Source organism: Lipophrys pholis (assembly GCF_963383615.2).
Source record: "Lipophrys pholis genome assembly, chromosome: 6".
Lineage (NCBI taxonomy): Eukaryota > Metazoa > Chordata > Actinopteri > Blenniiformes > Blenniidae > Lipophrys > Lipophrys pholis.
Genome location: NC_137629.1, coordinates 2,882,602 through 3,026,780, shown reverse-complemented (window position 1 = coordinate 3,026,780; position 144,179 = coordinate 2,882,602). Strand labels below are relative to the sequence as shown.

General features: G+C 41.5%; 2 protein-coding genes across 2 annotated transcripts; one reads left to right on the top strand and one right to left on the bottom strand.

Annotated features, from left to right (window-relative positions):
• Positions 1–30,205: 30,205 nt before the first annotated feature.
• Positions 30,206–94,887, bottom strand: pdgfc (platelet derived growth factor c). Its single transcript, XM_080465061.1, has 6 exons — positions 94,075–94,887; positions 54,420–54,612; positions 47,857–48,031; positions 34,815–35,022; positions 33,701–33,918; positions 30,206–31,655 (listed from the first exon to the last, which is right to left on the bottom strand). Exons 1-6 carry the CDS (start codon positions 94,184–94,186, stop codon positions 31,542–31,544), a joined length of 1,020 nt encoding a protein of 339 aa, XP_080321187.1. The 5' UTR covers positions 94,187–94,887; the 3' UTR covers positions 30,206–31,541.
• A 13,550-nt stretch (positions 94,888–108,437) lies between these two features.
• Positions 108,438–138,259, top strand: glrbb (glycine receptor, beta b; the record flags this gene model as incomplete). Its single annotated transcript, XM_080466392.1, has 9 exons — positions 108,438–108,553; positions 112,790–112,896; positions 115,643–115,710; positions 122,669–122,895; positions 124,795–124,877; positions 125,289–125,429; positions 128,696–128,848; positions 133,393–133,685; positions 137,963–138,259. 9 exons carry the CDS (start codon positions 108,438–108,440, stop codon positions 138,257–138,259), a joined length of 1,485 nt encoding a protein of 494 aa, XP_080322518.1.
• Positions 138,260–144,179: the final 5,920 nt, after the last annotated feature.

Below are 144,179 nucleotides of genomic sequence, written 5' to 3'. Positions count from 1 at the left end.
CCTTGTTTTATCTCCAGGGCCTTGTGGGTTGATTTCTCACAAGCCCATGATAAACTACATGTACAAATACTTTACCAGCAGATTAGGTCATTTCATAAGATGGCATGCAGTAATGATGGGAGAGCACAACCGAGTGAAGACACAGCTCGATAACACCATGAAGAGACCATTGTTTTGTTAAGATAAGATGAAGTAAATATCATTCTTTGACCGATTGAGTCTTTCCCCAATCAGTGATCCTTGACAATGAGCCCAACTCTCCTCTTTCTCATGGAATATTCGGTCCCACACAGGAGGTGGAGCAGGCGGCAAACAGAGCCATGCCGTCCAGACAAAAATCAAGAAAAGCAAAACACAGAGCCTGCAGCACAAGAAACGTAGAAATCAAAGAGACACAATCAACACAGACGAACCAGCAAACAAGACACACAAGAACAGCCCAATAAAACCACCAGGTGCAGACAATCACACTCTCACACATCAGGGCAACAAGCAGCAATCAGGCACAAGGAGGGGAAGTCATGGAGCCTCAAACCAGAGATAGATTTTTCAATTTATTATGCAATAACACCACATTTTGTAATAATCTGCAGCAATATGTAATAAAATTATTGAAGGAATTTTGTAATAACTTGTCACATATTACAACAGTTATTACAAAGTGTTGGTTAATTGAATTCATGCACTAAGTGGCACCGACAAGCTGGTTTCATTTACAATCTGGTTTGATTTACTCGAGAAAAAAGAAATGGCTCCCTGAAATACGAGCCATTTCTGTATATATTTAAAAATCTACCAACCACAATGGCAGGTGATTTAGAAAGTTGAACCTGAGTTAGATCCTTCGTTCTGCCATCGCTGTGTTGGCAGGTCATGAGCAAAAGCAACGACTGACATATAATTCTAGTCCAACTAGGTCATTTAAAGTTTTCCTAATTATTAAACATAGAACCATGTTTATGGAAAAAGGGCAAAGTTTATTACATAATGCAGCTAATTATTACATTTTATTAAAAAACAAAGTGGAACACCCGCATTCTGTAATAAGTGTAGCAATATAAAAGTTATAACAAAATGTGACGTTATTACATAATGAGTTAAACTATATTACATGATTACATAATGCGGTGCCACACACCTTTAGAGCCGTTTTCAAAAAGTGGTGTTTTCAGTGGCTCCAAGCCCCGTTGTCGTATAAATGTACGACCACAATTCAACAGAAATTTCGTCTTCACTTGAAAACGTTGCCGTATAAACGGGGCAATAGAATCTCAAATAAACACAAGAAACTAAACGTGAACCATCACACCAGTGGTGATCAGGTGGATTTCAAAGTAATGCTGAAAAAGATTTGGTGGAGGATGAAAAGGCATTTATGTTTGTCAAAACGGATGCAACTAATAGAATCAATCCAAGTCGAAGAAGCTCGAATGAAAAGCCACAACAGGAACGTTAATCTGATGACGTGGAAACAGACACACATGAAGCATGAATAGGAGCAGAACAAAGAGTCTGTAGGACAAACAGCACAGCCGCTTTACTGCCTTTTGGAAATACTTCTGCTTTTCCGAGCCTTGATTTTTAATATGTAATATATTTATGTAATATTTTTTAATCTTTCTGATTTGGTAGCATTGTACTCTTGTGTGTTTGTACTCTTGTTTATCACTGCTGTCACCAAGGATTGCTGTTCTAATATTTCATTGCTGCTGACAGTATTTTTAATTGTTTTAACAGAGTGATAATAAAGATCAATTCTTATTCTACAAGCGAGAAACATGTCAAAACTGAGCAGCGTAAACTCGAACATCTAAAAGATGAACGTGACAGGAAAACTTACAAGTGAAGGGAAAAGGCTGGAACAACCTACGAGACACAAAGTACGAGACACAAAGAGACGAACAAGACTGAGGGAAGTATTTCGGTCAACAAGGACAACAACACACATTTCAGTAACAATTTTCATTTGCATTCACAGTGAATCATGTTTCATGATAGTTGCAGAAATCCCAGTGAAGTTCGGGTCTTAAGCCGCCTCGAGGTTTCATACTTGTTGCTCAGCATTCGTATGATTCTCTCTGTCAAACATTCGCACGACATTTGCGAGACAGAATTGAGAATTTTTGGCTTTGCCTTGCAACTCATGCAAATGTTATGGAACAGTAGGAGAGACAATTGAGAATTCATGGCCATATAAATACAGGCTCTGGTTTCAGTCCAGCAATCATGTTGTCATCAGACGTCAAACCGAATGGAGCTGAAGAGAGAAGCAAAACCAGGCCTCATGCTGAAGCCTCATTTCTAATTTTTCACACTTTCCGGTTTACAAAATTACTTTTTCAAAACAGAAATGTGGTTCGACGGTTTCTGCAAACTGCTGCAAATGTTTCACGATATCTTGGAAACTGCTCTGGGAAGCTGGGATCGCTTGAGTGAAAAGAGGGTTTAAAGCGAATCCCTCTAACTTGAGCACATCAGAAGGTGTTATTTACTGAGAACTGCTTCTCAAACAGCGTGTGGTGATGTGAAGTTTACCAGGAAGCAATGCATTCGGCCAAAAACGACCACAAATCATGAGAAATTAAAGTTTCACTTTGGATGTGAGAGTCGGAGACTCTGCTTTACTCAGGCTCGATGTGTTTTTGTTGTTTTTTTCAGTCTGGTGCCGGAGCGGTAATCACCATGAGGTAAGTAAACTGTGTATGGAAGATAGAATAATATAATGATGACTTCAATTTTCACAAATACAGTAGCAGAAAGCGCTCTGCTAAAGGCTGAGCTGATATGCACGTTTTTCTTAAAACACATTAAAAACAGACGTTATCAGGAACAACACAAGTATTTTCAGACGTATTAGATGACGCTCTAACATTCCAAGTGTTTCTGCATGAGACACACCAGATATTCATGAAGGGGAAATGATAATAGACGAGCTCACAACATTTTGATGCAGATACTGTGTCGAGGTTTGCGGCAACATTTATAAATGTTCTCAACAGCCCTTATAAATTTTACCAAAAAATTAAATAATAAAGCAATAAGGATAATTCATAAAACTGGGTATAAAGATAATACAAATTCACTCTTTTTGAATTAAAAAATACAAGAATTAGGAGTAGTGTAGCAGTAAATTCTTCCTGCTCCTTCTCGGATATATGTTTGGGCATTATTCATTTGGTTACTTATTATTGGCTTTGCTTTCCTTTGCTCTGTTATGTCTATTTGTTTTGTGTGTTTTCATTTAATTTTGTTGTTGTTTTGAATAATTTCATTTGCGCCCACACGTCCAAAATAAAGTCTTTAGCCTTTCATATTCTTCTTGGCTTGGTGGTATTCATACAGTAGCTCTTCTGGATTTACCTTTGGGGATTTCACCATCAATAAGAAGTGTATTTGTGATTCTAGGTGTTTGGGGGAGGAAGTCACCTGCGTGAGAGCGATTTAACCTGGAGGCACATTGTGCTTCTCCACTGAAAGCCACGGCGTCTATATGAAAGTAAGCGATTGCACTCCGTAATACCTGAGAGGACTTGGAGCTTTGACTGCAGCTGCACCCAGCAACTCCCTGTCACTTTTATATTTGCGTGTGTGCGCGAGGGATGTGGAATAATTTCCTGCTCGCAGCACGTCAAGCATCCGTCAGTAAATCCTGCACAGAAATATGGCGGCATCATCCCCTCGTCTCCTCAGCCTCTGTGGCCTCGGGCAGCTTTTCGGTCTCATTTATCCGCCGCCTAGGGGAGATGTTTGCATACAGTACGTCTGCTTATGGACACCCGCTCCCTTGTGTACGAGTCGGGGAGCCTGTTGCCATGGCAACGCAGTCTCCTCCCGAGCTGGAGCGTGGCTCCGAGCGGATGAGCAGGCTGTTGCATCGTTTCCGACAGTCACTCTTTGACAGACTCGATCAAAAAAAACAAAAAACAACTGAGATGTTCCTTTGTTAATTGGATATCAAGGTCATGACTCTCTCTGTGTGTGACGTCTGAGGAGAAAGTACTCCGTGGAGACAGTAGAGGGTGCTGTTGCATTCACGCTGCTCTTGAATGAAAGTTAAAAATCTCCCTTCTTTGAAGTGATGGAGTGTGAAATAAAATCCACAGGAGCGATGACATAAGAACTGATGTTTTATTTTTCAGTATTTTGTTTCAGTATTTTTAGCCGCGGTTTCATATCTTGGCCCGATACTGTAACCATGTAGATTAGATCAGAGGGTTTGGAAATCTGGATTGTTGCTCCCTTCACGGTACTCCAGTTTCCTCCCACAGTCCATAAACATGAGGTTTTCAGAGATGCAAAATTGCCCCCAGGTGTGTGTGTGTGTGTGTGTGTGTGTGTGTGTGTGTGTGTGTGTGTGTGTGTGTGTGTGTGTGTGTGTGTGTGTGTGTGTGTGTGTCATGTGATTGACTGGGACTGGTATTGTGTTCAAGATATAGACTGCATTTTTTTGTACTCAGCCATGATCTTCTCCAGGTTGTGTGTGTGTATATATATATATATATATATATATATATACGTGCGTGTGTGTGTGTGTAATTGTGTGTGCAATGTAAAGTGTCTTTAAGTGTCAAGAAAAGCGCTATATAAAACCAACGCATTATTATTATGATTATTATTATTATAATTAATTTGTTTGGTGTTTTAGTCAGTTTAGAGCCTCTTGCCGGCCGGTTTTTGGAACATGGGCTTTATGTTTGACACCCCTGATTTAGTCCAATCAACACACACGTTATGTGCAACCAAAGAACGTGTTAATAAAGTGGAGAAGATAAAGGACAAAGAGCAAGTGACTCTCCTTTGTCTCATAAAGAAGGTTGAGGGTTCGAGTCCAGGCCAGACATCGTTTCCATTTAAGTTTAATTGTTAAACCTTCAATTGGTTTCAATGCGAGAGTGTTTGCCCTGCCTCATCTCATTAATAGATCAGCCACCACAGTGTCCAAACATTTCACTTGATCTGCATGAGAATCAAGTTTCTATAGCTAAACGATGCTTGTCTCTTCCTGCTTTTGCAACAAATAAAATATAGATACGACTGCATGTTAGATTTGAACCAAGCAAACAAAAAGACTCATTTTCTCACGATCAAGAAGACACTCCTGGTTATTTTTCCTCTCATAGCTCCACATGTGGAGCGGTCAGCGCTCCAGTGGTCAGGGGTGTGGCCGACAGCACAGAGGAGTTTGTTTCAATATGTCCACTCGGAAAATCCTCGGGGGGAATATCACGGATCGCGCTGCAGATGTTTTGCTGCGTTTTGCATGCTTGGTATTGGGGTTGGGCCCTTTGATCTAAAATGAAAAACGCAACCGCAGAGGTTTGCAGAGCCGCGATCTGCTCAGAGAGCGTTCCCGCCTCCGGATTTTCCCAGGTTTCCCTGCAGAGAACTACCTTCTGTGATCAGAGACATGGGAATACCACGGCCCGTCGCCTTGATCCGTCTCTCTCTTGGCACATCCTGCAACCATTTGGCATCTCCAGTGGAAACACTGGCAGTCCGTGCCAGCAGTGGCACGCCACCAACTCCTGCATGCTTCCTCCCACAGAGCTCATTTTTTTTAATATAAAACGAACTCGATCATCTCGCCGTTGCTTCATTACGTACAGAAAGGGCGAGACAATAAAATGCCACAGAAAGAGCAACATCCTGCTGATGGTGGTTCGTAATCACAGTAACTTTCACCGAAGCTTCAAAGAGCATGAACAGGAAGGTTTTTAATCAGATTAGTCACACACACACACACACACACACACACACACACACACACACACACACACACACACACACACACACACACACACACACACACACACACACACACACACACACACACACACACACACACACACACATCACAGACTAGTGACTGTCACCTTACTAATTTTTAAAGCTCTTTCTCACGCACACACGTCTTCCTTCACTGAGTTATTTCAGGAAACACCCGGAATACGCAGTTTTACATCACAGATAGAAATTTCTTTCAGTCCCCTGAAGGCAGACTGTGACTGAACAGTCACGATCTGTACGCATCTTCAAACTAATCTCAAGATTTATTTCACCCCCAGAAACTAAAAATGGATATTTGGAACATAATCATTTCTTCGTCTGCACCTTGTTCTTCGGTGTCGGAAAACGAGGTGCTAGAAGGTAAAGTCACTGTGACTTTTGATAGAAACTGAATCCAGATTTACAAAGTCGTTTGCACTTTTGTATTTATCTTTCTGTTGACGTTTGTCCCCTTCTACACTCTGTTTACACAATAATGTGAAAATGCAAAACTTTGGTTGTGTTTTGGGGGTCGGTGCAGAGTCACTGACACGTTTTGGGAAACGGTCCGGATCCTTCTCCATGTAGACGGTGGAAACGCCGCCACTGCACATCACGGCCATAATGAATTGTTCCTCCACACATACTCGAGTAGATTACAGTTTTTTCTGATTGCTTAAGCACTAAAATTTTAAGTATTGCACAATTATCAAAACCTTACACTCAAGAAGCAAAGCATGGCCCAGATGTGCACCACTGTAAGCACAATGTCAGCCTCACACCTTTTTGCAAAACAATACACACACTTGTATCTATTACGCACAGAGGTATATCATGAAGTCACGTCCCTGCAATTCCAAAGCACTGACTGTGAAATGACCACACCTTGTGAGCCAAACAGTAAACACAACCATCAGGCGCTCAAACACATGATTACTTAATTGGAGACACACTAGTCATGTTCAAGCACTACAAAAATGCAGCAGGTAAGTTCACCTGCCTCACCAGAAGGGAAGGAGCAAGAAGAAGAGTGAGAGGAGAGTGAGGGTGAGAGGGTGAATCCACAGAGGAGAAGGAAGAGGAAGAGGAAGAGGAAGAGGTGGATGAGGATGAGGAGAAGGAGGTAGAGGAAGACCTGAAGCAGGATGCAGCGTGGAAGAGGAAGAGGACCAAAGTGATCTAATGAAATTACGTGCAACACTCGTGGACCATGTCGCGAGCCATGGATTGACGCTAAAGGAGGCTGGGCTAAGAGTTCAGCCAAATCTAAGCAGAGATGCCGTAGCATGTGTCATAAGGACGTTTCAACAAGAGAACAGGTAACAAACAAATCAGTCTACCGTTACAGTGATCTGCTGCTTATTGCATGCACCGTATCAGCACTTTGGACAGCCCTTCCTGTGTCATTTTACAGTCGGTTACATGTGTTTTTTTTCTACATAAGATTGTGGCTCGAGAACGGCGAGGAGGAAGGGGGTGCATTTTCACGCAAGAACAAGAGAGAGATATAATAAACATGGTTTTTGCCAATAATGCCATCAGGCTCAGAGAAATTCAAGCCAACATTATTGGTGACCAAGCCATTTTCAATAATGTCCATCAGGTCTCTCTGTCAACACTGGCACGCATCCTGAAAAGAAATCCGGTCCAAATGAAACCGTATAGAGTGTCTTTTGAGCGGAACTCAGAGGGTCAAACGGTTGTGGCATTAATATGTGGAAGTATGTATTGTTGACTTTACTGAAGCACTGTGATGTTGCATACTGCACACATGACCTTTTGACGTGTACATTGACTGTATACTATACCATATCTATTCTGAACTAGTGTTGTCACGATACCAACATTTTGGTATCGATATCAATACCACAATGTAATTGGATACTTTTCCAAATAAAAAGAGAACACAAACAATTTGATAGAGCCTGTCTTAAGTAGGACCAATGTCTTTAAATGGTATGTTACTATGCAATAATCTTTATAACATTAAATGGCTAAAATAAAATATTTGCATTCTATTCTTTTATATTATATTTATAATACTAAAATTAATAATAGTGTAAATGTTTTCCAGAGCTACTTTGTCATGGGTATAAAAGTTATTACCGGTCGTTCTTTGAACTCCTTCTGCAGGTCTGGGAGTTTGTCCTTCAGGTGTTTAGCAGGTTAGTAGTGTTTCCACTCTTGGCTAGACATGTTCTCAAACACTGTTTGCACAGCGGTGCTCATTTATTTTGAAACCAAAGTACTTCCATATAGCACTTCCCACACCTGTTTTTTCTACAAGTTGCGGCCTTGTGGATGTAGTAGCAGCCATTGTTTCCCTTCTGTCGCTCTCTCTTTTATTCCTCTCTTTCACCAGACTCTTGCTCTTTGCTGCTCTGTTAGTGATGCACTCGATTTCTTTTTCCGGAGTTTCCACGGGTCGTTTGAGTCAGTTACGCATGCGCACTCTCACATGGACGCAAACGCCATGTCATTTACGCATGCGCATCCGATATTATTTTCAAAGTACAAGCTCGGTTGGGAGAAGATTGTTTTGAAAATACGTTGTTTGACTTTTATTTTGAAGTTGTGTCCAGGAATGTTGTTTGGAACTAAGGTCGAGTATGAAGCGCTTATTCAGTTGTGGATATCAGGTGGGAGCGCGCGCCCACCCCGTCACGGCAGATTTTTTAACACCTCTCGGAAACCGGATTGCAAAAAATTTAAAATTAAAAAAGAAACTGGAGCGCTGTTTTCCTCACTTTCAATTGTCCAAAATATCCCGTTGTGCGGCCATTACGCAGGATGGGGTCCTCCTCCGTCATGTCAAAATTGACCTTTATACATTACGCCTCACATACTCACATTTTTGGACCGACTGCACAACACAGTCACGTCAAGGAACCAAATACAGCAGACACAACACGTTGTCATCCGGGACAATGTGTCATTCCACCGTGCTGCTCTGGTCCAGAACTGGTTTCAAAACCATCCACAGTCCTATACCTTCCACCATGCTCTCCTTTTCTTAACCCAATCAGAGATTTTCTCTGCATGGCGGTGGAAGGTTTACGATCTCCGGGCCCAGGCTCAGGTACCCCTCATTCAGGCCATGGAGGACGCCTGTGACCGAGTCGGCGCCGTAGCAGTGCCAGGCTGGATTAGACCTTCAAGGTGGTTCTTCCAACGTTGTCTTGCCAATGAGGATATTGCCTGTGATGTCGATGAAATTCTCTGGCCAGATCCAGCGAGGCGAAGAGGTAGTAATGTCTAGTATTTTCTGTTTGATCATTTTTTAAATTTATTTCTGTAATTTTTAACCTGTACTGTTGTTTGCTAGGTTACAGTAACAGCGTTACACACATCACTGCAGACATGTTTTGTTGTGATTCTCCATGTTGACTGATTTAGGTGTATGGAGAGAAATTATATTTTCCTCAGTCTTGCCAAGTGTTTTGGTGAACTTATTGTATATTTGCACTTTCTCTGTGTACTACAGTACTCGAATCACTGAGAAGTTGAACTGCTACAAGTGTTAAAGGTTAAGAACAGCAGGGTTTAACTGGTCCAGACAGAATTAAGTAATATGAAGCATGTGTGTTTCATTTTTATAAATTGGTGTATAGTTTTGACAAGAGTATTTCATTTCGCAAAGGGTCTGAGGTGTTTGTCTAATTGTGTGTAGTGTTTTGAGAAAACGGGACTAGTTTTCAAAATCATGCTTAAGCAATTGAAAAAACTAACAACAACAACAACAATGGCGGCCTCCAGGGTGTCATGAGGTCCTGCGCTCGTCCACCAGCTTGAGATCTTCCTGTTCGGTTGTGCTCTGAGCTTCAGCCGAGATCTGATCATCCAGATCAGGAGTGTCCAACACATTCCAGTTCAGGTTCACAAACAGCCCAATTTCATCTCGAGTGGGCCGAAGCGGTAAAACAGAGTCATAATAACGTTTAGATTTAAACTTTAAAGTTTTCCTTTGTTACGGCGCAGGGTACACGTGATGAAAATATCTATATTTTCACAAAAACCAAACAATTACTACTGAAGATTCTTATAATCTCAAGAGGATGTCAAATTCAATGAAACTTTCTGGTGTAAAATACAGTGAAATGTCTGTATAATGTCAAATTATCAGGGGAATTTCCTAGTAAAAAGACTTCAGGGAGACAGAATACACAGGAAGCGGACTAAGAGCAATTTGAAAAGTTTAAGACAATTTTATGACATTATTCCTGCAAGAAGAGACAAAGTCACAGTGCAACCTTTGCATGATTGTCCAGGAGTTTGTCAAACTGTGAAGTTGGACAGCGCCTTCTTTTTTTTTTTTTTTTTTTTTAAATAAATGCAAATCTCAATTAACATTTTTTTTTTTTTTTTTTACAAACATGTAAAAAACAAAAATAACAAATGGCATCTCGGCAGTACTGTACAATTCAAAGACAGAATTTTTTTTTCAACTATAGTAAAAGATCAATCAATATCCCACAACATACAACTCTAATGCCTTTTCCTGCATTCCATTAAATATAATAAAATACAAGAAGATTATTCAAAATGCCCCATTACACTCACATTCACATTTTATTGTGTCCAGCGAAAGCAATTAATCACCGGTTCCCAAAGATCAGTAAACTAATCAACGTTCGAGTGGAATTGGGCTGTAATTTTGTCCATGCAGTGTATCCTAAAGGCTGCATTGTTTTGAAAAAGATCCACCGGCTTCCTGCACTGTAGACGCTGAAGGTTACAAAAAGAAGTATAGAGGTCCCAAAAAACTGCAAAATTACACATCATTCGAGTTTTCCCCAACAATATTTTTACAAGCTCCCCTGACAGCGGCTTTGTGGCTAGTTTGATAGCATCAAGGTAGTTATAGCTTTCCTGGCAACATCCCCGACGTCTCAGCTCGGGTCTCAGTGTCGTGTTTGTTGCTACTCTGAAGAAATTTGTGAAACATTTTTTGGAGTTTTTCACCCCTTTGTTTGGTGGTTTGGCCGGATGGGAGCGTCTTGCGGGTTGGTTTTTGGCCCACAGGCCTCTGACGGCTCCACCAGCAGCGTATCGTGATCCGTTCAGCCTGAAGGCTTATTGATCGTTAGAGTCACATGTCAAACACAATGAAATTGATTTGATGGTTTTTGCCTCCAGGCTACAACATTCAAAATGCCCTCCGTTCTTTTTTCCGGAGGGCCTGATCACCACTATTACACAGGAAGCAACATGATCTGACAACTTTGACTGCTTATTTCTTCGCTAAATAGAAGCCATAAAAGAGGTTTTTCTGAGCCGAGGTCCAGTTAAATCAAAGATCGATGCAACTTGAACGGCCTCACGCGCGTGTAAGTGACATTTTCATCCGTTAGATGGAATGGAAATGATCATTTGTAGGTGAAATAATCACAAACCACCTCCCTCGCCATTAAAGTTGAAAGTGAAGTCGGGCACCCCTTAAGCTGTTTAACACTCCTGGTTGTGGCTGAACTCGCCATGTGAGCCGCGCAACAAGGAGCCAATAAAAACAGGCTCATTTAGGCTGCGCTCACTTGGCACACCGAGCCCTCAGATGAAAACAGTCTCCACGCCCCGTCAGTTTCATGTACGGCCGTGCATGTAGCTGAGCTGTACGGTGAAGTCGGCGCTTGTTCTCCGAGCAGTTGGTATAAATTAGTGCGCGCCCGAACACAGCTCAATGAATCACAGTTTGTCGATGCCAAAGTTCTCAGTTTGAACATTATTAGAAGTCTATTTCGCAGCAGACCTACTGAAATGTGGAGTGCGGTGCGGGAAAAACAGTTTTTATTAGTGCTTCATGTTTGTGGTGAGGTGGTTTGCACTCTCACCTCACTGTGAAAAGGGTCCCTGGTTCTGAGCGTTTCTGTGTGGAGTCTGCATGTTCTTTCTGGTGTTTCCCCCCCACAGCTAAAAAAAAAAATCCTGTTTACACAACAAGGTTTTGCAGTGTTGAGTCACTGAAAACGCAACTTTTTGAAAAATGCTCCGACTCCGTATTCATGTAGAATAGATGGTGGGAAACACTGCTACTTTGCATGCGGCTGTAGCAACTAGATGTTATGCCAACGCTGTATAAAAGATTGATATTTTTTTCCCCACTTTAATTAGATTTTTCTTATTTTTTCAACACAAACAGACAAAACAGAACAGTTGATCCTGAAGAAATGTAATTCAAATTAACATAACAAGACAGAAATAGGAGATATAAGAAGAAAGAAACGACGAATGATAAAAGAAAAGGAAAAGCAAAAGGAAAATGAAAAATGGGGTAATATCTTCTTGGGAGCTTCCTTCTATTTTGTCTGTTCTTTTGCACAGTTTTCATCTTCTGTGTTGATTAGGCTTTCAATTGTCTGTCACTATTCGGCTTCCTGAAAAAAGTCCATTTCTTCCACTTATCTTCTTGTGGTGCTTCTTGTCGTCTCAGTCGATACGTCAGTTTTTCCATTGTGTAGATTTCCTGTATTATGTCTGTCCATTGTTCCCATGTCGGTGGATCCACTTTACCCCGATTCCTTGTTATAGCCTGTTTTTCGTTTTTTTTACCAGCTATCAGTAATATTTAATCCAAATGTCTATCCCCTGCATGTATGTCGTTTTCCGTTAGGTTACCCAAATAAAGTACCAAGGATGGTAAAGTATTAGGATTGGACGTAAAGGACTGATATGATTTAGAGCTTTTATAATCGTGTTCTTGGAAGTTAATCAGCAAATAGAAACAGAAGCACATAGTTTGTGATTCGCTTGAAGGGATTGCCGCTTTGCTTTTGACAAGCTCTTCAAACCACCTGGACGATTTCTAAATTACAGAAACGTTGCTGAGGAACTCTTTTTCACGTTGCCACTTCCTGACATTTCTGTTGCTTTGTACGTCTCTGATGCACAAGCCTCGTCATGCTGCTTTCACCCACTGAAGCCAAAGCTGGAAGGAGTCAGATGACGTTGATGCCTCTTCTGAAAGAATAGTGTTGTTGTTTTTTTTACTTCACTAATGCATTTTGTATTTATTAGTTCTGTAACGGCTTCATAATAAAGTACGTGATCTTATCTGGAGCAGACTTCAAAGACAGTTTTATTAGAAAAGCCTCAGTTGTTAATGTGAGTAAAAAAGAAAAGTCCTTTAAATGCCAGAATAACCTCAAGAGACGAATGGACCTGGGAAGCTTTTTGATTAAATGGAGGTGATTTTTTTCTTTCATCTTTAGATCAAATGTCTTTTTTTTTGTTGTGTGAATAATGACAGATCCAACAAAAGATCTGCTGAAATTATCATCTGAGCTCAATAACTCAGCAACTGCAGCACATTACTGGAAATAAATGATGCAATTGTTACAGTAATTGCAGCATAAATAGCTGTAACCATGGAAGTGGGTTTATTTTTCTGTTTGGATTTCAGTATTTCAAAGAGTTCAGAGCAAATGGAAGTGAAAAGGAGAGTGAAAAATGCCAACATGCTGCTGGGGTGGTGTAGTGGAGAGCTCTGTCACATCACAATGAGAAGCCCTGATACGTGTTCTGGGTCTTCATGAGAGGAGTTACCATGTTGTTGCTTTTTTGTTTGTTTTTACTTCTTGTGATTTCTTTATGAGAAATGATAAGACAAGAAGAATTCATCTGATTAGAAAGTGATCCTCTGTAAGAATAATGATGACAAATGAAAAGCTATAAAATAAACTAGAGCAGCCAACCAATAAAAAAGAACATTAGTTTGATAGACTGGACATTTTCAGCAGCAGCTCCCATGACAACATTTAAAGGGAAAACACATTGTGTTTGTAAAGTAAAATTTCATGTTAACAAGGCTACGTTTTGAAAACAGTGTATAGTTTGCATGTCGGGCCACAAGCTGGCGCTGTTTGTTTTTGAAATGAAACCACACACACACACAACTGAGAACCCTACTGCAAACATTAACAGTAGGAAAACACAAAGATTCCAGTGGACAGACGACCAAGGCCTCAGACTGTCCAAATTACAGCTGTCTTTGATCCGTGCTTAAATTTTTTTGTCAAAATGCAGCAAGTTTTCAACTCATAGTAAAACTAGAGCTATACTCGGTAGAGCGCAGTCCTTCGCCAATGCCACATTTGTTTGCGAGTTAGCATCGCTAGCATGATAGCCGTTAGCTCATATTGGTGCTAACTAGGTAGGTCAAGTAGCTACATCACTGTGTGAAGCACTGAGCAGGGAGCGTCTCCATGGCAACAGACGCTGATTTTCTTTGACCTCCTCCATGAGAGGCCTCTCTCATCCGCTTTGTATGGGACATTTTTTTGCAATTTTGAGGGATTTATTTGGAAACGTTTAGCCATTAACATCCCAAAATCTAATCGATTGGTCCTTGGATGATGACAAATCCTCTCTGAAAATTTCATGGATTTCAGGTCAGTAGTTTTTGCAAAAAGTTGTTAAAATGCACACAAACAAAGAAATTAATTAATTAATTAATACATGCCGATGAAAACACAAGCTTCTCGCCCAACTTATATGGGTCAAGGTTATTAAGACCAAAACATGAAGCTGGTTCTTGATTGTATTGAACTACTAACTTGAAGCTTCTCAACAAAATGAGGCTAATCACAGACCAAAATTAACAAAACAAAAGGAAACGAGAGAGCAAAAAAAAAAAATGTCAGTGATTTACTTTACTTCATATACATCTGTTATATATTTTATATGCGACCAATGCCGAAAATAGTTTATAAAGATGAGCAATTTCTTTCTTCAGTCTATGAATCCAAGAACAATCTCAGAAAAACATGTTTGACCAATATCAGAGAGTCTACAGTGAAGCTGGCTAATGGTAATGCTAATGCTAATGCTCACAAGCCATTTGTTAATGTTTTTTGGTTCCTTTCTCCATGTTTACTCAATATTATGGAGTGACAGTACTTTCAAACATGAACTTTCCTCCAGAAAAGAAAACTGATTGATTTCTCTATTTTGAATGTTTAATGTTAATTCAGCTTCACTCTGGGATTTAAACACACATTGTTAACGGGGTGTGGAACTGAGAGGAGCTGCTTCGGTAAGTGGCTCACTGAATAAAACACCGTCTGAGGTTAATTCGCACTTTGTGCTGAGTGCATGGAGGATTCTAAGTGATTCTAAGTGTTTTCCAGAAGCTGAAGGAGTAGAAAAGTCTGCAGAAAGGAGAAGCCGGGTGTCATCAGCCGGGCCGCTTTCCTATGTTCGCACTCCTTCATGTCTCACCGGAAAACCAACCTTGTGCGTTATGTTTTTTTTTTCACCCGGTGACCACGTCGGTTCGTCGCCCTGAATGGGACGTTTACCGAGGCTGCTGAGCGGGAGCAGCGCCGCGCCTCACATGTGGTCTGTGACCCTCATTAAAACAGAAAAAAAAGAAAACAGGAAGCGCAAGTCCCATTTGACTCGGCTCATTTGTGTGTGTGACTCAAAGTGAGGCGACGGGGGGCCAGTCCGGGCTTGTCAGAAAGAAAAATCCGCCGATGGTCAGAGTCCTGTTTGGCTACTGTGACTCAAAGCTCAGCTCACTTTTAGTTTTCGCCATTTCTGTAAATCCTGATGAGAAGTTGTTACCTTCGCCAACAAAGGTTGGGGGAAGGTTATGTTTTTGTCTGCATGTATTTATTTATATGTGTGAATTTCACCAACTTTTTGCAAAAACTATTAACCCAAAGTGCATGAAAGCTTCAGGGATTATTTATCATCATCCAAGGACCAATCAAATAGCTTTTGGGACATTAATGAATGTTTCTGAATAAATTTCCAAAGAACGGTGAAAAGAAGTGTCCCATACAAAGCAGATGGGAGAGGCACCTCATGGAGCTCAAAGGAGAGCAGCGTCTGTTGCCATGGAGACGCTCTCTACTCGGTGTTTCACATCATGATGTAGCTTCCTGACAGGCTAGTTAGCATTGATATGAGCTAACGGCTATCATTATAGCGATGCTAACTTGGTTTTACAAACAAATGTGCCGTTGGTGAAGGTCTGCGCTCTACCGAGTGTAGCTCTACTTTTATATTAAATTATCTGTTTTCGTTTCTTTCAGCTCCACAATGACATGAAAATATGTTGGGGCTGATTTTCCGTGGTTAAACATGGTGTGGCATCGCTTTGTTGAGTGATTTTCCACTTTCTGGGAACTTTGTAGATAAACAGTGAAGATTAGTTTCACCCAGCTTTCTGAGGCTTTGTGAAAATCGTCTTCTCGAGGTCTGAAGAAAAGTTTCACAGCATCATAAGTTTTTCCATTTACTTTCTATTGATTATGTGTGCATCAAGTAATTAATTTACTATTTCTCCAAAAACATTAAATCAAATTCTTAATTGATAACATTTTCTCATAAGAACAAAAGAAGAAGATTGGAGGACAATGTCCTGTTCTGATGCAGCACTGTTGCTGCCCGATGGACACGAGTCTTCTTTCCCACAGTTTTTTATTTTATTTGCTTTAAATGTTTTTGTTTGGTGAAAATGTCATTTTGCAGATTGGCCAGATTGAATCAAAGTGAATAGAATGCAGCTTTTTTCCAGAAACATAATCTGCCCACATTATAACCACCAACACATCCAATACTTTCAGCATTTCTGCCGTTGCCGTGGAAACGTTTAGAAACGAGAACCCCAAAAGTGTTTTCACTTGAAATATCTAAACGAGGCTTCGGGTTTGCGATGTCTTCGGATGTCATCTAAATTCACTGTATTCAGTCTTCTCAATACAGGACAATGTATTCTTACAACATAAAGAAAACGGGATAAGTTAAACTGAAAACACTGCTCCTCCCTGTGCATCTCAGAGCTCCTCGTCGCCGCTCTGACACTCGGCTCACTCCAGCCTCTTACTTCTAACTGTTACAATCAGCTCATTTTCTTCAGCTGCGCTTCACCTTCACCTTTGTCCTGATTGTCCTGCAGACGGTGGTTGTTGTCTTTTCCTGGACGCCATGATGGTTTGTAGTCCGGGTTGAACAACGTGAGAAGTTTAGCGTTACTGGGATTACTGCTTTGGCATCGGAGTCTAGTTTAAGATTAATACTTTTCAACAGGTACTAAACTAAACTGAAGATGTTTAAGGGACAAACATCACTTCATTGATGTCAAACACAGTCGTTTAATTTTAAGAAATATTTTCTGTAAAAAAAGAAAAGACTTAGTGACACGTTGGCTCTGTGAATCTGTCAGGATGGATTCCCATCACGCAGGATCTCCCAGCAGCCACACGAAGCTCCGGGTGAATAATCAGCCACTGACTCCCGGGACATCATGTGACCTTTAACCCCCCCTCCAGGAAGACCTGGAGCACACACCTGTCACACAGCCACCACATATCAGTCACCTGCCGCGACACGTCCAACTTAATATTCACTCCTTCTGGGGATTCTCACTCAGATTTTCACCTCTGTGCTCCTCAGAGGCTCCAAATACTGAAGCATTTCTCTGTAAGGAACCTTTTGTTTAAGGCCTCGTTTACACAGCGGCGAAAACAAGTTCAAACAATATTTCAATGCATTTGGACCTTTTGTTTACACATAAACAAAGCTGCAAGATTATATCTGGAAGACAAAGTAGAGATTGGGAAAAAAAATGTGACTTTCTATTTGCATGTTGATACTCAGGAGACGGTATGAAACAGCTGAGTCATCAGCATCATATGTGTGACTTGTGTTTACAATTACTGTTCTAAAAGCAATATGACCTATACTTTGAATGACACAATGCCCAGTCAATACTTTTGTATTTTACTTGTTTTGTACTCTAAAGCCACAGGAAATAATTTGTGCCATTCATTGTTATTGTTGATGTTGTTGTTTTCCTGGATTTTGATTGGCTAGTATGGCTTTATGCTTCTTGTTACACTGCCACCTATAGGTTTGGTGTGTTCATAGCGCTTAACCAGGTTTTTATGCTGGTTTGTGTAAATCAAAATGATTTGAAAACATGGTGTGAGCAATGTTAGTTTTTGAAAACATAGAGGGAAAAATATTTTTATTTTTGTTTTAAAAATCAGTTTTTGTGTAAATGTGGATCAAGTTGCTTAATTTATTTCATTTCATTTCACTTCATTCTTGCTTGTCAAGTGAACTTGCCTTGCCTCATGTAGTCATGACCCACTTTAATTTTAAAAATCCCACTTTACAATGCAAATAAAACATAATTACATGTAAATGAACACATTTATTCAAAATATAAAGTTCCTGCTGTGGTTTAAACAGTAATTCATCAAGTCAAATACCTAAAAAGTGAAACGTTCAACTGTATTTTTGAAGATTTACATCAATTCACTATCTTGACACTATTTTTCTAACCTAAACCTCAGATCACTGTGGCGGATAGTTGAGTCATGAATAAAGGCAGGAAATAGCTCAATTTACAAAAATGGTTTCGTGGAAATTGCACAAAAAAACAAGAAGCTGATTATGGGAGACGCTTTTTTATAAATATATGATATGTAGATATCTGTGAATATTGATTATCAGTTATGATAATCAGTTATGATTATCAGCTATAAATAATGCTTCTCGAGCGATTTCACTTTGATGAAAAGAACCAGTTAGTTTGTGATCCGTCTTTAATTTTCCCTCATAAAAGTGGCATATGGGTGTCAGCGCTCCCTTCCTCCTTTGTGCATGTTTTGCAGAATATTGTGAGGAAATAAAAAAAAAAAACCTCCATCTGTCACTGTTTCTATTCCCAGGAGCCGGAAAAGCCTCTGGCAGTGAGTCAAACCTGAACCACCAGCAGCAGCCGTCCTGCAGCTCCCACTTATCGCTGTCATTTCCCATGACTGCCGAGGGTTTCTGGATTACACTGCTGCAATGTTTGACCACACAATCAACAGATAGTGTGGCGATTTAGATTTCTGTTACGGTGCCGTGCGGTTTCACTGAAGTCAGCCTGCTATTCAGCGATTGGCAGTTAGCATTAGCTGAATGCAGTTAATGAGACGACTTCATCCTTTAGGATTATTCTCTGCATCGCTACATCTGACATATGGCAAATTATTTTCACAAATTAAAGAAAAGAAAAACAATCGTCTAACCGTTTACGCTTTCGCTTTAAGGCTTTTTCTTGTGTCGACTGAAGTCTTTGTGGGGTATTAATAAGCATCCATCTCATGTAACTGATCATAAAGTCATACAGGAATCATTCTCAGCACGGGGTCATTCTTTTCTACTGTGTTGGATCTTTGAGCACCGGTTGAAGGAGAAATTATGGCCGCTGCGTCGAGACGACATCTCCAGCATCTCTAATTGGCTGACGGTATACGGACGGAAAGGCCAAATCGACGGGTGCATGTTATGTTTTGATAATTACAGGGTGATGCAGTTGTGGTTTTTGGAGGAATGGCTGGTTGTTGCTGGGAATATAAGGTCCTCGGCGGTAGCGTGGTATTAGTCACGGCTCAGGAAATCATTTTACGCAGTGGAAAGCTCCACGTTAAATATACTGCAGGTTGAAATGTTTCACAGATGTCTCCCATCTCTCAGCCTTCACCTCCTCATTACTTCCAGTGTTTAACCACTTTACCTGACCACACCAGGATGAAAGGTTTTTACATTTACCCTCGACTCCACCATGCGCTGAGCATCAAACTCAAATCACACACGGAGGCATGAAGTATATACAACAACTCCTCCAAAGTCAGAAACCAGAGGATGTATGAACCTCCTTCAGTACTACATAATGATTCCACTATATACATAACTAACCAGTGAGTTTTGAAGTATGGGGCCGTTTTCCACTGAGGGGGTGAATAATGAGATGCCCATGCATCCATTATTCATTAACAATAATATCAACATGTGAAAATCATCAGGAAGTATGACATTACACACACACACACACACACACACACACACACACACACACACACACACACACACACACACACACACACACACACACACACACACACACACACACACACACACACACACACACACACACACACCGCCTGTGATATTACTGTCTTTTTTAAACGGCTGAGGAAATGAGTTCTTTACTTTATCCCCTCTGGGCTCGCAGTGTGTGTGTGTGTGTGTGTGTGTGTGTGTGTGTGTGTGTGTGTGTGTGTGTGTGTGCGCGTGAGAGTGTTATTTGTGTCATAGTAGATCTTGTACACACACAACATGGTGGCGTTGTGGTAGATATACGACGGTTGTGGACTGATGAGCTCTGACAAGCCTCTCGCTGTCGATACTTTTACCCACAAACACGCTCAGCGCTGCCGACGGCCGCGAGGGAGCGGACTGCTTAATAGAAAGCGAGGTCAAAGGTCATTGATTCCTGTGTCATCCCAGTTAATTGGCGTTGCTATTTGCTAACCCTTGGAGGTACACTCTGGGTCTCTGACGAGGAATTCAAACTTGGGGAAAGTCGCGCTCCCGTTTTTATGTGCTATTTCAATTATAAAACTATGAAATACATTTCTGAGGAAAAGAGACGTTCTTTTCTTAAGAGTAACATAAAGATGTCTGGGCGTAAAGCAGAACAGGTTTAGAAGATTAACAGAAGTTTTCAAATGCAGCTTATGCACAGATGGGAACATCTGTAAAGTGATTGTTGCTTTTTAACTCACATTCACATCACAATAAAAACTAATATGACAAATTATTATTAACCAGTTATTACATTTTGGGCTTTATTACATTATATTTTACAACAATTTGGGTCGTTGTTACATATCAGGCTGTAACAGGCCTTTTATATGTGGTCATAAATCACATACATTTGATGATTTTCATTCAGTTCAAATGCTCATGCCATTTCAGTACAAAAACATACAACTGCGCCCGCCTGTGGCCTCGCATGGTAACTACATCGTTTCTAGCGTTTCTGTGTAAACGATCGATTTTGAAACATTGCCGTGTAAATGTGCAACTATTCGGAAACGAAAATGCAAAAAACTACTTGAAATGTTGTCGTGTAAACGGAGCCTGAGGTGGGAGAGCCACGAAATGATGAAATCATCTCCTGAAACAAAAGCTTCAACACGTGTGTAGCGCCGCATTAACGCTGCAATATGTAATAACGTATTACATTTTCAAGTTATTATGTAATAACACAGCATTTTGTTATAATCTACTACATTTTGGAAAATTCTTGAACGAATTATGTAATAAACTTTGCCTCATTTTGTAATGACTTGTTACATATCGCAACAGTTATTACAAAATGCAGCTGCTCTCCTTTTTAAAATTTTTTTTTAATAATTTGATGCATTATGTAATAAATCATCAAAATTGATGCCTTAATTAGAAAAGCCATTATACCATCAGAATAACATTAAGCTTTCCAGCTTAATTAGGATTTATTTAAAAAAAATATATAAATATATGTAGGATGTTTTATTACTCAGGCCTAAATCATTATGTTTTCATTATAATGGAGAATTTGTTCACAAGCTGGAAACAAAAGCTACACTAATTAATTATTACTGACAAAAAATTATTGGTGCACTGAAACTTTGCAAGACATAAACACCTGCAATCTGCATTATTTCATGTAATTATTATAGATGATACAAAGTATAACACAAAAAAACATTTATTACATTATTACACATTGCTCTAATATTACATAATGTGGCTCTACTGCATTTTGTAGTAACTGTTGCAATATGTTACAAGTTATTACAAAATGTGGCGTTATTACATAATGAGTCGAAAATGTAAGCACAAGTCTCCAACCTGCTCCATTACTGCGTCAAGAGAATATAAAAATTCAGTTTTAGCATTTACAAAACATGCATCCTCTATCAAACTATACAAGATAAAGCTATCTATTAGAGATTTTTTTAAATCTGTCTTCCACAAAGAGTGAGCTGATTCATGCACACATGAGTAATGAATGTAATTCTTCAGCTAACATAATAACATGAAGTAACGTTGACGTCACGATGTCAAGGACGGTCACTTCAGCTATGCTGCTGCACTGATAAACTGCTGTATAACTCTTAGTATTTTATCCTGAATACATTCATCTGAGTGTGGGAGGGTTGCTTTTTTTCTCTGCTTTTCAGACGAGCAGAACGAAGGTCCGACTCGCAAATTAATCAGTTTTGTCCACCGATACAGTGGAAGTCTTTGACGTGCCGGGGTCGAGTGTTCTGCGGGAGGAATGAGTCATTTGTCGCGGTGGCGGAGTGAGAGCGTCATCCAGCCTCCACCTCCTGTCAGATATTATTTCTCTCTGTGGAGCTTTCAGCCGTCATAATCTTCACCTCGCAATCCTGAATTCTCAACATTCTGCAAAGAATCGACACTCTTAAAAACTTTTAAATGCCGTAAAGTTTGCTTCCCTTAAGTACCGACCCTTTTACCATGATTGTGCGGTCTGAACTAAATGAGGCCGTTTGGGTGGAACGGTGAGGGCAGGAGCATGTGTGTGTGTGTGTGTGTGTGTGTGTGTGTGTGTGTGTGTGTGTGTGTGTGTGTATGGCACACACACAAACATGCTGGACCAACTGCCCATGCTGCGTCACATCTTGTGCCAGTTCACTGAGGTTTCCTCTGCACTGACCAAAGAAGGCCGGCTGGTTAATATTGTAAAAAAAAAGAAAAGAAACTCCCACACTGGGAGCCGGCGGGTTTTTTCGCAGTAGCGTCTGGCATCGCCGCAGATTCCTGCCAGGATGCACGTTAGAGGAGAATAATTGGCCGGGACGGCAGCGTGAGATGAACAAATGAGAAGCTCCTCCTGAGTGACCTGATGGCCGGAGGGGGAAAAATGAGTAACACCGCTGAGTCTCTGATAATGAGTTTGTAGAATGAAGAAAAGCAGATAAACATGTTTTTTTTTTTTTTTTTTATATGTCCTCAGGTAATAATAGTTCACTGCACTCATAATTACACTGCAGCAATTCATGCGAGTCATGCTTTCTGAATGGTTTCCTCTAATACTCAATCTTTCTCCCACTGGTTTCATCATTCTTGCATAAAGCCAAGACACCGTTCAGGAGGTCAAAGTGACACTTCCACACGCCGAAGAGCAAATGAAAGTACGTCTGGTTCTATAATTAAAACCAGCGACGGCTTCTGAAAAGTAAACTCACTGTTTAAATGTATTTTGTGACGTGGGAGGAGATTTGATTAGATCGCAGGTTTATTTTGTGCTGTTGTTCATTAGTTTAACTGCTCATTGGATTGAGGAGGCATTTACTATGAGACATGCTACATGCTACATGCTAAAGAATTTCAGGGCTCGCACACCAGCGATGCTATATGCTAAAGAGTTTCAGGGCTGGCACACCAGCGATGCTACATGCTAGAAAGGTTCAGGACTCACACACCAGCGATGCTACATGCTAGAAAGGTTCAGGACTCACACACCAGCAATGCTACATGCTAAAAACATTCAGGGCTCGCACACCTGCGATTCTACATGCTACCTGCTAAATAGTGTCAGGCCTCGCACTCCAGCAATGCAACATGGCGGCCCGTGTAGATGCAGCGACCCTCCTCTTTAGTCAGCAGCTATACAGTGAGAATGACTTACACTTTTGCCGAACTTATCAGCCTGAGACAAAAGTGGACCGGCAGGACCCGGAAGGTTTCGACTCGTTCCCGGAGAGGATACGCCAGCAGGAGCGGACAGAGAGGAGACGACGGCGGCGCTGCAAAAGACGCCTGAAGTGGGGCAAACGAGCCGGCATCAGAGCCAGGCTCGCCGCGTCTCCGCACAAACCAGCGTATCCAAGTGTTTTTCTCGCCAACGTCCGCTCCATTGTCAACAGGATGGACAAGCTCAAACTACAGGATATAAACAACCAGATAGACAGCTGCATCATGATAATAACGGAGACCTGGCTGCATGAAAACATCCCGAACCTGGCTGTGGAGCTAGCAGGTTGGACATTCTACCGGGCAGAACGACATCAGACTCGGGTAAGACAAGAGGAGGAGGTGTGTGCGTCTATATCAACAACAGCTGGTCCACGGACACTGCCGCTACTGAGAGACACTGCTGTCCAGATCTAGAGTTTCTACTGCTAAGATGCAGACCTTTCTGTCTTCCCTGGGAAATCACCCAAGTGGTTGTAGCTGCTGTTTACATCCACCCACGAGCTAACGCTAATGTAGCTATGAGCAGACTGCATGACAACATCACCAGGCAGCAGAACAAACACCCAAGTTGGCGACTTCAACCACACCAACTTAAAGACTGTGCTCCCCAGATTCTACAAGAATGTGGACATTAAAACAAGGAAGGGCAGCACACTAGACCAGAGCCTACAAAGCTCGTCCCTCTCCCCATCTCGGACACTCAGACCATCTTTCCGTGTTCCTGACACCAGCTTACAAGCCCCTCATCTGCAGGTCGAGGCCACAGTACAGGTCCATACAGTGCTGGACTGAGGAGGCCACACTATCCTTGCAGGACTGTTTTGAGGACACCATTTGGGAGCTCTTTGAGGAACCAGACATTGAGCTCCACACCTCCTCTGTGCTGTCATACATCAGTTTCTGAATGGACAATGTAACAACGAGGAAAAAGGTGAACATATTCCCAAATCAAAAACCCTGGTTCAACACCAAGATCAGAGCACTACTCGAGGCCAGGGATTCAGCACTGAGGTCAGGAGACAGGGACACCTACAGGAACGCGAGAGTGGACCTGAACAGAGGCACTAAGGCTGCTTAAACAAAATAGAGAGAGCAGATAGAAGCCAATTTCAGGGAAAACAACCCCCGCTCCATGTGGAAAGGCATCCAGAACATCACAAACTACAAACAAAAAATACCACAACACTCCCTCCCCGACCGACGCGTCTCTCCTAGATCAACTTAACATCTTTTTCTCAAGCCGGTGTACAGGGGAGGGTGGGTGGGAAATCATGCGCCCATCAGCTTGCTGCTGTATTCACCAACATCTTTAACCGTTCGCTGCAGCAGGCCACAGTCCCCACCTGCCTGAAAACTGCCATCATAATCTCCGTGCCCAAATCCTCTGCCATCACAAGGTTGAATGATTACTGGCCTGTGGCCCTAACTCCGGTGATCATGAAATGCACGGAGAGACTATTGTTACAACATGTCAATGCCCATATCCCACCTGGCTTTGACCCACATCAGTTCGCCTGCAGGTCCAACAGATCCACAGATGACACCATCTCCATCGCCCTCTATAACGTTCTCAGCCACACTGAAAGCCCCAAAACATACATCAGGCTTTCAACTCCTCAGCCCCAGCCAACTGATTAACAAACTGCAGACACTGCAACTTAGAACCTCCCTCTGCCTGTGGATCAAGGACTTCCTGACTAACAGACCCCAGCATGTCAGGATAGGCACCTCCACATCCTCCACCATCGTCCTCAATACTGGTTTTCCCCAGGTCTGTGTTCTGAGTCCAGTGTTGGGCTGAAGATTCCAGTGAACTGCTCCAGAAGTTTCTCCCCCACAAGAAAATCACCAGGGACAATGGATAGGCCATAAAACAGCAGGGGAGCAAGCCAGACCCCGGAAGTGGCCAATGAGGATGCTCGAATCCGACCCGAACACCACAGGGGTCCGAAATTCAAGGCTGGCTGAAACTTCTACCAAATCTCTCGGCTTCTCAACCTGATCATCGAGGGAGACACAAGTCTCTGCTTGCCTCAGGATGGTAAAGAGAGCAAAAGAACAGAAGAAACATCAAGGCCAGCCAGCTGGACAAGCAGGACCCAGTTTGGACTACATCCTCTGTTTCCTCTATTTTTCCTGTTTTTTTGGAATTCTGGAGACCAGAGCCATCGTCTCCTCTCCAAAATCACCCTCTCAGCTGTCTACTCCTGCAGCTGAAGCAAAGCCTCTGAATTCAGGACGCTGAATTCAGACCCGGTAATAAGCAGTTACCAGAACCAACAGAACCAACAGCATCAAACCAGGGTGAGAGCTTTTGTCTGGGCAGAGATATATTGTTAGAATGATGTTCTGTTGAAAATGCAATGTGTTTCAATGTGCGGCTCAGAAGGCCGCAGCATCTCATATGTTTGTGTACGCGCGTTCACGCGCACCAACCAAGTCCAGGACTCTGGTTTTCCACCTCAGAACCAGAGTTCAAGTGAGCTCCAGGCCCACTGGGAGCTCTTTGTGGAGGAACCAGGGTTCAGAACCGAGCCTCGCAGAATTCTCTGTCTTTCTCTTGTCTTCATCCTCTCTCATCTCTCCCCTCCTTCTACTAACCCACATCTGCCTCGCAGATATGCGCCCCCCCTCAACTGATCAAGATAAGCTCACACACACTACTGCATGTAACGCCTAAGTGTTACCTGCTGCAAGGGCAGATCTGCCTTGATCACAAGAGTTCTAACTGCAGGTCCCGACCTCCACTTAGGACTCCGGTGCTCAGAACCGGGCCAACGGAACCGCCCGTTCGTTACGCCCTCGGTAGACTGCCTCGCTCCGAGACCGTCCTCGCGCATGCGCGCTCGACGGACGTCTTGTTTATCTGGCCGCTAAGCAACCGCCGCGTCCCCAGAAAGAGCGAGTCAAACGCCTCTAGGGGTTGCGTGGGTCATCGCAATCCCTCTTGACATCCACCTGGTGGACACATCAGGTTATTGCGCTCTCCCTCTGCGCGCCGCCGCACACCCCTGGTGGTCATCACAGTCACCGCATTGACCCGCCGACGTCTTCCTCCACCTGGTGGACGTTCGAGGTCATTACACTCCAGACCCCACACACACACACACACACACACACACACACACACACACACACACACACACACACACACACACACACACACACACACACACACACACACACACACACACACACACACACACACACACACATTATTGTGTATTTATTGTTGACAATTCACTGGTTTGTAACAGTCTGTGCTCGGATCTCACATCTTCCCCTTTCATTTAAGATTGTTATATTTTATGCAGAAATATTAACTAACTCAAATAAACTTTTACAAACGAGACTGATATTTTGGCATTAGCTATTTCCAGTTTATCTGGTGGTGCCCCGATTTATTATTAATACATAAATAACAAATTTATGCAAATTAAAACTTTTTTTATTAATATATTATTTTTGATAAATTTTTTTTTTCCTTTTTTAAGTAATTACTCAATTACTTTAGGAGTTGTTGATGAGTAAATGACCTCTTACTTCCATTAATAATTTCAATTTTTCATAAATTACTTCCAGTGATTTAATACTTTCAGTAATCTATTACTTACAGTAATTTAATGCTAATAACCAACCATAAATCCCAACACCAGTCTTGTACACGCTGTACACCCACGATTGTGTCGCCATCCATGAGTCAAACACCCTCATCAAAATGGTGGACGATATAATTATTGTTGGACTTCTCAATAATGATGATGAGACACCATATAGGCAGGAGGTCTAAGCACTGGCAACCTGGTGCAGTGACAACCACCTCAACCTCAACACCCGGAAGACAAAATAACTCATCATTGACTTTCGTAAGTCAAGGACAACATCACATTCAGGTCTTGAGGATCAATGGGGAAGAAGTGGAGCGGGTCAAAAACTTCAAGTTCCTTGGACTGCACATCTCAGAGGACCTGGGTTGGACTGTGAACACCACCAACATAATTAAAAAAGGCCCAGCAGCGACTCTTTTTCCTGAGAGCGCTGAAGAGGAACAAACTCCCTCCACCTCTGCTGAAAAACTTTTATATCTGCACAATAGAGAGTGTACTGACCGATGGTTGTATGGTGTGGTATGCCAGCTGCACTGCAAACGAAAATAAACAACTGCAGCAGGTCATCAAGACTGCTCATTGGATCATTGGCTCCTCACTAACATGCCTGGTGGAGATCTACTTGAGCCAGCTCTTCCGACGGGCAACAAAGATCCACAAGGACCCTGCCCATCCAGGACATACTCTATTCTCCAACCTCCCCTCTGGCAGACTGAGAGTCATGAGACCTTGCACCATCAGACTGAAGAATAGCTTCTACCCCATGGCTGTGAAAAGACTGCTGCAGGGATCATGACCCCCCCCCCCCCCCCCCCCCGCCTTCCACAAACATACGGACTACTACATCCCAGTCAATAGACAATACATTTTGCACCTTAATACTGCACCTTACCATAGACTAGTTATTTATCTGACTGTGAATGTGACATGCTGCTGCTATAAGAGAGATGCAACCAAACAGAATTTCGCTGTACTCTGTACAATGACAATGACGCTTCTTCATTCTTGATTCTTAACATGCTAGAAATGTTCAGGGCTCACCCACCAGCAATGCTACATGGTACATGCTAAAAAGTTTCAGGGCTGGCCCACCAGCAATGCTACATGCTGAAGACTTTTAGGGCTCGCACACCAGCGATGCTACATGCTACAGTGGCTTGCAAAAGTATTCATACCCCTTGGACTTTTCCACATTTTGTCACATTACACGCCACAAACATAAATATATTTTATTGGAATTTTATGTGAAAGACCAACAAAAATTGTCACACAATTGTGAGGTACAAAGAAAATTATACATGACTTTAAATTTTTTTCACAAATAAAAAACTGAAAAGTGCAGCGTGCAAAAGTATTCAGCCCCCTTTTTTCTGAGTGCAACCAATTGCCTTCAGAAGTTGCCTGATGACTGCTGAATGATTGAATGTTGACCTAATAACTAAATAGAGTCCACCGGTGTGTAATCTAATCTCAGTACAAATACAGCTGTTCTGTGACGGCCTCAGAGGTTTGTTAAGAGAATGTTGGGGAGCAAACAGGACCATGAAGTCCAAGTAACACACCAGACAGGTCAGAGATAAAGTTGTGGAGAAGTTTAAAGCAGGGTTAGGCTATAAAAAGATTTTCCAAGCTTTGAACATCTCACAGAGCACTGTTCAATCCATCATCCGGAAATGGAACAAGTATGGCACAACTGCAAACCTACCAAGAGACGGCCGTCCACCCAAACTTACATCCCGAACAGGAGAGCATCGACAAGAGATGCAGCCAAGAGGCCCATGGTGACTCTGGACGAACTGCAGAGATCCACAGCTCAGGTGGGGGAATCTGTCCACAGGACAACATTTGGGTGTTCACTCTACAAATCTGGCATTTATGGAAGAGTGGCAAGAAGAAAGCCATTGTTAAAAGAAAACCATAAGAAGTCCCGTTTGCAGTTTGCCAGAAACCATGTGGGGGACACAGCAAACATGTGGAAGAAGGTGCTCTGGTCAGATGAGACCAAAATTGAACTTTTTGGCCTAAATACAAAACGTTATGTGTGGCGGAAACCTAACACAGCACATCACCCTGAACACACCATCCCTACTGTCAAACATGGTGGTGGTAGCATTATGCTCTGGGGTGCTTCTCTTCAGCAGGAACAGGGAAGTTGGTCAGAGTTGATGGGAAGATGGATGGAGCCAAATACAGGGCAATCTTGGAAGACAACCTGTTGGAGTCTGCAAAAGACTTGAGACTGGGGCGGAGGTTCACCTTCCAGCAGGACAACGATCCTAAACATAAAGCCAGGGCTACAATGGAATGGTTTAAAACAAAACGTATTCATGTGTTAGAATGGCCCAGTCAAAGTCCAGACCTAAATCCCATCGAGAATCTGTGGCACAAACGCTCTCCATCTAATGTGACTGAGCTTGAGCTGTTTTGCAAAGAAGAATGGGCAAAAATCTCAGTCTCTAGATGTGCAAAGCTGGTAGAGACATACCCCAAAAGACTTGCAGCTGTAATTGCAGCAAAAGGCGGTTCCACAAAGTATTGACTCATGGGGGCCTGAATACTTTTGCACGCTGCACTTTTCAGTTTTTTATTTGTGAATTTTTTTTTAAGTCATGTATAATTTTCTTTGTACTTCGCAATTGTGTGACACTTTGTGTTGGTCTTTCACATAAAATTCCAATAAAATATATTTATGTTTGTGGCGTGTAATGTGACAAAATGTGGAAAAGTTCAAGGGGTATGAATACTTTTGCAAGCCACTGTACCTGCTAAAAAGTTTCAGGACTTGCACACCAGCAATGCTACATGCTACATGCTAAAAAGTTTCAGGGCTCGCCCACCAGCAATGCTACATGCTACATGCTAAAGACTTTCAGGGCTCGCACACCAGCGATGCACCATGCTAAAAACTTTAATGACTCGCATACTCCAGTGATGCTACATGCCAAGACATGATTAAAGTGACTGATACACTCATTAACAGTGCGCAGTGTACTCTAGACGCAGTCGTGTACAGAAGCCTTTAGGGCTCTTGGAGGTATGTGTATCGATGATGCAGAAGCGGTGTGGCGGTAGTTTGCGGCCTTCATGTACCGTTTGTATATTTAGTATAAATTAGGTTTAATGGCATTTATTAAATCCTTATATCAGTACTCAATATCGGAACATAGTACTTGTACTGGTTCTTTAAAAAAGTGTTATCGGTGAATCCCTAAAAATTACGTTGACGATGGCAAAAAAACATCAACAATTTTGGCAATTCACAGAAAATATACTCAGGAGTTTGTAGTTGTATTTATCTCCGCACTTGGAAACTTTATAGTTCTTAGCTACATTTAATTTGCACAGATTTCAAAGTTGCTTTTACAGTATTTTTTTGTTTTTCACACAAAATTTCGAGACAAGTTGAATCATGATCTGTGTCATTTGTATGAATTAAGCTTCTGAATCCACACAACAATAACAGCAGCAATGTGTGTGTTTCTTGTACATGCTCATATGTGTGGGTGTGCATATTGTTCAAATTGCCGTTTGTCTCTTCAGAGCTTTTAAAAAACTATTTCACCCCAACGTAGAAGTGGAAGAATTTATTTTTGATGCTCAGTACTATGAAATACACAAACTGTTTTTGCAAATGTAGAGATAAATAACTATGGCATACAGAAAGTGGAAAAATAACAAACAATGCAATGTTAAAAAAAAAAAAAAAGACTAACAATGGAAATGGAGGCTAATACTACTGTACAGCATCAAATATAGCAAATATGGCATGTTGGACTTAATTCCCTTTCATTAAACAAATAAATATTTTCCAACAAAAGATTAAAAAAAATATTCCTGCACATTTGTAATTGAGATGGATCGATTGAAGACTTTTAATGAACACTGCCAAAATGACTCTACATGTGCAACTTTCTGTTCTCCGTGAGAATCTTTGGTAGAAAAAGGAAGAATTGTACAAGAAAAAGAAAGAAACAAAATAAAGTATTTACACATACTGCAGTCTCATTAGTGATGCCTTTCAGCTGCACTGTGGCTGCATTTGCTTCAGTTTGAATCTGAGGAAAAACAAGAGAGGAGCAGAGGAAAACGACTGCTCATGAAAAACACCTTTCTCTGCCTTGATGGTAATAATAGAGGAGCTGAGGGAGTCAGGCAGCTGGAGCCAGCTCACTTTGAGAAATAAAAAAAAGAAGAAGAAGAAGAAGAAGAGTACTCGAACAAAGAGGCTCCCATTTTCCGTGACACTATCAGCCCACACTGAGTGAACTAAAAAAAAAAAAAAAGACCTCAGGAAGAGAGGAGGCAACGCTGCCTCGATGTTCTGATCTCCATCAAACCCGGAGAAAATAGTCCTTCCGAGTTCATAAGTGATAATCCAGATATGCTCCAGTGAATTTTGTCTCTCTTCCTAAACGCAGTCAGAGCACGACATTGGTATTCCACAGCAGTCAGGTCCATTCAGGAGATTTAATAGATTCCAGTCTGTTCTGCTTCATCCAATTAGAGGGAGGACAACAGGATTAAAGGGGGGGTGGGGGGGGGGTCTTATTCGCTTTCCCCGTGGAAGAGGACGAGTCGAGGTTCGTCTCTGATGTGCCTCCGCCGACGCGTCGAAGTTCAGTCCCACTCGTCTTTACAGACGCACATACACTCCTCGTGGTGCTCCAAGGGCACGTCGGTCAGGGACTTCTGCAGGCCGCGAGCGCCGCTTCGATGCTTCAGCAGCAGCACCTGAACCGCAGGAGGACAAGAGGAGCTTCATGAAGGGCGGCGATGCAGGAATTCACACGTTCACTTCATTTATTCATTCGTATACGACTCACCATTTTGTTTCACTTTGACAATTTTTAACAACAGATGAAAACTAGAGCTACACTCAGTAGAACCTATTATTCGCCAACAGCATATTTGTTTGCGAAACCATAGTTAGCATCGCTAGCATTTTAGTCGTTAACTCATATCGATGCTAGCTCGGTAGGTCAGGCAGCTATAGGGGCGGGCGATATGGCAATAATATCATATCATGATATTTTGGGAATAAAAGCTTTTTTTTTTGTCTTTTTTGATTGATTTCTGAACAGTGCAACCAAACCAATTCCTGATGTAAAACAGCCCCAACAGAAAAAAAAAAAGAAAACACAATTTATAATATTAATAAGCCAAAGAACTTTTCTGAACATATTCAAATTTATATAATTTTGTCAATATTACCAATGTGCAAATAACGTAAACATGCTGTAGGGTAAATAACACTGTGATAAAGTGCATTCTTACAATATAAAAACCAAACTGCTCTTAGGTTTTGAAATTGTGTGACTACCGTATTGAATGTTCTATTGTTGCAGTTCTATGCTGCCACACAGCATTAAACTGCAACGTGTAAAACGTGTTCTACAGACGATAATACGATCTCTCTGCTATGTCAGATCGTCAACACATTCTAATCCTTCACGAGCTAATATCGCCATATCGCTCACCCCGAGGTAGCGACATGACTGTGTGAAACACTGAGCAGGAAGCATCTCCATGGCAACAGACGCTGAGCTCCTTTGATCTCCTCCTTGAGGTGCCTCGCTCATCCACTTTTTCTCCGCCGTTTTTTGGGGGATTTATTCAGAAACAGTTAGCCGTTAACGTTCCAAAATCTAATCGATTGGTCCTTGGATGACGACAGATCATCCCTGAAACTTTCATGCAATTTGGGTGAGTCATTTTTGTGAAAAGTTGGTAAAATACATGCCAGTAAATAAATAAACACACGCAGATGAAAACATAACCTTCCTGGCCATCTTTTGTTGGCAAAGGTAACTAGTTGATTTTAGATCATTTACAGCTTCTTTGAGCATCACTGTCCTTCATACATGATTCGATTAGACCAGAGGTGTCAAACGGCTCAAGCATTAGCAGTAGCAGTGTTTTAGAAATGTCCTCCGTTTCCACGGAGACGGAGCATTTTCAAAAAATTCCAACTTGAGAGATTTTTTTTCAAGTTTTGTTTTCGGTTGCTCAGAGCACCGTTGTTGAGTAAACAGACACCCAAAAACATTAAAGTTTTCAGTTTCTGTGTAAAAGAACGCTCAATCTTAAATTCAGCACTTCTTGAACCGTCAGTGCAGATAACTGTGACTCTAAATAGTTTTTGGAACGCCTAGTTTTAACACATTCAGCTTTCATTGGCACAAATACCAGCCTGAAAATCTAAATTTACATGTGATAATCAATTAAAAAAACACTGTTATGTATCACAATAAACCTTCCAGCTGCTGCAGAAGAAAATGTTGAATTTACCTGAACAGTTCATCAACAACAGTGTAAACGACATTTTAATCCAGCTGGACACTTTAAGCCGTAACTACTGTGTAATTGACCCTAAAGGGAAGTAAATGAACTGAATGCATGGCGTATGCATGGGAAAAAAGGATGTTTTGTCAAGAATCATTATTTGGTGAATAAAGTTTGTACGTTGGCCGAATAGTGGGAGCCTGGCAAAAGAGTTTTAAAAAGCCTCAGTGGCTGTAAAAGTCATTTTGATTTAGTGTACAAAAGTTAAAGACCACAGATTTGCCACAGGCATTTATGATGGCTGGAACTGAACTGGAGGAAAATCGCAGTAGCGTGTCTGAATCTGGTGTTTGATGTTCACTCAAACTGTGTTTATAAGTATGAACTTTGTGAAGAAATGAAGAGATTTGAAGCCCTTCGTGTTGCTTTGTGGCGAGATGGCAGGTTAGACGGGACAGTAAATGTCCCGCTGGTTTCAACGGGGTTTTTTTTACCTCGTGGTATTTCTTGGTGACCCTGGCGGGGAGGCACTGGCAGTCGAAGCAGCGGTGAGAGCAGCAGTTACAGTTTCCACCGCAGCGCTTCACCAGGAGGCAGCTGGGCCAGAAAATGGCATCTGTTCTCTTCAGCTCCTCGCGCAGGGACACCGAGAAGTTTCGGGGAGTGCAGCTGTACAGCCGAACTTCCTCCCTCAGCAGATTGAGATCGGCTCCTACGTAGAGACGGAAAAAAACAAAAAGAAAAACAAGGATCTCAGTCACTTTAGGACGCAGAATGTCGATGCTCATTTTTTCAATGCTGTTCATCTGAATCTCAGAAGAAGAAAGTCATTAAGGATTTTGACTTTTTAAAGCTCTCCACACTTTATTCAAAATTTGATCTCTGAACTTTTGTCATTCTTCAAACTATCTTTGTGAGTCCTGATCAGTGACTTTGCTAAGAATCAAGTTGCTTGAATTGAACTTAATAGAGAATTCCTTAAAGAGGTAATTTTATGTAAAATTCACTTCCTAAAGGTTCTCCAGCAGTACTAATCATCCCCATACCTGGAACAACGCCCCAGAAGTGAAGACAGTCTGTCCTCTCTCTCCCTGGCTTGTTTCATGTTTTAAAAAGTGTGTTGCTCCAACCAGCCAATCAGAAATCAAACCCTGTATAGTGTCATCGGGGGTTTAGCCAATCCCAATCAAGGTAGGCCCTCCCTTTGACTCCTCCCACAATTAGGCAGCTCTGCTATGGCACATGGCACCACGAGAGGAAGTACTTCCTCCTCTTCACAAGTGTGGGCGGAGCCAGTCCAGCTCACACAGACACAGCAGATTCTGAATGCAGCTCCTATGATCCAATATTCAAATGGAGGAAAATCAAGGAGGAGCTAGAAACTTTGATTACTGAAGGTTTCTGGACCGACCAGACAAAAGGAAGAGTTGAACAGCTGGAGAATATGACCCATTTAAAGGAAATGAAATCGTAACTGAATTTCTTTAGCCACACTAATACTATTAATAAAAATAATTTGAAAGTGTAAACTTAAGATGACTATGAATGTGCAAATAATTTGCTTTTTGTTTGTGTTAAATTTCCTACATTGTGATAAAACAACTTTACCTCTGGCCTTCTTGTTGTGGATGAAAGACTTCCCCAGCACATGCCACGTGGGTTTGTACAGCTCCTCCATGTCCAGCTGCCACCGGTCCGGCTCCAGGTACTTCAGCACCTCCTCCACGGTGCCCAGCTCCTCCACGGCCTCCGACAGCTCCTCCATCCCCTGCAGGGAGGTCGGCACCGCCACTGGCACTTCAGGCTCGGACACGCTCTGAAGGAAAATACGAGTCAACATAAGAAAGGTGTTTCACCCTTTCCTGCTGTGCTGCAACGGGCCCAGTCTTGTTGGTATGTACAGCAGTTGTCACATTAAAAACACAGCTGGATAAATATTAGGAAATATGCTGACATTTATTCCACCACCTGCCTCTGAAAACCTGCAGCAACTCCCAAACTCCTTCCGTGACATTCAGAAATCTTACACTGCGCTATGAATAATACAACTGAGGATTTACGCAGTGGTTCGTCAGTGATTCTTTTCACAATGTGAGACAGTGTTGTGGTGTTGTTCTGTACAGAAACATTTCATGTGGCAGTGAGATATCAGGCTTAAATTGGGTCAAGGCTCATTAAATGCTGCAGCGGTTTGGACCGGAGTTGATTTAAGCAGAATAGGAGCAGGCCCAGGGCAGCGAGGGCCCAATTTAAAAGCTCTGTGTCTGAGATAATGTGTGGATGAACGGTGACTCAGGCCCCCTGAGGATCACACACACATTTTACATACAGAAAAATCTGCCTTATTGAAGGGTTTTGGGCCAAACATTGGAGAGCTGCTGGGAATATACAAACCTGCTCAACTGCAGGCTGCATTAATATTTCAATTGGAGATTTCCACCAATATAAACCTTGTACAAAGATCTAAAGCAAGCTTCAAATACATTCCGAAAGCTCATCTGTGCTTTGAAGTTGAGCGGCGCACATAAATAATTATTATTATTTTTTTTTTTCATGCTGTCAGGTGTCACATCTTTGTCCGTCCCTTTGCCCATTTTGCATGTCAACGTCTGTCCCTGTAGTGTTTCCTCGTCTGTTTTCCAGCTCTCATCTCTCCGGGCCCAGGCGAGCAGTCACTCAGAAGATTGATACCCGGGCTGTCGGTCTTCCCATGAGAAAAAGAGGCTAATCTGTTAAACCTTTCAGTGCAGTGATGCTGTGTTTGTCCGACATGTCAGCTCGCTGGTCTCTCTAATCTCATGTGACTGACAGGTAGGAGGCAACATTGTGACACTGAAATGGAGTATTGAAAACATCGGCCGGTGGCAGCTGGGGCCCGCAGCTTCAGGAGGAGTAGAAATATCTAAGAAGAAGAAAATAGATGATTCGAGGAATCCCGTCCGAAGTGGATTATAAGAGAGAATAAAATGAGAAACACGGATTATCATAGTTTCTTTGTTTAGTGAAGCCAATCCATTTATTTAACCTGATTAATCACATACATTCTGTGGCTTAAGCACCGTTTACCTAACATTTCATGTGCAAACGCATCGTTTTGGGGTCTTTGTTTCATAAAAGTTTCACGTTTACAAGTGAAAACGACGTTTGTTTCCACGGAAATGGATGAAACGCTGAAAACGACATAATTTTCACGTTGGGCCACTTACTTGGCCAATATTACACAGCAATGTTTTGAAATCGATGTCTGTTTACACGGAAACAGCAGAATTGCTGCAAATTATGTAGTTACCATGCCAGGCCACAAGTGGGTGCTATTGTTTGTTTTTGTAATGAAACCACACACACATGCAACAGAGAACAATGAGCTCTAAACATTAACACCGGGAGAACACGGACATTCTAGTGGACAGGCCACCAAGTTGGATTGTTATTACGGTGACTGTCAAAATAAAAGTACCAAGTCCAGGACAATATGGACTGGGAGTCATGACACCACGGAGGAAACTTTGTTCTGATTGGCTCTACTGAGCATGTGCAGAACTCCTAGTTATTGCAGCCATAGTGCGCAGGACGAGTAGCTGTATGTACAGGTCGAGAAAGTTGTATTTTTGCCCATTTCCATGGAAATGGAGCATTTTTTAAAAAGTTCCACCATGGTAGCTGTTGTCAAAAATGACAATTTCAGTGACTCCGAACATCGTTGTAGCGTAAACAGACACCCAAAACACAAAAGAAAGTTTTGTGTTTTCACTTGAACACATTGTCGTGTAATCGCACGTTTATTTTTAGGTCAATTTCACAATATCGAGGAAGTACTCGTATGTTTGAGTAGTTTAAGATCCAAACTATTAAAGCAGAAAAATGTTCCAATACTTTTGGATGCAGCTGACAAATGTTTATCTAGTTCACTTCATTTGATAAAAAAATGGGCTGCAGACAGACAGTGGTCTGTTTGCTGCAGCTGTGTGTTTGGAGGAGGTGATTCACAGTCAAACTAACCCTGTTATACTCATTCAAAGTACATGAAAGCAAGCAAACTGGCGTTGGCCTCAAAGCTATGCTGTCAGGGTGAGTTTGTAAAAATACCCATAATGCAGCAGATATAGGGGAAGTGTTATGGACATTTCACTGTATTTTGCACCAGAAGATTTCATTAAAATTCTCTTTATGTTGAGATTAGTGTCATTTTCAATGGTAATCGTTTGGTTAAAAAAAAAATATCACATGTTTTCATCATGTATAATCTAAAAGCAAGTTTCAATTTAAAGGTTATTATGGCACTATTTTACCGGTCCGGCTCACTCAAGATGAAATTAAACTGTAGTTGGCCCCTGAACTAAAGTATGATCTGATTTCTACCCGATCTTTGAAACAGGTCTGTGAAGGATCGAGGCAGGATCAAATTACCAGCTCGCTGGTGCTACAATGACTGTAGCACTGAAATGAAACCCGTTGATCTTGTGTGGTTGAAGTGGAAACGGTTGACGGTTAACATCTCAAACAGACAAACGGCAGCAATCTAAAGAGACTAGTTACCCTCAAATGTAATTTTTGCACTGGGTGACATGAATACTCCACCCAGAAATCCTCTCATACTGATCTCCAAGCAGAAAAAGTCCTGCTGCGAGGCCGAAGTGTTTCCTCCTGCTCCCCTGTGCAGCAGTGATGAAGATGGATTTAGTCTTCTTAGTTTGGCAAAACGCCGCAATTAGCCCGAACAACAGGTCGGAGAGCGTATTGACTTCATGACACAGAGTAAAATGAACGACCCGGAACATCAATGAAACTCATTGGCAGGCCAAGTGTGTGCGATATATTCAAAATGTGGGTGACTTTGGCTCAGGTGTTGAGAATCGGATGCCGGCGGTTTGACATGGCGGCACCACGGGCTGCAGGAGCACAGCTGACTCTTTCTAATGAGGTTGCTTTTATGACCACTGAGCATATCTTCACTTTATGTGGCACCAGCTGAGATAAGCAGACACAAATGTGTGAGGCGGGATTTATGCGAAAAGAGCGGGGCAGTGTAAGTTCAGAGCGAAACAGGAGTTTTGCTGAACTGAGCCGTATTCTCAGACAACAGAGCGGAGATGTGATTCCTCTCAGCCGAGCCTTGGCGGTAGCCTAACGGCGCGGACTGGAAGCCATTAACAGCTTGTGAATGTCGACGGTGCAACGCTCCCTCAATTAGCAGCGCTCTGCAAGCTCTGCTTCAAATAGAGGAGCCAAGCTTTTCCCCGAGAGACGAGTCAAGATGCTGTGAATAAAGCCGTAAGTAGCAGATGAGAGCTCCCGTTTAGGAGAGCACTTAAGTGGACCACCATAACTTCTCCTGGCGTTCGGTTCAGAGCAAGAGTGGAACATAAAGCATGACGAACATACGGGATTAATGCCGGGTAATATCATTGATCGTGAGCCTATAACACAAGAGCCCCTAATTAAGATCACTGAAGCTCCAGATAATTTATTCTAAATATGAATTGATGGTCTATTCAATAGCTCTAATTAGAGTTGAAGCTTAGTGGGCTTTTCTGTGCAGAGTAAGCATTTTAATCCAGGTTTCCATTCAAAGTCCAAAACCAATAAGCTTCATCCTGTGTGTATTCTCACTCTGTGACCCGAGCTTGTATAATTTTGGGAAATAGGAGGAGGAAGTGGCACATTGCCTTTGTCAAATAAAATAATTGTGCATTAGGAAATATCCACAGTATAATAACATTGTCAGTAATTTGCTTTTTTAATAGTTCAGGCAGTCTCACCATTTAAATTGCACCATTCATTTATTTTAATAAATGAAAATAAGCTTCTAAAGGACTTTAACATCAAAGTAGTACACCAGTCACTTTTGTTTAAAGGTACTAAACTGAATAAAATCACACACATTTTACCATCTGTAGCCAGAGATTATCTAAATTAGAAACATCTCTCATTACGTTTCTGTGACAAAGTTGGCACACTGTATTACTATACAACAAGAATTAATCAGACTAGTCATTTGCAGTACACATGTTAAAGCCTGTTGTTGAAATTCTTTTGTTATACACCAATAATTTAGTTGGATGTGATTATTATGTTGAACAAAAACAATACATATCTCTGTATATACCTTACAGTCGTCTCATGTTTTCTATGATGATGCACCATACAGAACAAATTGAACTGCAGGATTACAACAGATTGAAAAACAGATTTGACTTCACCTCCACGGTCAAATCGGCCTTGTGTCTTTTCTCTCCGTGTCCAGCGGAAACCAAGAGGAGAAGCTGAACCAAGTTCAGTCTGTCCTGGAACAAATGACCCCCAGTGAGTAGAACCCGCAGAGAGACGCAGTTTGTTTTTATAAACAACCCTCACAACTGCACAATGTGTGTTTTTGAATGTATTTTTGATACAAAGACTGTGACCTTTCCAGGAAGTTATTTATCATTATTGTGATTGATGAGTAATTATTGATTATTATTTGTATTGTTATGATTCTTATTATTGTAGTTGTTATGCTTGTTGTGCTGAGCATTAATGATATTAATGTTGTATTTATTTACCATTTTTCTTTCTTCTCCATACTCATATTATTTTAAAACACGTCTCAAAACCCACCTGTTCCAACTTGCTTTTCCCTGAACTCTTATTTTATTTCATTGTTATTTTCTATTTTTCTATTTCTATTTTTCTATGTAAAGCATCTTTGAGTGTATAAATGTATTATTATTATTATTATTATTATTATTATTATTATTATTATTATTATTAATAAATTGTTATTAATTATTAAATTTAAACATTTAAAAAAAAGAAAGAAAATAATAACAATAATAAAGAAATTAATATATTGTATCGTTGTCTTTTAATTTCTTTATTATTGTTATTATTTTCTTTCTTTTTTTTAAATGTTTGAAATAAAGGTATATACCATAACATACCATGTTGAAGCTCAGTGGGGGGTCCGGCTGCAATGCTGGAAGTTGAGTTTCACTGTTTTTTCACGTTGAGCCACTAGTTGGCGCTGTTGTTTGCTTTTGTAATGAAACTACGCACACGTGTTCCCAGAAAACAATGAGCTCTAAACATTAACAAGGTTCGTACATGGACATTCTAGTGGACAGACCACCAAGTTGGGTTGCCATTACGGTGACTGTCAAAATAAAAGAACCAATTCCCAGGAGAATATGGAGTCACCATGGAGGAATCATTGTTCTGATTGTCTCTACTGAGCGTGTGCAGAACAACTACTTACTACAGATGTGGTGCACATTAACTGTTTCAAAAAGTTCCACCTTGGGAGCCATTTTTCGAAAAAAAAAATCAAATTTTCAGTCTCCGAGCATTGTTATCTAAAATGCGACAAAGGTTTTGCATTTTCATTTGAAATCGTTGCGTAAACGGGGCCTGAAGCCAGAAAACTTTACGGATCAAGTCTCCAGCAGCTCTCGTGGGGATCGATTGTTGGAACTTTTCAGAAGATGCTTGTTAAGTTAGTTTTTTTCTTGCTTTATTTACACTCGGATAAAAACATCCGTCCTTAAACCCTTTACCAATAATAGGTTCAAATTTACAGTGGCTTCAAACTAAGACCAGTTAATGTGACTGAATAACAGGATTGTATTGCAACGCTGTAGTAAAATTCCTATATGTGTTTTTAAGAGGACATTTATCCACCTTCCATTGCGTCTCCACCGAGACAGAATCAAAGTGAAACAGCTTGTAGAACATCTGGTGAACAAGCTCATTCTCCGGCTGTGACTTCCTGTCTTTGTTCTTATGAAGCACCACCACATTCATTTATTTCTGGTAACTGAAATGACCGGTTGAGCTGACTATGTTGAGATGACAATTCTGAAATAGCAACTTGGGAGAGCTCGAGAAAAAAAAGAAACTAAACAAAACAGTATCTCCTCTTTCACATGGAGCTGAAACCACTTCCCAACGTGGTTGTTGTGTGTCAAGAAAAGTGTTTTTTTTCTTTCTCTTTCCTTTCACTACACACCACACACTGCATTTGAGGTCTGCATAGAAACAGACCTTGGTTTTTTATCACGCGAAGCCTCCTGCACGGGTTCACCAGTCATTACCATCTGCTTTAACAAGCCGTCCCGCCAGCTTCCACTCAGGTCGGGGGAGTTTACGAAAAAAAAAATAAAAAAAAGAGAAAGAAACTTTCTCTGCTCCCGAGAGGGCTTGCAGGGCCCGTCCTCCTTCACGCCACGGCAGCGTTGCACTTTCTGGACGGAGACCTCACAGAGACAATGATGTATGTTTTTCTTGCTCCTTGAACTTCCAACGCCCACCACTCAACGCCGCTCCGTTTCAACAGGCTTCCCTCTCTTCGCTGTTTTAACAACCTCTTTGCCTCGGCCCTTTCGCTTTTTTCTTAAAGTCTCTTCCTGTGAATTACAGAGCGGCTCTTATTTTTCCCCCCCTCCGTTCCATTCCCTGGAAGTGGTGGGGAGGAACTATTGCTTGTTTAAATATAAACTAAAGTGCTGGCCCCTGCGTGGCATGAGCTTCCAGTAGCTGCTGGTCGACCGCAGAGGAAACAGAGTGGGGCTGTTCCAGCCGGCAGGAGAGTTCAAAGCTGACGAGCGCCGGGCACAAGCACCCCCCCCCCCCCCCCCCCGGATATGGTTTCCGCACCTTCTGCAGTGGGAATATGAAAGAAAAACTCGGTTTCTCGTTCCTGTGGTCGTGCCGTTGGAACACCGCAGTAGAATAGTTTCATTCTGCTACCAACACTTGAAGTTAAAAACTTACAAGACATTCAGTGCTTTCATGTGGTGTCAGTTTTTCAAACATCATGTACATCTTAAATAAGACAATGTGTCTCCAAATTATCAGAAGGTTTTTGTGATTTTTCTTTTTTTCTAAATCAATGAATCTATCAATGTTTTAACAACTGCTAAAATCCAAATGACAAACGTTTTTCAGTCCAGGCGTCAGACTCAGCCTAATTTAATTTCAACTGGGCCGGACTGGTAAAGTAGAGCAATAATAACCTTTATATTTAAACGTTAATGTTTTTTTGCTTTGGAAAAAATTATTTTTTACCTTCCGGTGCAAAATACAGTGAAATGTCCAGACATCTTCTTCTATAGCTGTTTGCATTCTGGGTGATTTCACATATTCTCCCTGACAGCATGGCTTTGAGACTGATACTAGTTCTCTGGCTTTAATGGCAGCATCACCGATTCCTCGGCTCGGGTCTCAGTGGTGTGTCCAAAACTCTTAAGAATTTATTATTATTTTTTATTTTATTAGGTTTTCTTTGAAATTTGTACCCTTATCTTGGTGGTTGTTTGCAATTTTCCACCAAATAAAATTTGGAGCCACAGAACACACCAATAATTTGAAATGAAAAAGAATTGCTGTAGCTTTAGGTGACTTTCCTTTTTTTGTTGCTAATTTGAGCAATTTTTCTTCTTTTTTCTTCATGGATTTTTGCGGCTTTAGCTATTTTATGTATCCTGAATATTTTAGCCATTTTAGCTATTTATAGCCACTGTGCACTTTTAGCTAAATTAAGCTAGGCTTACACTATGTTCCTGGCAGCCCCGTTTGTCCGAACCGTAGTGCGTCGTGGGATTTTGGGTAATTCTGAGGAAGGTCTGGCACATTTTTTACGTTCTGTCAAGGCTTTCTACGGAAGAAATGTGCCTTTGGAGAACGTTTATGCCTCAGTAAACGTCACTCCCTGTAAGCCTCCCGTCCCACTAAGGACCGCCTCCAAGTTCTATTACGTCCAATCACGTGCTGTCACGTTTTGTGGGGTTCATCCCGTTTTGCTACGGCCTACTAAGTTTCTCATCTGCACCGTGGCTGCCGCGGCACATTTTTTGACAGTTTAAAAATCTGGCACAGCGCCCAGGGCAATCACAACCCTTTACGTTTGCCCATCCCGTCCCCCTGCATTGTCTCACGCCCATCCTGTTTTGTCCACGGTGGCCTGAAACGGATCTGCTGGGAACATAGTGTAAACCTTTACAAAGCTTTAGCTTTTTTGAGTGTTTTCAATAATTGTATTATTTTTGCTATTTTTGCCGTTTGAATCAATTCTATTTTTAGCCCGGAGATTCGAAGAATTTTTAAAAGCAGTGTTGTATACACATAAAATAAGAATGAAAGTAAAAAACTTTATTTACAAACAATTTTCTGGAAGTTTCATGGAGCCGCTTTAGAGGAGCTGAAGAGTCACATGTGGCTCCAGAGCTGAAGGTTGCAGACCTCTGCAATAGTCACAGCAACAATTCAATAATAAATTCAACCGTTTTCATATATATTCTAAAACCCTCTGGAGCCATTTTATTATTATGAGACAAAATAGATAACTTGGTCTAGACAGTTTTTAGATTCTTATTAAAACATTTCAAGAATAACAAGCTTTTCACTCCGTGGTTATTAATGTGGATATCAGTGTGTTACTGGTTGAATCCATTCAGTTTCATTAAAAGCATGGCTTTACTTCTACAATCTCCTGCAATAAATGTCTCATAATAAAATATAGTTCCAACAATGTGTGTTGGGTGACATTTCACTTTTAAACCATCTGTACTTTGTATATAAATCTTTGTCAGCACAATGCTCTTTATGTCTTTAGAAAATCACTTCATGCTCTTTTTAGTGCTGTTATTTTCAGTGACTTTCAAAACAAATCAGTAGAAATTGAAGCTTTGGAGGCACAAAGAGAAGCTACAGAGTGAAAGAAAAGCTCTTCAGTAACCTCAGCGCTGTGTTTGCACAGCGGGCCGTCAGGGATTAACCAGCAGTTTACTTTAAGCAAGTGAACAGATCCACAACATGACAGGTCAAAACATGGCCGTCGTCTCTTGGCTTCATCCCCGGGATGAAGGGATTGTGATTGCATGTGTGGTCTGAAGATCACTGAAACAAGGACTGAAGAAACAGGGTGAGAAGGGATACAAACAAAATGCATTAAGATTGAAAGGAGTCACTTTGGAGGATTTCTAAGAGTACTTGTGTGTGTATTTTCTTAAAGGGGTCATATTATCCAGCTTTTCAGCACTTTCTCATGGTCTCGTTCATCTAAAAACCTTTTATTCAAAGTTTCTAGCTCCTCCTTGATTTTCCTCATTTGAATATTGGATCATAGGAGCTGCATTCAGAATCTGCTGTGGCTGTGTGAGCTGGACTGGCTCCGCCCACACATGCCCATCTTGGGAAGAGGAGGAAGTACTTCCTCTCGTGGTGCCATGTGCCAGAGCAGAGCAGAGCTGCCTAATTGTGGGAGGAGTCAAAGGGAGGGCCTACCTTGGTTTTACTAGGGTTTGATTTCTGATTGGCTGGTTGGAGCAACACACTTTTTAAAAACTGAAAAAAAAAAAAAAAAAAAAAACAGGTATGGGGGACGATAAGTACTGTTTTGCATAATATGAACCCCTTAAAAGAAGAACCACCTCCATCGATTTCAGCATGAGGAAATCATATTAGCACAGAACTGTGTTACCTTGTTAGTAAAATAGCTTTGGAGTCGAAACATTAGCCTGAGTTTCCTGTAGCAGCAGAAACAGAGTTCTTGCTTGCACTCATATAAAGACAAACACTGTGGCAGGAAGAATGTCAGATTGTAGTGCTTGGCTATATATAGGCATGATTTTTGTTCATGGCTCGGCAAAAAAACTGCAAAAAAATTCACCATTCCAAAGGGATGGGATTTGGCTCAAACATTTTTTTAAATAGTCTGTTTAACACCATGATGCGTCACCAGAATTTAATCTACACACTTGGTATCACTTTTAAGACATTTCCACATGTGTCCACTATTTAGATGTGAAACAGTTTTTTCAAACTGTGAGAATTTAAGTTTCCTATCTTTTTAAGTCATTTTTGTAGTTTTCAATGGGTGTGTATTGCGTGAGGCAGTTAAGTAGAAATAAGAAAAAGTCCTTCTGTTGTCGCCACGGCAACATTTCTCACTCAATCTTATCAAAACGTAGGTCACACTCACACGCAGTGATAGAGCTGTTGCTATATCAGCTTATTGAGTCGTGGCAGTATGAGTTCATCTGATGCCTCTGAATTGATTGTTTTGTTTCCATGACTCGAATCGATGGATGGATTCGTCTATTAACGGTTGTCAGATCGTCTCTTCTATAATCTTTTTTAATATCAATTATATATATATATATATATATATATATATATATATAAAATTTCAATAAAGCTCTCATCAAATAGTTTCCCTCCTTGTCTGCAGTGCAAACCGGTAATTTTCTGACATTTCAACGTTCAGGATCACGAGGTTTGTTTCCCTTCCTCTGCTCTATTTTCAGTCTCTTTATTCTTCTGAATCTGAACTGTGGAGGTGGAGAGAGAAAAGTTAGCGTGACCAACACGAAGCCACAGAAGCCACATTAAAGGAACACGAGCGGGATGAACTTCAAATCGCCCTTAAACTCAACCCGCTGATATTTTGCCTCATCTTTTCACACACGATCAAACTCGACACACCAACCCGCCGCCTCCGTCCTCAATTTTTCACGAGCGCCAGCCTTGTGCACGCTCTCGGTTTCACAGTTAAAAGGTGAACGGAAACAATGATTAGGTCGGAAAAACTGCAACTGGTGATTATAGTCTCCGTTACAGGAAAAGAGGAGTGGAGAAGAACAATGGGAAGAGAAGAAAGAGAGCTCGGGTGTTTCAATACGTTTCAGTATGAAATAACACGTGTGTTTGAGTAAAGTGGGTTTTTGAGAGGAACGCATTGTGTATGATGAAACAGAAAGTACTTCATTCCGTCTTTCATTTGAGGGGCTTGAGCGAATCCCTCCCAAAGGTGAGCAGACCACTTTGCGAGTGCGAGGCCACTCATTTCCCCCGTCTCAGTCCGATGACACTCAATCAGACACTGAAAAGTCTCACCGGTGACACACATCAGCCTGAAGCCTCCGACGGGGTCAGAGGTCACGGCGCTTTGTTGTTCTCTTTCTTTATTCTGGATCCATCATGTTGAACATTTACTGCAGGTGACCGGTTCAGGTTCTAGGTCTTAAATGCCTTTCTGTTTCCTCACAGTACCACCGCCTCCAAACGCAGTCCAAACCAATCAGTTTAGTCTAATCTGACAGAATATGCATGTTTGTGTTGAACTGTTTCTCTGGCGATGTGTCCAAATGTGCACTCGCTCTCCCGCCCAGTGTCAGCTGGGATCGGCTAAACTCAACTCCAACTCTCAGATCTAAAGATATAGAAGATATACGGAGTGGAGAGTGTTGGGCCATTTAGCGTGGAAAAACTTCAAAATCTTAAATTCTGGGTTACAAACTGTGTCTGTGATGTTTAACAGAGGATCAAACTGAAGTGCGGTTCAGTGAGCACAGTGCTGCCACATTTACATCTCAGACTAAACTCAGAGTGAAGACTTTTGAAACAACGTCAGAGACGACAGCATGTAGAGTGAAACAGTCCCGGTGATAAAATGTGTGTCTGTCACAGAAGAAAGACGACAGAAATGTCTTTTTTTTTCTCTTATGTGCCTCTGAGGTCCCGTTTACACGAAAACCTTTCAGGTGAAAACACTTTGTTTTTTGGATTTTCGTTTCAGAAAAGATACACGTTTACATGGCGTCGTTTTGAAAATGGCAGATACACTGAAAATTATGTCATTTTCAGGTTTTCGTACTGAAAGCACACACACACACATGCAGCAGAGAACAGTGAGCTCTAAACATTAATAATAGGAGAACACGGACATTCTAGTGGACAGACCACCAAGTTGGATTGTTATTACGGTGACTGTCAAAATAAAACTACCAAATCCCAGGAGAATATGGACTGGGAGTCATGGCACTCTGGAGGAAACTTTGTTCTTATTGTTCATCTACTGAGCATGTGCAGAACAACTAATTACAATGGCCGTGGTCTGCATGAGCAGTAGCAGCATTTCAGAAAAGTTGTTTTCCCCCGATAAAAGCAGAGATAGAGTCGGAGCGTTTATGAACGTTTTCCTTTTCCACTTAAAAACGTCTCATAAATCGGGCCTTAGTTGTATAAAGTCAGTATAGAATGAATACAAATGGATAGATACCCGAACTTCAATCTTGTATCTTTAAACCTGAAACATCAAAACAGTGAGAAATGTTTTCCAACTTGTATGCTGAGTCCTAGAACATTTATCCATCATTAAATTCCAGCTTCATCCAATTTATGGCAGCAAGAATCTACAAGTCGCCAATCACCCAAACCGAACATGCAACAAAACCAATAAACCACTAAACACACAGGCAGAACAACCAAACTAAACTAAAGAGAGAAGACCGAGGCTCCTGAAATCACCGCATTCATCCTTAAAACTCAGGCGTTGACGGGTTTTTTTCCAACCAGGTTGTCATTTTAATTTGCTCGTATTTATTTAGTTTGAACTGTGTGAGAACTGCATGTTCTCCGTGTGTGTGTCTTCATTACTATGAAAAACGACGGCGCAGGTGGCAGATAATTCCTCCCCAACGATGCTTAAAACCTCCGGTACACATAAGCAGAAATGGATAATTTACAAAATCAAGACGGCATGTTGTGCGACGAGCAAATGAGTTAGATAGTGCGTACGTGGAGAGACTTTGTGTGTTGCGACGTGAACTTTTGAAGACGGAGGCGGGGGAACATCGTGGTTCCTTGGCTGCTCCCAGTTAAGAGCCGTACGTACCACCGGCAGGAGGGAGTAGCGGAGGCAGAATCCGGGCTCGGAGGGGAAATACTCGTCGGAGACGAAGCGGATGCTGATCTGGCTGCCTTTGGAAACGTGAGTGGGCGGTGCCGACTGCGAGCCACACCAGCGACCCAGCAGCGTCTTCTCATCCTCAATCTCCACAAAGTCGTACCTGGTGGGACGGAAGAGCGGGAGGAGGTTATTTTGATGTCTGTTTTTTTTCTGTGTTTCTTAAAGAAATGGAGTGCAGCGCTTCTCAAACTGTTTACAGCTTTTTAACAGCACGCAGAAGACACGTTTACTCCTGAGGATTATTTATCACAGCAGCTTCATCACTTAGACTTATCTGAACACAGTGCAGCACCTCTGGTCCAAAACATTAAGAATAACAGCCTTTTTCCATTCATTCATTCATTCATTCATTCATTCATTCATTCATTCATTCATTCATTCATTCATTCATTCATTCACTCACACATCTTTACAGAACCAGGAGTGTTCAATTCCTCCAAAACTATTCTACTTGTCTTGTTCAGAAGATTGTGTAAAGTGCATGTTCAAGCCGTAGCAGGCTCATATTCAGAAGTAAAAATCATGCAGATTTTAAATATTTCATCTTTTATTTATTTATTATTCATTAAAAAAAGATGGCTTTCCTCCATATGCCATTAGAGCAACAGGCCCACAAGAAGCTGCAATCCGTCCAAACCACCGAGAAAAAGGCAAAACTTTCATCATGAATTCTCTGTGCGACAAAGAAGAAAACTTTAAGCTTGAATTTAAAGGTGCACTATTTTATTCTATTAAATGAAATTGGACTGAATGTGTTTGACACCCCTGGATTAGAGTATTTCTTCACAGCTTTCCAACAGTTTGAAATGATTTTAGAGCAACTTTAGACTCTGTAGTTTTTATTATTTGGTTTATTGTCGACCATCAGTCTCGTGCTGCTTCTGTGAGCAAAACAAAGAAGAGCTTAATCCAAAAATCAACAACAAACAAAAGTTACAGTTTCCTTTTCTGTGGGAGAAGAAATGGCTCCTCCATTTATCACCTGGATTAAATTAAGAGAAATAAACTTTGCTCGTTTACTGTTCTGCTTCATTAACCTTCATCAACCAAATGAAACTAATTGACGCAATTCCTTCCTGTTTCTATCAAACTGACAACATTAAGTTGATGAATGTCAAAAAGAAAAACAAGATTACATAGTGAAGTAGTCGATTTAGTTTCTCTAATATGCGACAATCATCTTCACACGAATATGAGAAAACTTTCAAAGATATGACCTGTACAGAAAAACTATTGAAAGTGACAGAATGTCTATTTTGTTTCACACTAATTCATTCAGTTGGTTATTTTCAATGGGCACTTTTGCAAAAGACAAATTAAAGTGTCAGTCAGTAGGCAAAATTACACAAAACCCAGTGGAAACTCAGGTTTTTGTTCTTAAGTTTTATCATTTCAAGCAGATTTCATTACAAGACTTTAAATGTTCAAGAGAGTTAAGCGGTTATTCTCACCTTTAAGCACTTTATTGTCACTATTGCAGCTTTGTGACAAACATTTACCACTTTTTCTTTATTTCATAAACAGAAACTTTGTAGAGGATTTTTTTTACTTATTGCACAGAACTGCAATATGTTATAATAATAATAATAATAATAATAATAATAATAATAATAATAATAATAAAAACAATAATAATAATAATAACAATAACAATAACAATAACAATAACAATAACAATAATAATAATAATAGTAGTTGTAGTTGTTGTATGTGAGTTAAATAGTTAAATACAAACATTTTTTGAAAACAAACTGGATGTTAAGCATGTGGAGCAGCTTACGGGCTGTTTACATGACATCCAAGCTGGGAGCAAGTGAAAGACACAACTTTTTCAGAACTGCTCCAAAGATGGAACTTTTTGACTCCGTTTCCATGGAAACAGGTATAAACACAACTTCTCTGAAACGCTGCTACTGTGCATGAGCACCACGAACCAAAACTGCAAAACTGTTTTTGTCTCAGACTGTATTTGAAAAATGTCAAAATGACTGAAAACTTATAGCCTCTATAGACAACTTTTGAACAGTTTTATAGAAATTGCTAACTTTTCTCCACTGCAGCAACATGACAGTCCTGCACTGCCCACATTGCCGATCTATAACGCCATCAAACTTTATGAAGTGCAGAACCGCATGGAAACGCTCCAAACTTCTTTGGTGTGCCAACGCTAACATTGACCAACCTCAGCACTTAGACGGCAGTTCAGGAGTTCAGCCTTTATTATTTATAACGTATGCGAACGGTGGCTGCCGTGCGTTCAATAAGGCCTTGTTGCCCCGACTCTTCACAGTCTGGGATTAATCACTCTGCCATTTGCGTCAACAGGCACGCTAACCTCTCATCCAGCGCTGCCAATTCGGATATTTGGATTTCGAGGACATTGTTTACTTTCTGCACGGACTTGACAGATTCAGTTCAAGCTGGTTTGAATAAAACAACACGGAGGGACATGAGCGACGCTAAAAAGGGATTTTCTGTGATGTTGGATAAACTAAAGGGGGCGGGGGAGGGGGTGTCAATAAGTGCATTGACTGGATTACCATTTGGAAAATTATACAGAAGGTCTGTTACCTGACAAGCAAACAGATCATATTGTGTTGTTCTGGCAACGTCCATCTTCATTCGAAACTGAGAGTTAATCCATGATAACATGCTTGTGCTGAATGTTAAAATAGGTTTTGCTTGCATGGCTACAACTCTTAATAACACACTGTCTCTTCTTCCTGCTGTCAGCGCCCCAGAGGACCTGATTGATGCGTTCAACTAAAGAAACTGACACCACATTTGATCATGTGCACGCAGCCCATCAAACCACAGCGTGTCCAATTTCAAACAAATATACCAAACAGAAAAGGTTTAATAGGAAAATGTAACGACACGATTGTAGAGATTATTGCAGAACTCTGATCAGTTAATTCACTTCAATTCAATTTGATTTCTGTAGCACAAAATAACAACAATTCCACATGAACAAGTAGAGGAGGTGATGGAAAGGCAAAACGTCCTTTTAAATGGGAGAAACCTGCAGAACCAGACCCAGAGGAGGAGAAACCTGTAGAACCAGACCCAGAGGAGGAGAAACCAGCAGAACCAGACTCAGGGGTTGGGGGTGGGGGCCGGTGCGCTCTTTTTAATTCAAATCAGTTTTTGTCTGTTGTTCAACAACAACCAATATGAGAGAAGTTTCAAAAAGTGTCCTCTAAACAAAGTGTGGGATGAGGATTTCCACCGGTCACCTTGAGATCGTCTGATACCGTCCGTCCCGCTAACGGACTCTTACTCCTCTTTATTCTGCTCACTCCCACTAAAAACATCAACATCCTCGGCTCAGACACCTCCAGCTCAGTGTCCTCAGTGTTTGGTCGGTAAATCCATCACATCGGGTCTTACTAATGTCCACTTCAACCCTCAGTCACAGATCAATTAGATATTATGGTTACCGGATGTTGGGATCCATAAAAAGCAGAACTCTTTGAAGGTCTTTGAAATATCTGGTACATCTTTATATAGAAAGAAAGGAAGGAATACTTTATTGATTCCCTTGGATAAATTATTTCTCTGCATATAATTCATGCCATTAGCTTTAAGTATTTGAAAACCACTGATCTCAAAAGGTCAATTGTACAAATGCTACCAAATTCCACAGCAGAAAAACACAAAAAACAAAAACGGGTGATTTTAACTTGTGTCTCTTCAGTGCTTCACTGAAGAAAGAAGCGTCTTTCAATAAGAGTCCTCCTTCAGACGGCTTTGACAGATGGCTCATCAATAATGCACGACGCCCTGATCATTGCACGTCGCCATGTGTTCAGCATCGTCGTGTTGAACAGCGGTTTCTCAGATTTACAAATGCACCGACACCGAACCGGAGTGCCTCCACGGTCACAGTGACGACAACGACAACGTACACGTTACAGTTAGATCACCTTTCAGTGCAGAAAGTGGTTTAATATTCACAATGTGCCCCCCCCCGACACACACACACACACACACACCCACACAAACATTATTAATGCATGAAAATATCAGGCATGGAGACGATGCACATTAGCAACCCAAACACAGTTTTTCCAGATTGAAAAGCCTCTGTGAGCTCCGGTTCTGTCTGGGAGCCGTCAAGCACGACTCTGCTGCCATGCCAACCAGCTGCAGGACCAATCCCTCCCCAATATGCCTCTCCTCCAGTGGATTTGGTAAGAATGCTTTTCATCGCTGCCGCGGACAAACAGAATAGCAGATGAGCATCTCGGCTGTACAGCCTCCAACCCTCTCGTCTCCACAAAGGCTTCTGGCTACGGGCTCGCCGCCAGAGCCAAACGCGTTTGTTTCAATCCCCCTTGCGTGAATCACCGGACACGACGTTATACTGACTGCTTATTTGCATCTGTTACGCAATGAATACAAGGGCAGAGCATCGATGACAATGAGGATGAGTCAAAACACTTTCTATGGGTGGAATTTCGTGAATACGTTTGAGATGGAGGCTGAGCCAGAGGCTTATGTGTGAGTGAATGTGGGACAGAAAGAGAGAGAGTCAAGAGAAAAGACAAGCTTGTGATTGCACGCTACATTCATCTGTCTGCCGGCCCTGCCAAGAGTGTGTATCTTGGGATCTGATCAAAACCTGCTGGGCTTTAGCGGTGGATTTGGGAAAGGTTGGGGAGGGATGAAGAATTGCTATAGATGGAACAGGAGATGTGGTGATGACTTTGCATGACCCTGGACAAGGATGTTGTTATTGCCTTTGTTTCTTCGAGGCCGCTGACGAGTGCAGTCTTGTAAAGACAGAGCGGCACAGAGGTTTGTCACTCGGCACAACGCACAGCTCGACGGCAACCTTAACCTCATTCGTCAGCCGGCACCAGGCGGATGGCAGGTGTGCCGGGGCGCCCTAAATTACTCACACGGCGTGGTTTCATTCTGTTTTCAGTTGACGGCCAATAAAAACAAGATATGCTGAATGAGACATGGAACCGAGGCAGGAATGTAGGATGGCAGCACTTTACAGAATTGAATTAGCTGCAACTGATCTTAATTTCACATGGAAGCAAGACACAGACACCTCATTCATCAATGAATTATTTCCCTGAGCGAAGAGGCAACTTCCCAACATGCTATTGAACATCCTAAATAAGATAATGGGGTGGAAAAAAACAAGCTTGTTGTTCCACTTCTCATCCATTAGGGGGCTCTCCAGGAATGGGTAGTGAGGTTACCCTCCCCCAGTTTCTCTCCATCTCCTCTCTCTGGGCTCCACCTCACCAACCAGTCTGCTGGAATACAATGACACGAGGTACTGAGCATGATGTAGTGCACGCTGATCGATTGCCGGGGATCGAAATCACCAAATAAATTCAACAGTAACACTAAAACCGACTCTAAAGTGGGATCCTGAATAGAAGAGAGGATGTATTGTGAGCATATGTGTGTATTTATGTTTCTCTGTCAGCATTCTAAGGGTTTGGCCTCGTGTCTTTTAAATCGCTCTATAAGCAGATATAAATATTGAGCTCATGGAGGAAAATATGCCGGCCGGCGCCACGTCACCTTGGGTGACACAAATCTCTTTTTGGGCTTTCAATATTCACGAGCTGCCACGGTGGACCAGAAGCAACACTCCCACTCTAAATCTTTAAAGATGGACTAGAACAGTGACAGGACACGTCTTTACCTCGGACCAACATGCATGTGGCGGGCCGGACGAGAAAACTCCGTGCCGCTATTTTTAACTGCTTAAAAACATGTTATTGCTTTTATCATTGGCAAAAAAATCCATTTTCCCGGCAGATAAATTACATCATGAATGTTATTTGAACAGTAAACTATTAAGTCAAACCTAGAGGGAGTTCGTACTTAATTACAAGTAAGTGTACTGTTGTTAAAATCAATCAATTCAAGTACTTTTCTCAAAAAGTTACTTTCAACCCGTTTGTTTTATCTGTACATAATACAGTTTAAAGCACGTTTCTCAAACAATAAATTATTTTTTACAACTACTGATAATTATTTAAAATTTAGAACTACTTTTAATTGATTTTGCTCATAATAAGCTTTCTGGCGACAAAAACATACAGACGAAAAAGTTAGAATGTTAATTGAAAGTAGTACTCAGGAGTTACTCATGATTTCAAAAGTCACGGTGTAGATTACACAGTGTGAGATGTATTTAATGAGTACAATTGCATTTTCATTGTATTCACAATCCATTACTTCTACAATCAATGACGAGAGAAACAAGCCAAAAATAAATGATGACAGATTGATAGAAGTGACTGTTAACTGTCCAGCTTGCAGATAATAATAATATTAACAACAACAACAACAACAACAATAATAATAATAATAATAATAATAATAATAATAATAATAATAATAATAATAATAATAATAATAATAATAATAATAATAATAATAATAATAATATCTTAATGAAGTCACAGCAGTTGAGCACAGACGCGTGTATATTTTCTCCTCATGCACGGTCTTACTTGCAGATTCCATCTTCAGGATCCTCCAGACCGAACCTCTCATCGAAGGCGAGCTGGATCCTCATGTTGCTGCTCGCCACGAGTCTCCAGACCAAGGCGGTATTCCTGGGATAGGTGTGCGGGAAGTCTGGGCTGTGGATCATTCCCTCTCCAGACACTGTGATCACTTTCTCCTGATGAGAGTCTTGCACCCCTGAAACAGAGTGAGACACAACGTTTTAGTGTCTCCAGCTTCAAGTAGACGAGCAACTAACTTCTACCCAAACATATTAGGTAACACACAATAGAATCTGTGCAGGGCGGAATAAAATTAACATACTGAGTAATCCCACCTGCTGCACTTATTACCAGCCTCCCTCCATATCCCTTGTCCCTGTGTGGGGAGATCTGCAGAGCTCCGACACTTTATAATCATTAGAAAAACAATAAAACCCAAAGCTGAGACTGAATCAGTTATCATCATTTTATTCTCCACCACTGTGACGACAATTTACTGTCAGTTATTGTATGAACTTGTGTTAGATTTACATTTTATTTTCTTAAATCTGTGTGAGTGAAGACAGATCCTAATGGAGTGAGAACCTCACGACACATATTTTGAACTTTGGGTCGTGTTGTAGCCATGATTCTGTGGATCACAGTTTAATGCAGAGCACTTTGAGAGAAGCATTGAGGTTTGTTTTTTTGTCCAGCCCTTCTTATAGACCCAATGAAGCCCAGAGGAGCTGGCGGCTGCAGGCTTTCCAATCACAAGCAGAGTCTGTCACTCGGACCCCCGGGATCCGTCGCACCGCATTCACTCCACGTGAACAAGCTGAGGCTAACGGCCTTTAAAAATCACTAGGGTGAACTAATGGTCCAGTGTAAGCACACACATTTATGTAAATGTTTATTATAGTGTGTGATAGACACTCAACATCAAACTACTCGGAAAATAACACAGACTTCAGGAAATTTTAAAAACAACTGATGATGTGCTGTATATATCTAAAAAAAAAAGTCAACCATTTTATTTTTACAATTACAATTGCTAAACTTGCATATTTACTGTTCAAATAGTGATGAATTGAGTCAGCTGGCGCCTCACCTCAACTCAGATTTTACAATCTCATACAAACTGGGATTAGTTTTAGATTCAGCATGTGATTTGCATTATTACTGTTTATCATGAATCTAATAAATAGATCCGTTTATCATAAATCTTTACTTTCCCTAGAAAAAGTGTATTTCATGTGTGCAATCAGTACCTCTGCCTCACTGTAGGAGGCAGTGCTGAGCAGTTTCATGTAGAGTGCAAGAAAATAACAAATTCACCAAATTTAAAAAATAAAAAATAAAAAATCTCTATCAAATTTAAAAATGACCCTATAATGTAGTGTGAAAACATTTTAAATGTGGAGTTTCATTGACATAGAAAAGATTATTCCAAATTGTATTTCTTGAGGTGTGAGTTAGTAGACAGTGAACAATGAGAACGGGAGCAAGGTGGTGTAGAGAGGAAATCTGAAAAACAATCAGTAACCAGAGTGTAATCCAGCACGTTTGAGAAATTCAAGCTCATCTTTCTGGTTTATAAACGTGTAAATCTGAATCAGACTCAGCGCCTGACCACAAGTCACTGGACTCCAGTGTGTGTTCACATCAAGCACACTGATTCTGGTGTGATGGGCATGAACACAACACCCACAGAGACTTTTCTGTGGTTTGACAGTGAGGCGTCAAACAAACTGCCTCACAATCTCACTGGTTTGAGCTCAAAATGCTCCGGTCGTTGTTTTTATCGGTTAACGGTGAGCAAATCACACATTAACGCGGTGAAGGAAATGCTGTTTTTAGTGATCTGTCATAGAAAGAGGGCTTCGGCAGCTTTGTGCAACACGTGGGTGGCAAGAACGTGACAACGCTTCACATGAAAACCTTTAGTTTTTGCGTTTTTGCTTTAGAAAAGTTTCATGTTTACACGTTCAAAGTTCTGTAAACGATGCTCAAAACGTCAGAAACACTGAAAACAATGCAGTTTCATGTTGGGCCACTAGTGATTGTCGTTTGTTTGTGATTGTACTGAGACCACACACACACACACACACACACACACACACACACACACACACACACACACACACACACACACACACACACACACACACACACACACACACATTCAGCAGAGAACAATAAGCTCTAAACATTAACAACGGGAGAACACGGACATTCTTGTAGACAGACCACCAAGTTGGATTGTTATTACGGTGACTGTCAAAATGAAAGTCCCAGGAGGATATGGCCTGGGAGTCATGACATCACACAGGAAACGTTGTTCTGATTGTCAAGCTAGTGAGCATGTGCAGAACTATTTACTATGACCGTGGTGTGTCATAGGAGCATTTCAGAAAATGTGTATTTTCCCCCTTCCACAGCATTTTCCAAAATGTGTCCTTTCAGCAGCTCCGAGTTTAACAGCTTTCCGGAAAACATTGTTGTGTAAACGGGCCCTAAATGTACACTCTGGTCAGCACCAAATACACCCGACATTCACCACATAGTCTGCAGTAACAGCAGTAAAAACACTCTCATCTCGCTCAGCACGAGCACCGAACTGATCTGAAAAGAGGAATTCTTGATTGTCGCTGCAAACGCTTCAACCTCTTTTCTTCATTTATGTTTAATTTGGTTCCATTTTTATCGGTTGCAGTTTGAGATTAAAGTTTTTCTGCTTCTCTTCTTAAGCTTGACTGATCCTTTCGTTGCTTGACTGAAGCGTGTGTATATGTGTGTGTGTGTGTGTGCGTGTGAGACACACCCACACACACGCTCAATGTTTAAAACGTCTTTTCAGAGTGTGGAATGCACTTTTGGTTGAGGTTAGATTAGCTGCGTTTCCTTTGACCTGCAGCCGCGGAGCCGAGCCGGGCTTAACCTGCCATGCAGCTATGTGTTGAATGTGGCGCTGTAATCGATACCCTTCTTCTCATGTGACTCCTGGTATGATAGCAATTAGGGACGTCTCACAAGATGTCAAAACGCTGCAGCCAGATGTAAGGAAGCCACTTATCTTTGGAGTTTGCTTCATTAAAGCGGTTCTATGGTGGCTGACGGGAGGACTGGTGAGCGGAGGGTCGAATCTCACTGCCGAGGGGTCATCGCCTCTTTTAAGTCTTCATCGCTGCACAACTCCATGTGTCGCTACGATTCACTAGAGACCAGGGGCGTCAAACATAAGGCCAAAACCGGCCCGAAAGAGGCTCCAACCCGGCCAAACCAAGACAATCATTGATTGACCATTGATTTTTTAACAAACTTCTTATTTGTTAAATCACGACAGGATGCTGAGACCCGAGCTGAGATAACGTGATGCTGCCGTGAAAGCTCGGAAACTAGCAATAGCCTCCAAGTCGTGATGTCAGGGGGAGTTTATCAAAACATCCAGACTGCAACAGCAATACGAGACGTTTTCTGGGCATTTCACTGGATTTTGCACCAGAAGGTTTCATTAAAATTGGCTTTATGTTAAGACTGTAGTCATTTTCTGGAGTAATTGTTTGGGTTTGTGACATTTTCCATAACGTATACTCTGCACCATAACAAAGAACAACTTTAAAGTTTAACTTTAAAGGTGAATATGGCACTATTTTACCAGTCCAGGCCATTGAAGATGAATTTATGCTTTATTAAAATGAGTTTGACGTCACGTTGCTAAACATGACAGTGAGAACGTCCCGGGTTTGAGCCTTTCTGTTGGAGTTTGCATGTTTTCCTTTGGGCTTGTCCTCAAGCTGTCCTCCCATTGTCCAAATTCTGAGACTAACTGGAGGCTTGAAATTGTCCACGGATGGTCACATCCATGTCAAACTCATGTAAACTGCTCGACTTACACCTACACACCCAAATCACTTCTATATAAATGTGGATTTGGAGGATTGAACCACCAACCTTGGGATTGGAAGACAAAACGCTCTATCAACTGTATCTGGTGGACCGGCTCCATCAGCCCTCAGCTGGATAAGGTGTGTGGAGGCCCAATAAAGTTAAAATTCTAATGAATAAAAACATAACTGGCAAAGCAAACAAAATAAAGTCTAATGCAAAACAGAAGGCGACAAAAATTCCCCAGATTTCTGTGTGATTAGTTACTAAATTCCCTCATCAAGCCCCCACAATGCACGCTTTCATTTCATGACACGGTTGTCATACATTTTAATCTCCAGCCTCAGGATCCTGTTGTTAGGATGAACCTGCTGCGGTGGAAGTCAGATGATCACCGTAACACATTCATCTCATCCGCAGTTCGTCCCTAATTTGTTTAAGCTGTATTTATTTTGGTCCCGCTGATGAACATTTGAGTTTTCACAAACCAACATGATCCATCTCGATGTCGGTGGAACCAGTGGGGGTTTAACGCGCCGCTGGAGCTTTGTTAGTCCAGTAAACGGATGAGTAACAATTTCCCCGGCGCAATACGGACAAATTTATGCTTGAAACACGTTTTGAAGCTTAATTACTCTTTACTTTGCCATAAATTTGATTTAAGGACATGATTCATGCCCAGCAGCCTGCTTCGTCCTGAGGTTATTCGCTTGTAATAGAAACAAAAACACAGACGTGTTCGGTCTGCGCCGCCTGTTTAGCCTGTGAAACGTCAACTAGCAGCTCCGCAGCAACACTACGTCTCTCAGGGTCGGTCCAAAGACAACAAGTCTGTCTGAAGGTGCCGTCACTGGAAATAAGGGAGTGGAACCAGCGTGGGTCTCTTGTTTTTTGGTCGTTTCAGTAACAATTTGAAAAGAAGTGACAGTTTGCAGGTATTCCTGTCAGGTTTTCCACCTCCGACTTGAAGACACTTTTACATATCACTTAAAGATCAAAGTCATTCCCAAATATCTTCGCTTCAGGGCTCGTTCATACGACGACGTTCGTGGAGAAAAGAAAACTTACGTTGTGTTTTGGGTCTCTGTTTACATGACAATGGTCCTCCCAAGGTGGAACTTTTGGAAAATGCTCTGACTCGGTGTCATCATGAAATCGGACAAAAGTGCCACTTTCAGGGACCACTCGGCTCCGTCTCCGTGGAGACAGAAAAAAAGCCGCTGCTGCACATGGGTGCCAAGTTCGGTATTAAACATTTCTTCTGCACATGCTCAGTAGAGACAATAAGAACAATGTTTCCTCCAGAGTGTCATGACTCCCAGTCCATATTCTCCTGAGACTTGATACTTTTATTTTGACAGTCACCATAATAACAATCCAACTTGGTGGTCTGTCCACTAGAATGTCCATGTACGAACTTTGTTAATGTTTAGAGCTCATTGTTCAATTCAATTCAACTTTATTTATATAGCACCAAATACAACACAGTCATTTCTAGGTGCTTTATATAGAGAGAAACCCAACAGAACCACCTGAGCGACTGTGGAAAGGAAAAAACTCCCTTGAGCGGAAAGAAACCGTTGTTCTCTTCTCATTCCAAGAACGAGCAACAAATGCAAAACTTTATCAAAAACGTTGTTGTGTAAACGGGCCTCAGAGTCTCTGGAGGTTGGAGTTGATCCAGAAGTTTGTCACAAAAACAGGTGATCCAGAGTCACCAACTTATTTCAGAGGGATGTTCATGGACTGTTGGAGGAAACCAGAGTTTGCATGTTCTACCTGTTGCCAGATGAGAGAGCGAACCACCACATTAAAACTGAGGCCAAACCAGCTGAAGAGGAAAATAAGTAAACATTCTCATCAAAACATTAACTTGACCCTCAGACTGAGGCCAGAAAGAAAAAGAAAGTGTTAGAGGAGAAAAAGCTTAAAGGAAGTGAAATAATGTGTGTTTTGGAACATGGAAGACCAGACGGGCTCCTCCCTGAATGGAGCGAGCTCAGAGTCTGTCAGAGAGCATCCTGCATGGCACATAATCCACAGCCAGTCCAAGAACAGTGGCGTTAGTGAGGCGAGAGCGGAATCTGTTAGACCACACTGCTGTAATGATTGACTGTCACCATCTGATGGCTTGGAGCCTGAGCAGGTGAGCAGACGGCGACAGAAAGTAAAAGATTCACTCAGCTTAGAGTCTCCATCGTAACACAATGAGCGCCATGAACTCTTCACACGGAGGTTTCCTTCCAGCCCACCACCTCCTTAACATGATTTATAACGTGGGGAAATCCAACGGCTCAATGTGCAGAATTATTGCAGCTAAACTGAGATCAGAGAGTCGATGTGGATGATTTAAACACACCATCGTTTCTTTATCAGATCATTAACAGGAGCAATCTTGTGCAGTTTGTCCAAATGACTTTTTCAGGATTTGACTTGAACTGGGATTTTTAGATATCTTTTGTCGACTACATTCTGTAGATATATATTGCATTATAACAATAATGCTATTATTTTTACCAAAATTTTTTTCATAGATAGATTCTTTTGTCTTTTTTTTTTTTTAAATATAATTTCTTTTTTCTCATTTTGTCAATATAAATATTTAAACAAATGTACCCAGAAGTATTTCTGGATAAACTGATCCCTCTGTGTTTTATCATTTTAAATATTAGTTCAACAGAAAGAAACTGTCATTTTGTTTACAGTCAGTTGGTTTGTGACAAATCTCCATGGCAACAGAGGCTGATCTCCTTTGATCTCCTCCATGAGGTGCGTCTCTCATCCACTTTGTATGGGACATTTGTTTTGCAGTTTTTTGGAATTTATTTGGAAAAGGTTTGCCGTTAACATCCCAAAATCTAACTTATTGCTCCTTGAATGATGACAAATCATCCCTGAAGATTTTATGAAATTTAGGTTAATAGTTTTTGCAAAAAGTTGGTAAAATACATACAAACCAATAAACGGATAAACGGGCAAATGAATAAATGAATAAATGAATAAATGAATAAATTAAGAAATGAATCAGATATACACATACCCTTGTTGGCCAAATTCATTGGTCACCCAACTTTGGTGCTGAAGATCACAACAGCGACAACTCGTGGCCCAACATGTAAACTACACCATTTCCAGCTTTCTGCCGTTGCCATGTACAAACAAGAAACGTTTCTCAAACAAAAACAATGCATTTTCACTTGAAGCATTTTCATGTAAACGCCGTCTGTATCATCTGAGTTTGCATGTTCTCTCTTTGCATGTGTTGAAAAACGCCTCTGGCTTCCCACAATCCAAAGATTTACAGGACATGTTTGATTAATTGGCCTCTAAACTACTATGGAGGTGGAGTTACACTTAGAAAGTATGTATTTATTTTAGAAGTAACAGAATCAGAAAAACTCATGCATGACTTAATGGGAATTAAAGAAACTACTGCACTGATCAAATGAAGTAAAAAGCTTTAAAAAAACAAAACAGAAAAACAACAACAACAAATGATCATTATCTAACGTTACAGATGAAACTCTGATGTTTGTGACGGGAGTTTGGAGGCCAGCCAGGCAGGAACAGAGTGAATGACGGTGCGCCAGATGCAAAGGAAAACAAAGCACAAGCGTGACTTCTCAATGAACGGGCTCTTTCATAACTGAGTGAAGAGTTTGGCCTCGAGTACAAACGACCGCCACCTTCGAAAAACGACAAGCCGACCTCGAGGGCGGGACAGGAGACATCTTTTTAAGAAAAGAGACTCGGTTGTGGTTAAGCGCTTCAGATTTGTTCATAAAGTTAATGCTTTTTCAGTAAATATCTCTCATGTTTTCACATGAAATGGCAAAAAACCCTCTACCTGCTCTGTGTGAATAGTTTGAACACACTGTGATTGACTGCTTTTATATCCGTTTTGCTGGCTCAGGAGGAAACAGGCCAATAGCTTTCATGCTATTAAACCTCGACCCTCCATCACAGTGATGTGTTTTTAATTACAGCCCTATTACTGTTCACTCTAACATGCAGACCCATAAAGAACATCTCGAATAACGTGACCTACAACATGGATGTAGGTGGACAGAAATGTACCTTCATTTGCGGTGTAATAACAGATATGACTGAAATGTCTCCTTGTTATGACGGCAGGTAAATAAGGAGGGGAAGTGAAAAGAAAATCCAAGGTGCCTGTTAAAGAGGAAAAGAAGAAAGAAGGGCTTTGACATGAAAGCACGAGGTCCTGATGAAAAGGTATTTTAAAATAGCTTCATGGACGAAATCATACTTAATCCAGAAAGTCTGCTCGTATCCATCCTAATCCTTACACACTCATCAGAAGTAATTGCAGTGAATGGATGAACAATGTGTTTGCATTCCTCTCTGGCTCAGGTCTTTGTGAAAGAGTCAAACTATCAGAGCGAGTCTTCAGTGTGGATCTTTTGTTTCTCTGAATCGAGGAGAAAAAAAACAAAAACACCTTGATTTGATTAAAGTGTAACCCGCAAGGTCAAAAACAACCTTCATCTTCTTTACAGACAGTGTTGTTTCTTTCTGTTCCGTCTCTCTGATTTATCCTCAGTTTACAGTAAAATGCACGGATCTGCCACCGGCTGGGTCGTGGGCGTAACGATGACTTGAAAATGACCTCACGCTCAGGGTTAACTAGTGTCATCCAATGATCAGAGACTCGGTTCCCCCGGAGTGAATTACCTCAAACATGACTTTTCCTTGACCTACTTCTTTCCTCTGTGAGGAAAACAGAGCCAACTATTAAGGGAGGAAGTGACTCTGAATAAATAGGAGGCTCCACAGTGCAGCCATTGTGCTTTGTTCACACTTTGGTGGCTGGAGCGTTCACGCTGTTAAACATTAAACTGGAAGACGGTGGACGAGCCGCTGCTTCTTGACGTGACAGTAAGAAGATGTAGTGAGTTTCCTGGAAGTGCTTTAGGCTGCTCTCTTTTACAGGCGTAATTCAAAATTGTTAACAGTACTGCTCCACCGCCACTGAAAATAAATTCATCAAACTTTACTCCAAACAAACAACCAGAACATCCCGCTCCACGGCTCGCAGACACTGTGCCATCCCCAGAAGATCCTCCACCTTTGCACAAATAGCCTTTTTCATTTAAAGCCATCGAACTGTGGAATCAGCTTCCCGACAGTCTGAAGTCGTCTGGAGACGAAACAAAATCATATCAGGGGAAATCAGCTGGGTCAGCATTAGTCTATTTTAATTGTCCACTGGATCGATATATAATGTATTCTAGTATTTTGCATGAATTTTAGGAATCCAGGGGATGAATTAATGGTTATTAATAATGGTTACAGTCATGGTTATTGCTGTTGAAATTTTACTGTCTGTTATATTTGTAAATATGTATTATTATGTTGTGTGCCTGCCCGGGGACTGCAGAGGGAAACTATCTATGGCTAAAATCTGGTATGAAGCATCTTTTCTTTAAGATGAATGTTTTTGTAGATGGTCCCTGAAAAATACAGTAAATAAATAATAAAAAATAAAAAAATTACCTTTGACGACCAAAGTTGGTGGCTAAGTTTTTGTTTTTGGTCGCATGTATATCAGATTTTTTTTGGTTTATATGTATGTATTTGACCAACTTTTCGTAAAAATTATTGATCCAAATTGCTTAAAGTTTTTAGGAATAATTTGTCATCGACGATGTAGTTTTCATGTTGGGCCACTAGTGGGAGCTGTTGGTTGTTTTTGTAATGAAAGCACACACAGAGAGAACAATACGCTCTAAAAACCAACAATGGGAGAACAGTAACAGTCTCGTGGACAGACCACCAAGTTGTTATTACAGTGACTGTCAAAATAAAACTACCAAGACCCAGGAGAATACGGACGGGGAGTAATGACACTCTGGAGGAACTTTGTTTCAGGGGGTGTGGCCTGATGTGAGGGGGCGTGGCCTGCGAGTTCGCCCAGCTCCTCCTCAGAGTATTATGTCTTCTTCTTTTGGGAGCATGCAGGAGCCTTTATTTGCTTTGGTATACTGTTTATGATGATCCATGAACCCTGTTCACACCAATGTAAAGGATAAATGCACCCCGGCTGGCTCAGTTGGTAGAGCATGAGACTCTCAATCTCAAGGTAGAGGGTTCATGTCCCACGCCGGGCGCCACTTTCCCGTGGGTTCACCACCCGCAGGAAGGTTCTTAATCGGTGCAATGTGATCTGGGTGACGGTGCTCAGACCTGCCCAGAAACGGATAAGCAGGAGAAAATGGTTGGATGGATGGATGGTAAAGGATATATTCCAACATGCTCTGATGCAGTGAGTCTGATCTTATCATGGTCACAAAATAATGGGCAATGATTAGCAAGAGATGTTGTGACTTTACTCAAGTTTATATGAGATGGTTTGAAATGAATCAATTCAGTGTTTTATCTTTACTTAATGTTATTATTAAAGGGATACTGTGCAGTATCTACTTTGCTCTTCACCTCCAAGACAAGGAGGCATCAAGGTGTGGCGTGACGTCGAGGTCCTGCTGATTGACATGAACTCTGTGCAGCAGGTTAAATATCGGCCACTGATTACAGTCCTCCAGGTTGCCAAATAGGTCTTCTTAATAGCCTAAAACCTAAGAGCTGCAGATGCACCTGGTCAGGAGCCTGGGTGGCCCCCAAAAGTTCTGCTCCTTGTTGGAAACCTTCTCACAAAAAAGCAAAACGAGTAAAGAAAAGAATTTCTCTTGGCTCCAGTTTGGCATCTTCATCTTTCATAAACTGACAGTGTCTCATTAAGTCAATCCTCTTCGGTGGCTATTCTTTGTCACAAAAACACGACTTTGGTTTTCTGTGCCACATGAAAACAGAAAATATTGAGGTTGTAAACAGTCATTTTAATCGGTGGTATACTTGAGTGAAAACATTCATTTGAACTGCCACGGCAGGGCTGCACTAAGCCTTTCGAAGTTTGCCAACATTTTCCCACACAATGGGTAGATATTAGTTCAGTGCCATGTTCCCACATGCATCACAAATAACTGTTCACGACAGCTATTTCCTGTGTGGTAATCAACAGCTGGGTCACTGTGACACTAAATCCAAATTGTTTTTAACCCCCCCCACCCAACGTTACCTGCTGATCAAAATGAATGAGAGCCTCTGAGCTACGGAGCCGAAGCAGCTTTGATGAACCCGTACCTCACAAAGAGTTCCCTTCTTTTAGCGCAATGTGTTTCGGCCTCCGCGCAATCACTCTAGCATCTGCTGCTTATTAAGGCACTGTGGCGGTTACTACAGGTGCAGTAAATTCCCAGCCCTGCTTAGGATATTTATTGCTTTAGGGTTTACAGTCAGTCAAGCGAAGAGAGATCTGAAACACGCCGCAGGAATCACTCATTGCATCAGAAAATAATTTGGCTGTGTGAGACCCTTCTGTGACTGTTTAATCGACCACATGCTCCTGTGTGCGTCGACGTTAGAGCTCCAGCTAACGCGGCTGGAAAAAGCTCCTGACGCGCTCAAATATACACTCGTGTATAGAAACGGGCAAATCCAAGTAAGTATCGGTATATAGTATGTCTAATCTGCAGAATAACTCTCACAACAATCGCTGAGGCTCTGATCAACGCATCACATTTCATGTTTTTTTGTTTTTTTTACCAGCCAGGAACTCAGCAACACGTTATGACATGAAAAAGCATTTCTATCGCTTCATTAGTCTCAGCACACTTTACATGATCGGGCACAATCACTCACTCACGCACACAAACAAACACACACACCAATGAAGACAGTTTTTTTTTAAGGCAAATTTAGAGTTTCCAAAGTTAACTTTGACATTGTAAGAGTAAAAATAGATTCAGTCGCAAAATCATACTGTTGAAAATAATCACATAAAACACACACGCGTTAGGAGCTCCACAGGGTCTGGACCAGGGAAAGTGGGACTTTTAGTAGAAATGGGATTTGACCTGTGATCGGAGGAGGAGCAGCCCCACACCAACGATCTGCTGCAGGCTCCTCTAAAGCCGGGATCTCCTGTGTTTGCTCCACTCTGAGTTATTGCCTTCAGATTTCACTCAAATTTGAGTCAAACCACCTGAATTTATTTGAGGTTGAACTGAGACCGGCTTTTCCAACCAACTCTGTTTGTTTTATTCACTCCAGAGTTTGTATGGCAGAGTTGAGACATTGTGGATTTGATTTTGGTGGAATAATACAACAGCTTTAGCAAAACCAAAGCCCTTGTTACCTGCTTCCTCTGGGTTTAATTCTGTTCATCAGGCCAAACCATCAGTTCACACTGAAGCTCTTTAAATACCATCGTCACATAGTGATAGAGAGGGCAGAAGTTCAAAATGCAGATGTTCATATTGGAAAGTTTGAGTGGCGGCAAGAGAAGAATGAGAAAACACACACACATTCTCCATTTATATCAATTTGACATTTAATAATGAATCACTGCTGTACAGTCATTAAAAAACTACCAGAGCTCCATTCACACTTCAATGGATAAACATCAGTAACGATAAAGTGAACAAGAATTTCCCCCAGGGATGAATGAACTATCTCTGATTGTGAAGATAGAGCTGGAAATTACCGCTTGACCAATCAATCAATCAATCAATCAATCAATCAATCAATCAATCAATCAATCAATCAATCAATCAATCAATCAATCAATCAATCAATCAATCAATCAATCAATCAATCACTGAGGATCAGTCGTCTGTGTTCATGTATTTTTTCTTTCAATATTTTGAATTCATTAAATCTGCTTTTAAATGATATAATTGTGTTTTATGATTCATGATGATAATGATTGTAGCAGAGCTGCAACATGCAGCCAAGATTAGACAAACACTGTCCATAAAACAAATCTAGAGAGTAAAAGTTCTTAAATTGGTTGTTAATCCTATTTGATTTTTTTCTGTTTTCAAATACAGATTTTTTTTTAAAATAAAATGAAATAAAATAAAATAAAATCCTGTGGGCTCACCACCCGCAGGAAAGGTTCTTAATGGGTGCAATGTGATCTGGGTGACGGTGCTCAGACTGACACCCCCGCCACCGGAAACGCATAAGAGAGAGAAAATGGATGGATGGAAAATGAAATAAAATGAAATAAAATTAAATTAAATTAAATTGAATACTGTAATAGGGTACAAACTTCCCATTAAAACAGTTCAGATTGTTTATGTTCCTCGCAGAGATTTTAAGTTAAAGCAATGAACAAGTTCACAGTAACACACTGGTAGTTCAACAGTTTCTGCTATTTCATTCTTCAAACCTCCTCAACATCAAGTCCTGTCATCACGAGGACAACACTGATGACCTGTGACAGGATTTTAAGGGAAGAGGTCAAAGGTTAAAAGAAACCTAATCAATCCCAGAACTGAGAGGAGTAGTTGGGGGCCATAACTTAATACTTTAATACTTTATTGATCCCTGCCGTGCAGTGAAACGCTCCATGCTGGTGAAGCTCTGAGGTGACGCAGCGGCAGTGACCCCGGAGGGGCAGGAACACTTTCAGGGGGCAGATCGGTTGTCTGGCTTTAACGGTGGTCTGTCTTTCACCTCGAGGTCGACCCAGCCAGGGAGAGAGAGAGAGAGAGCGAGAAAGAGAGAGAGAAAGAGAGACATCTGTTGACACCTGCTGCAGCGGCAAAGCCAAACATCTGCAGAGCGTATCGAGTGACTCCACCTGACACCACGAGATACGAGCTTGTGTTTACATGTGTCTACATGTGTTTACATGTGTACCGTGTGTTCTTTTTATGTCTTTTATGCAAAAGACTGGGATTTTTGATATTCAATGTACTGAGGACCTGTTTACTTGACAAAGTTTTCAAATGAAAACCAAAAACTTTTGTGTTCGAGGTCCGTTTCCATGACAGCTGTGATCGGAGCCACTGAAAACACAACCTTTGTGAAACGCTGTACACCACAATCGTAGTGAATCATTCTTCTGCACATGCTCAGTAGATGGACAATAAGAACAATGTTTAATCCTTCGTGTCACGACTCCCAGGCCATATTCTCCATGACTTGGTACTTTTATTTTGACAGTCACAATAATAACTAACTTGGTCGTCTGTCCACTAGAATATCGGTGTTCTCCCATTGTTAACGTTTAGAGCGTATCCTTCTCTAAACACGTGTGTGTGGGTTCATTAAAAACACAAACAGCACCAACTAGTGGCTATACATACGAACTACATCGTTTTCAGCATTAAAGTATCAGGAAACGCAAAACTTTTCTGAATTGAAAACGCACAAACGATACGTTTTTATTTGAGACGATGTCAAAATGTTCACTTAAAATGCAACATTACTGAAGTTTTTGATGAACAATATAAGATCATGCAAATTTTTGGGATAAATAAAGAGAGTTTAGCCTGCAGGTGGTAAAACCTCTAAACTTTGAACTACCAGGAGAAAGTTTAATGTTAAATCATGTTGTGTTTTTTTTTCTCTGCAGCGAGAAAAATCATGAACTTCGTATTTATGGGACAAAATTAAACATTAATCTTGGATCTCGGTGGCTAAATAGCAGTTAAAATGCAAAGCTCACAGTTTTTTTCCTCCCATAAAAAGTAAGGTTTGCTGTGTAACAGTAAAGTATTAATATTAAGGAGCCCTTGAGCTAATGAAAGACTTAACTTCCATGACGGCTATGAAACATGTCCTGGACACGATGCATAAAGCGTTATCTGAGAAATGATTACAAATTGTGATAAGGACTTCCAGAGCCACAGCTGCAGGCTGTTAATAATAGTGAATGCACAGTAGTGTGTGAGCACATGTGACGCTCGCACTCCACTGGCAGACACACCAAAGCTGAAGCGAAGTCTTTCAACGCCTCGGGCTCTGGGCCGACCCGACACACACACACACACACACACACACACACAAACAGCCTCTGCTCACATTACAATGGTTCCCCACCCCTCAATGATTTCTCAGAGCCTCTAATTAGTGCACACACTTGTGTTTGGTATTCGGAAAGAGTGAGATTAAGTGTCACTCTTTTCACCACAGCCGGCTTTTTGTGTTGACCCTTTGGAATTTAGCTACTGAGCCTCTGAGCCCAGATTTAGGTGTGTTATCACCACCCAGATCACTCAAAGTGAAGAATAAACCCTCATATTTCTCCTTGATGAAATGCTTTTTTAAACGTCTCGTTACACTTTACATTGGATTCAACAACCAAAACAAAAGTGTGTAAACAATGTCGACAACCATCCATTTGATTTCATGTAATAACTAGAAATCTCAGAAGAGCGCAGAACTTCGCCAACGCCACATTTGTTTTATGGAACCGAGTTGGCATCGCTGGTATGTTTGCCGTTAGCTCATATCGACGTTAACTAGTGAAACACTGAGTGGCGGCACACGGATAAACCACTAATCGAGCCAATGAGCTCACACTGGTGATTCTGGATACCCGCCGAACCGAAGAAAATATTAGCCGCGAGCTCCGGAGCGGAGTTAGCAGTGAGCTAGCAGGTGGCTAACGACAGTTTCCTTGCTGCAGCTCTGACTGGCGGCTCGCCGCGGAGCTCCAGTGTTCACAGCGGAGGAAATATCTCACCTCTCCAGGAGCTGATCGATCCCAAAATCTAATCGATTGGTCTTTAGATGATGACAAAATGTCATGCATTTCGGGTCGGTAGTTTTTTTTGCGAAAAGTTGGTCAAATACATAAACACAAACCAATAAGTAAATATATAAAGAAATACATGCAGACAAAAAAGTAAACCTTCGCTCCAACTTTCGTGAGCTGAAGTAACAAAAGTCAGTCTTGTTCCGATGGCCAAACTTTGAGGGAATTCTTGTCTAATCAGCGTTAATCCTTTATCATATAAATACATATTAAAATACTTTTGAAAAGAAAATGTTCAGCTCTCTTGTTTCATAAAAATAATTTTTTTTATATACCTCAGTGGCTCTTTAGTGAACAAAATCACACTTTGTAAAAAAATGTTTTACAGTTAATAACAACCTTTGAATATTTTTTTTCAACACAAAGGTGTTTTTGTGTTTAAATGATTTTTGTTTGTAACTATTTAAATGTATGTATGTGCTAAGCTGGGTAAACAAAAGTCAAAATGAGATCAAATAGAATAAAAATGTCATCTCATGCATTTGTAACTGGACTTTTTAATTGAGTTATTGGCATCAAAAGTCACCTAATCTAATCTATTTGATTGGGTATTCAGAGATTCTTAGGCCCCATTCAATTAAAAAAAGCAGTTTTTGTGTTATCATTTCAGAAAAGTTTCGTGTTAACATGGCAATGTTATGATAGTTTTCCTTCGTCTTAGGAGAAGGTGAAACACAATAATCTGGAGTATTAATGAGTCAGGTAAAGCAGAAGTGCCCTACATTGTCATAAGTTTCACTAATCTTTACCAATCAACACATCAGTCAATGTCAAGTACTACAATTCAATCATATATTAAGTTGTCATTGTGTGTTTGGGAGTTTGAAGAACTTAGAAGGAAAAAGTGTTTGAAAAATAAAATATCAAACAGCAACAAAGCTGTAACCATCAGAGTTTATTGAAAGAAGTAACTGTAACTTTCTCTGTTTTCATTTTCAAGCCGTGTATTAACACCGGACACGTCAGATTAACCAGATTTTTGCTGTCAAAGACTCAATCAGTAGTTTAAAGGATGGCCTGACGGTTTGGAGCCGTGATGGAGTGAAGAGGCTGTGAAGTGTTTGTCGGCTTCTGCCTCCCCTTCTGGCTGGAAGCCGGGCGCTGACAGATGAACCACGTCTGTTTTAAAAGCTCTCCTTCACAGCTGCGGACGGCAGCTCCGGGCTGCTTTGTAGTCACATCTGTGAGCCGGACAGCTGGATATTTGGAGAAAATTACAGTTTGATCTGCGGCGAGCCAGATTGCAGGACAGCTTTCCCATACCAGCTCCAGACTCGGCAATTAAGACTGATCAAAGATGGAGGTTCTGTGACGACGATCGCTTGGAGGATTTATCGCTGACCAACCATCCACTCGGCAAAACGCTCAGCTTGGAGGAAGTGAATTGCGTGTTTGACTTGTGATTTGATTCACATCCGAGCTGGAGTTTCTGTGGAGGTTTCACCTCGGAGAGACGCCGGCGCTCACACCTTTTCCTCCCATTGTCCCGCCGCCATCATGTCATGTAAATACCGGAAAAACCATTCACAGCTTTTTAAAAACATGAAACTAATCACAGCAGACTTTTAATAAATCGCACTACATAGCAAACGACAAGAACTAAAAACTCCCATTACTGGGATTAAGTGGTATATTGGGAAACTTGTACTTTTAAAGTTCAAGTTGCACATTTTTAGTTGTTTGCCTGGTTATGTGACTAATACATCAAAATATACAGGTAGATACCATCTGGGACCACTAGATGTCATTGTATGACAACAGAAAGCGGCTACAGTACCACAGGAAGAATAAAAACAACAACTCGATTACTACCGTATTTGAAATATGATTTAAGGAAAAACAAAATAGATACATAAGAATCTATAGTCCCATAGAATCTATAAGCCTCGAAATATGTTCTTTTTTACTTCTTTTTTTTCTAAAGACACTTCAGTTTCACATTTTCATCTCGCCAAGGTCTTAGAGAATGAATAAATAAATAAATAAATAAATCCTCTAAATGGATCTAATAAAAGAGTAAAAAGCTCATTTGATTAATTGAAGGGAGACTGCATGGCGTTCCAAACACTGCAAACATTAAAAAACTAATGTGATTTGTATGGTCTTTATTCATACAAATAACATTTAAAAAAAAACATTATATCACTAGCAGTATATGCATTTTTGTTTTCAATAAACCTTGTTGGGAAATACTGAGTTTATGTTGAAGAAAATAAATCAGTTACTCCTGGTCGTACATGAGGAAATCACAAACTTGTTCTCATATGTAGGAGAGCAAATGGTTTAAGTAGCTTTCTCAATATGTGGATCTCATTTTATGTTTATGCATTTAATTACATTCACATGAAGAATTTCAGAACTTTGATTTTTTTTCTTTTTTATGACCACTTCAAAAATACTTTAGATATTTTTCACCAGTTTTTGTGTGTGTATTTCTTATGTATTTTGTGCGATTTAAACCGATACTGTCATTCATTCATTCTGCCTCGATGGACGCATGTTTATTGCAGTAGTTTGAAACCTTGAGGTTTCTTGTGGCGCTTTCCACACACACTCAGATTGATTTCTTTCAGCCAGTCGCCCTGAATCTCTTCATCCGAAGCCTTTCCAACCGTTCGGTGCAGCTGTCGGGAGGAGAGGGACCGCTGTCTGAACCCGCCGTAATGAAAGTATATTCCCTTCAACCTCCACTCACCAAGGGGACGTTCGCAGAGCAAGAATGCTCTTTTTATTCTGAATCACCCTGCCCCCGATTCCACAAACACAAGTCTGTTACTCGCAAGTGTACACAATTCTGTTGGGAAGAGGTGAGAAGCTCCAGAAATCTCACAGGATTCAAAAGATCCAATGGTCAGAATCCTTTAGCGACATGCTTGTTGTCTCCAACCTGCAGGGAAAGTCTGAAAACATCCCGGAGTGAGGGGGGGGGGGGGGGGGACCAAGCAAGTTTGTACCTGGATCTGCAGAGTTGACAAGAGTAGCAATTTGAGGATTAGAAAATGGGAAAATTGATGTTTCTGAAGAGAAAAGGTCTGCAGGCGAAGGCAGTGACTGCCGGGTAATTCCCACACTGGCGGGCAGCTGCCTCCCCTGTTCAAAGGTTTTCTAAGGATCACTACTGCAATCACTGTGACAAGGTCGCTCAGGAAAAAAAAAAAAAACATTCTCCAGAGCTGCAGTGTTGGAACACAATGTCACAATAATCTGAAATACAAATCTGCCCTTCAATTGCTTTTTCTGCCTGTTAGTGTTTGTTCACTGATCCAGGCTGAGTGATCAATCGTGAACGTAAAGGGCTTTAAGAACCATCACAGCTGGATTACCTACCAGCTTTAACAGTTTTCTTTGAAGTCATGACAGCTTTTGAATGCAAAGCTCAAATAAAAACCAAAGGTTTAAAAATGTGTAAAAACCCAAATCAAATAATAATTGCGCAATAAACCAGTGAATATGGCCTCAAAAATTAATTTGATGGATTTTATGATGTGGTTGTAAACCCATCCTCCTCTCAGGGTAAAACTGGAGCCGATCAGAGCTGAAGGCTGGACACACACACACACACACACACACACACACACACACACACACACACACACACACACACACACACACACACACACACACACACACACACACACACACACACACACACACACACACACACATTAACACTGGGAGAACACAGACATTCTAGTGGACAAGTTGGATTGTTATTACAGTGACTGTCAAAATAAAAGTACCAAGTCCCAGGAGAAGATGGACTGGGAGTCGTGACACCACAGAGGAAACTTTCTGAAGCAGCGTTTAAAAAAAAGTTGTGTTTTCCCTCATTTCCACGGAGAAGGAGGATTTTCAAAAAGTTCCACCTTGGGAGCCATTTTGAAAAAAATTTTTGTCAGAGCAAAAAATTGAACTCAAACACACATTTTTGGACTGTGGGAGGAAACCGGAGAAAAACTAGGCTTGCAGAGGGAGAACATACAAACTCCACACAGAAAAGCTCCTGGACTCCAACCAGGGACCTTCAGTGAGAGCACGAGGGAGCACGCCGCTGTACATCCAGCTTTAAAGTTGGCCCTCACACTAAACTGCCGTCTGGTTTCCTTGCCGGCTGAGCTGCTGGATCGGGTCCAGGTTTCAGGGTTTTGTTGTTTTTTTCCAGCAGACTAATCAGGAACAGAATTAGCTGATCAGAGTTCAGGTGGGGCAAATAACCCTAACCCTGAAGACATCAAACTGCATTCCCGAACAAAGTCGGGCTGAAAAAACCCGCAGCTGCAGAAAGTTTTCCAAGGTCACACACAGGTTTTCTGATCTGTGTAAAAACATGAATCACCTGCTCACACCAGTATCTGTACCCTCCATGTTCATTTTAATGATGCACAAAGAATGAGCGTCTCACTTTGATTGATTAGGCGTAAACTACAATAACAACTGGTCCTGATGCAAAACTGAACATCCATCATCTTCTATGGCGGCTTTATCTCGGGTAAGGTCGACGGGACGCAGGACAGCCAATCACAGAGCTCAAACACATTCATGGTCATTAATTACACAAATCAGCATGTTTCCTCCTCCTCCTCTTCCTCTTCTTCCTCCTCCTCCTCTCTTTGAGGATTTCATTCAGTTTCATAAAGATCCTGTTGTGAAACTGTGATTCTATCTTTGGTTCTCTGACTGAAGTCGTTCACACTGTTGCATAGTTCACATCCGGCTCTTCGTTTCCCCACAGTGTTGTGAGAGAAATCCATTCAGGCACAGGCAGAACATGCAAACTCAACTCAACAGCATAGTGGCGCACATATGGTCTGATTTACATCTTAAGGTCAATATAGCACCAGTTTACCGGTCCGGCCCACTCAAAATGTGTTTAACGCCCCTGATTTCTATGGAGTCAATCTTATGCTGGAAACTTTCCTTTACACACTGATGGAGAACTTGGATTCATCAATTAGAATCAAATGTATGAATCTGGACTTTAGGAAACATAAAAATCTGAGAAAAGACACAAAGACCAACCTGGATTTGAGAGTTTTAACAACCACACCAGCGTTTATCTCCTCATTAATCAAATGAACAGTTTTTTTTCTGGTTCAGGCTAAACATCTGAATCTCAAGTATCTAAACCTTGTGTGTGTGTGTCATCATTCGAAGGTCAGAATTACTCACACACACACATACACACACACTGTTAGCACCATTTGTTGATGATGACCAAACTCTGCAGGTCTCAGTTTGATTTTCTCATTTGTGTAATGGTTTTTAGAAATGACAGATAAATGGAAACTCTAAGCACCCTCTCACTTAGCACCTAATTAGCCTGTTTAATAGGCTGCACAGATCATTGAGCCCATGAGTGTCCACTGTTGGGACAAAAAACAAAAAAATCCTCCAAGAACTCGTCGCTGACTCTTATTGACCATAAACAACAAACTTTCCATCATCTGCGTCTGTTTCTCCACCAAATATAAACTCATTATATTCAGAGAAGCATAAATAAGGCGTGAAAGTAGACTCTTTTCCACTAACAGCAACTCTTTTTTTAGCCTTGGAAAACAATAAATATTCATGGAGGTGCATTTAAGGAACAATAGCTGTGTAATTACCTCCTGAGATAAATGACTGCAGAACAGACGCCTTTCCCTCCAGTGACTTTGAATCGATTCCTTCTACTCAACATTCACATTTCAAGAAACACAAAGCAGCCACGTTGTGCACATTTAGAAATAAAATGCAGCATTTTGAATGATGGTCTGTCCTTTAACAAGCTGCCAATTTATCACATCACGTAATGCAACATATTGTAGAATGAATGTAAAGTGTGTGAAGCACAAGTAGCAGTGAGAAACAGTCACACACACTCACAGTCACAGTCAGACCAACGAGCAGTTTAGAGGCACAAAGTCAGTGACGACTCTGCATGTTGGGAATAAAACATTTTAAAATAATCCATTCATAAAACTTAGTAGTTAGTAGACTTGTTACGTTCATCGTACGTTAAAATGGCTGCAGAACTGCCGTGTCTGGATCATCAAGCCGTTGGTTTATTGGCCACTATTTTCCTTTTCACCTGAGGAGAAATATTCAGTCATCCTGAAGTAACTAACTCCAGTCACCACTGAGCCTGCATATATTGACGTTTAATTTAATATTACTTATCCAACTTCATTCTGCAGTATCGATTACCTTACCTGAACTTCTATCCTATTCATTCTGTGTGGAGATAAATGACAAGAATTTCCTCCAGGGATTAATAAAGTATTTCTGATTCTGCTCTCATGAAAAAATCTCAAAATGAAATGGCAGAATAGAACCAACTTTATAGCCCAACAACATGTGAAATTTACTAAAAATCTCCTACACAAAAAGTTATAAAGTCCCTGGGAAATGATGAATAGGACACAACATGTTGGGAGATATAAGAGTGACAACAAAAAGTTACAACCAAGAGTAAATCCCCATTTGCACCACCACGTTTCAAGTGAAAGAAAATAATTTTTGTGTTTTCGTTCCAGAAAAGTTTAGCGTTTTGAGAACGATGTAGTTGTTATTCCAGGCCAGGAGTAGGCACTGCTGGTCACACACACACATGCAGCAGAGAACAATGGGCTCTAAACATTAACACTGGGAGAACACGGACATTCTAGTGGACAAGTTGGATTGTTATTACGGTGACTATCAAAATAAAAGTACCAAGTCCCAGGAGAATCTGGACTGGGAGTCGTGACACTCTGGAGGAAAACATTGTTCTTTTTGTCCATCTACTGAGCATGTGCAGAAGGCTGCGTTTCTACGGCCGTGGCGCACATGACCAGTAGCAGCGTTTCAGAAAAGTTGTGTTTTCCCCCCGTTTCCACGGAGACGGAGTCTGAGCATTTTCAAATACTTCCACCCTTGGAGTCGTTTTCAAAGTTTTCTGTGTTCACTTGAAATGTAGCTGCGGCTCATTAAAGACGTTTCATCTGGTCAATGTTATTTAAGTTTTCATTTAAGCTCAGTTTTAAAATGATCAAGAAGACAATAACTTTTTATCTTATTACTGTCTGTTATTTAAAGAAATTTGTTTACAGCAATCACAGAAATGTACTGTCATTCCTTTAATTCTTTGAAGAGTATTTCATGGTAGCTCCCTGTTGCCGTGACGACGTGTTTTGCGCTGTGGAATTTCTATTCATACTAAAGTGTGAAAGTAAAAACAGATTTTTAATTTCCCCACCATGAAGAGAAATCCTGGCAGTAGCAGGGTGGCGAAAGATATTTCATGTTCTCAGCGCGAGAGTCAAACGTGTCCCGAGAAAATCCATCAGCACGAGCCTCCGCCGCCGCCGCACAGCGAGCAAAGAACAAGCCGACTCGGTGACCCGTCTCACGTCTCGACTGAAGCCTGTCAACAGGTGTGAAGGAGACAAAGTGCCCGACTAAGTTTGGCCGTCGGGGCTGAAACTGAAAGATAGATTCTGACAAACGGAGTTGTGCATGAAAGATGTGCCTTGTCATTGGTGTCTCATTAGCCGGCGTGGTTCCGGGCCGTTCTAATGCCGCCGTCTGTAGAAGCCTTAATTAGAGGCAGCTGAACAGATGTAAGATGTGGAGGGAGGAAAAAAAAAGGCACGGCGGGTGTGAAGAGGAGGGGGCAAAGCACCTTTTCTAACCGGTTGGCAACCTGTCACACTCCTCTTACAGAGTCTCTCTGTCTCCGAGCATTATTCATTCAGCACGAGTCCGTCAAGCTGTTATCACACTATCTTCCCCGCGAAGAAGAAAATGGAGTGTAAAGTGTTGCCGAGATGTGAAGAGTCTGTTTCGGACGACTTCAAAGTGCCTCTGAAGAAGAGCCAACACGCCTCCACTGTTTATTTATTCCAGCCTTACAGTTATTGCCTGACCTTGCATGCTTGTACTGCACTTATTACAGAGTGAGTGCGACCGGGGAAAGTGTTGAAAATGGAGTGAATCGCAGCTATCGCCGGGTGAAAGACGGCTCAACACACACGCACGCACGCACGCACGCACGCACGCACGCACGCACGCACGCACGCACGCACGCACACACACACACACACACGCACACACACCGACTCTCACCTGCATCCAATTTAAAGGTGCAGAAACACAAAATACATTGGGAATCCAACTCAGGTTATCTTGTGGTGAAGTGTGTAGGTTTATTTGTTGAAGAGATTTGTCACTTTTATTTATTTATTTTTTATACGTACAACAACTCTGGGAACTTGGTTTGCAAAATGTGACCATTTAGTGGACATGTTAGGATGAGAAGCACAAATATAGTGTGCTTTCTCTTTCCTGATACCCATCACTGTCCTGAGTTTATTTCATTTCCATTTTTACTCAAACATAAACGTCATTCTAGAGCAGGGGTGTCAAACAAAAGGCCCGTGGGTCAAAACCGGTAAGCAAGAGGCTCCAATCCGACCGAACCACCGAACAAACTGTAAAAATTTAAAAAGAAAAATTGTTAAATTTCTTCAGAATAGCGACACAACACAACACTGAGACCCGAGCTGAGATATCAGTGATGCTGCCATCAAAGCAAGTCAACTAGCATTAGCCTCCAAGCCATGCTGTCAGGGGAAGTTATCTGGACATTTCACTGGATTTTGCACCAGAAGGTTTCATTAAAGCTGGCTTTACTTTCACTATCGTAACCATGCAGTCTCAGAAACAAACAGACATCTTGTCCCAGATAGTTTCACAGATGAATTTACTTTCCTTCTACGTTGGAGCAGATTGGCACGGCTCACCGCCACACCTCAACACGGTGCAGCTGTGATTAAGCTTATGAGTTACACATGTGGTCTTTCCTGCTACGACAAGCAAAGACGTCTGGAGTGAGAAATGCCACACCCTCCCGGTTTGGATTCTGAACTGCGTGGTAAAGATGTAGGCTTTAAAAACAGCAGGGCTACCACTTCCTACAAGCTGCTTTGATGTAACCATGAAACAGGCACATAACGACGTCACTTGGAGATTGTCAACATATTTTGGTTACAACATCTTGTATCGAATGAGGTTTTATACCTGACTGAGTTTGTGATAGTTTGTAAGCCTGAACCACCCAGAAGCTCCTTTGTACAGGAAATTTCAAGTGATTTCAAGTGAAAAACTGTCATTGCATTGTATTCAAAGTTTATTGTCCTAAATGTTGCTTCTCCTTGATTTTCCTCCATTTGAATATTGGATCATAGGAGCTGCATTCAGAATCTGCTGTGTCTGTGTGAGCTGGACTGGCTCCGCCCACACATGCCCATCTTGAGAAGAGGAGGAAATACTTCCTCTCGTGGTGCCATGTGCCAGAGCAGAGCAGAGCTGCCTAATTGTGGGAGGAGTCAAAGGGAGGGCCTACCTTGATTGGGATTGGCTAAACCCCCGATGACACTATATAGGGTTTGATTTCTGATTGGCTGGTTGGAGTAACACACTTTGTAAAAACTGAAACAAGCCAGGGAGATAGAGGACAGACTGTCTTTACTTCTGGTGCTCGTTCCAGGTATGGGGATGATTAGTACTGCTGGAAAACCTTTAGAAAGTCAATTTTGCATATTATGACCCATTTGAAAGAAAACAAACAACAGCACCCACTAGTGGCCAACCATCATAAGTAAATTGTTTTAAGTTTTTCTGGCGTTGCCGTAAACTTTTCTAAAATTATGCGTTTTCCCTTGAAACGTAAACGGGCCCATCGACTTTTGGACGATCCAGAGAAGAACCTCTGGATGCACTCAGGAAACATGCAAACTCCACACATAGAAAGCCCAGAGTCAGACTCAAACCGCATCACAAGATGAAGAGAAAGCGAATCTCTTTGCTCACTGAGGAACTACAAAAACAGCTTTTGCTATTTCAGCAGATTTCAATAAAGAAAGAAAGAAAAGACCCAAAATGTGAGTAATAACTGAGCATCCCTGAAAAAACATCCCTGTTGAATGAATAACATGCTCTCTTCCAGTAAATCACTCAGTGTTGCCAAAGCACTTTTTTTTTTTTCACTCCGTCCAAGGACAGCTGCTTCTCATTCTGCAACAAAATGATGGACTGTGAGTGCATCATATTTGTCACGAGCTTCTTCAGTGAACGGGACAGAAAGGTCGGGGAGAGGGGATTTCACCCGCTCAGCTCCCGAGTCACTTCCACAAAACACTTAAAAATTAATGCATCTTTAAACCGTCGGTGAAGCAAGGCCACATGTAGGTGGAGGAAGACTGTCCCGCATCCCACGCTCCGTCTCACACCAACGAGTCATTTCTGGCTGAATTCCAGACTAATGTGCCGAAGACTAAGATAAATTGTTGTTACTGGCTGTCGGGATTCTTACTTACAAGCTTTATTTAGCTCAGGGCTGCAGGAGGCTGGAGCTCAACCCACTTATCTATGAACGAGCCATGGGAGGGAGTACAACCCAGAACCCAGAAATGTTTCGCCTTTACACAGCAATGTTTTCAAAATGATGTCTGTTTACATGGCAACGGCAGAAATGCTGAAAATAATGGAGCTTTTATGTTGAGCCACTAGTGTGCGCTGTTGGTTGTTTTTGTAATGAAACCACACAGACACATACAGCAGAGAGCAATGAGCTCTGAACATTAACGATGGGAGAACGGGGACATTGGAGATGACAGACAAAGTTGGATTATTAGGGTCACTTTCAAAATAAAAAAACCTAGTCCAGGAGAATATGGACAGGGAGTCATGACACTCTGGAGGAAACATTGTTCTTATTGTCCAGCTACTGAGCATGTGCACAACAACAACTTACTACGGCCGTTGTGCACACGCACAGTCGAAGCGTTTCAGAAAAGTTGGGTTTTCCTACATTTCCTATGGAGACGGAGTCGGAGGGTTTTCAAAAAGTTGTGTTTTCAGCAGCTCCAAGCACCGTTGTCGTGTAAATGGAGCCTCAGAGCCACAATAGAACCAGGGTTCTGTTCCTGTGAGGTGAGAGTGCTAATCACTGCCCCATGTTTAAAATCAAACCATTCAGAGACTTTCACTACTATTGCATTGTGTTTTCACATCTTACCTCTTCTACAAATTTAATTTGGTTCTTTTTCAATAGTTTTTTCCAAAAACATCCACACAAAAAAACTTCCTGTAAGAGAAAAACCCTCTCACCGTCAGTTTATTCACAGACTCTAATTATATTTGCATGCATTAAAATAATTTTGTGCATGAATTTCACAACATATCTTCTATTATCCTTCGCTTGATTTGTGTGTTTTGGTGAGTTTTACTGTAGAAATACTGTTTCTGCAGCAGTTACGACGTAATAAGACAAGAAGATTTATCTCCCAAAAAAAAAAAAATGTTTTCCAGCACGGAAGAACAATTGCTTAGTGCCCTGAAAGTAGGTAAGAGGTAATTTCATTTCAATAACTGAAGATTGCTGCAGGTAATGCTTCAGACAGCCACACACACAAACACACACATTTTCATTCCAGTTGGGCAGAGGAAATGGAGCCCCCCCCTCGTGGGGATAGGAGTGTGAGCACGCCGCGCCAGAGCGTATCCAGCACCCAAAACCTATTTGTGCTTTGGGAAAAGCCATACATTCTCAAAATAGTCTGTGTGATTGGGTTACCGGCTCCGTGTGCCAGTGGCATAGCGCTGAATATCACGTCTCACCATGTGCTAGGTGACATAATCCAGCAGCGTGATTACTGGGACAGGTGTGTTTTTTATTCTACCCCCCTTCCATGTAGTGAAGCTGGGAGATTTCACGTCTGCGTTTAATGGCTCCCGGTTCTTTTCTCACTTTCCTCCAATGGCACATAAAGACACGGCGGTGGCTTGATTTCCATCGGCATGCATGATTTATGAGCCCGCGTCGTAAGTATTTTACCTAATGGGAACTGAAAGCGGGAAAAAAAATGCCTCCGTATCAACGTACAAGAGACGAATGTCTGAGTGATCTCATACCACGAGGATGTGTAATGTGCAACATAAGAAAGGATAAATATGGACGATTCTGTCACGATGGGCTCTCATTCAACGAGCATGAAGGAGCTTTGGCAAAACAAGTCAATGGACTTCACTCATTTAGCACATTTCAGTCGTCTCAACATGGAAGACGACCCCTAAAATCAGCCCGGTGTCTCAGTCAAAGCTTTATTTCTTTAAGTACTCGAGGCCGCTGTGTAGAAAATGATATTCTAAGTGCAGTCTGCAGGACTTTTTATGGATCTATCTGGATTTGTCCCCTCCAAATACAAGCTGAAGTTTATGAAACACAACACAATCGGGTCGAATATGACAAAGTCAAACTGAAAAGCTCTTTGCTTGAGTAAAACTAAACGAATACAAGCTCTGACATTGACTCAAGTATGAAAGGAAAAAAAGTATAAAACTTTAATTTTATTCATGAATAATGGTCTTGGAAGTCACCTTAAACCTTTTTAGTGCTGTGATAGTGCTAGTATGTATTTCCATGCGTGGACAAAATAACTATTGTTTCTACAAAAGTATGTTTGTTTTTTGTCGCTGCTGATTAATCTGCAACTTGTTCTGAGTGAAAAACCGAATCATTTTCTAAACAAAATAACAAAATATATTTCTGGGTTTTGCATAAAACATGGTAAACTCCTGGTAAAAGTTTTATTAGTTTAAGCGGAGAAAGGAAATCTTGGTGTCCATAAACTATTAATGTAACTTTTGAAAAGTGAAAACGCGAAACTTTGGTAGCGTTCCGGGTGTCAGTTTACGCGACAACGCGCCTTTCTGAAAACACTTGATCTCTGTCAAATTCAACTAACTGTGACTGCTTGATCCTTTCAGTGAGGAGAATGCGCAAATACCTGTGGTTAAATGTAGTCAAAGTATAAAAGTTATCTGTAAAAGTCAAGTTAGATTTGCTGCTTATATAGTACAAACGCAACGTCATACACATGACATCGGAATCTATTGAAATAAAACCTAAATTAAACTTGATAAATAACTTACCATCTCATTTACACTCCAAAGTCTTTATATTGAGACCCACAGGTCTGCTTTCACCTGCACAGTAAACAGGATGCACTGTGAAACTCACTTTATAGCTTCGTATAAGTGACTGTATGGACCCATAAAGGCCATTTGAAGAAGCTCTCAGTCAACTAAAGCATCTTCTGCAGGCAGAGCATTTAGTTTTTACGTGCACAGTGATGCTCTGCAGTCACTAAATTGCCATTACTATTGACCCATCTTCTTTATCCGCATATTAACCGCAGAACTATGGATTCTGCTTCGTATGTACTGGAAGCTGTATGAGGCTGTTTACGCATCAGCGAGCCTCATCGCGGCTTTCTAAAATTAGTGTGCCTAATGACGGTGCTTGATAACCGTGAAATGTTCTGCGGCACCGGATGAATCCGGAGGCTCAGCTTCACACATGATGAACACTTTGGTTCGTACTGTGGAGGGAAGTGGGACTAGTGTTTGTGTCTCAGTGATAAGCCTGCGTACGCGAGCGCCGAGGCCTTGGAGCTCAGAATCACCTTCAATCAGAACTCAAATAGGAAACAAATCCAAACATGACAAGTCGTATTGTGCATGCTTCAGTTTCCTATTTATTTTTTTTTTTTACATGTTTTTGCAGAGAAGACCTGAAGTTTTTTAATGTGTCACGCCAAAGTACAAAGGTTCCACCGACTGTAAACACGTTGACCTATTCATTCATCCTTTTTCTAAAACCACAATTACCCACAATACCCGACTCCATCACAGGGAAATCAGGCACACAGTTACACCTACATTCAACTGACAGCCACTAATCAACCTCCATACTTGTGGTGGGAGGAACATGCAAACTCCAAACGGAAAGACCTCAAGCTTTCAATTAAACTAGTCTTTTTATTGTAAGATAAGAACACGGGCCACTACTTCACTGTAACATTCTAGTTAAGATCCAAAGGAAAGGTATTCAAATAGGCTGATTAAAGACTTTTTATTTATTTATTCAATAATAGTTACAAACTGTCAAAATGAAAGCAGCACAAAGTCTTTAAATCCAGCCTCCACCGCTCGAGTATAATACATTTAAAGTCATTTCTATGGAGATAGCCCTGCTCTTCAAGATTTAGTCAAATAACTAATAAACTTTCAATACCAGAAATGTGTTTTTATCGGAAAAAAAGTGATATTCTTGCTTGAGTCCCACAAGCTCATCTTGGCTCTTACGACACAAGAGTCTTCAGTGTCGGTGTGAATCGAAGCACCCACAGTCAAATTCCTTGTTGTAAGCACAGATTGTCCAATAATGATCTTTCTGTCTCTGTAAGTGTGAACGTGTTTGATTTTGGTTGAACATCACAGAGGCAGCCAGGGACAGAACGATGGACAGGAAACCCCTGAGACGTCCTAAATCCACAGGAGGAAAGCATCATCCTGTCCGCCAAACTGTCAAAACAATCTACCGACCGCAAAATATGTGCACGAGTACCTGCGAGAACGAGAGCTGCCTCAAAAGCAAACGGTGCTCACCGTCAGTCAGTACATTTTTTTTCATTTTGTATGTAATTACATGCCAAATGAGAAGCTATTTAGATAAGACTGAGATGCTCTGGTTGGAAACGACTGCTGAGAAAAGACGCAGCTGTGAGCTTCCGCAGGCATTTGGTCCGGGTCGGGCTCAGTGTCAGTCAGCTGCAAGGTGATGCCCACAAAACTCGGCAAATTGAAGAGCAGACTCATTACACCGCACGTTGAAATGCCTCTCAGATACGAGGTGGTGACATCTGCCAAGTTATGCAGACATGCCCACCGGAGACAGTTACCAAGGTCAACTCGTCTCCGCTGCCAAGATTCTCAGTCCAGCTGGAATTCCAGAAGCTGTTAGAAAACCAATACATGAACACCGGAGCCGCGCCGGTGACGGTTCAATTCCTCGCGGCCGCATGATGATCAAAATGTTATTTTTATCAGGGGAAATGTTCTGTGCCAACAGGGTTTATAATGATGGCTCTTACGGAAAAACGTACATCTGTCTTGTCTTGACATGTTCACTTTCCAGAGGAAAATAATGTAACTTAAATTCAACATTTGGTTTTCAAGCAGGTTTTAAGCGATGTTTCCCAACATCATCGGGAGGAGCTTCAGAAACCACAGAGGCTTCGTCTGCGATGAGCTTAAAATCTGATTCACAAATTTGTGAAGGAAACTCTCTGGAACACATATGGACACTGTCCATTTCATTTTCCTGGTTTTCTATGTCAGACCCCATTTACATGACAACGTTACAGAAAATGAAATGGAACTACACACGCATGTTACAGAGAGAAATCCGTTATAAACATTAACACTGGGAGAACACGGACATTCTAGTGGACAGACCATCAAGTTGGATTGTTATTACGGTGACTGTCAAAATAAAACTACCAAGTCCAGAGAATAAAGACTGGGAGTCATGACACCACGGAGGAAACCTTTTTTTGATTGGCTCTACTGAGCATGTGCAATAACAACTTTTACAAAAAGTTGCATTCCCCCCAAGTCCATGGAGATGGAGTCAGAGCGTTTTTAAAAAGTTCTACCTTGGGAGCGCTTTTCAAACAATTGTGTTTCCAGAGGCTCCGAACACCGATGTCGTGTAAAGGGACTCCCAAGATGCAAGAACATTTTTTGTGTTTTTCACTTTAAAATGTTGTGTAAACGAAGCCTCAGTGAGAGTGGATGTGTCCACCTCTGGTTTGTCTTCACTGTGTTAAACTACTGAACAAAACAACATCAACAATACAAATGGCTTCTTTCCCTTTACTTTAGCGCTCAGTTTCATGAGTCCAGAGTCCTTCAGGCCCATAAAGCTGCACAGTTGTGAAAGCCGGGCTTTCTTTGAGAAACGTGGGTTTGCCTCTCAGCAGTCGAGGAAACAATCAGCACAGCAAGAAGGAAACAAAGCGAGCCGAGAGGTGTGAACGCCAACTCACACTGAATGATCGGCATTTGTCTTGACAAGCAAATCTGACTTACGGCAGACGTGCTCCACCCTTCACGCACCAGCCAGGCGTTTCCATCAGCAGAGTCAGGGGTGACAGTATTTAGAGAAAGATGTTTGGATATCTCAATTCACATTCTGTGCTTCCTCCGAGGAACGTACTTGACTCCTAATTGCTCCTTTTCTCTTGTGCCTTTGTTTTATCCGCCTGCTTGTGGTGCCAGCCTCCCATCCCAGAGCTACTTGAGTCATTGTGCCGAAGCAGCTGATAACATTCACATTCAAGTGCAAGGATTTGTGCAATTTTATTACACTGATAAGGGCAAACTACACCAAGGAAATGTTATCGGTATTTATTTTTGCGCCATAAAATCACATTCAATGAAATAGTGTCCCTCTGAACAAGTAGCAGACAATAAAACTCTGACAGACCCGAACATTTGAAGCGACGGTGCAAAGCTGATGTTGTAACTCGCTCCGAGTCTTTATCAGCAAACTGGTAATTCTCCAGAAAGTGTTTTTTTGAGGGCAGTGAGACCTCTCCAGGTACAGATAAGGAAGTGGAGGAACACGTTGTGACATCAAAGATCTTACTCAAACATATTTTATTCAGGTTTGTGTTTGCTTTCTTCTTCAGAAACACCTGCGAGCTACAAGTGCACCTACTGAACCGACGATACCGGCCACTCGCTCGCATTGCTTCAGGGAGCTTCCAGCTGCCAAGATGAGGGTGTGGTGCTGTCACTACTCCAAAAACTGATTTTGAAGAAGATTTTGAACCACGTTTTCAAGCATATTTCAAAGGTTACTACTCCATAAATTGAAACAAATAATTTACAAAAAAAAGGTTCTTTCATTATGTGGCGTGTAGATGGACATTATCAAATTCTAAAGCCAAATATTCGCATAAATTACACATAAAGTGGAAGAAATTTACCTTTGCGCCTCTGATTCTCTGCAGATCATGCAGAGGTATTAATGACCAGGTTTGTAAGCAATTAAAACTTCATTGTTGGCTTTGGACTGTTTATCATATTAGTAGTGAACCAGTGAGTCAGGTTGTGTTTTTGGACACAGTCTGAGAAAAATATCATGCATTTTCATTCAATCGGATGCTAACGTTTTGTGCTGTAAAAGCAACAACAGTGTTACACTTTACTGTTTGGTGCTGGGTGACCTTTGACCTCACAAGCAGAAGATTTATTTTTTTTTCTCAAACAGGCCACAGACATGCATGTTATAACTCCAAACTGGCGCAAGGAGTGACTGCCACTCGGTTGGCTGCTCTGTTGCTGGTTGTTGTTGGTTGTTTTCATGTTGGGCCACTAGTGGGAGCTGTTGTTTGTGTTTGTAATGAAACCACACACGTGCAGCAGACAACAATCGACTCTAAACATTAACAACGGGAGCAACGGGAGCACAGAACACAGACATTGTAGTGGACAGGCCACCAAGTTTGATTGTTATTATGGTGACCTTCAAAATAAAAGTACCAAGTCCCGGTAGAATATGGACTGGGAGTCATGACACCACAGAGGTAACATTGTTCTTAGCATCTGCTGAGCATGTGCAGAAGAACTATTTACTACGGTGGTGGTGCGCATGAGCAGGAGCAGTGTTTCCGCAGTCTCAGCGTTTCCACAAAGGGTCAGTTTTGCCTGTTTACACCACGCCAGAGCCATTCTCAAAAAGTCGCATTTTCAGTGTCTTTGAGCGCCATTGTTGTGTAAACGGTGCACCAAAATGCAACAAAAGTTTTACGTTTTCACTTGACGTGGTTGTCGTGGAATCAGAGCCTGAATGGAGGTTTTCTGTAGAGACCTTTTGTTGAACTTCGTCCCCTGAAAAGCTTCCGGCGCTTCGCGAGGCGGCGGGACGGACGGGGCGCCGGCTTCCCCCCGGTGACAAACTGCAGGCAGGCGGTGGCATGCTCCGCTTGCCAAATACAGCACTCCATGTTGAAATAGTGCTGATGGGGGAAACATAGACACTTTTATCCCGGGTCTCCCCCGTCGGCAGCGAGATGTTGAGGGGAAACTCTCTTCCTGCGAGGAGACACAGAGCTGCTTGTACTCAGCTATCGTGGAAAAATCTCAACAGTGCCGATTAAAAGATTTCCCTCCTCTTCTTTTTTTTCACTCACTGTAAATGTTTACATGGGAATTGATAGGTTTAATGCTATTTAGGATGGAATGGGATAAAAAGTCAAATTGGTAAAATACCCTCTCAGCGAACAAATGTATCCTGACAAACTTTATATGTGTGACTTTCATCAGACAAGTGGAATCTACTTGGAGGTAATTCTTACCCTCTTCGCCTCCCGCTGAGTTCACTGAACTCTCGAGCCATCCATTTTCTTTGATGGTTTTAATTCAGTCGAGCATACCGGCTGCCACAGCGCTGCCCACTACAATGATTAACTGCATAGTGCTGCATTCATTCATTCAAGCGTGTCCATCAAAGTACAGATTCTTCTAAGTGGAAACAAGCTTTTCCCAGGGAAATGGGCTCGAGAAACATCTGACCTGTATTAAAGAATGAATGGAGATTCCAAGTTTGGCTCATTTTGTTTCATTGGTTTAGGAGCCGTATCATAATTTCAAATTGAAACATAGAGTTAAGCACTATGGAAACCACTTAAAATAACAGAGTGGAAACGTGAATACCAGCTGGCCACATGTGAAACTGCCATGGGAAGAGACTCGAACCTATGTGAAGCTCTGCGTTTGGTTTGTTCTGCTCAGGAGCTGGAAAAAAAACACTGATACGTCTGAATTCACTTACAAGTACTATTTACACCAATATAAAAGGGACATAAAGGAACCTAAAACTGCTATAAAATGTATTTCCAGCAACAGTAGTCAGGATCTGTTTACACAACGACGGTGCTTGGAGCCACGAAAAACGCAATTTTTTCAAAACACGCCATCTCAGTGGAAAACCACAACTTGCATAAAAATGCATACATACCACGGCCGTAGTAAATAGTTCTTATGTACGTATATTCCATATGAATGTCCGTGTTCTCCCATTGTTAATGTTTATAACGGATTGTTTTCTGCTGCATGTGTGTGTGGTTTCATCACCAACACAAACAACAGCTCCCACTAGTGGCCCAGCATAAAAACTGCAGTGACGTTCAGCGTTTCTGCTGTTGACGTGGAAACAGACATGGTTTTCAAAATGTTGCTGCGTAAACGCAAAAGCTTTCTGTATCGAAAACGCAAAAATGATGCGTTTTCACTTGAAACCTTGTGTAAACGAGGCTTCAGGTGATAAGTCACAGCAACAATTCAATAGTTTTATATTTCACGTGATCAGTTTTGATTCTTTAAATGAGTAAATAATGGGAAACAATTCACACACAAGTCTCCAGTTGACCAAATCAATGCCAGCACAGAAACTCAAACTGGGAATATTCTCATGGTATTAACCAGATTCAACTGTCTCGTGATGGTTCCTACCTCAACAACTAAAAAAGAAATAGATATTTGGGGGTTTTTTTGGTTACAAAATCTTAAATCTTCGCTAATCTTTTGTCACTTAAACAAGCTTCAAACCTTCTTTAGCTGCCGGCTCTTTGACCAGCGACTGAAATAACTCAGCTGCTTTACGAGCCTGTAAGAGTCCCATTAACAACTCTTCCCTGGTATCTATGAATGGGTAATGCACCACACGTCACACCCGAAACACGACTCTTAACAGGACCACCCATTGACTTTCCTGTTTCTCCAATCCGCTATGCAAACGTCTTATTTGTGTACATCATAATCTCATGAATGCACAATGCCTCTCTGTGCTTCACCTCTGAATACGTGGTGCACTGCACATGTTCCCTATAGGCCCGTGACCCCAACAACCCCAGTTCTCCCCCTAATCTCATAATCTTTAGCGGAACAGCAGCCTCTGTGATCATTGGCAGGTCTGCTGAGGTGCATACCGTCCTCCCGTGGTACTCCGGGGGGTGGGGAGGGGGGGTATGTGAGAATATCATAGGTAATCCTCATCTTCCTCAAATATCTGCCGTCCAATTTCTTTTTTCTTGGTCTGTGCTTACGGGTGGGCTAGGTAGGGATAAAAAACAAAACAAAAAACAAGAGGCCCTCCGCAGGAAAGAGAAGACAACCCACTCGAATCAGTGAAGTGATGTGAGGAGGCGTCCGCTGAGATGACCCGTCTGATTAGGAAGCTGAGATGCATCTTTAACTTGGCGTGCGGCGTCGACAACTGAGGCCAAATCACAGTCTGCTCTGAAAGGCTCGTGTAAACATGAGCGCACCAGCCAGAGCCTAATGAAACAACCTTATGAAACAAACTCACATTAGATAAAAGGTAATAAGCCCGAAGACAGGACAGCGTGGAACTTTATTTAAAAGTCTATTTGTTTGGATAGAAAACAATACTGATTAAAATCTCTCAGACACACTGAGGAGTTTTATATCTAATCACAGCCCTGTATTTTATAACATCTATCTATTATTCTGTACAACTGGGAGAGCAGAGGGGCGACCACAGCTGACGGTTCATCCTACAGGCTGACGAGGAAACAGAGACAGACCACCTGCAGGGGGATTAAGCCAGTTTACGTGACGTTTTAAAGTGAAAACGCAAAACTTCCATTGTATTTCTGAGCGTCCGTTCACACGGAGTCACTGAAAATTCTACTTTATGAGAACAGCTTCCAAAGTAGAATTTTCATAAAAATGGTTCTTCTGCACATGCTCAGTGGAGACAATCAGAACAATGTTTCCCTCCATCGAGTGATGACTCCCAGTTCATATCCTCCTGGGATTTGGTAGTTTTATTTTGACAGTCACCGCAATAACAGTCCAACTTGGGTCGTCTGTCCACTAGAATGTCCGTGTTCTCCCATAGTTAATGTTTCTAGTGGATTGTTCTCTGCTGCGTGTGTGTGTGTGTGTGTGTGTGTGTGTGTGTGTGTGTGTGTGTGTGTGTGTGTGTGTGTTTTCAGTACTAAATCTAACAACAGCACCAACTAGTGGACCACCATGAAAACTACATCATTTTAAGCCTTTCCGCCGTCTCTCTGAGAATGGATGTCGTTTTCAAAACGAGAAACTTTTCTGAAACGTAAACGCAACTTGAAACTTTGTCATATAAATGAGGCCTTAGTCTCATCAGTTAACCTCATCATTTCTTTGGACTGTTGGAGGAAACAGGAATACACACACAGTGAAAACATGCAAACCCACATAGAAAAGCCCATTGAGCTCAGCACTCTTGGCTCACAACGAGATTATCACTGGTTTGATTCTAACCACGACGCCACAGCCTGCAGCCCTCTCTTATAAGACACACTTAAATAAATACAGATACCCCCTGATTTCCTTTTCCACATGCCTGAAACGTAACACCGTCTGTATTACATCACTGGTATTAGATGTTCCTCTCTGGAAAATACGGAATTTAAAAGTTACTTGTACATCGGAGCCTGTGGTTTATTCACTGCAACACGCATGGTGTTGGGAAGATGGAAATAAAGCATGCATGCTTCCAGGGCATAATCCAAACCATTGTTCAACAAAACAAAACAAACCCCGAAAAAGATTCCAGGTCTAACTTGAACACAATGAGGTGACATCAGTGAAAGTGATAATGGAGGTTTTACAGTTACAGCCTGGTGATAAACCAACATTACGTGGGTCGGAGCGCCTTGTAAAACAGAGCTAATGCAAATAGGCAGTAAATGTAATTTGTTGGGAATAGTGGTGTAAATTAGGACTGTTAAGTCTTTGACCAGTCAGCATGACTAAATGAGCACAATCCTGTCCTGCATTAAACCGGAGGGGAAAGAAAAAAGTTTCCACACAACAAAAGGAAAACATGCCCCGAGGCAGCGGAGCTGCTTTGGTTTGATGCATTTTCTTTCAACCTTGTTTAAAATTTCCAAACTGTACACAGCATTTTTGCTGCATGACTGGAGATCGTTTTCATTTTTTTTCTTTAATAACCATGAAACCTTATAGCCATGTGGTGAACACATGAAAAACGCATGTGAAATACTGAAAGCGGTGGGAGAAGGAAACATTCTCATCATTCATGACCACAACACACACAAATTAGATTTCAGAGTTCATGCCCATTTCACTTTGAGACTTTTGTCTCCAACGCTTAGGGCCCGTTTACACGGCAACGATTTCAAGTGAAAACCTCAAACATTTGTTCTGTCTTGGACCTCCGAGTCACTGAAAACATGCGAATGCACATCTCTCCCCCTCCCTCCTGCTCATTCAGTTGTAAACAAACATGGCGGCCGCGTTGTGGTACGACCCGCGGTCCATATTCTAGTTTTATCGTCCAGATCAGTAGTTTAATAGTTGAGACTCTCCCCTGATATCATCTGATGTGTCATCAGTCCATGCGGATGTCAAGTTCTCTCCATTTTCTTCACGTTTATAGTGTATTGCTCTCTGCACACGTCTGTGTAGTTTCATAACAAAATCAAGCAACAGCGCCCTCCAGTGGCCCGGCAGACTAACTACATCGTTGTCTCTGTGTCCGCTGCTGCAGTGGAAACGCCCCCACTTTTTAATTTTTTTGCGGATTCGGTGTTGTCACGTGAAACGTTGTCACGTAAACAGGGCCATAGTCAAACATGCTAACTACTTTCTTTTCGGTTTCTGTCATTGTTTTTAAAATGTTGCCAAGCAAGCGCGAAACATTTCTGAAATAAAAATGCAAATACATTGCATTTTCTCTCGTAACGTGGTCGTGTAAATGGGATCTTACTAACTAACAGAAGGTTCCTCTGCACAGCGTCGGCTCTCAAAAGGAGATCTTCTCCCCTGATGTCTTGTGCAGTCGTCAGCAGCCTCTTGACTGGGGACTGTAACTCTCCAGGAAACTACTACTAAACACGGTAGACAGGTTTGGCTCTCTTTACCCAATCAGATCGATATCAAATCGTTTCAAAGAGCTTCAGCAATCGAGAGCGGCAGAACGGTGAGCACTCAGACTGCAGCCAAAGGTTACAGACAGTTGGGCCGGTTTCACTCTCAACAAGCAAGTGACCTCTGCTTTAAGGAGTTCTTTGACAGTTTAACATCTCCAGCACACACACACACACACACACACACACACACACACACACACACACACACACACACACACACACACACACACACACACACACACACACACACACACACACACACACACACACACACACACACACACACTTTCCCTCCCCCCAACCCCTCTCCCTAGTTGTTTTCCTTTCTCAGCCGTACTGATTAAACTTGGAGTTCCCAGCGGGAGGCTCTGATTTCTCAACCCTGACTGTTACTCTAGTGAAGTCAGCGCTGCATGTCCTCACACAAGGCCAGTCGAACCTGCCGGCTGCAGAGAGTCTGAGTAATGAATGAAGTTTGACTCTTGCAACGTCTGCAGGGTACAGTCATGGTGGTATGTGAACTGTGAGAGCCCTCTGCCTTTACATGCTGTGGATATGTTGTTTAAATGAGTGTGATTGACTAATATTTGCAGATTTTTGATGAGCAGATTGTGGAAATATTTGTTAGAAACACAAGATCACGTAACTCAAGTTACAAAAATTGAGCAACAGTCAGTTTGAGTGTCTTTTTGGAAAATAAAGGGTCTGGAAAGATAAAGGCAGCATACAAAAACTATAATGCATCAGGAAACAATTTGATGATTTATTTTCCTCTCAAAGAGCTGCACTCTGAGGCTAATTGCACACACACACACACACACACACACACACACACACACACACACACACACACACACACACACACACACACACACACACACACACACACACACACACACACACACCGTCCATCACCTGTTCTCCATCACTCCTCTGCAACCTCCTTTACCACATTGGACATAGCGACACAAATAATTTGGGGTGTCATTATCAATCTTCTGAATGAGCAGGTAATTTGGAAGGTTTTTCAAAAGCTGCATTTAAGACTCAGCCGAGGGGGAGAGATTTTGAATGAATGGAGCCTTTTTTTATGATCACAGGGGAAACCTGTCTCCCCCGAGACGTGGAGTTGCGGGAGGGTTCGCCCTCTTTAACCGTGCAGAGGAAACTTTAAAGGCAAAAGGTAAACCCGCATTTCCTATCCTGAAATCGTTTGAACTGCGTGAAACGCTCCCATTCATTGCACGATGTGAGTTTAGAACATAACGAGGGTTTTGTGCGCGTGAAGGGTAAAGTTTGTGGAACAAAGCGCACAGAGCGCACTCACCGTTTTGCTCCTTTATGCTTGGAAGATGAAATTTGCTGACGTGACTTGATTCAGCGTCCGAGCCATAGTGTTGGAGAAGCGATGCAAGGATGAATAATAATGGAAGGATCATTTGGATGAGTGGTGGGAGGCGATCACAAAGCGCTGTAGACGGGATGGTTTGGATCACCACGCACACGCGTCGTTCACGGGACACCAGTGCTGTTTGGGGCACATTTGGAGAGGGTGCGCGCTAAGTAAAATCCACATAATCATCAGTCCTTCCTATGAAAAGTAAAATTTTAACTCGATGAATCACAGAAAATCCTCTCCGGAGCTCCACTGCTGCGCAATCCGCGCGCGCACCTGTTGGCTTAGTGGAAAGTTGCAAAGTGTCTTGAACAAAGTTTGGTTTGATGTAGTTATAATCCTCGGATCAGCTGTGAAATCGTCCCCTGTGCACGCATATCACCTACGGTACAAGATCTTTAGAAGTGCTCAGATGCATTTTGGCCGAAGCGCGCGTCCACGCCGCAGATCTTTACGCATTACTGAGAACGCTCACACACGGAGACAGAGAGCGAGTGAGAGAGAGAGAGAGAGTCCAGCAACCTGATCCAGTCTGTAGGCACAAACCGAGACGAGTTGTGTTGTCTGGCGCGGTCTTGGAGTCATAACTTGCAGACTGAGATAAAATATCGCTGCGCTGCGCGGCCCTGTTGGCTTTTTGGAGAGTGGCAACTGACGGCACAACAGGTGCGATACATAAAGTACAACTTCCCAGCAGAGGGAACTCCCCGGGATGTTAACTGTTCCGTTGCTGCCTGCGCCAATGAGGTGTTTCAGCCCATATTCAGCTCCAACGTTTCACTTTTTCCTCCCACTTTTGGCAAGTTTTCAGGAAGAATCTGGATAACACGTGACAGACAAGAAAATGTATCTCAAGGATTTCATTAAATTAAATTAAAGGCAGAAAATGGCACCAGTCTTACGTCCCGGTTGCTGCATTATTATGAGGTAGTGGGGAGGACTCCTCTGCCTCACAGTAAAATAAATCTCTGGTTCGAGTTCTCATCGAGGCTTATAGGGGCTTTTCTGTGTGGAGTTTGCATGTTTTCTGCCTGAGCAAATACTAAACTACATGTCTTTAGGGGTAATTACTTGTTATTTGGAGTTATGAATTTCTGTCTTTGTCGGAAAAAGAAACACGAGTAATTAAATACAAATTCGAAAAAGAACAAGCAGGGAGTGACAAAAGAAATTAAAGCATTAAATAGTCTGAAATGTTTATTTATTCACCAGTTTGGGAGTTCAGGATTTCCAGATGTGCTCCAGATTATCGATAAGTGTCTGCATTACTTTGGAGTACAACTAAAGTTGTGTAAAAGCGATGAATTATCTCCAAAAGCTTTAAAATATCATGTTTACTCTCACTCCATCCACAAAATAACCTGTTAGAACTGTTCGCTGTTCTCACAAACCATCAAGATGAGTTATGATGCTGTCATGGGTTAAAATGATTTGACTTAAGAAACGATTTAGATTATTTAAAGATGATCCTCTTGCTTGTGTGTCAAGTTGAGTCTTGACATCAACTTTAGCTGATCCAGGTTAAAATCCTGGTTGCAGCAGAAAGCAAATCTGTAAAAGTATATAAGCATATAAAAAACTGCCAAATATTAAAAAATAAGCTTATATTAAAGGGAGAATTGAAATACACTCATAGAACACATTTCTGCTGCTACTGTGTGAAGCTCAGGCACTCACACTGTCACTGCTCGTAAATAGATTCATTCCTACTTATTCTGTTGCAGCAATGAGATATTTGTGCTCCAGTTCAATGTTTAGCCACGTGCATCATGGTCCATCACTCTCCTTTACCATTGCAGTCTAATCCAGGAAATTCATTGTTCAAAGTGAATCTTTCCATGAGAGAGAGAGAAAAAAAAGCCTGAGTCAGCATTTTAAAACTATCCAGCGATTGTGATTCACTTTCCCCATCGGGACGTGAAAGACGGATGCATACCCAAACAAAGCTTTTTAAACACATCGTTTTTTTGCGCTCTGCCTAAATGTTTCTGTGGACGGAAACTTTTAAGGGCTTCTCAATTTGTCAAATCAAAGCAGAGACACCGCTTGGAACAATACTCCCTCCTGTTCCCAATTTCCTTTCTCTCCGGCACAATGTTGTACCTCATCAACTTGCTTTTCATGTGGTTCCTCCCATCCTATTGTTGGCACGGCCCGCCAGGCGATCCCCTGCTGCACGCCGAGCCCTCTGCAGCACAGACACAACAATCAAAGGAGGGCCGGAGACATATTGAACCCATTGAGCCAGACGCATGATGCAATGCTGCAACAATTTACCCCCAGTCTTACGTCGCTCAGAAAGCACCACCTCAAAGAACCGTCTCTGCAGCGTCAAGGTACGGAGGGAGTTTCTGTGGTTTTAATCAGAGCTAATGGCCGAGGAACGAAGGCACGGAGCGCCCGACACAGTCATTTCATACTTGTGTTGCCTCGATGGAGGGTGGAGGGTGAAGGGTGGAGGGTGGAGGGGGGGCGTCTAGAGGTCTTCATGTGCCTGCTGCAGTGTCCGAGGCCCTTTGTGTGAAGCAGAGTATCACATTCCAGCCCTGCAAGGGCCTGCAGCAGATGTCAGCACTTCACATTGAGGAATCCCTCTCACAGACACACACACACACACACACACACACACACACACACACACACACACACACACACACACACACACACACACACACACACACAGACACACACACACACACACACACACACACACACACACACACACACACACACACACACACACACACACACACACACACACACACACACACACACACAGTCTGTGGAAGCGAGGTATTTTGTCTTGTTGTCCACATTTGATTGCTCCTTCCATGGTGGTCTGCAGAAACCAGAAGACTTTGACACAGAGAAATGTAATAAACAGAGGAAATGTAGAAACACGGTAAACCTTCGGGGTCACGGCTAACATGTGGAGACATGTGGAGACATGTCCGCCGCCGGGAGGCGGGCTCAGTGTCCGCTGAGCAGAGCAGACTGGGGATGGAGTCACAGTCAGATAAACTCCATTAGCCTCTTTCTACTCACATGTCAGACAGACGAACGCCCTCATCACGGATTCACGACCGTATTACACACCACATGTGTCACAGGTTTGGTGCAACATCAGTTCAGTTCCAAGTGAAACAAAGAGAAACACAAAGGGGGGAGGTTCCTGATCGGAGACAGCAGCTCATTACTCCACCTTGAAGGAAAATGCCTCTGAGATGACCTCATTACCTCATTTATATGGTAAAACCTCTTGTGGCAGCAGCAGGAGCCCTGACCTGACCTCTCTGAGTTGCTCTATGGAAAAAGAACAAACCAGCAAAAACAAGACATCATATAGAGGGAAAAAGAAGCCTTATGTCTGATTTTAAACTTTGGTTTTTATTCTCACTGCTATTGTAGATCAGCTGGTCTCCAGGTCAAACTATTGATGACTGTCAGTAGAAGGAAGGGCCACTCCTCAGGCTCAGTGATCCTCGTGAGTTTAATGTTTCTTATGGTGCAGAAACTTCCACATCTAAATCATCATCATCACAAGACCTTGACAATTAATTGCCCCTGGTTCCACTTGGCTTTGAAGCCAGAGCCCCCTGGTGGTGCCCCACAGGGCTACAGGCAGCACGACACCAGGAAGCAGGCCAATAACATAGAAAAACAATGATTTGGAGAACAATGAAGACGGATCAGGCTATAAAAACTATATGGATGAAGTACTGGCAGTTGTTCTCTTGACAAACTGAACCAAGTTCAAACAGTTATTTTTTTTTATTCCTCTGTTAGAATGAAAAGTTATCATGATTTCAAAGCATTCCCACCTTGAAACATTATCTTGTTGTCGCCTCTTTCATTCACAGATGTCCTTCTCTGTGTTACACTGTCTGTTTGTTTCTCTCATTCACTATTAGGAGAGGAAAAGTCAACAGAAGAATATTTATAGAATGAATGGAAACTGCTTCAGAACCAGTCATCAGACAGCTCTTTGAATGTTTCTTAAACAAATCGACAATCAAATCCAGAGAGCTTATATACTAATGTACAATACACTGTAGTCAATGCAGCTGGTAAAAGTTTCATGATTTCACGTTTTACATGATTTTTGTAATATTTGGGGCATGATTCACATGGAAGGAAGCAGTTGTTTTGTCCCTGAACTTTTCACCATCACCTCTTGTCTTTGAGGATTCCTAAACTCAAAGTGGGAAAATCCTCCTGTAGACCTCTGGCTCGGTGCCTCCATCATGCACTCGCCTAAACGTCTGCCGACGTGCACCACTCACTGTATATTACAGCAATCTGCTTATCTAATGATCCAAAGACGTAGATCTACTGCACAGCCAGACTTCATGAGCACAATATCGTCCTGGAACAAACTGCTGAACGGTCGGAGGTGATCATTTTGAAACTCTGTTTATCTTTAATTTTCACATGAACAATGTAGATTAGGTTTGTTTAAAAGTGATCAGATGGTTTTCTTTTTAACAAACAAACCACAATGAATTGAGGAAAGTTTCATGTTCTTATTTTTTTCAGCTGAATGTCTTTTATTGTGATAGTGCAATAATTAACAGAAGTGTGTAGTTTAACACATTTATTATGACAGAACGGTAACTATTTTCTCTTGTGTGTACATTTTTGAATTTTATACACTTTGTAGTCATACATGCTTTATAGTTGTACATATTTCATTGCGCTATAGCTTATTTTCTATAACTTATCTTATTTTATGTATATTTCAAACTTTTTCATGTGTCCTGTATAATAACAATAAATAGGGATGTCCCGATCACACTTTTTTGCCCCCGATACCGATCCGATTTTTCAGAATTGAGTATCGGCCGATACCGATACTTCCCCGATCCGATACTTGCATTGCTATTGCAAATATACTCAATAGTCTATTTTTGGAGCAACTAAGATGTCTGAAGCTAAAAGCACTATTGGCAGAAGCTTTGTTTAGCTAGAAATTATTGTAAAACTCACTTATTGAATCAAGATTCTTCTCAGAATGACTTAAACATAAATGCTCTTAGGCAATGTAACTTCTTTGTGTATTAAATTTCAGTTTAACTTTTTTTTTTTTCTCTTTTTTTTTTTTTTTTTTTTTTTTTGCCCTTGTCCTGTTCGGCAGCTTGGGCCAACAATATGATGTGATTGAGAGCCTTCGGAGTCAGAACAGTTTTTGGTCTTGCAACAGGGAGAGACCTGGAGTCTCCTCCTGTTGCCTTCTCCGTCAGAAGATGGCATGGCTGCCGTACACGACCGGGGGGGAACGCACAAATAGAGAGAGAAGAGAAGAGAGAGAAGAAAGTCGAGGGGGGAGGGGTGAGGGGGGAGGGGGGAGGGGGGAAGGGGATAACATACAGTGTCCTTGTTGTGCTACATATATTATTTGCAATAATCACACTCATCCAAATACTTTCCAACTGTTATTAGATTGAACCAGCCTGAGCAGCTCTATCTAGACAGTAAGATGATTTTCTAGATTAATCAGCCTGAGCAGCTCTATCTAGACAGTAACGTGAAGCAGGAACATGAAATAACAAAGAGGCAACAACAAAAGAGGAACATGATTTTTAAAGTTTGAGCAAATGATGACAGACAACAAGCAACTTCAGAAGCACCTTTCGTGAGGAGTGAAAGTGTGTGTGTGTGTGTGTGTGTGTGTGCGTGTATGTGTGTGTGAGTGTGTGTGGCTTGTCCACTGGGTGTGGCCGGAACTGTTGTGGGGGGACCCGTGGTGACACCCCGGGGTCCGAGGCCACCGCGCCCGGACACCGCCACCCCGGCAGACAGAAGCCCCCCAGGCCCGGGGAGACCCCAGCGAACCACCCCAGAGAGCCCCGCCCCCGCCCAAAAAGCACCCGACGGAGAATGCAGAGAGGAATCCCCCCCAGGCAAGAGGGGCCCACAAGAGAAGGACAAAGGGCACAGGGCCCCAGGCCCCGACCCAAGCCGCCAAGCCGAGAAAAGGCCGGAGCAGGGCCCCCGGGCCGAGCGGGCCGAGAGCCCCCCCAACCCCGGCGGCGAGTCCCACCGCACCCCCGGGAACAGGCCCACCCACCGCCCCCCCCAACCCGGCAAGGCAGAGACGGCCCCAGCCGCCGCGCCCCGGACCAGCCCCGCCCCCAGACCCAGGAAAGCGAAGTCCGGCGCAGGCCCCGGTCGGAGAACAGTCAACTCTACACCCCCAGGAGCCTCATATTCCACCCGCCCCATAACCCCTCCCCCCGGGTCTTGATTGGGAAACCCAACCCATGACCCACCCCGCACACACACACACACACACACACACACACACGGAACGGGGGGGGGGGGGGGGGGTGATGACTCTCGCACCCTCAGGCCGCCGGCCGGGCCCCCTCCCGGCCACCGCGGTATCCCAACCTCCACCAATCCAACAGCAAGTGGAGAAGGAGCACCGCACCCCAGCCCCCCCACAAGCGCCACGCCCGAGGGAGCGCGCCCCCCGCACTCCAGCCGCACTCACCCCGGGCCGGGGCGGGACCCCAGCGGGAGGTGCTGGGGGGAGCCACGTCTCCCGCCCTTCAGTTTAACTTAAAGCAGTATGAGATGTTTGACCTGAATTGTCACAAAACATTTACATTTCAATGTGAATTATAAACACTTAATTCCACATCAAAGTGGTAAAACCTGTTTGACAAAAGTACTCTGAACATAGTTCTCTCCAAAACTTATTCAGAATATCCCAGTCTCCCTTCAAACTAGCGTAACTTTCTGGGTTATTGTTTTCGCCATATCGCTCCCCTGTGGGTACTTATCCTTTATTTTAAAATCCTTTATTTTAAAGCTTTTTTTTTTTAATTTAAGGCTTTTTCTTTAGTTGTTGTTGTAAACTGAGGGAACATCCACACGACGAAAAAACAATCTTTGTTCTCCCTGGCCTTCTCCCAAAAACCGTCCACACCTCACTATGAACACGGCTCAACATGAGGCTTCAGGGCATGTAGTACACATGTCAGGCCTTTAGGGGCGCTGTGACTCACTAAACACAACAAAAACGCAGAAGAAGACAGACCACATAGACATTTAACTCTAGTTTTATAGGTCTATGGCTCCGCTCCGCCTGCTTCTAGCTTCTGCAGCTCGACCGGAGCTTCTAGTCCCTGATTGTTGTGGTTCTTAGGGGACGTTGCGGACCGCGTTTTTTTTTTTTCTTTTTTAGATCGGCGGGGTGATCGGCTGGATTTGCCGATCCCCGATCACTCACAAATCACCAATATCGCCCCGATCTGATCGGGACATCCCTAACAATAAATCATATTAATATCATAATTAAATGCTGATAAATAAAATACTATAAAATACTGAATGATTATATAATATAAGAATATTATATAATCATTCAGTATTTTATCCTCATGTCTGTAGCTTTTTGGCATTGTTGTGTAAGGGTCCCTGATAACATCAATTGTCGAAACACATTGGGCCATATGTTAATCTATAATATGAAGCAGGACAGACACTGTTCATAAAGTATATCTAAGGTGGAAGTTGTAACGACTTCCGGTGATGAACTATTCTGTGATTGGTGGCAATAAACATTTGCATATAAGCGACAATTAGTGGAGAAAGATTGTTTTTACCCGACATGTTTTGACTGCGACGATATAAAGTTAAAAAAAGGCAAAATAAACATAACTCAGCTATTATATCATGTTTTAATATTCCAACAAGATCAGATTAATGCCTGATAATACTACAAATGCAATATAATTTTAATTTATAGATAAATACTACAGCGTTGTCGTGTGAATCCCATTAGTCTCGCTGCTCTCATTAAGGTCTCATTCATCCCGACAGCTCTCACGACATGCGATTCGTCATCTTACAGACCATTTATCTTGTCACCGATTTTAAAAGTTTTGTCCACGAGGCGTCTCTGTGTTTACTTCAGGAGCTGCCCATCATTTCTGAATGCAGACCTGTGACTTCTCTGACCAGAGTAAAAAATAAATACATTTAGTAGTAACATCTCCAGGTCCGTCAGAAGCTTTTTTTTCATTTGAATTAAAGTATGAGAACACATCTAAGTCTGCAGAGGAATATAGTAGCAGGACTGTGGTTTGCATGCCAGGTAGTATTATGTTGCAGTATTGCTTCAATCCTGTCTGACATATTTCTGGAAAGGCAGAGGATTGTCCATCACGGCCGTGGCTCAGGGCCAGCCGCTGCACATTCCTCTAAACAACACAAAAGGATCCTTGTGCTGGATTGCCTGCCTCCTGATTGTAACACCAGAACCATGGCCTGTGACATAAATCATTAATCTCCATGCATATGGAGCCGATTAATTTGTGTATGCAAATGGGAAGCCATGTCAGTCAGGATTATTCTACAGGGAGCGACGCAGGGAAGGCCGCCCAAGTTGTTTGACATGAAATGATGAATGAGATATGGATCAACACTGTGGGAGAAATCTGCTCGGTTCTGTTCTGCCATGGATTTAACTTTTTTTTTTTCTCCTGAAAGAACAAAAGGTTCTGATCAAAATGTTACAAAAATGCTCCTGTGATGCTTTTAAAAGGCTCTTAATGCAGAAAAGTTAGGACCACAACCGAATCCTTTCAGTTATGTATAAATAAAAAAAACATGAACGGTTATTTCTGATAAACACTTCTGTTAGGAACTGATTTTTTTAATCTTATTCTAAAAGTTAGATTAAATTTGATTTCTATTGCTCAAAATACAACCCAGTCATTGGCAGAACCAGACTCAGAAGTGGAGAAAAGAAGAGGACAGAGCAACAAGCAAACAGACGTGATGGATGTTAGAACCACAACAACCAGAAGAGAGGAAGCATCTTCTCATTTCACGGTTGGTTTCTAACTTAAATGACAACATGGTCACAACCGGTGGCGATAGAAGGTCTACACCTCCCTCCCTTCTGCTCTACATATCCCTCCCTCCATAAAATACCTTTTTATCTCCAAATCTGTTGGTGTAGCTCGTATTACCTTAGAATGGTTGAATAATGAACTCTTCGGTTGAATAAAAGAATGGGCCCATATTTTATGTGGGTTACATTGGCAATAAAGTCCAATTTTGAAAGCGAAATCTCCCAAACTGACGTGTCTGAAAGATTTATCCCAGTGAAGTTTAAAATATCAAGTTTAAATTTGAATTCAGTTTCAAAAGGTTTCATGCTCTCTTGCTTTTTTTTTATCTGATATCTGCCAAAAAAGCTCTTATTTTGCTATTCATTCAAAGCGTTGTGGAGCTGCTGTCTCTCTCTCTCTCTCTGTCTATGAGCTGAATGTTCAATTGTATCTGTGATACTTTACCTCGGAAAAGTCAGCTTCTGTCTTCAAGTATTCACCCATTTTGTTCCTCTGTCATCAGTTTCATTAACAGGTGAGTTCTGCTTCCAGTATTTATCTGTAAAAATGACTGACTGACTAAAACTGAACGCAATGGCATGTTTGTAAAACAGACTGACTTCTAAATAGCTGACGTGTCTTCATCTGAACTGGATCAATCAGTCTTTCAAGAAGTAACTAGTTAAGTTACATTTTCAGTAACTTGCACACATTTGGTCAAAACTTAATGAAAATTCCTCAAAACTCCTCAAATCAGACACAAAATGCAACAAATACATTTGTCAGTTATATTATGTTCTTTCGGGAAACGGTTGTTATCCAGACGGATGTAAACCTAAAACTTGTTCAGTTGAGCAAAAAGACTTTTGAGATGCGGCCGGTAGAAAGCTTGGCTCTTTGCAATGTGAAGTAACATCAATCATACGCCACATAAACGTCTTATATATGATCCATAAAGTACTTTACACACAGTGCTTTTAGATGGACTATGAGGATCAATAGCAAGGCCGTATCAAGTGATAACATTTGATGAGTTTGGAACCGTTTCTGCTAAAACACTTGTCACAGTCGGGATTTATTGGGATATCCTGCATTATTCATTTATATCTGTTCTGTCTCAACCTGGACTCTGCAGCTGATGCACATAAAAACTGACAGGCACAAAACTTCCCACTGGGAAATTGAGAAGGTTTGAAGAGCTTGAAGAAGCGGATTAGTTATCGCCCACCAAGGCAGCAGGAGCGCAAACACAAAATAAACCAATATGTTCTACATGATGGAGGAATTATACTATCATACCACACTCTGAGTGGAAAGAAGAACTTATCAGTCCGTCCATCCGTCCATCCATCCCTGTAACAAATAAATAATAAAAAAACAAATAAGTTTACATATAGGTACATTTCTTTTCCAAGGTATTTAGTTACAAATTATTTAAAAAAAAAGGAATGATTATCTGAATGAGTCAAAAACGAATGAACAATAAAAGAAAAAGCAATTAGATTGAGAAACCCAATTAGTCTGGCATTTTTAGCTTTGTTTGTTTATTTGTTTTTATTTGAAAAATAAATAAATCTATCCAATGTCAACCCATCTATTTAGTTTTGAATAAATAATAAAATAAATAAATAATATCAAATTAATGATATACTGTTTGGGAAACATTACTCCACATTTCAAATGGACAGGCTCTTTAATGTAATTCTACTGATCTAATACATGAATGCCAAATAATTTTTCTAAACACATTGCGGGAATGTTTTTTAAATTATTTTATTCTGCCTTTGTTAACATTTATCTGCCCCAATCAACCGCCCAATGAGACAAAAAGCAAACAATTAGAGTTTAATCCATAGGAAGCCCGATGAAATCCCTTATAATTCACATTATTTCTAATGGATCTCTCGGCCTGCAGCTCTACTGTATTCCATCCATAATTTGCCTGCTTTATGGTCTGTTCCACGAGGCGTTCGCGTCCATCTGCCGCTAAGTGCCACACACGTTGTCATAAATAGTGATCCATTTGCCCTCGTCACGTGAACTGGAGCGTCACGTCACGTCGCGGCGGCGGCGGCGGGGAGCGGCTGTCCGTGGTGCTGATGAGAGCGGCGCGCTCCGGCTGCGAGCTGCGAGCAGCCGCTACTGCGCATGTTGCATGACAGGTACACGCAAGCCTCCATCTTGGGCATCCCGAGCGGAGGCGAAAGGGCAGCAGCCATATACACACACTGACTCCAAAATAACAACAAGCAGGGAGGGAGGACAAAGAAAGCTGGCAATTTGCCGAGATGTAACTTTTTTTTCTCTTTCTCTCTCTCGTAAATCTGGGAAACCATTCAACAAATAGCTTCGGAGGAGAAGAGCGCGCGGAGAGCAGGATGGAAAAGAAAGACAGCAGCTGGTCTGGGAGGCTCGGTTAACCACTACATGCACACTCAGCTTTACTGGATCTAGTGGGTTTTTTCTCAGGAATTGAAAAGTGACAAAGCCAAACGGTGAGTGTGACAGTGATTTATGAGAAGACACTTGTGCGTTTTCCATGTTGGAAGCGTGCGCTCCCGCGACGTGACGCGCTCCTGTGTGCTGGCATCTCCTCCTGTATCCCCCCCCCCCCTCGTCATGGTGGTCGCTGTGTTGTTCTCAGCGGAGCCCCTCTGCTGCTCTCAGGCTCAGGCTGTAGTTGTCCTACTTTCTTTCCTCTTGTTAGGAAGAGCAGCCACAGGTTGCGAGAGCTCCGGTGTGTCTGCGTAAATCTATTTGTTTTGGTCACTATTATTTTTTTACTGGAAGGGGGGAGTGGTCAGATATAACCATGTAGGCCTTTGAATGGTTAATGCTCTTAGCTGGTTGACAATAACAACAGATAGTCTGGTTATTTTCTGAATGCTTACACCGTGTGGTTATAATAGGTTATATTATGAAGCTGTGGGAAATAAAAAATAATAATCACAAATTCGTTTTAGGTAAAAGATTTCTCTACATATGATTCCAACATGCAGTAACATTACTCAGGATCAATTGTGGCCAGTAATGAAATACTGTATCTTCTACATCATAGGAGGAAGACGCCCTTCCTCCTATTCCCAGGATTCATACTGGAGCCCTCCTCATAGATACATTTAATAATATCCATTCATAATCCCTCTGCTTTATGCAACTCAGGAACAGAAGTAGCTCCCACTTAACTATGATTGAAGGCAGGTTCATCCTGGGAAATCCACCAGTCCATCACACACAGAGACAGAACAATCTAGAGTTACCAAATAGCCTCAAACTAACAATTTTCTACTGTGGAGGACCTTCAGAAGACAGAGAACCTCAGGCCTCAGGCAACGTATGGAAAATATAATTGACCTCAATTCTTCCTTTACTTCATGAGACATTTTTTATCACTGATCTAAACCTGCGCCACTGGTAGAAGAGGCCATGTTACCTCTTGACCTGCAGATCCTGGGGGGGCGTGACCACGTAAAGGCTTCTTGAGTCACTAACTTCACCCGATGACGAAGCCTCTGCAGCTGGAACATGGCCGGGAGTAAAAACACAGCGAGGACACTCTTCTTCAATTCTGGCAGAGTGGACTCAGAATGTGGCCATGACTCGACCTTGCCGCTGTCTGTGTGTTTACTTCACACCCAAGTTCATGATGTGCTGATTGTTTTTGTTTAATTTATTAAACTTACATTAAGTTTCAGTTCATATTAGAGCAGCAAAATCAAGCAAGTCACAGTATAATAGTATCCAAACAATCTTTCTGTGTGAGAGGTGTTTACTCACACAGTGTGTTTGAGAGTGATTTGTCACTAAAATAGGTGCAAATGATTGTTGAGTGAATTTCTGGCTTTTTTGTGTGCGGTGTGATGAACTGATGGTGTTTTTTGTCTTTTCCTGCAGTCCGCTTTAATCGGCCTCCTAAAACCATCAACCCAAGTTGAATGAAGCAGGATAGAAGATGGATGGAAAGTCAGAAACCTTAAAATAAAATGCACTTTCGAGGCTACAAACCAAAATAAGATATTTAAACCTTAATTTAATGGTTAAAGTAGGGAGTCATGTCTATATTACGTGACTTAATGGTTGTGGGAGTATTCAGAAATGTGCTAATTATGAAAAAAATGCAGTCACAGTGATGCAGAAGAGACAAAAACATTTAATATATGCACAGTTCTCTGAAGGCGATGGCAACTTAAATTAGTGTTATTCTGTGAAGACGTTCATATATGGGTGACAGTGCATTCACAATTCTTCTTTACTTGTCAGGGAGACTTCAGTGGCGGCAACTGTTATCAGAGGAAATGCCTGAGGAAACAGCATTGGGAATTTCTCAGTGATTTCTAAGAACGGCTGCTGGGTTGCCAGGTCAAACAGTTGACACCGCTCCAGCTGTCGCCATCTAATAAGTGTGTGTTAGTGTGTCGGCCAGCTGAAAACCGCACAACTCTGGACTTCTTGGAAAAACTTCCAGATCAATATAACAATGTTGACTCACTTTGGGGCGACATGTTTGCATGAAGACACAAAGAGAAAAATGACAAAAGGCTCCAAAATGAGGTGTGGAGCAGATTTCCGCTGGATGGAGGAGATGATGATCAATGTGTGTGTGAGTGTGTGTTTGTCTAGACAATAAACTGCCTGAGTTAATATAGCGGCATGCTGGCAGGGAGTCGGGCTCAGTCTGCTGCTGGTCTCAGTGTCCCTGTGTAAGGATTCCACTTTCCTGGAGGGGAAATGAATCACACAGGTACTACGGTTGCGTCCTGATTAATGGCCCCTATCAGGAAATGCAAAAAGGTGCCGTCTGCGCAGAGAGCTGTGCATTTGTATATGTATACACGAGGCCGTACGATCCCGCACCAACCCACCATTTAGGATTGTGTTCTGATGAATGATTGAACAAATAACTGCACAGCCGTTGTAAATCAACGTTATGAAGGGAGTCGACACCAGCGAGCTGAAAACGGCCGTATTAAGGCTTTTTTTCATGCTGCTTGGAGACTACAGCTGAGGACATTTGAAGAAATATTTATTTTTGTCCTCCTTTAAAGGTCACATTTAGCCTGCAAGTCCTGAATGACCGTCGTTATTCAGGTGCATTAGTCCTGTGATTGAATTCATGCTTGAACCTGCTCCACTTTATTAAACCTTGTCAGATTGATTAATTTATATTTCAGACTGTATGTGACATGCATTGAGAGGAGATCGGTAATACGTCACGCTGGGTAAAGTGCAGGTCAAAGCTGTAGAGTTCAGGAAATGGATAAAGTGCTCTCAGCACTCGCAGCACGGGCAAAGCTTAATTAACCACCGTCTTGTGTCTCGTGTAAAAGGAAGCTGGGAAAAGACAAAGACTGAACCATTCCCTTTTCACACCTTGGAGTGTCGGTAACATCAGTTCCTTTCTTTAAATCTTCAGAGTTTTCTTTTTGCTCCACAGGCTCGACTCACAGCAGAATGAAGAAGCTCGCCATCTTCCTCCTGGTCCTCTGCCTGTGTCTGGACGGAGGCTCGGCCAAAGAGAAAGGGACAAAGAAGGGCAAGAAGAAAGGGAAGCAGGTTTACTGCCCATCGTAAGTATAAATACACAACATTGTGTATAACGGACGACATGTAACAGGGAGGGAACAGGGAGGGAACAGGGAGGGAACAGGTCGAAGCAGAAGATTCCCTCTGAACTTGTCAATAATAATCTAAAACCCATTACAGTTATATTGTTTTGTAAAGTTATGAATGAAGTTCGTACAACCATGACAAGCTTATAATGCTCACATGTACTTACAATACCCGAACAAATACCTGAACAAGTCCTGAATTGAAGTCAAAAGTTAGAAAAACTGAAAAGAAATGCAAAGAAAATGCATGCAAAGAAATAATCTGCAAAAAAGACCCAGTCTAGAAGGATCTTTGCTTTTTGGTTTGAGGTGCAAATACTAACCACTAAACCACTGTGCTGCTCCAGACTGAAGAAATTGAACATTTCATTAACCAAAATAAAAAAAATTTTGTTTGTATATTTGTTTGCAGTCTGCACACACACTTGTACTCCTGGTATTTTTCTGATGATTATTCAGATCCTTCCACCTTACATACCTGCTTGTGAAGGTTTCTGGAAGGTGGAGCCGTCCGGTTCTAAGCACTTTCTTGAGAGGTTACCAGTTCATAACATAACCACGTCTTAAAGGATCAGATTAATGCAAAATTCATTTTCTAATGGTTTTCCAACAGTACTAATCGTCTACATACCTGGAACGACGCCCCAGAAGTGAAGAAAGTCTGTCCTCTCTCTCCCCGGCTTGTTTCAGTTTTTAAAAAGTGTGTTGCTCCAACCAGCCAATCAGAAATCAAAACTGCGGCCCTTGAGGACCAGGATTGTCAACCCCTGCTATGTAGTGTCATCAGGGGTTTAGCCAATCCCAATCAAGGGAGGCCCTCCCTTTGACTCCTCCCACATTAGGCAGCTCTGCTCTGGCACATGGCACCACGAGAGGAAGTACTTCCTCCTCTTCCCAAGATGGGCATGTGTGGGCGGAGCCAGTCCTCCTCACACAGACACAGCAGATTCTGAATGCAGCTCCTATGATCCAATATTCAAATGGAGGAAAATCAAGGAGGAGCTAGAAACTTTGAATACTGAAGGTTTCTGGACCGACCAGACCAAGAGGAGGAGTTAAAGCTGGATGATGTGAGAACAGCTCGATAATGTCTTTAAGAGTCTGCAAAGTTCTCATAAGTATTACTCTGACTTAAATTAAACTTTAAAATAAAAAAACGTTTACGTGAAGTTTGAGTTTTCTTTAATGTATCGTGATACTGGCAGCAAGCTTTCAGTTAATAGGATCGACTTAACCTCCATTTACTTTTGAACCAATCTCAAAACGTTCAAATGTGCAATCTGGGATTTCTTTCCAGGATTGTATCCCAGAACTGTCAAACGGTTCCGGACCCTGAAAAGATGCAGCGTGGCCAAGCTAAAACAAACTGAAACATTATAAGGACATGGTTAAACTGAAGAGGGGAATACTGTGTACACATCGTCTTGTGAATTCATTCCGACGTGCTGTTGGAGCGTTTGGTGTTTCTGCATTGTGAAGTTACAACCTCCACGTCCTTAAATGGTAACAAATGGCCGCATTAGGGGGTGGCGGGTGGGGTGGGGGGTGGGGTGCGTTTGATGTAGACCCAGTATTGGCAAGTATAAGCTGTATGACATATTTGATGTTTAACACTGCAGATGTCTTTGTGGATCAGGGAAACCACTCGGATCCAGTTGAGCCCTTTGTGCCGGGGGTTTGTCAGAACGGTCTGTTCGGAGAGAGAGAAGAAAGAGAGAGCGAGAGGTTTAGAGGACGGGAACTGTGTGTTTCACTTTGATCAGGGCAACCGCAGAACATATACACGGCGCAAAAGCATTTCTGCAGAGCACTTAGACTCATCCTCGGTGCACGATTAGGTTTACATAATGATATGTAAAGAGCTTTGAGGAGGAGAGACTCTGGCAGGAGAATCCGTCGCCACCCAGGAGGAGGCTTTCTGTTTCTCCTTCACTCAGATCTCCGTCTCCCCCTTTTCCTCTCCGTCTCATTGTTGTTTCATTAGTCTGACTCAGAAAGTCTTTCAAAGTCGCCACTTGACGTGACGGTGTTTTTTTTTTATTATCAGCAGACAGACGATTTTCTGTGCTGGCTTGACGGCTCAGAGTCAAATTTGTTTGTTGATCCGAATAAAAAAAGCAAAAAGGGAAATGCATTACTTATCTAGACGGGTCATTTATGCACATTGCCACCAACACGACATGACTTCACACAGGAATACAACCCGTGACTGTGGCTTTCTGAGCAAATAAACAAACAGTGAGATTTGTTTTGTTACGAGCAACATAATTCCATCTTGTGGTATTTTGGATTTTAACACCATTAGTTTATCACTGAAAACTCAAAAGTCCTACAACAATCTGACATTGTGACGCCCTCATACAGGCCCACATGGTGAAGTGGTTGGCACTCTCGTTTGATGAGTTTGAGGAACCTCAGTTTGAGTCCGGGCCCGGAGCTGCATGGGTTTTTCTCTGTTCACCGTCACACAGTCCAAACTAATGTGTTTGAGGTAATTAGTCGCTCTAAATTGCTGGTGTGTGTGTGTGCTGACCTGACCGCGGCGTTCACACACTCAGCACCCATAACTCTGGATCAAGCAGTTTTAGAAGATGGATGATGGAGAGACGACTGACAGCTCATACTCGAGTACTCCTTCATGCCTTAAATCGTACTGAATTAACTAAACATAACTATACAGTGAAATGTGTACTTATTAATCACATGTAATTACAATGCTGATGCATTTGATTGAATTCAGATGAATAAAATCTCCCATCGTATTACCTGGACTATGAAGCACATAAAGGGAACAAAAATAGAAAAGGTGCACTCGTGTATATGAAATATATTTAAATGTCTAGATGTGTTGATAATCCCAGTCCAGCTGTACCAGATCCTTCAGCTTTCAGCCCATGATTAGCTTTCTTTTTCTCCCTTTATCACAGTAACAGTTTCTTTTCTCCAGTGCATCACTCATTCTAGTGTAAGACGACCAAGTTGGATTGTTCTTACGGTGACTGTCAAAATAAAACAACCAATTTCCTGGAGAATATGAACTGGGAGTCATGACATGACTGAGGAAACATTCTTATTGTCCATCTACTGAGCATGTGCAGAAGAACTATTTACTACGGCATGCGCAGTAGCAGCGTTTCAGAATAGTTGCCGTTTCCCGTTTCCATAGTTGGTGCATTTTTGGCAAGTTGTGTTTTCAGTGGCTCCAGGCTCTGTTGTCACGTAAACAGAAAACCAAAAGCAACAGAAGTTTTGGTTTTCACTTGAAAACACTGCCGTGAAAACCAAGTCTAACTACTGCTGTTTGATCATGAAAGTTGCTGAAAAGTTGCATATTTTATTGCGTGTTCCCCCGTTTACATGACAAAGGAGTTGAAGCTTTTTCGAAAAGTTCCACTTTGGGAACCGTTCTCAAAAACTTTTATTGGCTCTGAGCACCGTTGTTGTGTAAACGGACTCACAAAACCACAAGGGAAGTTTTGCATTTTCACTTGAGAACATTGTGTAAACACACCCTTATATTTCATGCATTAAATTTCACTGTGAAGATTTTGTCATCAATGTGACATTTTTCTCACAGTTGTCAGTCTACTACAGCAGTAAAGGAGGGTTTTCTGTGGTACTGTAGCAGCTTTTTCTTGACATACAGTGACATCGAGTGGTCCAAGATGGCATATTTTGAGACATAAGTTGCTTCTTAATACAAAGTTTCTGATCAGGTAGATAACTGAAAAAAAACCTGTAGTCCAGGAAATACGGTTCTTTAAAATGTCAGTATGACTGTCTGCAGCTTCCTGCGATGTTACCTTGAACAAAGCAGATTTAGAGGATAAACATTTGGATATTGGAGAAACAGTTTTGCTCTAAACAACCTGTTAACAGAGCCGATCTGTATTCAGGAGGTGTCTCTCCACAAAGCACTTGAATATCAAATAATGATGAATCAACGTTCCCCGCAGGTCCGGAGGAGACGTGTTACGTTACACAGTCGCGATGTCGAAGCAGCCTTTCTCTTCATCTCGCTATGCTAACATTACTTGGGTGGTCCCAAGCTCGAGAGCTAATTCGATCGCACACCGGTTGTTCTGTCAGGTTATGGTTGGAGCAACACGGGAGGGAAAACGTACGGCTCCTCTGCGCTGCTCGCACGCCAGGAATCCGAGCGGCTAATGCAATTCTCCCCGTCTCTGTTTGCAGACAGCTGTCATCTGAGGATTTGGCCCGAGTTCCCGCAAATTCAACCAGTAACATCTTGAACAGGTTACTGATCACCTATGATCCCAGAATAAGGCCCAACTTCAAAGGTGAGTCCTCTGCCCTGTTAATCGGCCTCCGTTTCTTCTTCATGTAACTCTTTGCTGTGTCGCTCCTAATTAAACGAAGACGTTGCTGTGAACCTCCAGAGCTCTTAAACATTTGATGCTTTGCCGGCTCCATTTGAAAATCAAGAAACATCTACATACATGTACTTGTTCTGCATCGTCCTGCATGTGTTTCCTATTTATAGGCTTCAGAAGTCTGTTGTATTGTTCAGAGGTTTACTGCCTTTTTAGAAAGACATTTACATTGACAGATGATCACAAACTGTTGGATAAAAGCATTTAATGCACCAAAGAAACAGAGAATTTCATCTTTTTAAATTCTTAACTGCAGCTTTACAACCTTTTATTGTCATTGTAAGATTGGGAACTAGAATGTTTCTTCCCTGGGGTGTTGTTGAACGCTGTTTCAAGATATTTTTGTCATTTATTAAAGTGGAAATGACAATCTTATTATACCAAAATGAAAACATGCATATTTCATATCTGATAGTCAAAAATGTTCACAAAAATATGTCAGCTTTATCTACTTATGATTTAACAATTATTCTTATAAAATCAAAATTTAAAACAGAAGTGTCACACATTAAGATAATTCTATATTTGAAATTTTAAGCACCATTCTCAATGTTGAACACACTTTTGTTAATCGTCAATGTGTAAAAGAAATGGGAAGAAAGGGATAAATACAGCCGCTCAGAAGAGTTAGATCTATTCATCAATAAATAAATGTTTGCACTTTTCTTTCACTTATAAAAGGGATGTTAACATGCTTAAGTTCAGGGGCCACATGCTGCCAAAATCTCTTTTTGAGTTGGTTGGACCGGTAAAACAGTGACATAATAACCTTTAAATTTAAACTTTTTATTTGTTTTGACGTAGAGTATACATAGTGAAAATGTATATATTTAACCATAACCCTATGGAAAATTACTCCAATTTCAACATAAAGCCAATTTTGTAAAAGAGATCTTGATCTCAATGGGTTGTTTTTTCCCTCTGCTTAAACAAAGGTTAAATAAAAAAGAAAAAGGAATGATTTCTTCTTGTGCAAAGAAACGTCTCCTATAGCTGTTGCATTATGGGTGTTTTTATAAACTCACCCTGACAGCACAGCTTTGAGGTTCGTTTGATAGCTTTCATGGCCTTTCAAAACTTTCTTTTTTGGCCCACAGCCTTATGTTTGTATGGCTGAAAGTCAGGGTGTCAAACACAGTTACTACATACTGTATTCAATTTGTGCACACATATAGACATAGACATTTGTAAGGCTTCTCGTGAATCCTAGTGCCTGTTTGAAACAGTCTAACTCTGGTTGTCAGTTATATTTTCATGAAATCTCAAACCTGCAATAAATGTGCTCAACAAATCCAAATGGAAAGTCCTACAAAGTAATAATGTTACAGGGATCCATTTCACAACAGATTTCTGGATTTGAGCTAATGAACTGATTATGACGGATAAAGTTTGGTGGAAAAACTGACTAAGTGTTGGATTTGATTCACTAGAATGAGCTTAAACTCCCGATAAGATGAGAAGCAGTACTTGTACTTCAGTATGTTATAGAGTACTTCATCAAGTTGATTGTTACTCAGTCCTACAGTGACGGACTGATCCACTTACGATCTTTGGCTTTTACCCATTGGCTCAAAAAGAGCGCATTTACGAGCAGATCAAAGTTTTTAGTGTATATTTTTCCCAAACAAAGGTAAATGATCCCGTTTCACCTGCTCGTGTTACCTTAGTGTTTCCAGCAATCTAATGAAACAACCATCAGATATACTTTGTTAACCGTTTCCTGCAGAACGTCCATGAATCTGTCCGTTTTCCTCCTTCATTGCCCACCAACTATCTATCTTTGTAGTGTTTATACTGCACTGTACCAAGTCTCACAGACACAGCCATATAAATCAGAAGGAGCCGAGCGGTGGCCTCTTTGTCTGACGGATGGTCTGAGCGGTCTTCAGGTGGATTCTGGGATCGTTTCCATCCTCGGGCTCTTGGCAGGAGGAGCTGTGTTTGGGACTTGGAGTGTTTGATGTCGACTCAAGCAGCCAAACATCTGCTCCTGATTCCAGGGTGGGCCGAGAGCTGCCACGTACATTAACATCCATGGCATAATCTCCCAAATTAACATCTAAACTGTGCGTAGTGTCTGACATTGCCCGGGACAGTAAAACAGTCAGCTGACGTTATTGACCCTGTGGAGGATTTTATGGCAACACCAAAAAGGGTTTGTTGAAGATCCCTGAATAATTTGCTGGGTCGCATTAATGCAGAGAAGATGCGAGCAGTATGCCACCTCCATATTATGTGCATTAATTTTGTGAATTGCGAGTGAAAGTTTATCCGGCGGAACCCCAGAGCCTCCAGTAAACACCTCGGAGGAAATAATTTATTCAAAGCAGAGCAGCATGTGCATTCATCAAGGATTTTATTAGTTTATGCAAAAAGGGCTGAGTGGAGAGCTGCCAGTGTAAATGTTTACAGCGCGAGCTTGGCAAAGCATTGGGGGGGCTCTCGAGAGGGGATTTTTAATGCTTTGAAATGTTTAGTCTTTTACAAATCCTGATCAGTAAGATAATCACCTTAATCACCAGATGCATTGGCGTGGGAGCGACTGCTCAGGGTCGTGCTCACCGTCACTGAAGCTGCAACGCCGCCTTATTGTCTTTGAAACATAAAGGATGAACCTTTCAATACCACAACCTCTTCTGTTTTCTGAATCCAGGAATCCCCGTGGAGGACCGAGTGAACATTTTCATCAACAGCTTTGGCTCCATTCAAGAAACCACGATGGTAAGAATTCTCACTGCATTGATAATCAATGCTGTCGCCAATCACAAGCTGCATATCGGAGCTGGAAACTGCTGAATCCCGCAAGTTTTAGAAAGAATGCCGGAGCATGCTTTCTACACGGCATCAGAGCAGTGAGTGAATCATCATGAAGACGAGGGTTTTCGGGCCTCTTTTATCTGATGGCTTCATAGCCGATAAAGATGTGCAGTTCGAATGCTAATAACCAGATTAAACTCAAGGACGACGCTGGGTCGACTCTCGATCAGGAAGGAAATAATAAAGGAAACATTCCTGATTCTAATTAGGACAACTTACCCCGGGCTCCAATTCAGCCCAGGAACCGAGAAGCAAATAGAAAAAAATTACAAATCGCTCTGACTTATTCAGAGCGACAGACATTACATAACACTGAGACCCGAGCGGAGATATCAGTGATGTTGCCATGAAAGCTCACTACCTGGTTGCTATCAAACAAACCTCAAAGCCACGCTGTCAGGGGGCGTTTGTAAAAACGTTCATGCAAAATGCAGCAAAATGCAAAATTCAATTAAATACTCCATAAAACTTGTGTTGCATCAGAAGAAACAAGTAATTTTTTGTACTAATTGCAAAACATTTTGCAAAAGTTTTTCAAAACGTTTCCTCAACGCCACAATATAGAAAAGCTTTAAAGTTTAGATTTAAAGGTTGTTACCTTTGCCAAAGAAAGTTGGGGCAGAAGGTTATGTTTTTGTCTGTGTGTGTTTATTTATTTATTGGTTTGTATGTATGTAATTGACCAACTTTTTGCAAAATATATTAACCTGAATTGCATGAAATCTTCAGAGATGATTTGTCACCATCCAAGAACCAATCTATCAGATTTTGGCACTTTAGCGGCTAACCGTTTTTGAATAAATTTCAAAAATGTCCCATACAAAGCGGGTGAGAGAGGCACATCATGGAGAAAATCAAAGGAGGTCAGCATCTGTTGCCATGGAGATGCCTCCTGATCAGTGCTTCACACGGTGATGTAGCTACCTGACCTACCTAGTTAGCATCGATATGAGCTAAGGGCTATCATGCTAGCGATACTAACTTGGTTCTGCAAACAGATGTGGCGAAGGGCTGCGCTCTACCGAGTGTAGCTCTAGTTATGGCTCTGTTTCACCGGTCCGACCAAATCAGGATGAACTTGAGCTGCATGTGGCCCCTGAACTTAAATGTGTTCGACACTCTGACTCAAGGTGTGATTCTCCTTATGTGAATAACAGAAATAGTGGAAGTTCAATGGTAGTGTGAGTTTTTACAAAGCCACTGCCTCAGATGAGCTCAATACTGTATGTTCAGGCCTATTCTGCTCCATTAGGAGCACACCTGAACACAGTGTTGGATCTTATATATAACATGACCCGGAGCACCAGTGACGTCCACATTAGGAAAAGCCTGGCTGCAGACCAGTGTAGTGCATTCATTTATGAAATCTCCCTGTGGAGTGATTATGAACCTCTCAGGACGATACAAGTGGAAAAACTCAAGTGAACAGATGAAGAAAACAAAACTGGAGAAATCTGAAAAACGGGAGTGAAAAGGTTAAAGAATGAAGGATAGTTAGGTTGTAGGTTCAAGTCTGGGTTTTTCTGTGCGTAGTTTGCATGTTCCCTCTGTGCATGGGTTTTCTCTTAAAGCCTCCCACCACCCATAGTTGGAAAACGCAGTATAGGAAACATCTGGATGGATGAATAATAAAATGATCAATAAATATATTGAAGCAAAAGATGCAGGAATAAGAAAATATGAAGAAAGCATCAGTATCTCAGGACGTTATTCTTGGTGTTGCAGTAAAGAAGGAGGATACTGAAAAATCAACGGTTCAGTTGACCAGAGGAGAAAATATCAACCAGGCAGAAGCACGAAGAAAATATTAGAAACCGTAGAAGAAATTTTTTTAAAATGCAGAGAATGGGAAGAAAGCAAAGACTCAACCATAAAAGGGAGAGTAAGAAAAACGAAAGAGGCACCCACAACTCCCCGATGATCCCTCATGTCGCAGAAAAAGGTGGAGAAAGTGAAAGTGAGAAAGGTTTGAAACAAATCTGGGAGCAGGAGGAAGCGACAGCTGGTCACCTCTCCCCTCAATTTAACACTCTGTGGGCTATCTGATCCCAAGAAAGCCTCTCTCATCATTTACACCTCCCCTGGCCAAAACATCCACTGCAGTTAACACATCTATTTTCACTTTATGATTGTAGTCCCCACCACAGAATGACTAATTTGATGTTGTGAGATGGAATAAATAGCGTCCGTTTTTATTTTTACTGCCTCTCAGCTGGAGTTTTCCTGCTTGATTACTGCGAGTGCTCGCGGTAAATCACTTTGGAGATTGAACGGCGTACAGGCTGCTTGATAGCGAGCCAGGAGGAAGATATATTTCCTTGTCTGGTTTTTCAGAGAGCCGAAGGTGTGGGAATTGGCCCGAGTGTCCGTCAGACAGAGAAGAGCCAGCTGAAGCTATTCCGGCTGTCGCTTCAGGACCTGTTGGACGCTCGAGTCTGAAATTAACTTGTGCAGCACTGACAGCTTGCTCTCTAAAATGAGTTATCAACAATTAACAATGGCTTTGTTTCTGCACAGTGTCGACTAGCAGGACCAAGATATACAGGCCACGTTTTTAAGCTATTCTTTTTTGAAACAACTTCTAGTTATATTCCATACAGTCAGTGACGTGTAGTCAGGGTAGGCAGGACTTACCCAAGGCTGAATTGAAATTAATGAAATATTCAGTGTGATTATTTGTTTTAATTTTAATATAATTATAATTTATTTTCCAATTTCCGGTAGCTTACAGTACCTATTGGTTTGAAAGTGTCAGCATTTTATGCTTTTCATAGCCAAAATGACTCAACACCGCTATTTCCTGGTATGGCAGAGAGGCTGCACAAGTCACTCGCTCCTGCTCTGTCTTACTGTGAAGGCCACACCCTCTCCCGAAGGCCACACCCCCTCCCGAAGACCCCCCCCTCCGAAGGCCACACTCTCTCCTGCCGGTCATATCCAGTGTATGGATGTTTGCTCATGTGCACTCAGTTCTCCAATCTGAAAATCATTTAGGTAAAAAGGCAGATTGCTACTCTGCCTTTGGACATAACCGTGCTATGCTAAATGCTATATGTATGTTCACAGTGCATTAGTGAATTGATACAGCGCTGCTACGCTCTCTAGCTAGTTGGCGGGTTAACAGCCAGGATGACAGCGCTAGAGATGATAGACATTTTCACAACTTTGTTTTGAGAACAAACAGCAGCTTTTAAAAGATGGGAGACCAACACCTGAGCTACCAGACCTCCAGCAAAGGAAAGCTCAAAAAGTTGTTTGTATTTTCCATAGTGAATGGTACAAAAGGAAGGATTGGATGAATTAAGAGGAAGAGGTGCTGCACAATTTGAATATGTGCATAAGTCTATTGTTGTAAAGATTTCAGCTGTCACTCTCATGTGAATTCAGGGAGCAGACGTGCCACAAGAGTGGTATCAGCATATCCGTTTTTCCAACATAAACAACAGATGCGCTGCCATGTCATGAGCTATATCTTGTTGGGAGAATATGGAGACTGCTATTGAATCATTGTTTAAGTTTCTTTAATGGTGTTTTACAATCTTGATTTTCCTCGCGACTGTATGAGTCCCGCAGCTCGTTAACATGTCGGAGGGCGGCTTTACATGATGCCCCTGAACGCGTCAATCAAAGCTGTCAGCTCCTGCAGGTAAAACCTGCGGTTGAAACCAACCAACATGGCGGCTCAGGCACAAACTTTCTCTTTTGCTACTGAAACAGTCCAGCGAAATGTATTTCTGAAAAGATTTGAAGCAAAAAATAAACTGCAGTTGAAAAGTTAAAATGCTGCTTCACAGAAGTGTGTCTGCTGTGAGGGGGCGAGGCCTGCGAGTTTAAGAGCTTCACTGACAAATTTTCTTCTTGTTCTTACGGCTTCTAAATGAAAGTATGCAGGGGCCTCTATATTAACACTTGCCAGCCGAAACACATGAAACTGGTGTTGACATTGGTGATCTCGATTTGCAACGCCCTGCCTACCCAACCCTAGTTCTCACGGCACGTCGCTGCATACAGCACATCATAAAATTGTGTGATGTACCTTGAATATATACAGTTTGGTATTTAGTTTGAATATAGTTTATTTCTTTTTGTTTTCGCCAGGCTTATAAAGGCATGTTTAGACACTACAGACTGAAATAGACAGACAAACTGAAAATAAGCAGTTGTGATAATATCCGTGATCGTAGCTTACAATCTGTGGAAGGTGAGACAAGCTCACGGACCACAGACGATCTCAGATTAACAGTGTCAGAGACGTCATGACTATGACGCACTCTTTAACTGCGAGCTGCAGCCGCTAACGTCCAATAGAAATGCTGCACAGGAAATAATCACAAAAACACAACAGTGATTTATCGGGGGTGTCAAACATTAGGCCCGTGGGGCAAAACTGACCTGCAAGATGCTCTAATGCAGCCAAACCACCAAGCAGATTGTAAAACCTTCAAAGAAACATGGATTTTTTTATCACAAGAGTAGCAGATACAACACAACACTGAGACAAGGATAGTATACTCTCCGTTTAAGGCATCACAGAGAGGCATTCAATTCAACTTTATTTATATACCGTCAAATACAACTTGCCACTAACGTGGGAGTTGAAGGCTAAGTTCTGGTCCAAAGTAACTCCCAGGTTCCTCACAGTGGTACTGGAGGTTAAATTAATATTATCCAGTGTTACTAGAAGTTGACATAATTTCTCTCTCAGATGTTTTCGGTCAAAAATATAAAACTTTTTTTTTTATCCGAGTTCAGAAGCAGAAAGATACAGCTCATCTTTAAGACAAGTTTCTAGTTTAAAGGAGTCATGTTATCCAGCTATTCAACTCTTCCACATGGTCTTTCTGGTCCACAAACCTTGTATTCAAAGTTTCTAGCTTCTCCTTGATTTTCACCCATTTGAATATTGGATCATAGGAGCTGCATTCAGAATCTGCTGTGTCTGTGTGTGCTGGACTGGCTCCGCCCACACATGCCCATCTTGGGAAGAGGAGGAAGTACTTCCTCATCTGGTTTCAGAGATAAATAGATTTGTGTGTCATCTGCATAGCAGTGGAAGTTAATGGAGTATTTCCTGATAATATTCCCTAGAGGACGCATGCAGATTGTGAAGAGTATAAGTCCTAAGACAGAACCCTGTGGAACTCCATGGTTACCTTCTGTCTGAGCTGAAGAGTGATTAACATGAAAGGAGTGGAATCCACCTGATAACTATGATAGAAACTAGTTTAGTGCTGAACCTTTAACCCCAATGAGCGGTCCCCGACATCAAGACCATGAATGGGGAGGCAGTGCCGTCTTTCTGAAGCCTTTTATTTAACGTTAGTGCCTCACCATAACCTCACCATCGGAGGAGTCTTTAAACCTAACTTAATGTACCATTATCTATTAAAAACACATTTCATCCCTCAAACTCCAGTAAACCAGTGTGAGGCCTGGCAGAAACTACTGAGAAGTTCACGATGACACACACACACACACACACACACACACACACACACACACACACACACACACACACACACACACACACACACACACACACACACACACACACACACACACACACACACACACACACACACACACACACACACACACACACACACACACACACACACACACACACACACACACACACACACACGAGGCTTTGTTTGATATCCCATCCATCTTCGACCTCAGCATTAACAGTCCAGCTGGTCACAGGACAGCTTGAGGCCCGCCAGCAAAGTGGGCACAAGAAAAATATCCTGAAGTCTCCAGTGACACTTTCCTGGCAGCAGGAATGTGGACGTTTCACTAATAAGCCGTCTAATGAGCCACTTGCACTCATTGTGTTGATACACTCTGACCTCTGCGTCGTGCAGTTTGCAGCGTGTCGGCGTCTTTGAAGTCGACGTCATGTGTGTTTTTGCTGCAGGCGGCTGTAAAGTGTCACTCTGAGGTCGACATGTTTGCTTTGAAAAAAAACAGCCTGCTACAGAAGTTCACCCGAGTATTCAAAGTGTGATTCTGAAGTTATTTTTCTTCTTCTTCCGTCAACCTGCACTGTTGTAAATGCAAAGTTAAGAAATCATTTTTAAATATTTCCACTACGTGTTAGTACCAGGTACTTTCCTGGTTCCTCTTTGGGCGAGGTTCCCAGCGAGCTGAGGCCAGTAGACAATGTGACGTCAGCAGACAGCTGATTGGCCAGCGCGTGACAACACAGATGAGTCATTTTTAAAACCCGATCACAACCAGAACGCTCACAAACAGAGACAAATGCAGGGAAATCAACCCAGTGGAGCAACAAGGTGCAGACGTTTCTGAACCACGGATATCACCAGTGTTGCGTATTAACCAGTTTCGCTGGTGACCGGCGAACGCCGTTTAACCACATTTCCATTAAAGTTTAAACTGTCGTACTGTTTGTCTTATTTTAACATCAGCTGCTGCTAACGGCTGGTGGCAGAAGTCACCAGTTAACAGGGGCACCAGTGAAACCGAAACACCGGACAGTGCAGCACGATCGTAGCGATGCACATTTTGTAATATTAATGAATATAGAAAAATATATACTATCTAATAGATTAGTTGAGCTGATATCCAATGCATGTTTGTGCCGCATCAGGAGATATAGATTTTATTTTAAACTGATGACTCTGCTCCGTGGTGGTACTTTATTGTAATGGAACACGAACGAAACTGAGTCGAGTTGAGGCGAGTCAGGTCGAGTAGGGCTGAGTAGGTACTAGTGGAGAAGCTTTGTTTGACAGACCTGAACATTCCTGTTTCCAGCTGATGGATCCAGTGTCTGGTGGCATCAACAGGCCCTGCAGTCCTAACCATGTTTGTCCCCGTCTGCTGTTGGACCCAACAGGATTACAGAGTCAACATCTTCCTGCGGCAGCGCTGGAACGACCCCAGGCTCAAGCTGCCACAGGACTTCAAGTCTGATTCTCTCACCGTCGACCCCAAGATGTTCAAGTGTCTCTGGAAGCCAGATCTGTTCTTCGCTAATGAGAAGAGCGCCAACTTTCACGACGTCACCCAAGAAAACATCCTTCTCTTCATTTTCCGCAACGGAGACGTTCTAATCAGCATGAGGTGTAGAACTTTTTCATTATTATCTGTGTGGATGATTCTTTCTGAGCAAAGGATTCGACTTTATTTTTTGTTAAGATGATGAGTGTTGGGATCTGATTGAATAATGCAATGACTTGTTAAGAGGAGCTGCACAACATCGTTGGATTCGATTGTGGCACATTTAACACTTAAGGCGTCTTGTGTGCACAAAAGTGTGCACTTGGCTCTCAGAGTGCTGGCTTTCTGGAGGTTCCTAGGTTTTCTAAAAGTAGAATGGAGGCAGAGCTTTCAGCTCTCAGGTTCCTCTGATGTGGAACCAGATCCCAGTTTCAGTTAGGGAGGCTGAAACAGTCTCTACTTTTAAGGTTTGACTCAAGACTTGAAGTTGACAATGTCAAGTCAACCCCCCCCCACCTCTCTCTCTGCCTCCCCTACCCGAACCAGGGTGGGTTTCCAAGGTTTGTATCTCCCCTCAATCTACCTCTCTGTCTATTCTGTCCATTCCTCTTCTCTATCCCCCAATCTATCTCTCCATCTACCCTATCAATTCCTCTCCTCTATTCCCTCCCCCCAACCGGTCATCAGAAAGACTCCACCTCTGAGTCTGGTTTCTGCAAACGTTTCTTCCCGTTAGGAATTTTTCCTTTCCACAGTTGGAAATAAATTTGCTTGCTCATGTGGATTTGTTGGGTTTTTCTCTATTAAATGCTGTGTTGGATTTGTTGCTATATAAATAAAGTTGAATTGAAGCTGATCTAAAAACCAGCTCCATTGAGGATCATGTCCGTTTTCATTTCATTAAAATGTTATATTCCTCGGTATTCCTCCCAAATCACATAAGCTATTTGATTAATGTACAATGTGATCTACTCCTAAAATCGTGTGCGTTGTTTCTGATTGCATTTGTTTTGATCGTGATTCTTGTGGTGACACATTTCCTCTGCTGGCTCAAGACCACTTTTGTTTGTGGACTTTATTATAAAACTTTTTCTGTATTGTACCTCCAGTTACAACTTCATGACAGGTCACATGATTTTCTTTTCTTGCTGCAACACTCTGATGTGTTTGACCTCTGTCACCCTGGACGCACGTTTTCAGCCCTTCCCTTTAGAAAGCTCCGGTCCACCAGAACCAGAACCTCCTGCCACCAGAGCTTCTTCCCCTCTGCAGTCAGACTGCTGAACCATGGCCCAACTCCACCCAGCTGACACCCCCACATAACTTAATTACCTTATTTTTATGCATACCGTATGTAATTAGTCAATGTATAATGTCTCTTGACTTTTTTGCACGGTTCACCATAAAACATCCTCGTCCTGTAAAAAATTCTTTACAGTACCTAACAAGTGTTTCTGATTCTGATAACTCCTCCTCCTCCATGGTCTCATGTTCTAGTGTTTGTTTGAGCTCCATCAAATCAGTCACAAACACATTAATGGAAGCTGTAGTTTCCAGCAGATTTGAAAACTCTGTTTTGGTGTTTTGGACTCGAAGTGTTTCGCTGCTTACATCACCCGCAAAACCCGTGCAAACTAAAAGAAGTGATGGTAAAAACACAACCCGGCTGCCAAGAAAAGAAACTGGCTCTTGGGAGCTCGATGTCAAAAGAGGTGCCAAGTAAAGCACAGTGATTTTACAACTTGTGCAGCTGTAAAGACTGTAAACAAGACTATTTACAGAGATTGAGGCTGCTTGCTTTGGATTTTACAGGGATCCTTGAGTGTATAACCACTGATTATTTGCGTCGTTAGTGACGGTTTGAATTTTATATGCTCTGGTTTGATCTGCTTGTTTTTCCTTTTTTCACAGAGTGGTTAATAGTTACTTCTATTATGATGCGTTTGTAATGCATCACTCCAGTTAAACACCTCAAGGCATGAATGAGAAACTAAATCTGAGTTTCCCTTCATCTTCCTGCAGGTTGTCCGTCACGCTCTCCTGCCCGCTGGATCTCACCTTGTTCCCCATGGACACACAACGGTGTAAAATGCAACTGGAAAGCTGTGAGTCTTCTACAAATAAGGAACCTCGCCAGTTTACACTCATTTATGAGTCTTTATGAGCTGTTTTTTTTTTTTTTTGTAAATTGGTTGTTTATTCATAAATGTCAGTTGTTTGGGTTCGGAAGCCAGTTTCAGGTTAAACACAAAGAAAAGTGGAATAAATCTTTTTTTTGTGGTTGTGACAGATTCGGTTAATTAAGCTCGACTCTGGTTATTGCGGTTTGTTTGAAAGGAAACTACAGTAAAACAATGGAAAAACTAAATAGCTTCAAGCCATTACCCTCTAATGACAAACATGTCTGATGAAGTGGAAAGCTGCTTTCTGCTGGCTTGAGTGCATTTTCACTAACAGACACGCAAACAGCCGATATATCAAGTAATATGCATTTAATTTGATCTTGTGTTTTCCAGTCGGCTACACAACAGACGACCTGCAGTTCATGTGGCAGACGGGCGACCCCGTTCAGATGGACACCATCGCTCTGCCCCAGTTTGACATCAGACAAGAAGACATCGATTATGGAAACTGCACCAAATTCTACGCAGGAACAGGTACGAAAAATAACTAAGCAATCAATCCGCGTGTCACACTTCAGACAGCGTGAGTGGAAAAGGCTGCACCAACCAGACGCTGGATCTGTATTTGACTCAACAGCAGCAGTAGTGTCACAACTCCACAACAGGCCTGTTCGCTCAGGTTCTCTTTGTCCTTTTATCACCTCCTGATTGGTCAATGAGGCAGAGCTCGGATCAGCTCACAGCTGAAATCAATCTCCCTTCCAATGGAGCTGAGGGAGACAAAAACCCACAATCCAATCAAAACGTTCCAGCAACTTTCAGTAGCGTCTTTTCTTTTTCATCCAAAATAAACATGATTGCATTTTCTGTATATGTCAAAAATAAATATGTAGAAATAATATACAGTACAACAATCTTCATGATACCAAGATTAATGTGATGTTGAGAGGAAAGTGCACCTTAATTTCACCTAAACATCAACATTTATCCAAAGAAAACCGTCCCTGGAGACTGATGGATCCATGACAATATGAACCTTCACACAGCACCTTTCCTGCAGGTTGGTTAATTTCACCCTGCAGTATTAGAGATATCATTAGCAGAGGTTTGCAATGGTTAAAATATGTGTCCCTCAAGATAATTGTTGGGAAACCCTGCTTAAGGGCAGATTAAAAAATGTCATTAATAAGTGCTTTGATCAAAAAAGCAGCATTCAATTTGAAAATAAAACTAAAATAATAACAGGTTATGAACCAAATGTGAAACAAAAAGTAGATTTCACTGAACAGAAAAAATTGAAAAAAGATAAAAAAAAAAATATGTATATCGCAATATGATATTTGGGGTAATAATCGAACAGAAATACTTCATTAACCTCAAAAGATCTCACCTTAAAAAAATACTATATTTTCTACTAAATTAAAAGTAATTTTTGTTTTAAGAAGTATACATTTTTACCCATAATGCCTTGCATAGTCTAGATCCTTCATATTTTGCTTTTATGAATTTACTATTCATTAATTCCTGAGATTTTACGTCAACTCACTTTTTATTGAATGTTTCAGTTCTGAAAGATCAGATCAAAGTAAACGAGTCAAGTGAAAACGCATCGTTTTCACACTTTTGTTGTATATATTAGTCAGATTTTGTAGTTCTTCTAGATGACAGAGGGTTTCAGATGAACGACTCTGCTTTGTTTCATCTTTAATGTGATGATTCCTCGTTTCCGTGCTGTTATCCACCGACTCTGCATGTTTGCGATGTTTGTCTCTTCTGAAACACCTGATTCAGACTAACTTGTCTTTACCAGGCCTCCGCAGAGCCGCGTGATGATGATTGATTTCTCTGAATATGTTGCAGCAGAATCATCTGAGGCCTTTTCAGCTCACTTTCTGCTGAATATTTCTTCCTGTCGCCTCAAACTTCAGCAACAGTTGAGATCAGTAAACGAGTTTTCATCGTTTTCATGCAGTTAAACGCCGACACGCTGTCCGTTTCTATTGATGTGAACTGACGATCGCCAGAACCAAGCAGGACACAACAGTTCGTCACGGCAGACTTTGAGTCGCGTCGGCAGGACAATTATACCTCACGTCATTATTTATGTGTCTATATAATCAACCAGCAGGCACAGATTGAGCTTGATTGCACCTAATAGAACTATTGTTTAATAAGTTATATGCGACAGCTTAATCATCAATGATATGTCGTATCATAGTTCATAGTCAAAAACTTTAAAATATCTTAATTAAAAAAAGGTATTTACATGGCAGAGGTTTATAAAATTGTAGCTTCAACGGTTATTGATTGAGTCATTGATCAATCTTGAATCCATCCTCTTCTTTAGCCTCAGTTTGGATTAATGTTCACAACAGCTGATTTCATTTTCTCACTTTAACTCTGCATCTTCCTCATAGAGGTTAAAATCATGACGGAGACAGTTTGGGGAGTAAAGGGGGAAAAAGTACAGGAAGTTATTTTCACATGTGAGACACAAAAACTTGAAAATTGTATTTTAGTACATGAACAGAGTAAAAATACTCTGACATCAGTGTAAAGCTGGAAAACATTGGAACAAATGTAATAATCTGATAATTCTTCAAGTAAGGACTGACAAACCAAAGGCCCGTGGGTCAAAACCGACCTGCAATCCGGCCAAACCACCAAGGAAATGGTAGAAACTTAAAGAAAAACCTTGATTTTTTAAAACAGATTGGTGGAGAGTAGCGTTTCTGAACATTTCACTGTATTTCACACCAGAATTTCATTAAAATTATCTTTATGTTGAAATGTTTCCGTATGGTCTAATTAAGTTTAAACTGGTACTATTTTATAACATTTTGGTTGCTTGTGTCCCTGAACTGAAATGAATTTGACGCTGCTGGCGAAAAGTAACCTTGTGTTTGGGTTTGAATCCCACTGAAGGCCTTTGAGCAAAATCCTTCCGTCGCTCCACAAATGAAGCTCTCGCAGTAAATGTGTTTATCAATCCCACCGGATTATTAGAAAAAATACATTATTTATTATTTTTCTTGTTTATTATTGTATTGTTTTATTAGGTATATTCATTCGTTTGTTTGTTTGATTGATTTTCTCTCTTCAGTATGAATTGGTGCACAGTGTTGGCACAGAACACATATTCACAATTTTGGCCCACTATCATTTAGTTGCAATAATTTCTTCAGGCTTATCAACTTAACGCTTTCTACAATTCCCACTAAAGCACTTTAAAATGTCCAATTTAAGTAGCTTATTTACAATAGTGGGTATTATATGCATGATATATAGATGAATTCCTTAAAAACTGTTGAAAAACCCAAATTTTCCAACTTCTGACTTTTCTCAAAATTTCTCAAAAAACTCTGTTAAAGGTCAAACAATAATCTTACCACTTATTCTACAAGTTCGACACAAAACAACACAAACATATTTTAACTTTTGTGTAACTAAAAAGTTCTTGAGTGAGAAGAAATGAAGAAGTTACCAACTGGAAGAATTAAACGGGTTTTTAACTTCAGTGAAAGTCTTCACAGAGTTTGACCTTTTTCTTTTTCTCCACCTCATTTTTATTATTATTAATTCTGCACACGTCTTCGTTTCTCTTTGCGAAAAGGCGGCTGATCATGTCAGACTCAGCCTGGCTGAACAGACAGACAGGCAAATGATTCCTCTGGTATGAAATGTATTCATGCTCCCTCGTGTCCTGAACGTCCCTCTCACTGTTTGTCACATTTCCTTTGATTTAGCAGGCGTCCGCTGTGTGGAGAGACTTCTCACTGAGCGCCTCCTTCCTCTTGCAGGGTACTACACTTGTGTGGAGGTTATCTTCACCCTGAGGCGACAGGTCGGCTTCTACATGATGGGTGTTTACGCCCCGACGCTGCTCATCGTCGTCCTCTCCTGGCTGTCTTTCTGGATCAATCCTGATGCCAGCGCTGCCAGGGTCCCTTTAGGTAGGATTTATTTCATCAATTCCACCGCCTTCCACTGCCTACAGTGCTCACAACGTGTGGAAATATCTTCACATCTTCAGTATAGGACAGAGGTCTGAAACCTGGAGCTCCATGTGGCTCTTCAGTACATCTGTGGCAGCTCCATGAAGCGTCCACATTATTCCATATAAAAAATAAAATTTGACGTTTTCATTTTTATGATACTTGTATAGCATGCTGATTTTTAGCTAAATACGATGAAAGAGCTAAAACAATCAGAATAAGATAAAAAAAAAGATAAAATGGCAGCTAAAGAGACTAAAATACTCACGAGAACAAAAGAGGAAAAACCTCTAGAAATCGCTCCAAATGTTAAAAATATTTATAAAATTTGTCTAATTTGTTTCTATAACGCTTCATGGATACAACCTCAGTTGTTGTATATTTAGCCATTTCTTCTTCATTTCAGATCATTTACATCAGTTAACATATTTTTTGCCCCAGACAAATTTTATTTGGTGAAAAACATCTTTCTTGGTCATGAAGGTTGTAGACCCCGAGGCCAGACTGCCGCTTTAGGACAGCAGAAACAGAAACATGTGTCGTGTTAAAGTGTGTGTATCGAGGTTTATTTTTGACTCCTGACTTCAGGCAGTAAATAGAAAGGATGAGGATTTTATTTGAAGGGCCACTGACACTGTGGCCCCAATCTTCTTCATTATGGCATCATCAGTCAACGTGACACCGTGAAGGACTTTTTCCACCGAGCACGATACCCACTGTTGTTCTGTGTGATAAATCACAGGATGCAGCTGTAATTGACAGATGGGACCTGCTGCGGCTCTACAATGATGATTTAGAAGACGTGTTAGCCACAGAGAATGAGTTAAACCGGTGTTTAAACACGGGAGGTCATTTGAACCCTTTATAGGCCAAGTGGTCAAAATGTCTTTTTAATACAAATGAACAGTTGTGTTGATGATACAACATATTATTAAATGGCTATATTCAAGATTGAGATGATCTAACATCCACTTTAAGACAAAAATATCTTAAAAAAATATAATTTCACATGTTTAAGCTTCATTTTCATGAACGTAATCGAAAAGTTCTACATAAAATTAAATTTTTTACAGACATAATCCAAGATTTACCTCATCTAAATGTGATTTTCACTTTATGCAACATTACATGGATTGCATTTCTTATTCTATTGTACTATTAAACTTTGCAACAACTTTTTAACATTTACAATTCCGGGAGACAGCATCAATATGAAGTCCGTGTTTGAATGCATTGAAGTTGGATGTGTTGAATTTCGGCTTCGATATATGAAAGAAAAATGCTCTATACATCGGCTTGTTAGGTGAAATCACACAGTCTAACTAAAAATAGCAGCTCAAGTTGAAAACATCAAAATTGATCAACAGAAGCACGGCACACATTAAATGCACAAATGCATTTTTGAATGCCATTACTGTTGGAAAATCACATTTTGGCTTTTTTCTTGGTAATTAATGCCTTTTATCAATGTACAATACAGTAGGTCTTTGGTATTCAATAATGTGTTAAAGTCTATCTACATTATTTAAATTTAGTAAAATTTGTGATCAATTTAGTATTTAATCTTGCTTATATGTTGCATAAAAAATTGTCACACTGATTTTCTCTTGTCTTGAATTATTCTACAGTCACACAAAGAATTTTGAAGAGTGGCCAATAAAGGGTTAAAGTGACTAGTTTTAGGGATTTAAATTTACATCTCCTACAGATCTCAAACGAGCACACAGATTTGTCCAAATTCCATAACGTCACCCCCCAGTGTTAAACCAATGAACTATGATGTAGCGTGTAATTATTTATGTGCACAGATTTTTACTACTGACAGTTTATTCAGTATTATTTTAGTCCACTTGTTGCTCACAACAAGCCCCAGCTGCTGCTGTGCTCCTGTTAAAACCTTGTAATTGAGCAGCAAGGTGTTGAGGAGACGTCTGGGACGCACCTGATCCCCGTTACCTGCAGGAATGAAGGGGCAGCAGGGCTGTTTTTCTAAAACACGGGTTCACACAGTGTGTCTCCTGAAAGAAGGTCCAGACTGATTCAGTCAGGCTGAACCCAGAGGGGACGGAAGAACCGCGAGCGCCGAGGTTACGTCGTGTTTTTGGTTCGTTCACGGGAATAAATCACGGCTCAGAATCAGACGAGGAGTCCAGAGTCCACGCAGTTTCTGTTTCCTCTTAACCTGATCAGAAGATGGAGGAACTGACTGAGCCATATATTGGCTGATTTGTTCCACTTCGTCATTCTGACATGGAAAACTATTTCTCTTGATCAATGCTTTTTTTAATTTAATCATTATTTTTGATAATGATGACCACATCCCAACATTTCTATAAAAATGGCACCGATCAATATTCTTTCGGCGTCTTGGGAGTAAATCTGTAGATTAACTTGATGAAAACGATCAAATATTGAATACTTTTCAGGATTTTCATCCCTTTAATACCAGTTTGACTTCATGTATGATGATACTGTATTATTCAGCTTTGAATATTCAAATTTAATTAAAAATATTGACGATTGCGGTTCAGAAATTGTGGAATTTTGTAATATTTATTGATGAATCAGATAAATCAAGTGAAAACAGGCTTACAGCAGTATTTCTATTCTTGTTTTATCAATACGAAATGATAAATATGTTGAAATAATTTGTTGTTAAAAAACAAACTTTAATTTTACACAATGCATGCTTGTGATCAATGATCACTGCGACAAAGCAACAAACCCATTAAACGACATGTATTATAGATGTGTTATAGATGCATTATGCACGCAGGCAAACAAAATGGAATATTTCCCCTTCCTCCCAGCTGACGGTTTAATCAAAAGTGTAATATTCCGACATAGATGCCTCGGGCGAGGTTTTACTTCAGGCAGGCTTCGCATGCTTTTCTTAATAAATCCGACATGACTGTCAGTTTGCTTCCTGTTTGTTTATATTGCGTTGCCCGTTGCATGAGGCACAATATGGATTCGGGACCTCGTGCAACATGTCAGCGTCACTCGGATCCTGCATGAGACCGAGCATCTGTGTGGATTCGATGCTCCGTTGTTGTCACTCCTCCGCTGCATCTCTCCATCCTCCCCTCCAGTTGTTCATCACCACTCTCATTCCATCACCATCCCCGCGACTCCTCCCGGACCGAATCCTCTCTAAATGGGATCAGCGCAGGTCAGTCAGCCCCTCCGGTGTGAGGCCGCTCTCATTTATTGCTCCATTGTGCGCCACTGTGACTTTTTATGTGTGTTTGTGTGACGTCTGACACCTGTACTTACAGTTTGTATGTGTGTGTGTGTGTGTGTGTGTGTGTGTAGGTGTGTGTGTAACTGTGAGAGAATAAGATATACCGTGCCCTTCTCATGTTTTCTGTCTGATGGAGGAGGCCGTCTTTTACTCCGTACAAGACAAACAAAGCTGCCTGAGCATGTCTCCTCTGTTGCTTGACAATAGGTGGGCTTCCTCTCATTAAACTTCATCCCCGGGAGAAAGCAGGTGTTTATTACAAACCTTGAACCTTGAGCGAACCCTTCCTTGATTAGTGGCCGTAATGAGGCCTGGAGGCTCAGCTCATCAGTCATTTATGTGTATTTACTGCGTCTCTGATGTAGCATTACTGAAAGAAAAAAGAAAGGGAGCGGGCGCCTTTTGTTGGTGGTTAGAAGACCCTCCAAAGAGCTGCCTGCAATTATGGAGGCTGAAAGAGTTGCTGCTGCGCGGGGGAAAAATCTCCAACCTGCTATTTTGTTGGCTACCGGATATAAAAACTACTTAGAATGAGTCTCTCATTAGAGGCTGTCTGAGCTCCGAGATGTCCTAATAAAAGAAACCATCATGAATCCTTATTGCACTTCTGTTCTCAGAAGACTTAAATGTTTTTTTTGTTTTTTGCTTTTACAGATTTCAAGAATCTTTATTTTTTTTAATGGGAAGAAAATATAAAAACATTTTTCGATTCATCGGAACTGAATCCACATTATGTTGAAAATCATATTCACAGGTGGCAAAGGTACTTTAATGGAACATGCTTGTATAAAAAAGTGAAAGAATAAAGCAGAGGTGTCAAACTTAAAGCCCGTGGGCCAAAAGTGGCCGGCAACAGGCTCCAATCCGGCCGCCAAACCACCAAGCAAATGGTTACAATTTCAAAGAAAACATTGATTTCTTTATAAAAACAAATTCCTTCCGAGTTGTGACACAACACTGACACCCGAACTAAAGCTATCGCTACCTGGTTGCTATCAAACTCGCCTCAAAGTCAGAGGGAGTTTTGTAAAAACACCCAGAAGGCAACAGTTATTGGAGAAGGTTTCTGGATATTTCACTGCAGGCTTCATTAAAATTGGCTTTATTTTGAGATTCTAGTCATTTTCCATAGTAATTGTTTGGTTTTGTGAGAAAATCTCAGATAGGTTTTCCATCTTCTGTTGAGTTTAAAAGAACTTTCTCATTCCAGTGTAACCCCAGCATGTCTCTCGCTCTGCTGTGTCTCCTCTGTGTGAAGGCATCCTCTCGGTGCTCTCTCTGTCCTCGGAGTGCACCTCGCTGGCCTCAGAGCTTCCCAAAGTGTCCTACGTCAAGGCCATCGACATCTGGCTCATCGCCTGCCTGCTGTTCGGCTTCGCCTCGCTGGTGGAGTACGCCGTGGTCCAGGTGATGCTGAACAGCCCCAAGCGCATCGAGGCGGAGAAGGCCAAGGTGGCGTCCAAAGAGAAGGCGGCGGGCAAGAGCCCGACCGCCAAGAACAACACGGTGAACGGGACCGGAGGGACTCCGCTGCACGTCAGCACCCTGCACGTCAGTACCTCAGCATGATGAAATCCATCCACACTTCTCACTGTGATTAATGCTTTTTTACAGGCACGCCAAACACATTAAATAAATGTGTTTCAAAGTTCTGAGTAAGTCACATATGGTCAGAGGTTCTCTATCTGAATAACAACTGCTGGAATCTGTAGACAATTAGAAAGACTTTTACTTTGAAAGCCTCTATGTTAACCTTATGGATTTACACTATTGAATAAACACAATCTCGTCATTATAATTACATGAATTCAGTTCTAAGAGAAAGACGGCAGAAGCCTGATCCTAACCTGAAAGGAAGATAAAATAAAATAGAAAGTAATCAAATAGATTTCATTGCTATTTGTTCACATATGTCACAGTAAAGGTACATTGGCATCCTGATGAGTTTCCCTGACTCAAGAACAAAATCTCAAACGAACAAAGATACAAGGGATGACAACTTAAAAAAATTAGTACAAAACACAAACACAAGGTCTTTCATTTTGTAGTGAGACTGTCAGGTTTACTTTAACCTTTATAACCTCGAGGGTCACAACACATGTTTAATGCTGTTATTTTAAATGTTAAAACTTGTCGTGTGAGCTTGCTCCATATTAACAGTCAAATGTATTCAGATTGGCTTTTAATACTCAGTAATATGATGACATTTAATTTAATTTAATTTAATTTAATTTAATTTAATTTAATTTAATTTAATTTAATTTAATTTAATTATTTTGTCTTATTTTATTTTATTTTATTTTATTTTGATATGCTGTATGTTTTTACTCTTGTTCTCCTTTAATTCCTTTTGTTCTCATCTTACTGGAAAGCACTTAGGTCACCTTGGGTGTTGTCGAGGGCTTTATAGATAAATGTTGATTGTTGATTGATCAATAGCTGTGGGCTGATTATCACACGGGTGTCAAACTAAAGGCCTGTGGGCCAAAAACTGGCCTTCATGAGGCTCCAGTCCGGCCAAACCTCTAACAAAATACTGAAAATTTCAAAGGAAAAATTTATTTTCTTAAAACTTTTTTGGAGTCGCAGACACAACACAACACTGATCCCCAAGCTGGTGATGCTGCCATGAAAACTACCAAACTCGCCTCAAAGCCATACTGTCAGGGGCAGTTTGTAAAAATACCCATAATGCAACAGCTAAAAGAGAAGCTTCTGGGATATTTCACTGTATTTTGCACCAGAAGGTTTCATTAAAGTTGTCTTCCTGTTGGGACTGTCATTATCAGAACTAAGTGTTTGGTTTTATGAAAATATAGACATTTTCCATCATGTCTACTCTCCATCACAACAAAAAAAAACTTTAAAGCTTAAATTTAAAGGTTTTTATGTGACTATTTGACCGTTCCGGACCAGTTGAGATGAAATTGAGCTGAATGTGGATCATGAACTGAAATGTTTTTGACAGCCCTGTGGTGTCATTATGTGTTTGCACACACATTTTAACATTTCTGAAATTAATGAACAATAAATTCATTGATAACAAATCATACGTCTGCAGACTCCTGCACGGGTGAAAGCGTTCACGATGGCTGGTTCGTGTCAGAAGGTGGTTTCATATCATGTTGATCTCGTTGGTGTCTCATCACAGAACAGATCTGTTGACCTTAGAGAATCCAGTCGTTGAGTTTACCTGCAGAACCAGTTGACTTTTATTCTTCTCAGAATAAAAACAATAATAGAACTTTCAGTTTCTGCATAACAAGCTGTTCTGCGAATTGCTGGCTAAAATTGTACAGACTCCATAGTCATATTGTCTAATATTTGAAAAAAACAAACTAAAGTTTTATAGTTTGATCTGCTGCGCCAAAACATAAAACAACTTAATCTCGAATAGAAATATAGGAAAACAAGTTTTCTTTGAATTATTATTAAATTGTTTCAAAACATTTCTTGGAAAAGCAAAAGAAATATCGCTTTAGATTTTATTCCCAAGTTTTTATTTCCATTAAACACCTTTAATCTTCAAGAAAATGAACCCAAAGAGCCACGACTCCATCATCAATAGAGAAAAGATGAAAGATCGTTCGTCTCAGAAGGACTCATGTGTAACTCACATTTATTGAATCTGTACAAATACCAGGAACAACGTCTTCTGCAGTTAATCAACATTTTAATGACGCTGCAGTTTAGTTCCCTGGAGTGAGAATATATTCAGAGTTTGGATACCTGTGATTCACACATGATTCCATTCCAACTGATTCTCAGTAAATAAAAGCCAAAAACCAAACTCGGATCCAAAATCTGCTGCCAGTGTTCTGCACACGCACACACGCACACGCACACGCGCACGCACACACACACACACACACACACACACACACACACACACACACACACACACACACACACACACACACACACACACACACACACACACAATGCTGTATGAGCCTTCCAATTGTACACATAATTGAAATTAATTCACCCCTGAGTGTATGTTGGTCTGAACCACGTCTGGTTTTTAGAGGATTACATTATTCCATCGAGGTTTAATGGAGTTTCTTGTCAAAACCAGATCAAAATAATGAAGCTTTAATGAGCCTAATGACTTGAGTGAGTAAGCATCTATAGTGTGATTAGATCCCGTTCGCCCCCTCAGGCCTTCGGGAAAGTCGATAAAAGGGATTTTTGGATGACATTTAACTAAATCCTTCTGGAGATTGTTTTGTAGTTGGGGTTGTTATGGCGTGTTGAGGGCGTCGCGAAGCCCACATGAGAGAAATCCATATTAGGCAAGACTACGGAGCACAAAGTTTGTCGAACTTTGGCTCATTTCTTTCCTTAAAATAGCTGCACTGTTGATTTATCAGCACCGCTCAGGATTTCTTTTCAGCAGCTTCGATGTGTCGTCTGTTTTCAATTCAGTCCTACCGTCATGATAAAAAAAAGCCTCATTTGAATGTTTCTTTCAGCTCAGAACAAACCAGACCTGCAACATTAATGTGATATGACTGACTGTGTTCGTACAGTGGAGATCTCTGTTCCTCGTGTCATGCAGTGGTCAGAGGAAGAATAGTAGGGATTTCATATGTAAACCTAAACAGTGTGACAACAACAACATTGATTTCAATTTGTGTTTATGTGTATTTATGACTGTTTTGTTTGTTTAAATCTTCTTACACATTCACATTATGTGAACTTCTTGACCTCCATAAGTCTCCTAGGAGGAAAATATAAACCTTTTTTCAGTAAGAAGAAGGTCAAGTTGACGGTTAGACGAGCTGTTAATACATCTGGATTTAGATGAAGTCAGCAGGAAATGAATGGAAGTGAATTCAAATTTGGGTGAAATTGACTGGGAATCTTATTTTGGCTATAAATATGAAACACATTTTAAACTAGGCGACACAAACAGATCAATTTCATCTTGACTGGGCCGGTCCGGTACAATTGTGCCATAATAACCTTTAAATTCAAACTTGTTTTATTTTCCTCTGTTGTGGCGCAGAGTATTTATGATAGAAATGTTGATATTTTCATAAAACCAAACTTTTACTAAGGAAAATGACTCCAAACACAACATGAATTCATTTTTAATGAAACTTTCTGGTGCAAAATCCAGTGAAATGTCCATGAAACTTCTCCTGTACCGTTGCATTCTGGGTGTTTTTACAGACTCCCCCTGACAGCACGGCTCTGAGGCCAGTTTGAAAACAACCAGGTAGCTTTCAGGGCAGCATCACCGACATCTCAGCTCGAGTCTCAGTGTCGTGTCTGGTACTCTTTTATTAAAACAAAAAAACAATTATGTTTTCTTGAAGGTTTTACAATTTACTTGGTGGTTTGCTGACCAGGTCTTTTTAATAAAAACAAAAAACAACAACCTTTATTTAAAGAAAATTGCATCACATATCAAGATCAATCATATTTAAAATTGTACCTTCTTACATTTAGAAGTTTATTTCACACAACATTTGCATTTATATTAAGTAATAAATGACGCTGTAGTGTTTCGTACAGTCGAGTTTAAACTCCAGCCTCAAAGAAATGAGAGAGCTGCTGTATTTAATCTCTCTCCTTCACTTCTGACGATCTTCTCGGAGCGAGGATCTCTGTAGTGTCGCTCTGCGCTTCCTGAACTGGGTTTTATTGCTCAGTCGAGTCGTTTGGAAGCACTTTGTTGTGGCTCGTCTGCCCGAGGGCCTGCCGGCGGCGGTGGCGTGCTGCTCAGATTATCGGTCTGACCGTATCGCCACTCGTACGTCTCCGAGACGAATGCGTTTCCAGGAATGAACTGAAGCAGAATGTTTTCATCTCCCGTCCAGGTGGCCGAGACCCGCTGCAAGAAGGTGTGCACCTCCAAGTCCGACCTGAGGACCAACGACTTCAGCATCGTGGGCTCGCTCCCGCGGGACTTCGAACTGTCGAACTTTGACTGCTACGGGAAGCCCATCGACAACGCCTCCGCTCTCGGCAAATCGCAGGCCAAGAACAACAAGAAACCTCCTCCACCAAAGCCAGTCATCCCCTCTGCTGCCAAGCGGGTTGATCTGTACGCCAGAGCCCTCTTCCCCTTCACCTTCCTCTTCTTCAACGTCATCTATTGGTCCATATATTTGTGATTATCTTGAAATGATCATGAATTATGAACCTCTCAGTTAATTTATTGGTAAAGTCCAAAGTGAACACTGAGAAATGTGAAACCTGCCCACATAAATCTATATATTATTATTACTATTCTTAATATGACATTTATCCTACTATAAAAAGATGTTGATTGGTGAATTGGTGATCACCCCTTTATCTTTCTTTCACTAAGATCAGTATATTATAGCCTCTTGTATGAAATGATTTTATGGACTGATAGTGGTGCTTGAACGGCTGAACACAGGATCGCAGAAATTGCAGCTGTCGTGATGAATAGTGTGCAAACAAATCCACCAAGGTTGTTTCTGTAGGAGCAGAGCTGCAGATGCACAGATCTGTTAAAGAGCTTTTGTAAATAGCTGCTTTTGTTTCTTTTGCCCTCGCTCAGTGCTTGCGGGTTTATTGACGGGCTCGTTTAACACGACAATTATTTCCAGTGAAAACGCAAAACTTTTCTTAACGTTTCCGGCGTCCGTTTACGCGACAACGGTGCTCAGAGTCACTTAAAAAGCAACTTTCTGAGAACCGCTCCCAAGGTGGAGCTTTTTGAAAATGCACGGGCTCCGTCGCTGTGCAGACGGGCGAAAATGACACTTTCTAGAAACGCTGGGGTTCAGTCCAGAGTAGACGACGGAAACACTGCATCTGCGCATGCCCACCACGATCGTAGTAAATAGTTGTGCACATGCTCAGTAGATGGACAATATTGTTTCTTCCAGAGTGTCATGACGCACAGTCCGTATTCTCCTGGGACTCTTATTTTGACAGTCGCTGGAATAACAATCCAACTTGGATCCACTTGGTGGTCTGTCCACTAGAGCGTCTGTGTTCTCCCGTTGTTAATGTTTATAGTGGATTGCTCACGTGTGTGTGGTTTAGTTACAAAAACCCACTAGTGGTAGGAAAACTACATTGTTTTCAATGTTTCTGCCATCGCCGCGTAAACGGACATCGCCTTCGAAACGAAAACGTTTAAAAGCCTGACACGTTGTCACGTAAACGGGGTCGGAGTTAAAGCACTTTATTTGAGCTTCAAAGTTTAACATTGTAAATACTTTGCATGTTGAAGATTTTGCATGTATAGCCTACAAAAAGATATATATATATATATATATATATATATTTCAAGTTTTAGATTTTCTGGTTGTTATGATTTGCTCTTGAGAAGAAAAGTGGAATCAGTGAAACACTCCTGCTCCTGTCCAGATGGTCATGTGACACTGCCGCCCCCCCAGCCATGTAGCGTTTTGACACTTTGTCCCACTTTGTTATGTGTGTAAATGGATCACCACACTGAGCTGCGTGTTTGTGAAAGAAAAATAAACCACCAGATGACTTTTTAAACATGCCACGTGATTAAAAGCCACACAAAGGTTTAAATTAAACAGTTTCCTCTTTCTTTTTCCTCATGAAATGGTGAGAAAGCAGCCATTTGGTTCAGACTGTTGACTCGCTTGTATTTGGGTGCAAACAGCTTTTATTCCCACTCTTATTCGCCCGTTCCACAATTGCAGGCGACACAACATGCAACAGATGTTTCTCCCACCGAGGCTCGACCCCCCCTAATCAGCCAGAGCAGCCATCAATTATTCATACAAACCTGCTTGGAAAATGACCCCCGACTATCATTGTGAGCCTTGTCATATGAAATCTGTCTCCGGCCTAATGAAGCCAGATGAATGCCGACCTCGTGTCACGACAACGGGGTCGCCTTGAAGGAGTTTGAAGCCGTTTAGGTTGTTCATATGATTTTGGTCGTCTTGGTGAGCACAAAATGAAAACAGCATCCCTCTCTCTCTCTCTCTCTCTCTCTCTCTCTCTCTCTCTCTCTCTCTCTCTCTCTCTCTCTCTTTTGCTGGCTGCCATGGTTACAGACATGGGAAAAATTTAGTCTGTTGCTCCCCCAAAAAAAGCTGCGACACAAAGCGGTCGTCACCCAGAGACTGAACAGTGATTTTAAAACATGCACAGTGATGAAAATCTGGAGTGAATTATTTGGTGTGTTTATGGTTAGTTTGCATTGATATGAATATTAATTTCTGCTCTCAGTGAAATCTCTCATCAGGGAGCTTTTGCACTGTAGTGCCCCCCGATGGTCAATTCTATATTGACTCATTGTAATAGGAAGATAAATGCTCTCCCGGGAGAAGAACAGATGTAGGACAGGTCCTTTGTAAAGTGTTGTGATGGAGACGAAATAGATCTTTCCCTCTCTTATCACGTGGAAATATCTGGAAATAAATGCACACACAAAAAGTGTGGAGAGCTACTAAATAGAAATGCACACCAAATGCTAAATGAAACAACGTAGTGACCGATAATGTAATAATTTAGACCATTTTAAAAATAGTTAAGCAAATAACTCTACAAAAATGTGATCAAATGCAGAAATGCAATTCTTGCATATAATAAAGATGTATTATTTGTTAATTTTTGCAGTTTTTGTGCAGTTTTCATGTTAGAAATGTCATGGTGGATGGATGGTCATATCCACTCATTGAGGATACAAACTATGCAGCTTTAACTCTTAATTATTGTTGCTGTTTTTGTTTATTTTTAGGATTTTATCGAATTATAAGCAAATTATTACATTATTGGCTTAATTCCATTTGAAATTATTAAATTACTGGCATGGTATCATATTATTGGTTGATCCAAGCCCCTTTAAGTATAATCATGAAGATATTAATTTCAAATAGGTTTGTATACAGGTAATCTTTTTTTTAAACTTTTGTAATATTGTGTATCAGAAATACATTAGTGAAGCATGTTTTTATACATGGCTTTTTTGCATTTCAATGCAATCACACATGTTTGTGTGTGCATGAAAATACCTACTGTATATATTTATGATCTCGTGCATTTATATATAATTCCCAAAATGTATTTGCGGGTCCTTCAGTGTGCAGGAGAAGTAAAATACACACAATCAAGGAGGTGAGGGAGGAAACACCTCACAACAGCTTCATCACAGAAAAATGGAAATATTAGTCAAAACTTCAGTGACTGTGTCTGACGTGTGAATCTGTGAGGAAACAAAGCGACCTTGTTCTCCTCGGTTTGTTTGTAGCGTCACACTCCTCAGCTCAGCTCCTCCTGCTTCTGCACTCCACGTTTCTCCCTCACGGCCTCATATACCTGCCCAGGATTTTTTTTGATTAGTTTTTTTAGTAAGTTACTTATTCTGATCCATGGTGGCCATAAACAGCACTTCCTGCTTCCTGCGTTACCGTGGTAACATAAACACCTAATGTGTGCAGGGTAGCAGCAGCCCAGTCACGTCATTTATTATTTTTTTCAGTTTCGGCGTTACTGTTCGCTGTGTGGGAGGCTTTCATTCATCCAACATGAAATTTGTCTTTTCTTCACTCATTGAATTGTACTCCACTTTATGTTGGCTGTCTCTAGCTGTTAAGGTTTTCTTTTTCACATACGCACATGTTGTTCATATTTATTTACCAGCAGTTATCTGACAAAGCACATTATATTATATTATCTTGATTGTAAGTCAACAGTTGAATTATGTGACTGAATGCTAAAAGTGTAGGTGTGATGCTGATTTCTGCAGCAAACGTCACAAGAAAGACCAGTCCACTGGTCACCGCTGATCAGAGGCAGTTTGATGATGAAAATCACTGCAGCAGAACATCGAATATATCAAACACAGTGCTGCTAACAGGTGTGACTCGTGTGTGTGTGTGTGTGTGTGTGTGTGTGTGTGTGTGTGTGTGTGTGTGTGTGTGTGTGTGTGTGTGTGCGCCCCCTCCCCAGCACCCTGCTAGTAGCACAGTTCAGTAACCTATATCACGCAGGGTGTTCTCTAATCCAACATGACCTCTCGCCAGGCTCCTGCGCGGCCACCAGGACCGACGCCATGACAGCCTGGCGATGATTAGTGGAGGCACAGTGGGTGAGGGGGAGACACACGGCTTATTGGAAGCTCTTTTACTGCTTTCACACATCAGTCTCTGGTTTGCTCCCGTAGAAAGAAATACAGAGCAAACATTACCTACAACACTTAAAATAAGAATATTGTCGAGTTTGTAGCATCACTTAAAGATATAATCACCTTTTTACTGAATGATACAAGAATATAAAACTCAAATACGGGATTTTTCTTTTTTTTCAGTTTTTTCAGAAACCCCAGACATAACAGGCATTTCTCTTCTCCAAATGAGAGATTTCCGGTCACACATGATTTTCCACTCCCTCACAGGTGCTGTGGCAGTCTGGCAGAAGAGTTTGGCACAGGAGTGCAGAAGTGTGGAGGATGCCATTTCCTGTCATCGACTGAACCAACGTGGAAAACAGCCGTGACCGTCGGTCCTGTCATTAAAGTTAGTTCTGCTCAGCCCAGAGGAGAGAGAGCGCAGAGCGGCGGGGATGAAAAGGTGAAGGAGAAAGAGCAGAAAGACCAACAGTGGCGGAGATGGAGAAAAAAAAATTGAAGTTCGGAGAACCTCTCAAAATCATTTCATCATTTGAAGCGTGACTTGATGTATTTACTATTTGACCATAACAGTATGTAATTGATTTTCGCCGCTTGAATTCAAACTTGAAGCTCGGGGTAGCATCATATAAACACGTTTCAAGTGAAAATTCATAGCTATTTCACAAAGGTTTTGCGTTTACACAGCAACGGTTTGAGATTGACGTTTATTTACACCAAAATGACAGAATCACTGAAAATGATGTAGTTAGCATGCCAGGCCACTAGTTGGTGCTGTTTTTTGTTTTGGTAATGACACCACAAACACATACAACAGAGAACAATAAACATTAACAATGGAAGAACACAGATATTCTACTGGACAGACGACCAAGTTGGATTGATATTGCTGTGACTGTCAAAATAAAAGTACCAAGTCCAGGAGAATATGGACTGGGAGTCATGACACCACGAAGCAAACTTTGTTCTGATTGTTCAGCTACTGAGCATGTGCAGAACTACTAGTTACTATGGCAGTGGTCACATGACCACTAGCAGCGTTTCAGAAAAGTTCAGTTTTCCCCCGGATACAGAGTAAGAACTTTTTCAAAAAGTTCCACCTTGGGAGCCGTTTTCAAAAACTTGCATGTCAGATAAAAAATTTCTGTTTTCACCCAAAAACATTGTTCTGTAGACGAAACATAAGCCTGCGAATCACATCGATCACGTCACAATGTCGCCTCAGGACACTTTCAAACATTTTCTATTAACTTCTCCTCCAGCTGTTTCTTTGCATGGCTCAATACACCATCTGGTGGTGAAAACATGTATTTCAAGACTAACTAGGCTGGAGTAATTTGCGTACCCTGCTGAGTTTAGTGGGTGTATTCACAGCACATCATAAAACAGTGTTTGAGTAAACATCAGGATTGTTTTTCTATTTGACTGATTATTATTTTTAGGTCATATGAATTTCCATGTATGCTTTCGCAAAGCGTCACCATTCTCACTGTTGTATTTGTTTTTATCTTGTACAAATAGTAGTATGTCAGGTATGCCTCTGATGCAATAATATGTCATGTTTGGACGTCATATTTGGGCCAAATAGAACATTGGGATAGAAATTAATAGAAATTTAGTGACAAATGGATTTTTTAAACCTATTAATGGTGAAATGTTTGTCATCTTAGTTGTTGTTTTTTTCCTTTCCTTACATATATTGATTTACTAAGAAAGGTTTTAAAGGGTTAAACAAACACATCAGTTATTGTACCTTTAATTAACCTGGACATCATCTCCCTGAATGCATAGTAACCCTAATCTTATTATAAATTTTTGCATGTTTTTCATATCAAGGCATCTAGTTAGTGAACATAGATTTTGCCTGTGACGAAAACTACTTGATATGAATCCCTGCTTCAGATTATAAAGGGATCAAGTGTGTTTGAAGTTATTAGTCTGGAGCA

Excerpts from the sequence above, each read along its gene's own strand:
- pdgfc (XM_080465061.1), bottom strand. The coding sequence starts at position 94,186 with ATGATCCTTCCATTATTATTCATCCTTGCATCGCTTCTCCAACACTAT. Across the intron at positions 48,032-54,419 it reads CCTGAAGATGGAATCTGCAA|GTACGACTTTGTGGAGATTG; the intron begins GTAAGACCGTGC and ends CCGTCCCACCAG. Across the intron at positions 31,656-33,700 it reads TCACCAAGAAATACCACGAG|GTGCTGCTGCTGAAGCATCG; the intron begins GTAAAAAAAACC and ends CCTGCGGTTCAG.